This window comes from Zalophus californianus, chromosome 11, assembly GCF_009762305.2.
Source record: "Zalophus californianus isolate mZalCal1 chromosome 11, mZalCal1.pri.v2, whole genome shotgun sequence".
Taxonomy (NCBI): domain Eukaryota; kingdom Metazoa; phylum Chordata; class Mammalia; order Carnivora; family Otariidae; genus Zalophus; species Zalophus californianus.
This window is the reverse complement of record NC_045605.1, coordinates 7,341,540-7,485,718: the sequence shown is the minus strand read 5'-3', so window position 1 is coordinate 7,485,718 and position 144,179 is coordinate 7,341,540. Positions and strand designations below refer to the sequence as shown.

The window sequence follows — 144,179 nt, the reverse complement described above, 5'->3', positions numbered from 1 at the left end:
CACTCCGTGTCTGCGAGGGATGCATTTTCCATTGTTAGGCGCTGGGCTGTGGGACCTACTGGTATCTAGTGGGCAGGAGCCAGATGCCAGCAAGCACCCCAGGCCCAGTGTCCACGGTGGCGTGAGTGGGAACCCCCTGCCTGCGGTGCTGTGTCCCCGGTGCACGGGGGCCGAGTCACTCCCCCTGGGTGCCCCCGCATGGGGAAATGGCCACGGAGGACTGAGGGCAGGCCGGCCTGTGCCCTGGAGGGGGCCCGGTGACAGGAAAGCAATGACATGCAGACATGAGCGGTTTATGGTGTGGTGGCAGAGGAAGAAGGGGCCTGAGCTGGGTGTGGAGCCCCCGCCTCAGCGGCAAGAGCGGCTCACCGGGCACATTCCTCCCTGTGCCCGGGCAGGCCTCATGGTGCCTCTGGGGGGAGGCGTGTGCACCCAGACCCCTGGCCCCCCACACCTCACCGAGACATTCCTGGGGTGGTGCTTAGACCAAGGGGAAGGCAACCAACCTGAGTAAGTGTGAGTCCCTTCTCCTCTGGCCCTGTCCTCACAGTGGATGGCCCCAGCGGTCTGAAAGGAGCCTTCCTTGAAGCCCTACTCCACCATTTTCTCCTGTGTGACTTGGGGCGACTCGTTTAACCTCTCTAGACTTAAATTTCTACCACTATAAAGGAATGAATTGATTTTTATGACCTATATTGTTCTCCCCAAATAAAGTCTGTGGTGGCTCAGAACCTGTTTTTGGTTCCGTTGGGCTGAAATGAACTCCGCAGTGTTCGCTGTGCTCTGTTCTGGGGCAGCCTGCTCTCCCAGCCCTGAGTGGCTTGTTCCAGAAGGTGCCCTACGGGTAGAACCGAAGAGAGCTGGTGTCCGCTCTGACGGGTGACTGCCTCCGGCAAGGAAGATGACCTTTACCTGAGAGAATACCATTCTCTGGCTTATTCATTCCCCAGCTGTGTAGGGCCATCGCTGTGCTCGGGGGCCGGGGAGGATGCAGGTGGTAAGTCAGGGTAGACTTGGAAATTGCAAGCTGTCCTCCAGGAAAGCTGCTCCCATGGCGAGCCTCGCTGCTGTGTCTCTTCCCCAGCCCCGTCTGCCTTCTCCCCGGCTCTGGCCTGGTTCTGAGGCCAGCCAGGAGGGAGAGGGGGAGCTTTGAGAGGGACAAGGCGGGGCCTTGAGTGTGTGGATGGTCATGAGACAGGTGGCTCATACTCAGTCCTCACAAGTGGACTCTGGGGTGTGTGCTGAGTCTGTGCGGTGACTCACAATGTCTGGGGGTAAAAGCTGCCTCTTTCTCCCAGTGACTCCCGTGGATGGTCGAGCTGGAGAAAGTCACTGCGCCCTACTTCTGTACCACCTGCTATGTGTGGTCACCAGGCCTGGATACCTGCCTCCTTGCTCTGTTGGGAGGTGTTGCTCGGCTCTGGACAGCACATTCCAGGTCCTTGTCCTCTCTGGGGCCATCCTTCTAATTCCTACGTCAGACACTAGGGTACGGGGCCATGGCCCCATTCCTAAGCAGACCCCGAGGCTCTCCCACCCAATCTCCTCTGTGCCTTCTGCTTCTTGCCCACCGAGGAGGAGGTAGCGGGGGGTTCCAGGGAAGAACTGGGTACCAAGTAGCTCATAGCCTTAGAGCAGAGTTAGGACCCACCGCCCTGAGACATAGAGTGTGTGCAGGTATGCGGAGCCTGGACCCCAGCCCCTGCCTAAGCTGTGCTCCCTCAGCCAGATCTAGACACCTTTAAAGGTGATGCCTGGAATATGGCCCCAGAGGAACTTAGTCCATTCATTCATCATCTAGGTACTGAGCTTCAAGTAAATCCAGTCCCTGCTGTAATGGAGTCTATATTCCAGCATAGGGAGGTGAGCAGTAAACCAATGACTCGTGAAGTCAGAGGGTGATAATTGCTCCAGAGAATGGGGCATGTCACAGCAAATACCGGCAATGCCATTTTAGAACATTTGTTATTGAAGTAGAGTTGACATGCAATGTTCTAATCATTTCTGGTGTACAATCGACTCTACAATTCTGCATAATCGACATTATGCAGTATTCAACAGCGTAAGTTGCCATCTCTCCCTATAAAACGTGGTTGCGATATTGTTGACTGTTTTCCTAGGCAGTACTTTATATCACTGTGACTGACGTATTTTAGAACTGGAAGTATGTACCTCTTAATCCCCTTCCCTTATTTTGCTAATCCCACCATAACCCCCCAGCCTGGCAATCCTGGTTTGGTCTCGGTGTTTATAAGTCTATTTGTGTTGGTTTGTTATTCAGATCCCACATATAAGTGATTCCTCTGGCATTTGCCTATTTCTGGATGACAAATTTCACTTAACCTAGTACCCTGGAGGTGCATGCATGTTGTCAACAAAGGCAAGAGCTTAACCTTCTTTACGGCTGAGTAATGTTCCATGAGACATATACCAATGCTTTTTAATCATTTATTAATGGTCACAGGTTGCTTCCCTAATTGGCTAACATAAATAATGATGCAATAAACATATAGGGATGTACATGATTTTGAATTAATACTTTTGTTGTGTTTGGTAAATACACAGTAGTAAAATTACTGGACGGTATGGGATTTCTGTTTTTAATTTTTGGAGGGACCTCCATACTGTTTTCCATGGTGTCTGCACCACTTGACGTTCCCACCCACCGTGCACGAGGATTCCCTTTTCTCCACATTCTGGCCAACACGTGTTAATTTCACTTTCACTTTTGATACCAGCCATTCTGACAGGGGGAAGGTGGTATCTCTTCTTGTACTTTTCAATTGCATTTCCCTGATGATGAGTGATGTTGAGTATCTTTTCATGTATCTGTTGGCCATCGGCATGTCTTCTTTAGAAAATGTCTCTTCGGGTCCTCTGCTTGATTTTCCATCAGATCATTTATTGGTTGGAATTGAACTGTATCAGTTCTTGATAGATATTTTAGATATTAGGCCCTCATAGGATGTATCACTGGCAAACATCTCTCATTCACTGAGTTGATGGTTTCCTTCGCTGTGCAAAAGCTTTTTATTTTGGTGCAGTCCCTAGCATTCATTTTTGCTTGAGGGTTTTTTAATTTTTATTTTGCCTGAGGAGGCTTGTCTAGGAAAATGTGGGGCCGAAGTCCAAGAGATCACTGCGTATGTCTTGTAGGAGTCTTATGGTCTCAGGTCTGACATTCAGATCTTTAACCCACGGTGAGTTTATTGTTGTATATGGTTTAAGAGTGTTGCCTGCTTTTGTGGGTGGCTGTCCAGTTTCCAACACCATTTATTGAAGAGGCTCTCTTTTCCCCGGTGTATGTTCTCACCTCCTTTGTCATAGGTTAATTGACCGTGAGTGTGTGTTTAATTCTGGGTTCTGGTTCTGTTCCATTGACGTATGCCTCTCTTTTTGTGCCATTGGCATACCGTTTTGACTATGTTAGTTTTGCAGTAAACCTTGAAATCTGGGACTGTGACATGTTCTGCTTTATTCTTCTTCCTCCAAGTTACTTTGGCTCTTTGGGGTCTCTTGTGTTTCCATAGACATTTTAGGATTACCTATTCTGTAAGGAATGCTCTTGGTGTTGTGAAAGAGATGACTCGGAATCTGTAGGTCGCTTTTGGTAGGATGGACCTTGGAACAGGATTCTTCCATTCTGCGCGCCTGGAATATCTTTCCATTTGTTTGTGTCCTCTTTAGTTTCCTTTGGGTTTGCTTCATAGGCTTCAGAGTACAGGTCTTTCACCTTCCTGGTTGAGTTGATGCCTAGGTATTTTATCCTCTTTGATGTGATGGGCCTGGAATCATTTCCTTTGTCTTTCTCCTACTTGGTGATTAGTATATAGAAACGCAAGAGATTTCTGTGTATGAATCTTGCATCTTGCCACTTTCTTGAATTCACATCTTCTAACGGTTGTTTTGGAGGCGTCCTTAGGGTTTTCAAGGTATAGTATCATGTCACCTGCAAAAAGTGACCGTTTTCTTCCTCAGCAATCTGGAATCCTTTTATTTCTTCTCCGTGTGGGATTGCTGTGGCTAGGACTTGTGATACCACCTTGGACCAAAGTGGTGAAAGTGAACATTGTCCTCTTCTCAGTTTTTCACCATTGGGTATGATGCTACCTGTGTGTTTGTCACACATGCTTTTATTATGCTGGGGTATGTTTTTTTTGTTTTTTTGAGTTTTTTTGAGTTTTCCTGATCAACTCACGTGGAGTGTTGGCATTGCTGTTTTGCATCTATTGAGATATTGACCTTATTGTTATCCTTCATTTTGTTAATGTGGTATATTTATTTTCTAATATCATCCTTGTATTTCTTGGAATAAACGTGAATTATTTGTGTTGAATGATTATTTTAGTATATTTCTGAATGTAGTTGGCTACTATTTTATGGAGGTACTTTATGTATGTTTATCTGGCTTATTTGCCTGTAGTTTCTTTTATTGTAATGACTGTGGTTTTGGTCTTGGGTCATTTTTGTTTTTAAGGATGTGTATGGAGTATTTATTTTTTGGAATAGCTTGAGAATAGAAAATAATGCTGCTTGAATTTCTCAACGCATTTGCTTTTTAACTCATGTGTCCCTGGACTTTTATTGAGTTTTTGGATTACCTATTCACTTTCATTATTAAGATTTCTGCTCAGATTTTCCATTTATTTTTGGAAGATATTTTTATAATCCTATAATCTCTTTTTATAATCATTTGTTTGCTTTTGTTACTGGATATTTTGGCATATATAAATAGTCTTTTCTAATGGTTTCTATTTCTCTAATGTCAGGTATTACTTTTGCTCTTTCGTTTCTGATTTTGTTGATATTGTTCCTACTTTTTTCTTCATGAATCTGGCTTAAAGTTTATCAGTTTATTTACCTTTTCAAATATCTAGCTTTGGTTTCATTGACTTTTTTTTTCCTTTGGTTTCTTTAGTTCTTTCCTTTATTTCAACTCTGAGCTTTATTATTTTTATTTTTCTATTAATGTGATTTATTTCTTTTTCTGGTTCATTTAGTTGTAATATTAATTTTTGGGGGGGATTTTTGTTGATGTGTTCTTGCATTGCTTTAAATTTCCCTCTTAGAACCTCTTTCTGGTGTGACTGTAAAAATTTTGGACCATTGTGTTTTTATTTTCATTTGTTTTTATGTGTTTTTGATTTCTGATGAATTTTTCATTGTCCTATTGGCTTGCTTATTAGCTTGTCATTTGCCCTTGATATGTTTGGTTTTTATTTTTTTCCTTGTAATTGACTACTAGCTTCATGCTTAAGGTTTGAAAAGATGCGTTCTACGGTTTCAGGCTTCTTACATTTATTGAGGCTTGTGTTATGAACTCACATGTGATCTGTCTTGGAGAACGTTCCGTGGGTACTTGAATGTGTATTCTGTTTGGTGTTTTGATAGAATAATCTGTACATATCTGTTAATTTCATCTTTTTTTTTGGCCTCATGTTTTCATCCTATTTTATTTATTTATTTTTATTATTATGTTACGTTAATCACCATACATTACATCATTAGTTTTTGATGTAGTGTTCCATGATTCATTATTTGCATATAACACCCAGTGCGCCATGCAGAACGTGCCCTCTTTAAACCCATCACCAGGCTAACACATCCTCCCACCCCCCTCCCCTCTAGAACCCTCAGTTTGTTTCAGAGTCCATCGTCTCTCATGGTTCATCTCCCCCTCCAATGTCCCCCCTTCATTCCTCCCCTCCTGCTATCTTCTTCCTCTTCTTTTTAACATATAATGTATTATTTGTTTCAGAGGTACAGGTCTTTGATTCAACAGTCCTGCACAATTCACAGCGCTCACCATAGCACATACCTTCCCCAATGTCTATCACCCAGCCACCCCATCTCTCCCACCCCCGACCACTCCAGCAACCCCGTTTGTTTCCTGAGATTAAGAATTCCTCATATCAGTGAGGTCATATGATACATGTCTTTCTCTGACTGACTTATTTTGCTCAGCATAACACCATCCAGTTCCATCCATGTCATTGCAAATGGCAAGATCTCATTCCTTTTGATGGCTGCATAATATTCCATTGTGTATATATACCACCTCTTCTTTATCCATTCATCTGTCAATGGACATCTTGGCTCTTTACACAGATTGGCTATTGTGGATATTGTTGCTATAAACATTGGGGTGCACGTACCCCTTCGGATTCCTACATTTGTATCTTTGGGGTAAATACCCAGTAGTGCAATTGCTGGGTCGTATGGTAGCTCTATTTTCAACTGTTTGAGGAACCTCCATACTGTTTTCCAGAGTGGCTGCACCAGCTTGCATTCCCACCAACAGTGTAGGAGGGTTCCCCTTTCTCCGCATTCCCGCCAACATCTGTCGTTTCCTGACTTGTTAATTTTAGCCATTCTGACTTGTGTGAGGTGGTATCTCATTGAGGTTTTGATTTGGATTTCCCTGATGCCAAGGGATGCTGAGCACTTTTTCATGTGTCCGTTGGCCATTTGGATGTCTTCTTTGGAAAAATGTCTGTTCGTGTCTTCTGCCCATTTCTTGATTGGATCATTTGTTCTTTGGGTGTTGAGTTTAAGAAGTTCTTTACAGATTTTGGATACTAGCCCTTTCTCTGATATGTCATTTGCAAATATCTTCTCCCATTCTGTCGGTTGTCTTTTGGTTTTGTGCACTGTTTCTTTTGCTGTGCAAAAGCTTTTTATCTTGATGAAGTCCCAATAGTTCATTTTTGCCCTTGCTTCCCTTGCCTTTGGCAATGTTTCTAGGAAGAAGTTGCATGTGGCTGAGGTCAAAGAGGTTGCTGTCTGTGTTCTCCTTTAGGATTTTGATAGACTCCTGTCTCACATTGAGGTCTTTCAACCATTTGGAGTCTATTTTTGTGTGTGGTGTAAGGAAATGGTCCAGTTTCATTCTTCATGTGGCTGTCCAATTTTTCCAACACCATTTGTTGAAGAAACTGTCTTTTTTCCATTGGACGTTCTTTCCTGCTTTGTCCAAGATGAGTTGACCATAGAGTTGAGGGTCCATTTCTGGGCTCTCGATTCTGTTCCATTGGTCTGTGTGGCTGTTTTTGTGCCAGTACCATACTGTCTTGAGGATGACAGCTTTGTAATAGAGCTGGAAGTCCGGAATTGTGATGCCGCTAGCTTTGTTTTTCTTTTTCAACATTCCTCTGGCTATTCGGGGTCTCTTCTGGCTCCATACAAATTTTAGGATTATTTGTTCCATTTCTTTGAAAAAAGTGGATGGTATTTTGATGGGGATTGCTTTGAATGTGTAGATTGCTCTAGGTAGCATCGACATCTTCACAATATTCTTCCAATCCATGAGCATGGAACGTTTTTCCATTTCTTTGTGTCTTCCTCAATTTCTTTAATGAGTATTTTAGAGTTTTCTGAGTACAGATTCTTTGCCTCTTTGGTTAGATTTATTCCTAGGTATCTTACGGTTTTGGGTGCAAAATGTAAATGGGATCGACTCCTGAATTTCTCTTTCTTCTGTGTTGTTGGTGTATAGAAATGCCACTGATTTCTGTGCATTGATTTTATATCCTGCCACTTTACTGAATTCCTGGATGAGTTCTAGCAGTTTTGGGGTGGAGTCTTTTGGGTTTTCCACATAAAGTATCATATCATCTGCAAAGAGTGAGAGTTTGACTTCCTCTTTGCCGATTTGGATGCCTTTGATTTCTTTTTGTTGTCTGATTGCTGTGGCTAGGACTTCTAATACTATGTTGAATAGCAGTGGTGAGAGTAAACATCCCTGCCGTGTTCCTGACCTTAGGGGAAAGCTCTCAGCTTTTCCCCATTGAGAATGATATTCACTGTGGATTTTTCAAAGATGGCTTTTATGATATTGAGGTAGGTACCCTCTATCCCTATTCTCTGAAGAATTTTGATCAAGAAAGGATGCTGTACTTTGTCAGATGCTTTTTCTGCATCTATTGAGAGGATCATATGGTTCTTGTTCTTTCTTTTGTTAGTGTATCACATTGATTTGTGGATGTTGAACGAACCTTGCAGCCCAGGGATAAATCCCACTTGGTTGTGATGAATAATCCTTTATTGTACTGTTGGATCCTATTGGCTAGTATTTTGGTGAGAATTTTTGCATCCATGTTCATCAAGGATATTGGTCTGTAATTCTCCTTTTTGATGGGGTCTCTGTCTGGTTTTGGAATCAAGGTAATGGTGGCCTCATAAAATGAGTTTGGAAGTTTTCCTTCCATTTCTATTTTTTGGAACAGTTTCAGAAGGATCGGCATTAATTCTTTAAATGTTTGGTAGAATTCCCCTGGGAAGCCATCTGGCCCTGGGCTTTTTTTTTGTTGGGAGATTTTTGCTGACTGCTTCAATTTCGTTAGTGGTTATAGGTCTGTTCAGGTTTTCTATTTCTTCCTGGTTCAGTTTTGGTAGTTTATACCTTTCTAGAATGCATCCATTTCTTCCAGATTATCTAATTTGCTGGCATATAGTTGCTCATAATATGTTCTTATAATTGCTTGTATTTCTTTTTTTTTTTTAAAGATTTTATTTATTTGACACACAGAGAGAGAGAGAACAAGCAGGGGGAGCTGCAGGCAGAGGGAGAGGGAGAAGCAGGCTCCCTGCTGAGCAGGGAGCCCGATGCACGACTTGATCCCAGGACCCTGGGATCATGATCTGAGTCAAAGGCAGCTGCTTAACAGGCTGAGCCACCCAGGTGCCCAATTGCTTGTATTTCTTTGGTGTTGGTTGTGATCTCTCCTCTTTCATTCATGATTTTGTTTACTTGGGTCATTTTTCTTTTTGCTAAGTCTGGCTGGGGTTTATCAATCTTGTTAATTCTTTCAAAGAATCAGCTCCTAGTTTCGTTGATCTGTTCTACTGTTCTTTTGGTTTCTATTTCATTGATTTCTGCTCTGGTCTTTATTATTTCTCTTCCCTGGTTGGGTTTAGGCTTTATTTGTTGTTCTTTCTCCAGCTCCTTTAGGTGTAGGGTTAGGTTGTGTATTTGAGACCTTTCTTGTTTCTTGAGAAAGCCTTGTATTGCTATATACTTTCCTCTTAGGACTGCCTTTGCTGTATCCCAAAGATTTTGAACAGTTTCTTTTCATTTTCATTTTGTTTCCCTGAATTTTTTAAATTCTTCTTTAATTGTCTGGTTGATCCATTCATTTTTTTAAAAGATTTTATTTATTTGAGAGAGAGAATGAGAGATAGAGAGCATGAGAGGGAAGAGGGTCAGAGGGAGAAGCAGACTCCCTGCTGAGCAGGGAGTCCGATGTGGGACTCGATCCCGGGACTCCAGGATCATGACCTGAGCCGAAGGCAGTCGCTTCACCAACTGAGCCACCCAGGCGCCGTGATCCATTCATTCTTTAGTAGAATGCTCTTTAGCCTCCATGTATTTGAGTTCTTTCCAACTTTCCTCTTGTGATTGAGCTGTAGTTTCAAAGCATTGTGGTGAAAATATGCAGGGAATGATTCCAATCTTTTGGTACCAGTTGAGACCTGATTTGTGACCTAGGATGTGATCTAATCTGGAGAATGTTCCATGGGCACTAGAGAAGAATGTGTATTCTGTTGCTTTGGGATGGAATGTTCTGAATATGTCTGTGAAATCCATTTGGTCCAGTGTGTCATTTAAAGTCTTCATTTCCTTGTTGATCTTTTGCTTAGATGATCTGTCCATTTCAGTGAGGGGGGGTGTTAAAGTCCCCCATTATTATTGTATTGCTGTCAATGTGTTTCTTTGCTTTTGTTAATTGCCTTATCTAATTGGCTGCTCCCATGTTAGGGGCATAGATATTTACAATTGTTAGATCTTGTTGGATAGTCCCTTTAAGTAGGATATAGTGTCCTTCCTCATCTCTTATTACAGTCTTTGGTTTAAAATCTAATTTGTCTGATCTAAGGATTGCGACCCCAGCTTTCTTTTGGTGTCCATTAGCACGGTAAATGGTTTTCCACCCCTTCACTTTCAATCTGTGGGTGCCTTTGGGTCTACAATGAGTCTCTTGCAGAAAGCATATTGATGGGTCTTTTTTTTATGTGGTCTGATAGTCTGTGTCTTTTGATCGGGGCATTTAGCCCATTTACATTCAGGGTAACTACTGAAAGATATGAATTTAGTGCCATTGTATTGCCTGTAAGGTGACTGTTACTGTATATTGTCTGTGTTCCTTTCTGGTCTCTGTTGCTTTTAGGCTCTCTTTGCTTAGAGGGCCCCTTTCAATATTTCTTATAGGGTTGGTTTCGTGTTTGCAAATTCCTTTAGTTTTTGTTTGTCCTGGAAGCTTTTTATCTCTCCTATTTTCAGTGACAGCCTAGCTGGATATAGTTATCTTGGCTGCATATTTTTCTCATTTAGTGCTCTGAATATATCATGCCAGTCCTTTCTGGCCTATCAGGTCTCTGTGGATAGGTCTGTTGCCAGTCTAGTGTTTCTACCAGTGTAGGTTACAGATCTCTTGTCCCGAGCTGCTTTCAGGAATTTTCTCTTTGTCTCTGAGACTTGTAAATTTTACTGTTAGATGTTGGGGTGTTGACCTATTTTTATTTTTGAGAGGGGTTCTCTGTGCCTCCTGGCTTTTGATGCCTGTTTCCTTCCCCACATTAGGGAAGTTCTCTGCTATAATTTGCTCCAATATACCTTCTGCCCCTCTCTCTCTTTCTTCTTCTTCTGGGATCCCAATTGTTCTATTGTTTCGTCTTATGGTATCACTTATCTCTCGAATTCTGCCCTCATGATCTTGTAGTTGTTTATCTCTCTTTTTCTCAGCTTCTTTATTCTCCATCGTTTGGTCTTCTATATCACTAATTCTCTCTTCTGCCTCATTTATCCCCGCAGTTAGAGCCTCCATTTTTTATTGCACCTCATTAATACCCTTTTTGATTTCGACTTGGTTAGATTGTAGTTCTTTTATTTCTCCAGAAAGGGTTTCTCTAATATCTTCCATGCTTTTTTTCAAGCCCAGCTAGTATCTTTAAAATCATCATTCTGAACTCTAGTTCCGACATCGTACTAATGTCCGTTTTGATTAGGTCCCTGACAGTCAGTACTGCCTCTTGTTCTTTTTGTTGAGGTGATTTTTTCCGTCTTGTCATTTTGTCCGGAGGAGAATAGATGAATGAGAGAATAAAATGCTAACAGGGTAACAACGTCCCCAGAAAATATACACTAAACAAATCAGAAAAGACCTGAAACTGGGGGAAAAGAAAGGGAAAGAAAGAAAGAAAAAAGATAAAAACAAAAACAAAACAAAAGAAAAACAGAATATGATCAGATATGATCAGGCTGGTGCAGAGATCAGTGCCACACTCTAGATTTTGGGCGTATTTTGGTCTGTTAGAAGAAAGTGCCTCTCAAAATTTTAAAGAAAAACTTATATATGTACAAAAATAAGGGTTAATACGATGAAGGGATGGAATATGACTGTAAAGATGAAAATTATAAAAGATTTTATAAAAGGAATTGATAGGATAAGAAGTTGGTTGAAAGAAGAAAGAAGAGGATATAAAAAAAAGGGGGGGCTGAGAATGTGCTCAGGCAGGAGACTAGAACAAAGCCATACACTAGAGATTTAGGGTATATTTTGGTCTGTTAGAAGAAACTGTATCTCAAAATTTTAAAGAGAGGACAGCTTATATACCAAAAATAAGGGTAACTACTATGAAGGGATAGAATATGACTCTAAAAATGAAAAATAAAAATGTTTAATAAAGGGATTGATAAGATGTTGGTTGAAAAGGGAAAAAGAAAAATTAAAAAAAAAAAAAGACAGGTAAAAAAATTTGAAAGACTAAAGAATCATGGTAAACAAGGCATGGATTCTTTTTTTTTTTATTATGTTATGTTAATCACCATACATTACATCATTCGTTTTTGATGTAGTGTTCCATGATTCATTGTTTGTGCATAACACCCAGTGCTCCACGCAGAATGTGCCCTCTTTAATACCCATCACCAGGCTAACCCATCCTCCCACCCCCTCCCCTCTAGAACCCTCAGTTTGTTTTTCGGAGTCCATCGTCTCTCAAGGTTTGTCTCCCCCTCCGTTTTCCCCCCCTTCATTCTTCCCCTCCTGCTATCTTCTTCTTCTTTTTTTTTTTAACATATAATGTATTATGTGTTTCAGAAGTACTGATCTGTGATTCACCAGTCTTACACAATTCACAGCGCTCACCATAGCACATACCTTCCCCAATGTCTGTCACCCAGCCACCCCGTCCCTCCCACCCCCCACCACTCCAGCAACCCTCAGTTTGTTTCCTGAGATTAAGAATTCCTCATATCAGTGAGGTCATATGATACATGTCTTTCTCTGATTGACTTATTTTGCTCAGCATAACACCATCCAGTTCCATCCATGTCTTTGCAAATGGCAAGATTTCATTCCTTTTGATGGCTGCATAATATTCCATTGTGTATGTATACCACATCTTCTTTATCCATTCATCTGTTGATGGACATCTTGGCTCTTTCCACAGTTTGGCTATTGTGGATATTGTTGCTATAAACTTCGGGGTGCACGTACCCCTTCGGATCCCTACATTTGTATCTTTGGGGTAAATACCCAGTAGTGCAATTGCTGGATGTGTATAAAGCCATGAATTCTATGTGCAGTATTCCCCTAACACTGGAGTTCTGCTGTTCTCATTGATCGTTAAACTTGGTCTTGGCTGGCTGTTTGTGCTGATCTTCTGGGGGAGGGGCCTGTTGCCGTGGTTCCCAGATGTCTTTGCCGGAGGTGGAATTGCCCCACCCTTGCCAGTCCGGGCTAAGTAATCTGCTTGGGTTTGCTCTCGGGAGCTTTTTTTCCCTGCAAGCTTTCCATACAGCGTTGGAGGATGAGAGTGAAAATGGCGGCCTCCCAATCTTCACTCTGGAGGAGCTGAGAACTTGGGGGCCCCGCTCCTCAGTGCACCCCCAGAGAAAAGCAGTCAGTCACTCCTGTGTCCCCGGTCTCTGGCTGCACTCCATGCTCACCCGGCCTGTGACCGAGCATTTCTATCTCTGGGTCATGATCCCATGTGGAGTCTCCAAACCCAGCAGATCCCTGTGGTGTGCTCCGGGGCAGCTCCTCCCGGGGGAGGGAGGGGAGTCTCCCCGGCTCTGCCGCTTGTTGGGTCCCTGCTGGAGGAGCAGTGGCCCGACTGGGCCACTGATCACAGTCTATGGCCACCCCGAGCTGAGAGCCCGCGCCTCGGCTCCGTCTCTGCAGCTGGCTTCCCCGCTCTGATCCCTGGGAGCTCTGCCGCACTCAGGCACCCCCGGTCTTCCTGTGACCCCGAGGGTCCTGAGACCACACTGTCCCGCGAGGGTTCCACCCCCCGCTTAGCCACTGCAGCGACGTCCCTCAGCGGAGCCAACTTCTAAAAGTTCTGATTTTGTGCTCCACGGCTCTAGCACTTGCCAGAAGCGGCCGACAGAGGCCCCCTCCCCCGCCGTCTATCCTCCCGAATATCCCCTCGGATTCACTTCTCCGCACGTCCTACCTTCCAGAAAGTAGTCGCTTTTTTGTTCAGAGAGTTGCCACTATTCTTTTCTTTGATCTCCTGTTGAGTTTGTAGGTGTTCAGAATGGTTTGATCCCTTTCCAGCTGAATTCCTGGGACCAGATGAAATCCAGGTCTCCTACTCCTCCGCCATCTTGCTCCGCCCCGCCTGTTAATTTCATCTTAATGTGTCATTTAAAGATACTGTTTTCTTTTTTTAAATCTTAATATTTAATTCAGTGGCCCAAATATTCTGTCATGTCCATGTACAACCAAGACAAATGCATCAATTAAAAAAATTTCCCATATTCTCTTTGAGTCTATTTTTGAACTTTCTAACCCTACTCCATTAATCTATGTGTGGACTCTCTCAACAGTACCACACTCGTGATTATTGTAGATTTATATTATATCTTGAAGTGAGATAGTGACTATTTTTAATTATCAAACTTCCAAGGAAAGGTTAATGTGAAAAAGTAAAGTTAAAAGAAATTCCAAAACTATAGTATCTTTTCTCTTGTGAGTTAAATTTAAGAGAAATGTGGGCAGTATGGACACACATACCTTTAAACACTGTTGTGGCACTGCTTAGTAGAGATTGAAGTTTTGTATCATATGTCAATCTTGAATTTTTGGTGTTTCTTAAAATTCTAGTATAGTTAACAGCATTTTATTAGTTTCAAGTGTACAACATAGTGCTTTAGCACTTCCACACATCACGTGATGCTCATCACAAGGGCCCTCCTTCATCCCCAACACCTGTTTCACCCATTCCCCCACCCATCTCCCCTCTGGAGTTAAGAGTCTGTTTCTTGGTTTGCCTCTCCCTCTTTTTTTCTCCCTTTGCTCATTTGTTTTACTAAATTCCACAAATGAGTGAAATCATATGGTATTTGTCTTTCTCTGACTGACTTATTTAGTTTCGCATAAATACTCTCTAGCTCCATCTAAGATATCATTTTTCTGGCTGAATAATATTCCATTTGTGTGTGTGTGTGTGTGTGTGTGTGTGTGTGTGTGTGTGTGTGTGTGTGTGTACACTTACTACATCTTTCTTATTCATCTTTCAAGAGATACTTAGGCTACTTTCATAGTTTGGCTATTGTAAATAATGCTGCAATAGACATAGGGGTGCATGTATCTCTTTGAAAAAGTCTTTTTGTATTTTGGGGCTAAATACCCTGTAGTAGGATTACTGGGTCATAGGGTAGGTCTATTTTTAACTTTTTGAGGAATCTCCATACTGTGTTGCATAGTGGGTGCAACAGTTTGCATTCCTACCCACAGTGCAAGAGGGTTCTTTTTTCTCCACATCCTCACCAACACTTCTTGTTTCCCGTGTAACTGATTTTAGTCATTCGGACAGGTGTGAGGTGATATCTCACTGTGGTTTCGGTTTGCATTTCCCTGATGATGAGTGATGTTGAGCATCTCTTTATGTGTCTGTTGGCCATCTGGATGTCTTCTTTGGAGAAATCTCTGTTCATGTCTTCTACCCACTTTTAAATTGGATTACTTGTTTTTTGGGTGTTGAGTTGTGTGTGTTTTTTCTATATTTTGGATACTAACCCTTTATTGGATATGTCGTTAGCAAATGTCTTCTCCCATTCCGTAGGTTATCTTTTAGTTTTCTTGGTTGTTTCCTTTGTTGTGCAGAAGCTTTTTATTTTGATGTCGTCTCAATAGTTTATTTTTGCTTTTATTTCCGTTGCTTCAGGAGACATGCCTGGGAAAATGTTGCTATGGCTGATATCAGAGACATTACTGCCTGAGCTCTGTTCTAGGATTTTTATGGGTCTCAGGTCTCACATTTAGTACTTTAATCCATTTTGAGTTTATTTTTATGTATGGTGTAACAAAGTGGTCCAGTTTCATTTTTTTTGCAGGTGTCCAGTTTTTTCAACACCATTTATTGAAAAAAGTGTCTTTTTTTCCATTGGATGTTCTTTCCTTCTTTGTTGAACATTAATTGACTATATAAGAAGGTTTATTTCTGGGTTTTCTCCTCTGTTGCATTGGCCTAATGGGTCTCTTTTAGTGCCAGTATCCTACTGTTTTGATTACTATGGCTTTGTAATAGAGCTCCAAGTCTGGAATTGTGATACTTCCAGCTTTGCTATTCTTTTTCAAAATTGCTTTGGCCATGTGGAGTCGCTCGTGGTTCCATATAAATTTTAGGATTGTAGGTTCTAGTTCTATGAAAAATGCTGTTGGTATTTTTTAGGGATTACATTAAATGTGTAGATTGCTTTGGTTGTATAGATATTTTAACAATATTTGTTCTTCCAATCCATGAGCATGAAATGTCTTTCCATTTGCTTGTGTCCTCTTCAGTTTCCTTCATCAGTGTTTATTGTTTTCAGAGTACAGGTCTTTCACCTCCTTGGTTAAACTTATTCCTAGATATTTTATTATTTTTGGTGTAATTGTAAATGGCATTGTTTTCTTAATTTCCATTTCTGTTGATTCATTGTTAGTGTATAGAAATGCAACAGATTTCTGTACATTGATTTTGTATCCTGTGACTTTACTTAATTCATTTATCAGTTCTAGTAGCTTTTTGGTGGAGTTTTTAGGGTTTTCTATATTAGCATAATTCATCTACAAATAGTGGCAGTTTTACTTATTTCTTACCAATCTGGATGCCTTCTATTTCTTTTTCTTGAGTGATTTTTGTGGCTAAGACTTCCAGTATTAGGTTGAATAAAAGTGATGAGAATGGACATCCTTGTGTTGTTCCTGACCTTTGGGGAAAGCTCTGTTTTCCCCCGTTGAATATAATGTTAGCTGTGGGTTTTTCCTATATGGACTTTATTATGTTGAGGTATATTCCCTCTAAACCTATTTTATTAAGGGCATTTTATCATGAATGGAAGCTGTACTTTGTCAAATTCTTGTTTGGCATCTGTTAATATGATCATATGGTTTTTATCCTTTGTCTCATTGGTGTGATGTATCACATTGATTGCTTCGCAAATATTGAACTGCCCTTGCATCCCAGGAATAAATCCCACTTGATCTTGGTGAAGGATTTCCTTAAATGCATTGTTGCATTCAGCTGGCTAGTATTTTGTTGAGGATTTTTACATATATGTTCATTGGAAGTATTGGCCTGTAGTTTATTCTTTCTCTCTCATGCACGTGCTCTTTCTCTCTCTCTGTGGTGTGTTTATCTGGTTTTGGTATCAAGGTGATGCAGGTCTCCTAGAATGGATTTGGAATTTTTCCTTCTATATTTCAGAATAGTTTGAGAAGAATAGGTATTAATTCTTCTTTGAATGTTTGGTAGAATTAGCCTATGAAGTTTTCTGGTCCTGGACTGTTGTTCACTGGGAGTTATTTTATTACTTATTGAATCTCCTTGGTGATAATCTGTTCAAATTCTCTATTTCTTCCTGGTTCAGTTTTGGTGGTTATATGTTTCTAGGAATTTATCCATTTCTTCTTGTTTGTCTAATTTGTTGGCATCTAGTTTTTCATAATATTCCCTGAAAATTGTATTTCTGTGGTGTTGGTTATTTCATTTGTGAATTTGTTTGAATCCTTTTTCTCTTTTTGATGAGTCTGGCTCGTAGTTTATCAGTTTTATTAATCTTTTCCAAGAACCAGCTCCTGGTTTCATTGACCTGTTCTATTTTTTTTAGTTTCTATGTCATTTATTTCTGCTTTAGTCTTTATCATTTCCTTCCTTCTGCTAGTTTTAGGTTTTGTTCTTTTCTAGCTCTTTTAGGTGTAAGTTAGGTTGTTCGACATTTTTCCTGCTTCTTGAGGTAGGTCTGTATTGCTATAAACTTCCCTCTTAGAACTGTTTTTGCTATATCCCAAAGGTTTAGAACTGTTGTGTTTACATTTTTATTTCTTTCCATGTACTTTTTTATTTCTTCTTTGATTTCTTGGTTGACCTATTCATTATTCCTATTCATTATTTAGTAGCATGTTATTTAACCATGTATTTGTGGTCTTTCTAGATTTTTTTCTTGTGGCTGATTTCTAGTTTCATAGCATTGCAGTCAGAAAAGATGCATGGTATGACTTTGATCTTTTTGGTGAGGCTTGTTTTGTGGCCAAATATGTGATCTATTCTGGAGAATGTTCCATGTGCACTTGAAACGAATGTGTATTCCACTCTTTGAAGATGGAGTGTTCTGAATATATCTGTTAAATCCATCTGGTCCAATGTGTCATTCAAAGCCAGTGTTTCCTTATTGATTTTCTGTTTGGATGATCTGCCAATTGATGTAAGTGGAGTGTTAAAGTCCTCTACTATTACTGAATCACTATCGATTAGTTCCTTTATGTTTATTATTAACTGTTTTATGTATTTGGGTGTTCCTATGGTGCATGCATAAATGTTTACAAGTGTTATATCTTCTTGTTGGATTATCCCCTTTATTATTACATCATGCCCATTTCTCTTGTTACAGTCTGTTTTAAGGTCTGTTTTGTCTGATATAAGTATTGCTACTCTGGGTTTCTCTTGACATCCAGTTGCATGATAGATGTTTCTCCATCCCCTCACTTTCAATCTGCAAGTGTCTATAGGTCTGAGATGAGTCTCTTGTAGGGAGCATATAGATGGGTCTTGTTTTTTTATCCACTCTGTCATTCTAGGTCTTTTGATTGGAGCATGTAGTCATTTCCATTCAAAGTAATTATTGATTTATTGTCTTTTTGTTACTTGTTTTGGTGGTGTTTTTGTAGTTTTACTCTGATCCTTTTGCTCTTTCGTGGTTTGCTAGTTTTCTTTAGTGATATACTTGGATTCCTTTCTCTTTATTCTTTGCATGTCTATTAGTAGTTTGCGATTTGTGGTTACCGTTAGGTTTGTGTATGTCATCTGCATAGAGCGGTCTATATGCAGTTGATGGTTGCTTAACTTTGAACCCATTCTCTATTCCCACCCTCCCCCCACCCCAACATGTTAGGTATATAATGTCATATTTTACATCTTTTTATTTTGTGAATCCCTTGACTAAATTTTTACAAAAATAAGTATTGCTTTTGTGTTTCCTACTTTTTGTACTGTCACTTATGGTCTTTCCTTTCCACTCAGAGTTCCCTTTAATATTTCTTGCAGGGCTGGTTTAGTGGTCAAGAGTTTTTGTCTAGGAAACTCTTTATCTCTCCTTCTATTCTGAATGACAGCTTGCTGGATAGAGTATTCTTGGCTGCGGAGTTTTTCCTTTTAGCATAGATACTCTTTGCTATTTGATTTTCTTCCTGAATGTTTTATCTATTAACGCAAGTGGGCTGTAAAGTCCCCTACTTTTATTTTATTGCTGTCAATTTCTCCCTTTTTGTCTGTTAATATTTCCTTATGCATGCATTTGCTTTAATATTGAGTGAACTTCTAATTGTTATGCACTATTGTTAGATTGATTATTATTGTGTAATGCTCTTCTTTGTCTCTTGTTACACTTTCTGTTTTAAAGTCTGTTTTGTCTGATGTAAGTATTCCTACCCCGGCCTTTTTTCCCTTTCCTTTACATGGAAGATCTTGTTCCATCTGCTTACTTTCAGTCTGTATGTTTCTTGAGGTCTGAAATGAGTCTCTTCTGGCAGTATGTAGATGGGTCTTTTTAAAATCTATTCTATCACCCTGTGTCTTTTGATTGGAGCATTTAAACCACTTAAAGTTACTGCTCTGAGGATCGCTGGAGGGGAGGTGGGTGGGGGGATGGCATAACCGTGGAGGGCGTTAAGGAGGGCACGTGATGTCATGAGCACTGGGGGTGTTGTATACAACTAACTGAACTCTACCTCTGCAACTAATGATACATCATGTTAATTGAATTTAAATAAAAATAAAAATTTAAAATTTATTGCTGAAAGGTATTTACTTATTGCCATTTTCTTAATTGTTTTCTGGTTATTTTTGCTACCCTTTGTTTCTGTTTCTTGCTCTCTTGTGATTTATGAGTTTCTTTAATGTTATGCTTGAGTTTCTTTTTGTATTTTTTCTTTTGTTTAAGATTTTATTTATTTATTTGATAGAGACACAGCAAGAGAGGAACACAAGCAGGGGGAGTGGGAGAGGGAGAAGCAGGCTTCCCACGGAGCAGGGAGCCCGATGTGGGACTCGATCCCAGGACCCTGGGATCATGACCTGAGCCGAAGGCAGACGCTTAATGACTGAGCCACCCAGGTGCCCCTCTTTTTGTATTTTATATACCTTTGGTTTTTGGTTTGGTTTGATGTCACCATGAGGTTCATAGACAACATCCTAAGTCTGTAGTAGTCTATATGAAATTGATAATTACTGAAGTTCAAAAACATTCTTACAGAATTCCATTTTTATGCCCCTCTACATTTTATGTGTATGTTGTCATATTTTGCATCTTTTTATTTCGTAAGTCCCTTAACTAATTTTTTAGGTATAATTGATTTTACCACTTTTGCCTTTTAACCTTCATCCTAGTTTCATAGTGAATGACCTACTACCTTTACTATGTTTTTAGTCATGAAATTTTTTTCTTTTATAATTCTAATTAAGGCCTTTTCTTTCCACTTAAAGAAGTCCTTTAACAGTTTTTGTAAGGCCGCTTTGTTTGTTTGTTTGTTTGTTTGTTTTCTGGTGTAAAAAGATGGTTTTATTAAAGCATGGGACAGGACCTGTGGGCAGAAAGAGCTACCTATGTAAGGCTGACTTAATGGTGATAAACTCTTTTAACTTTTTGTTTGTCTGGGAAACTCTATCTCTCCTTCGATTCTGAATAATAACTTTGCTCAGGATCATATTTTTGGTTGTAGGTTTTTTTCTTTTATGTTGGATATAATCATGCCATTCCTTTCCGGTTGTTGCATTTTCTGCTGGAAAATCAGTTGATAGTGTAGCAGTTGATAGGGTTTCCTTTATACATAACTAATTGCTTTTCTCTTGCTGCTTTTAAAATTCTCTCTCCATCTTTAATCTTTGACATTTTAATTATTATACATTGTGGCCTAAACCTCTTTGCATTCAGGTTGATTGGATCCCTCTCTGCTTCCTGAAGCTGGATGTCAGTTTCCTTCTCCACATTAGGGAAATTTTCAGCTCTTATTTCTTCAGATAGATTTTTCTGTCCACTTATTTCTCTTTTCCTTCTGGGACCCCCAAAACATGCATATTCTCTTGATATTATCCATGAGATCCATTCATTTATCCTCATTTTTAAAATTCTTTTTTTTCTTTTTGCTGTATAGCATGGGTGCTTTCCATTACCCTGTCTTCCAGATCACTGATTCTTTCTTCCACATTCTCTAATCTCTTTGTTGATTACCTCTTGTGTATTTTTCATTTCAGTTATTCTTTGATTCTGATTGTTTCTTGTTTCCATTTGCTATCTCTTTGTTGAAGCTGTCACTGAGTTCATCCGCCTTTGACTCCAGTTGGGTGAGCATCTTTATGACCACTTCTTTGAACTCTTTATTGGGTAGGTTGCTTTTCTCTGTTGCATTCATTCCTTTCTGAGGTTTTATCTTGTTTTATTTGAAGCATATTCCTCGTTCTTGCTTGACTATCTGTGTTTGTTCCTATGAATTATGTGGAATAGCTACTATTGCTAAAATTGAAGGAATGATTTGTGGATGGTTGTCCCGTTTGTAGATTTTGTACATTTGGTGATTTTGACTGGCTGGCTGGAGCTGTGGTTGGCATTGGATGGGGGTCCCAGGGCATTCTGTGCTAGAGCCTATATGGTGTGATGGCTGGAGTTGACCTGGCAGTGAGCTGAGGTGATCTCTGGGCTCTCCACACAGAGAGTTCCTGGTTGGACAGCTGAAGCCAATTTGAACATGTTTTGGGCAGTCCCATGGCTCTCGCAGAAATCTGAAGCCTGAGTGGGTGCAACCTGGGTAGTCCCAGGGCTATCTCACAGAGGGCACCCTTTCAGGATATATAAAGCTGGAGTGGGTGCCGGCCAGGGAGGTCCTGGTGCCCTCTGTGCTGAGGATGCCCTGGGTGTACCGTTGAAGCAGAGTGGGTGCAAGCTTCGGTGTCCTGGGTACTCTGTACAGGGGATACCCTTGTGGGGTGGCTGGAGTTGATGCAGCTACAGGCTGGGATATTGTGGCATGCTACAAAAAAGGGGTGCCCTGGCAGGGTGGTGTAGCCAAGGTAGGTGTGGGTGAGGGAATCCTGGTACAATCCTGGCCAGATTGCTGAAACTGAAGTGGGTGCAAGCTTGGGGGGTTCTGGAATGCTCTGTGAGTCGTCTGAAGCTGAGCTAGTATGGGCCTGGGTGTTCCGGGTTGCTTTGTGCCTGTGTCACTTGGGCAAGATGGCGGGAGCTGTAGTTAGTACTGGCCATGGACAGCCCGCCGTGGGCCGCTCGGGGGCTGTCTCGGTGGGGTGGCTAGGGTTGGCGTGCCTAGAGGCCTGGGTCTCACTGAACTGGTAGGTCAGCAGTGGTGCCCAGACCTGCTCCAGTTCATGCTATCGAGGTGAAGGGGTAATGTGAACAGTGGTGCTTGCCAGTGCCTCTGACCCACAGAGAGCTCCAGTAGCTTCCCTGCCATCTGGCAGAGTTCTAGGGCTGCATCTTTTATAGTCTTTTTTTTTTTTTTTTTAAGGATTTTTATTTATTTATTTGAGAGAGAGAGAATGAGAGGGGGGGAGGGTCAGAGGGCGAAGCAGACTCCCCACTGAGCAGGGAGCCTGATGTAGGACTCGATCCCGGGACTCCAGGATCATGACCTGAGCCGAAGGCAGTCGCTTAACCAACTGAGCCACCCAGGCGCCCTATGGTCTTGTTTTTTAAACCACATCTTTTTTCTGTGCCCCAGGGCATCTGGGGCTGATATGGCTAAGGGCCTGGGGCTTGCTGGCTGGGGCATCTGGACCTGTTCCCATCTGCACTATCAAGGTGGGGGGTACATACACAGTGCTGCTCACTGGGGTCTTGGGGCCTGCCGTGGGGAAACAGCTGGGGCTGGCTGTGGGCTAGGGTCCTGGGGCTGGCTGGGGTGGCAGGCAGGGGCGGCGGGAGGGTGCTAGAACCCTTCTCCTGTGTCTGCCATCAGAGTGGAGGGGGGATACAAGCTGTTGTATTCGCCAGCAGCCCTGACCCCGGAGAGAGTCCCAGCAGCCCCCTTGCCGTTTAGCAGATGCTCTAGGGCTGGTTCCTTTATATTCTGGTCATCCTTTTCAACTTCAGGTTTTTTTTGGGGGGGGGGTGCCCCAGGGCAGACAGATCTGCTCCGGGTCCCTGAGTCCTTCTCCCCACTGCGTTGGCAATACTGGCTGGGCTGTGTACCCCCCACTGTTCTCTCTGCAGTCCCCATGTCCTTTGGTGTGCAGAAGCTGTTCCGTCAGCCCTCAGTTCTTCTTCAAGAGGACCTGCTACATGCAGGTGCAGATTTGGGGTGGCTCATGATCATGTGGCGTGTCCATGAAGGAGGTGAGTTCACCACCTTCTGAGTTGCCATCTTGGACCCTCCAACTTTGGAGCAGCAACTTTAGGGCTGGGGGTCGGGAAGGCTTTGCTTGAGGACAGACTGAAGAAGTACAGGAAGGAAACATGCAGTGACGTGGGGATAAGAGCAGGGGGAGAGAGCGGAGAGCAGAAGTGCCCCGGTGGTGGGAGGTGGGTGGGTTGGGAAGCTGCCGGGAGGCCAGTGAAGGGGCCGGATTTCCACAGAGCAGAGCCCAAGAGACCCTGCTTCCCGAGGGTGACGATGGTGCGGTTTGCTGCCTGTGGAGCGCCCGGGGGAGCCGGGTGACCGTGCGGGGTGGGACCTGTCCTGAGAGGCATCGGAAGACGCGCCCATGGGGGACGCTCTGTGCTCGGAGCAGCCTCAGCTCTGCGCCCGGAGTGGGGACGACCGAGGCCAGGCCCGCGGGGGCAGCTAACCCGGACGCCCTTGGCCGTGGCAGGCTCTCATGGTGGTGAGCACTGATGGGCTGGCCAGATTTAGGCATTTGGCCTCACATTTTGCAACTGGATGCCTTTCACCCGGAGCAGTGAGGTGAGGCCCAGAGGATGAGTGTGCAAAGCCACTGGAGGGTTTCCAGCACGAGAGTGCCCGACCTTCTTCACAGTGGTGAGAATATTCTTGTAGCTATGTGGAGGGTGGGTCTGGGTGGCGAGGGGGCAGGGGAGACAAGAATTGGGAAGAAGGGGTCTCGATGTTCTAGAGGTTCTTTATAGGCCAGGGCCGGACAGGTATTGACATTGGGCTAGCTGCCCTGGACCCGGAACACTGGCAGTCTTTGTGATGGGCACAGGATTTTACGTGTCCTGGATGGCCGTGTGGCCAAACCCTTATCCAGCATCAGCCAAATTAAAAGTCTGATTTGATGTGACTTCGGAGGTGGGTCCTTACATGGGCTCCTGTCCACCCCCTTAGTTGGTCTTATTGATCCTCTCACAGGGAGGAGAAATTGCTGCAGGCCCCCCATTGCCGACCCTCTTCTAGATTTTTCATCTTCCTCAAAATTGTGATCCGCCATTTACTTTCTGTTTAAAAACCTCCAGTATTTTTACTGGCCCCAGTATTGGCTCTTTGCAGGGACCCCACACCCCAATTCTTGAGAAGGCAGCCATGACAAAATGGAGGGGCCATTGATGAGGGCCCCAGTCCTGAGCTTCTCAAGCAGGGGCATCTACCATCTGGCCTCTGTGTATTTCCTAGCTTGCTCCCCATGAGCTCAGTAACTCAGCCAGTCTAGGGGCACCTGGATGGCTCAGTCGGTTAGACATCCCACTCTTGATCTCGGCGCAGGGCTTGATCTCAGGGTCATGAGTTCAAGCCCCGAGTTGGGCTCCATTCCCCACTGGGTGTGGAGCCCACTTAAAAAAAATATTTTGGCCACTCTCAACCCTCTGTCCTTGGAAGGTGCTCTGACAACACCCCCTTCTCTCTGTGCACATTTCTTCTGACTTTTATGTTCTCTGCTCCTTGCTCCCTTTTCCCTGGACTAGGATCTTTCCAGGTCAGAAGCCAAGTGACATAATAGCTAACGTGTAGCCCTGGACGTGAAGTAGGTGGTGGTAACCATCAGTTCTCTCCATATATTGTCTTCGTCAGCACCTACCTCAGCAAGAGCTAATTTAGCAATTGATGAATGAATGAATGAATGAATGAATGAGTCAAAGAAAAAAACTGAACCCGACACAGCCACCGCTCTTGTGGTACACCTGATTTGGGCCAAGGGAGAAAGACCATGGGCAAGCTAGCCAACTCCTCGAAATCCAACACCCCACAGAGGTCTGTCCGAAGAGAGTGTGGGCCTCACTTCTGTGAGAAAGGCTGGAGGGAGATGTTGGCGTTTATGTGGAGCCAAGCATTCTGTCTTGGCCGGTGAAGCAGGGATGCCTGTAGGCCGCTGCCTGGAGGGCTGGGAGCCTTGCCAGCTGCTGGTTGGGAAGGGTCAGGGGTCTAGCGTCTGCGATGGGTGTGGGGTGAGATGGGGCATCTGGAGGTCACTGTGACTGGGTGGACTTTGACTATCATAAGGCTTTCTGTCTTCATCATACAGGCAGTGTATGTGCTGGGGATGAGCTGGAGGTGGGGGTCCAAAGGCTTCTAGGAAGCGTGTCAGTAGAAGGTTAACTTTAGCTAGAGGGAGGGTTGGAGGGAGGCTGGGAGGCTGTGGCTCCCGGGGGCCTGAGTCAGAGCAGGGGTTTGGAGTTGGGGGGCAGGAGGTGATGAACGTGAGCTCTACCAAGAGGGCTGAATGGAGGGCTTGGGAACTGCCGTGCGCGTGGTGTGAGGGAAGGAGAGAGCGGGGTGCGAGGTGCGGGTCTCCTGCTGCAAACCGTGTCTTTCAGGGGACCTGTTGTGTCCCAGCCTCTGGCGCTGGGCATTCTACACAGGTATTTTATTATACTGACAGCCCTGGAAGTTTGGGGAAAAGCTCTCCCGTTTCAATAGAGGAAGTGGGTGAGCTTCACGATAAAGGACTTAGCAGTGCAAGGTCGTGCGTGTGGCATGGGGGCATCGGATTGGTACCAGGGTCTGTCTGGCTGCCAAGTTCATGCGCTTCCCGCTGCACCCCAGTACCTCACCTTCCCCCAGCGGAGAGGAGGCAGACCCTCGCCAGTTCTGGTGTCACCGGCTGGAGGTGGGAACAGGGGAATTCTTCCATAGGAGCTTCCAGTTCCTTCCACCCAGCTCTCCTCGCAGCTACTTTTCCTGCTTTGCCCAAGTGTTGCTATGAACTTCCGTCTTCTGCTTTACAACCGGAAAGAGCCAGGGCCTCTCAGAATGCGCTCTTCTCCTCTGGGAGGACAGTGAGCCTTAGGGCTGTGTGGGCAGAGCTTAGCGGGCGGTGGCAGGGGGTGCTGGACCCTGACCCGAGGCTGACTCGGGGGGTGGGGGGTTGTGCTTGTCCCCCCCAGGTTAGCAGAGAAGGCTTGGAAGGCAGCCCGGGGGCAGTGCTGCCCGTTGAGATGGACAAACAGCCCTGCAAGAAAGCCAGCTGTGACACTGTCCCCTGGCTTCTGCTAGGACCTCTAGAGCCTGGCTGCTCGACCCTTGATGCATGTATATCTTTGCAACATAACTGGAGCTTGTGCCTGGATTCAAACGTTCCCTGCATCACCCCCTTAACCACGAGGCATTTCCTGCTCCCCATCCAGAAAGTAGCATTGGAAGTCTGTATATTAAATTCGTGTTTGATGGATCAGGATCTTCCAAGGCCATTTGTCCTCTTTCCCCACCCCCATGACCACGGCCACCTGGTGAGCTGCTCAGTGTCACCAGGCAGCCTCTGGCGGCGGGGCTGGGGGTGGGAGGGGGTGGGGAGGAGCAGAGCTATGGAGCCTGACTTTTCTGCATGACTGGGAACCAGGGAGGGTGGGGTGGGGAGGGCAGCGTGTGAAGACGGGGGCCTGATGGAGGCCATGAGGTTTTTCAGAACCTGGGGCTGGTGGAGCCTCTCTCTGCTGCCCTTGGGCCAGTGGCGGCCTCCAGTCCCGCTCAGGCCCCCGCCCATGGCTGTGGGCCACCCGAGTGCATGTAGGCCACGCAGCTGAGCTTGGACTAGAAGAACATGCCTTTGCTCTGCATCTCCCTTGAAAGATTCAGATTCACCTCATTTTAGTGCGCGTTGCATTCGCAACTTGCAGTGTGCTTTGTCCTCGCCTTGTTAATGTGGTAGCATGCATAGCAAACCCACAAGTCTCCCCCGGGGTGGACTGAATAGCTTTTCATGTGGTTACGATTGTGTTTGCCATCTCCCAGAATCTTTCCACATGCACATTCAAAAGTTACTCGAATGAACGATAATTACAGGTTTGGAAAGTGGAGTGTAGAGAGAGGAGTTGTGAAGGCTGGGGGTGGAGAAACCTGTGTCCTGGGACCCAGTGTTAGGTGCTGGCGGGGCTCACGGGGCTGGAGGGTGGCCGGGCTGGGACGGGAGAAGGGCAGGGCGTTGGGTGAGTGGGATGTGCTTTTCAATTGTGCACTTCCTGCCCCTCACTGAGCTCTCCTGGGGAACGGAAGAGAATCTGCTGGGCCACCTAATTAAACTTGTCTGGCTCTAATCTCATGCTGGATTTGTGCAAATAGAAGGCCTGGGAACTGCAAATGGCAGCCCCTTCGCATGAAAGGTGTTGTATTTGCAGTGGGCAATTGTGAGAGTCTGCAAGCTAAGTGGGGCTTTGCAAAGGACACCCAAGAAGGGGGCTGTGCATGATTGGAAGCATTAGAAAAGAATGTATTGCCTTCTACTCTTTAGGACCACAAGGGTGCTAAGGGGGTTGGGGGAGGGAGGTGGACACAGGAGTCCAGACTCCAATCCTTCTGGCACAGAATTGCCCAGCGTTGTTGGTTTTCCTGAGGCTCTGAGCAGGGAGCCCTGGTCAGCTGGCCTGCATCCTGGGCCAGGGCCACCAGACAAGCCTTCAGGACAGGCCGATCTCGGGTCATCTTTCCCTGCAACTTGAGTTACCCCTCGTCATGACTCTTGGTTCATGAAAGCAGAGTCTTGAATGCGTGGGGGTCTCTTAAAATGCAGAAACACAAATTCTAATTCCTGTTTTTTCCTAGTCTTTCCCTGCCCTCAGTGAAGTCCTAGCATGGTGTTCATTCCTAAATTTTTACACAATAACCCACATCGAGGATAGCCATGCGCGCGTTCCGAATGTTGTCCTGTAGCACAGTAAACAGAAAAAGGAATTTGGGAAGCAGTAGAGGGATTTGCCTTGGAGCAAGTGCTTTAACCTTTCTGAGTCTTAGTCTTCTCATTTCTAGAAAGGGGTAATGCCTATTGCAGAGGAGCGTGGTTTAACTTCACTTTGGTATTGGGCCCCCACTAGCCCTCTCTAAATCTGAGGGGAGCCGTTAGTTAAAAACTAGGAGCAGGGGCTCAAAGAGAAAAACAGTCCCCCAGTTGGATTGGACATCTTCCCAGAAAAGTGCATAGTCCGCCCAAGCCGCCATAGCACCTACTGTTCTGTCCAGACTGGCTTTGGAGTCTCCCATCAGGAGGGACTGACCTCTCCTTTCACCCAGGTCAGGGGTTAGGGGTGCCAAGGGGAGTGTTGAGCGGCAACTTTAGGAGAACTGGGTTGGGGGAGAGTTGATGCCATCCATGACCTACTGAGCTGTGAGCTTCTGGAAGGTTTACCTTCTGTTTTATCGTCATTTTTGTCATTCCATTTATTTCCTTATTAGGATATATGGAAAACTTTAGCCGAGAAGGGCCTCGCAGTGGGGTAGCACAGAAATAAGGTGCCAGGAACTCTTTAAACAGGTTAAAATGTCCTTCCTGAACTAGATGCCACCATTGAAAATACCACATCACCCGTGTGTTCAAACTGAAACTCTTCCACAACACAGTTGTAGATAAAGAAGGCTCTAAGGGGAATATCTGAAAAGGACTATGTATTTGCATGACTAGGTGAACTCATGGATCTGCCTGTGCAGAGGGTCTAACTCAGTCCTGACAACCGGGCCGATGAGGTGGTGGTTCTCTCCATTCTGTAGTCTGCCCATCTTTGCACATAGGGGGTGTGCAGTGGGACTCAGCCTCCAGGGGCCGTACTCCAACGTCAGGCCTGAGGCTTGCACAGAGAAAGGAATGCATTTTTTAAAAGGTTGCTTTGGAAATCTTAAAGCCAAGGGGTGCCTGGGTGGCTGGCTCAGTTGGTGAAGCATCTGACTCTTTGATTCCGGCTTAGGTCATGATCTCAGGGTCCTGGGATCGAGCCCCTCATCGGGCTCCATGCTGGGTGTGGAGCCTGTTTAAGGTTCTCTCTCCCTCCCTCTCTGCTTGCTCTCTTTCTCTAAAAATTAACAAATCTTTAAAACAGCATCTGAGGCTGAAGCACAAGTGCCGATGAGTATGTATGTTCAACTAACGAGAGACCCAGTGATAGGTATTTTGTTGTGAATAAACTCAGCATTCGAGCTACTGTTTCACCTCTCGCTTTCCCCAGCATTACTTGATTCATCAGGATGTGTGAATCCTTTCTCTGCAGATGAAGGAATGAGGTGGGGGAGGAGTACACTAGGAGCACTAACCCACGGTGTGGCCTCCCTAGATGCTCAGTCCTGCCCTCCCGCCTCACCCAGACTTGGAATGCATTGCGTCCTCTGCCAACTACAGCTGAACATCACCGTTCATTCTGCTGCCGGAGAGGAGATAATCACCTCGATCCAGATCTCAGGTAAAGAGCTTGGGGGGGGGGGGGCACCTGACAAATGATTTTTAGTAAAACCAAAAACCAAACCCAAAAAACCAAGAAGCAAAATGAAAACCTGAAAAACAGTGGAGGAAAAGAAAACCCCCTCTCTGATCTGGAAGTTTCTTAGACACGGACATAGAACATGAATATGCTAGATCATTAGGCCGTTTTGGATTTGTGACTACATACGGAATAGAATATTTTCAATTCCCAGTGGGTATAAAATAAGGGATATGAACCTACTTAGAGTGGGCGCTAGTGGGATTCTAGGCTTGATTCGTGCCAGGAAGGGTTCAGTGAACAAGAGCTACACACGAGAACTCATCAGGTCACGAGATGATGCAGAAAGCCCTAAGGAGCTTAGGTTAATCACCGGTGGGAAATTATTAGGATAGTAAGGAATGACTAGTTGTCTTTGGCTTTTAATTCCAGTTTTCATATGAGTTAATGATGGCTCTACCACGGTGGTAATGAACATGTGCATATCCTATGTTCTTAACTACTGGATGTAGACAAGAGAAAGGTGCCCTTGATTATTTAGCATCTGTGCTGCTGCAGGAAGTCAACTGCTTCATGACACAAAAACAAACCACCATAAAAAAAAATGAAATTTTTAATTTTTTTTTTTCTCAGTGGCAGATTCACATCGCTGTTCTGATACGGATTTCCAGTAAGTCTAAAATACTGCTTTTTGGAGTTGTAAAAATTCCATTACAGAAACACAGAGAACAGAGGATAAATAGAATCATATCAGTTTGTCAGATGGTTGTTCTAAACATTCTGTACCTTATTTTCCTATAAGAAAAATCTGAGGAACCAAATTGGAAATTCCATCAGCACGGGACTAGGGTCTGGGGGGTGGGAGGGGGGAACAACCAACAGGAAATGATGAGATCAGCCATCTGGTTCACTAGCAGCACTGGGTTTATGTCTCTGAGGAGGTTTGTCTGCTTGTGGGGATTCTGTATTATGTAGAAAACCTATAATTTCAAAAAACCAAAGAAAATCTAAAACATATACTATGTAAAAACAAGCCATTGCTTTTCAATGTTTTTTTTTCCCCTTGAGACATAAACTGCTTTGAGAGAGGGATCAAAAGCTTTAATGGACAACAATTTGTTATTCAACCAAACTATTTTATACAGACACTTGGCAGATTTGGTACATGGTTTAAAAGTGAAGTTTTACAAATTTTATCAAACTAAATTAATAGATGGACAGACTTTTCAAAAAAGTTTTAACTGCCAAATGCTCAAAACCTTAAATTGTTTTTAAATCTCAAGATTAGGGACCATAGGGAAAAAGCTCCTCCTAACACGTAAAGTGTTACTGCAACAAAGAGCGGGTTAACAGATGGCATTAAAGAAAAAAAAATAACCATTTTAAACTGTAAATACTGTTAAAAAGCTAGAGTTGTATTCCAATTTTAAAAGTATAACTGAAGTGGATGGTAATGTTCAAAACTATTTAATGTTCTTACAGAAATAATATTATAATGTTAACACAGTTTATAAAGCACTGTGAATGAACACGCTCAACAGTGTGTAGTTTCAATGAATTTAAAATCACACATGATCAAGAATATCATTCACCAAGGACAGTCCTAAGGTGTCTAAGAAGATCTATACTAAAGGTTTGGACAGGGAAAGCAGGGATACGCTTGGTTTCTTAAGTCACAATACAGCAAATGCACATTATAGCTACAATTACACTAGTCACAATTTTTAATCTTACAGAATAAAGCTATAGTATGTGAAATTACAATATGTTTATCTCCTTTAAAACCATTTTTAAAGAAGGGCACATCTGTCATTTTTTAGAAGTCAAAAAACCAGCATAAAGATGTAACTGACAAATGCAGTCTTTAAAATATTTTGTGGCTAATTCCATGCTAATTTTTAAAATACAACAGAATTTTTGGTCCGTGAGGCCCTTAAAAAACTAAATGTAGGTAAGGTATTCCCGTTTGTCAAGAGAAATACAAAGTTCATGAAAAAATTTCAATACTTATTAAAACATCTGTTGTCAGAATGCTTTTTTTTGGGTGTGCGGTTAAACACAGAAGTATCGCTAATAAGTAACGGATACGACAGAATAAACAAGGGAATTAGGATGCTTTAATAGGACCGTCTTGCAATCCTTTGAAGGCCATCAGTAATAACACTGTCTTTGAATGTCAACTGAAACAGTTCTTGTTTCTTATATTAACATGTATCAGGACTTCCGGCTTAATAATCCTGGGTTTTCTCCCTCGGGGGCAGGGAGGCGCGAACTCCGCCCACCAGCCCAGCTAGCCTGCGGCTAAGTAAAGTTTTATTGCCGCATGGCCACACTGCTCATTTACTTTCTCATCCGCGGCTGCTTTTGTGCTGTACCAGCCGAGACGAGCAGTTTAGAGAGACCAGATGATTCTCAAGGCCTGGATTAGTTACTGCCTGATCCTTGACCGAAAGAGTTGGTCAGTCCCGGGCCTAGGGAGTTTCCCAGGCCGATCTGAAATAATGCGTGCTTCTCTAGCTTGGATTAACTCGCTTTCTCTGATGCTAATGCCCGTGTGTAGTTCATGGGTTTTACACTTCATTTTATTTGTGGGTGTATACCTAGGAACTGGCTCATCTTGAGTAAGTCAGTTGGGTAGCAAAAATGAGAATGAAAACAAATATACCTTCGGTCAGTGCCATTAAATCGGGGGGGAAAAACAGCTCGAGAGTTTTCAAAACACACACACACACACACACACACACACACACACACACACACACACACACATATCCAGAGCCCTATCTAGCCTATCACAAACTAATAGCTACAACATAATCAAAGTGTATTTGTTTCATAAATATATATTACTGTCCATATACATAGATACATCCGTAAAAGACATGTTAAATATCTGTATAATCAATACTACTTTAAGTTTTTTGTGTTTTAAAATTACACATTCTATTAAAATTATCAAAATAACTCTTTAAAAATACCAGGAATAAAACCACTGAGGAGTTGCTTTCCATTCAAGTGGTTCTAAAATCTTATCGTTGGTCACCTGGGCTGCAGGCTTGGTCCTCCACAACTCAGACATAGTTCAGCCAAGGGAAGGTCGGACACCAATAGCGTAACACCCTCTCCCGTTTTTAATACTTTGACAAGTATGTAGGCATGTATGTATATATACATATAAAAATGTTTTTTAAGTTATATTACATATTCTCATAAAGGAAATTTCATAAAAGCACAAAGTTCAAGTTTCTACCAGTATCACACATTTGATACTGGTGTGCGTTTCTTTCAAATGTTGAGGTCAATGACAAACTCTATCAGGATACAGAGATCGTAAACGGACGGAAAACGGACATATCACGTGCAGGGAGGAAGCCGTGCGGGCCAAGAGTCGGGCCGCTGGATGCTACTCCCTCTGTACTGAGACACAGAGACCGTGCACTGGCTCATTACTGGGTAAAGTACAGCCAGCTGTCAGTCAGGGGCCAAATGCTCCAATCTGAATTCTTTCTCTTCTATCAGTTGACCGCTCTGGGCAGTTTCTCTGCTAACACCTCCCTCTCCAGTTATCTGCTAGCAAATCTGGTAAAAGATTAAGGTGAAAGTTTTGGCTGCAATGAAGGTTTGGGATCAGCTATGGATTTAATTTAGTGATGGATCCTTTTACTTATTGCTTGAGAGAATTAAGGATTTGCTGTATCTAAAGTCTGCCAAATATCTCATTCTTAAGCTCTGAAAGCAACATGGGTGCTTGAAAACAAAAAAAAAAAGGGGGGGGGGGAGGGGACACGTTGTTCTCTTGACCTAAGAAAACTGGTATTTCTTCACTCACAGGTCATTTCATTATACTGAAGGATTTCAGTGAGAGCAGTTTAGAGCTATTCAACTTCAGGACAGGTAGTGGCGAGCTACACTCTTTTTCCATGGTTTAAAAATCCACGAGAAAATGACAAATAGTTAGCTAAAAACATGAGAAGCTCAGACTGAAAGTATGATACACAAGTCACTGAAGATCTTCCTGAAATAGATTTAGTAAAGTTTGGCAGAGTCTTCAGATAGCGAAAACGCTAACATGAAGAAAATGGGACCAAAACCTACAATTTAAAAAGGATTTCATACTAAAAAAAAAAAAAAAAAAAAGGCTTAGAACATGACTAAAATAAATGGTACTCCACATCTGTAACCCTATTTTTGGCACTAGTTGACTTCTACACTTAAACTTGTTCTACAGAGAGTGACGGACGAAATCGGAGAAGAGATTCACAAAGTGAGCAGGGTCGCACCCAGACATCACTCAGAATGGTTTGCGTGGCACCGTCTGCATGGTTTCTGGGTACAGAGGAGGGCCACACTCACCTCAACAACAGAATAATTGTGTAGAACACCACTTTCCTGAATTAAGTTTGCTGAACACGGTTCAGATTATTGGATATGTCAATATGCACAATGCCTTTTAGAAGCATTTACTGTATACCCAAATCCTACTTCATGCAACACACAGTGTCACACAAGTAGTGAAAATGTTATCCTAGTCAAAGGTGCTTGGACATTATTTTCAGGCAGCATTTTACCTTTATTTTTTAAGTTCTCGCTAGATAAGTTTTAGGAGAAAGAAAATGCCAATAAATGTATTTAATATATTTTAATATATTCTATAGAACTAAGACAGACACTTTTGCTTACCTAAATTGTTACTTTTATCTTCTACCCTATCCTAGACCTCAATTTTACTTTAAAATTTTGTATTTAAATAAGGGATAAAATGTTGCCCAAAAGTCTAATCATAGTTACACATTTGTGTTTTCACTAGATCTACAAATCAAAATAGTTCTTATAGTTAAAAAGATACAATTTGTATCAACAGTAAAAGGTACTTTCTGGCTTTTCAGGGCTTTCCTTCAAACTGCAGCATGGAGAATGGTCGGAATACCCCGGGCATCGAGGCGGACGGCAGACACAGATCAGGAGGAGTCTGTCGCACGAAGCGAAATTCGGAGCCTGGAGGCAACAGTCAAGTCATGTGAGGCACCCGACTGCCCCTCAATGCGGGGTCTGTCTGCTGAGGACAAAAATGAATTCGCATCTAGCAAAACCCGTGACTCTGAAACCAGAAATATCCCTTACTAATACTAGAACAGACTTTAGTCTGTAGCTAAAACTACACTATTTGTGGCAAGAATCTGGCCTTAATAATATAACAGGCCCCCCAAAAAACTACCTTCAGGAAAATGGAAAATATACAGTATCTTACAAACATTTTTAAGTTACCACTTACAACACCTCCACCACCACCACCATTCCTATAGTGCAGTATCGATAAATTTTGCATATCCTCAACACATACACCCACCTCAGGCCAGCCTTGATAAATAGCGGGAACACTGAAGAGTATATTAAATATAAAAGTTGCATTGAGAATAATTAGATTCATTAAAAACAGGCAAGTACTGTGAAAGGGTTCTTTTATCCAGTATTGTTGTGCCCCGAAACAAGAAGGACGAACACATTAGAAATACAGGTTAATGAGAATCTGGGAATTCAGTTCCATTCTCCGCCGTCTGGAAGCACATCATAGCTGGATAACAAAGCTCTAAACTGGAAGACCTACGGCTTTTGCCTTACTCGTTAAAAAAAAAAAAATGGAAACAATTTTTTCCATTGATTGCATCTGCTTTCCTTTAAGTCAACCGTATTAAATTAACTAATTACTTAACAGGAAAAAAAAAAAAAACCCGAACAAAAATAAAACAATGAAAAGTGCCATGTTGTAAATCATTCTAACATAGACTGTTACCCATTCCCACATAAACCGGTAACTCACATTTTGTTTAAAATATAAAGTCAGTGCTGTCGCATATCTTTGTTTCTATAAATAATGATTACAGCACAAAGAAGCCCACCTCCCCCAAATAAAAATAACTTAAAAAGCTGTAAAAGATTCCAATTAAGCTTGGCTTGCAAAAATAGTCGGCTAGGGTCTAGTCAAATGTTCGACATTCTGAAAGTATTGTAATTGCTTGCAATTGATAGACAAACACCAAGTTAATAAAACACGAAACAAGGATAAAAAGTGCTGCATATAAACCCCTGATGCACCAAAGATTAATATCAAAGATCACAGAGACATCTAATAAATCAAACTGGAAAAATTTCCAGCCAAGGAGAGAGCTTTAAAAAGGAAATGTTTAAAAAAAAGTTTGAATGTAAAGCAATCCCGTGATACTTCCACTACGTGGGGCTATACATACAGATTCCATGATACAGTATTTCACATAAATGGATACTAGATAACCTCCTTGCCGAGAAGGAGATCACGTGTGCTATTGTAGCAAACCTCCCTCAGCATTTGAGCTGAACAAAAAACTACTAAACACCACAAAGATGCATCATCTTTCAATAGCCCAGCTGTGACTTCTCCACTAAGATGGCCGCGGCGAGCTGCTGGGCGTCTGTCATGTGAGGGTTCCTTTTCATGACAGTTCTCACAAGGTCAGGGGGGAAGATGTTGCACAAGTTGATGTAAATCTTCTCTCGGTTGTCTTGGTACCTTGGAGGATCTGGTGGCATCCCGCAGTACGGCATGCGCCACGTCGGCTCTTGCTGCTCGGGCAGGCTCTGGAAGGTGAACTGCTCGTAGCACGGCTGCGTGGAGCTGTCGGGCAAGGAGTAAGTCTGCCGGTAGCTGTACGCGTCCACGCCGTAGCTCTGCCGATCCCAGCTTCCCAGCCCTTCCTGGGGGGAGTAAGGCTTTCTCGGTCGGGAAGGAGAGCTGTCGTACAGCCGGGAGTCCGAAATGCTGTCTATTCGTGTGGCCACGAGGGAGCGGCCCAGGTGGGGTGCCTTCGGGTGCGCGGAACTCGGAGGGGAGGGGTACTCGCCGGGGCAGCTGGACCGGGCCCCCACGGCTGGGTGCTGCAGATGCACGGCCAGGTGTGGCAGAGGAGGCTTGTGATGGTACTTTGGTTCTTCGTGACTGTAGCTTTGAGCTCTAGCTAAGGGGTCGTGGAAATTCTGCAGGAAGGGCTGGGAGTTAAGGCGGCTGTGCGGGCGCATGTGTTGGCACTTGAGATTCTCTTCCAGCTGAGGGTCAGGAGAACTGACGTAGGACCGGTCGTTGTACCCCACGTAGGAGTCACTGCTCCCACAGCTCATGCTCCCTTCACTGCTGCAGTCAGAAGCTACAGAGCTGATCCTGTAATCTGTGTCCAGGGAGAAACGCCTTTCAGGACTGCGTGGGCCTGAGATACTCAGATTTGAATATGCATTCAACATGGAATAGTATCCGATGTCAACAGGCGAGTCGCATTTGGGATACTGTTCGTAAGGCATTGGCGTTCCATGATTTTTGGTTGCCATCACCATTGGAGGATATTGTCCCTGTGGTCTTTGATCCTGAGGTGGGAAGTGAACTCCAGATGGAAGGCCATTGCTTAGAGATGTAGTGCTTTGGGGTTTTGCAGTAGAAGTAGCCGGGATACTAACTAAAGAAGGTACAGACCTGGTTTCCAATTTGTTTTTGGTGGGAAGCTTTTCCTCTAGGTCTTGGTAGACTTGGGTCCTTATGCTTGGGTCCGATTGCCTCTTTGGAGCACCTCGTTTGACATCGGAAGTGCTGTCCGCTTTCGTGCTGCAGGGAACACTGTTGCTCTTCACCAGTCCTCCTTCGTTGGCGGTTTTGGCCGCGGTGTTTCTAGACATGGCACGAAGCTCATCGGCCACCGACCGCTGTGGCTGACTGCCCCTCTCGGGGTGGTAATATTTGCACTTGTGTCCATAGGTACACTTCTTTCCTACGAAGAGGAACATTAATTAGGCAAAGGAGCGTTCCACCAGACCCTGGCAGCTCAGGGTTTTAACTTGTGAGAGAAACAAAGGCAGAAATGGAAGGTAAGCTGAGTCGCTCCTTTGTCCCTTCCTCTGGAGACCTGCTCCCTTGCAGTCCTCCCCGCTTCGGTCCTCTCTAGAGTGACCGACACACTGGCTGGGCGATTAAGTCACCTCCAGAGGTGTAGGTTAATACCATACCCTGTGTCCTCAACTCCTCCCTGCCCACACGCTTCCAGTCTGGCTTCACAATCAGGACCTTCTGTTCTGAAGAGAGCAAAATGTACCGCGGTAATGCGCTAAACCCCTGCCCATCTGAGGTGTCGCTCGATGCCAGAACACATTTGTACCTGCCTGATTAAGCGGAGTTTTTGGAACCCATGTTTTAACTCTGGGAAATGCATTTGCATAGAACCCAACTAGGTAAAAATAATTACTTTTTTTCCCCACGGCTAAGATGTTTGATTACAATTCAAAGAACTACGTACTATGCCATCCAAAATATAACATGTTTATTTTTATTACCAAAAGTTTAACAACAGACTGTATTCTGAAGGCGTATGTTAAATAATTACAAGGAAAGTTACCGTATGGACAAGGCTGCTTTTTGTGTTCAGGAACAATAGGTTTCTTCCTCAGAAAATTATCCAGGCTTGGGCCGTGTCTGCCAAGCGGGTCATCGGGGGGCATGAACCTGTCAGGGAAAGAATACATAGTGATGTAGGAGGCTGATCATTTAATTCCGAAGACAGAAGGTAAGAGACTGATTCACTCTAAGGCCTTTAAAACATTTTTAATCAAGTATTTTGACTCGGCATTTATGGGGTAAAAAATCTCAGTACACAGAATTTTCTTACTGAACACAAAAGTAAAATGTGTCAAGCCGAACTTGTATTGAGCCTTGCATGTTCTCATGAATTCTTTCTTCCTGTCATGCTCAGGATTTTGTAAGGACTTCAGAAAACAACACACTGCCATTTTAGGGGGATTCCGTGAGCCTCGATCTTGTCAAGTATAGAGGCCGGGTAAGCGAGGAGCAGTGAACAGGAACACGGACACCGGACCAACCCCGCTCCCGGCCTGGGAATGTGCATACCCCCTCTCCTTTCTTCCTGACAGTGGGCCCTTCAGGTTAATTTTTGGGCCCTGCAATTAATTTTTGCAGATTAATACACTTTCCTAATTAAGTGACTTTGATCTTAGTTCACACTGCACAGTTGAGATTCCGCATCGAACCCCACAGCCCACTCTCTTTGCGCCTCAGCAGAGAGATGGAAAAAATCTCCCGGATCCAAGAGTTCACGGCATGCAGAGCCTAACAGGAAGAAGTTACAACTGAAGAGTTCTACTCATTATGTCAATGCTGGAACTTGAAATGGGCCAAGGAGTTACCCAGGAAACGTGAACAATGTTAAGGGAGTGTCAACGTGGCTAAGAACACTTAGCAAATACGGTGTTTACTATTTGTTAAAACAATGTGGCAACATTAAGAACAGAAGAGTAACTCAATCCTACGATCTTAATACAACTATTTTCCATTTATGTGTTGCATTTTAGTCATTTCTGTATGCATACACATTTCCCAAACACAAATATAATTTTGTTTTGTCTTTCTAACAAATTTCCACGTTTCTCAATAGCCTTTATACTCATAATGCTGAAGAGCTGAAAATATTCTGCTAGATGCAGAGCGGCTTAACCGATTTCTCTGTTGTACCTTCAGCTGCCTCTGAATTCTTGCAATTATAAAAAATACAGAAATGAACATATCTGGTCTTTTTCTCCTCAGACTATATATTCCCAGAAAGGAGATGATGGGCCTGAGAAGGTATACATATTTCCAAGGCTTCTGTTGACCCACGCCAAACTGTGTGAGCAGTTTCACTCTATCTTTAACAGCACAGAGCACATGCAAAAATATTTTTGTGATTTAAATGGGTGAAAAAATATGTACTTTGTAAATTTAGTTCACATTTTTGATTATCAACAGGTGAATTTCCCCCCATTTTGGAAATACACTTATTTCTCAGGAGACCTACTTTTTATTATTCTCTGCCCATTTATCAACTTAATCATGACTGGAGTCTTACCACTGGTGTAATATTTACAAAAATCATGTATTTTAAAAATAGATTTAAGTGATCAAGGCTCTAGGTAGATTTTGAAAGGCAGTGTTTTGGGGGGTCGATATGTTCCAGAACCGTCCCTGTCCGTTCTGACAGATGTGCCATGTTCGCGTCCTACAGCGCAGGGGCCTGTCCCTCCCGCACGGATTCCCGACCCCCCTCCCCCTCGCCGGCCCGGGGATCAGAGGGGAAGTAGGCTGAGGGGCTGCGGGAAGAGATGTGACTTGGGTCTGGCCCGTGGCAGGCGCAGCGAGGCCTCTGCATGCAGGGAAGCAGGAACCCTCCCCCCCCACCGTCAGTGAATGGGTTCACTTACTTGTCATTGACGAAGGAGTACATTAACAATCGCTCATCTATGAACTTCTTCCACTCCGGTTTCTCGTTTGCCAGGTCCCTGTAGTTGTCATTGGACACAATGATCCCATCTGACTCAAAAGCCAGCTTCACGATGAACCGGTCATCATAGCACACCACCCGCCTGCCCTGGACTCGTCGGGATGGTGTGAATACCAGGATTTTCTCCTTCTCTAATTTTCGCAGAATTTCTTGATCTGCAAGGACGATCGGGGCAGAATTTCACGAGTAAGTACAGACGTAACACGTGGGGCAACTTGCATACAACGTGAGCTTTTATGAGAGGAACTGGATTTATGCCCTCATTTCATTAGGGATTATGATTTACAGTTTGCAGACAGAACACATTTTTAATTCCCAATATTTTTTCCCTGAGGATTGCAATAATAACAGCTTTAAACATAGCCCCCAGAGTCATTAAAAATGGTTTAAAACTTTAACAGAATAAACATCCATTTGCTCAGTGATGTTTTTCATTACGCCATTCTGACAACGCAGCTGTGTGGGGTTCAGGGGCGCCCGCGTCCTCCCCCCGCCAAAGCCCGTTTATTTTGTTCTTCTGTTTTCTGACGAGTGGAGGTGATGGGGGAGAGTTTGAGGAGCACTAGTAGAGGCCCCCGAGGTGGCAGGGGAAGAGTCTTACGATGCGGAAGTTTCATGGAGGACACAGTGGAGGCAGAACTGTCGCTACAGACATGACCCTCACCTGTTTCGGGTCCTTTCCTAGGAAACACGTGGCAACAAGGGCAGCATCCTCACAGGGTGGACTGCTTGAGGAAGGGCTCAGATGTGAGGAGAGGGGAAAGCTGCCCAGACGGAGTAAGGCTAGTTAGAGGAACGCTCCTTGTCTTCTGTGGGCATGTTCTTCAGCACTTTGTAACTCTGACTTGTTTAGTGGGGGTTTGGTTTGGTTTGTTTTGTTTTTAAAAGGTGCTGGCATTCCTATTTTGATTAATGATAAAAGTTCTCTCTCCACCATCCCTTCTTCCTACTTGGGCTCTTCTACCTCCTGTCTTCCCACCATTGTATATTCTGGCCCAGAGTCAGGAGGGTCATGATTTAAAAAAAAAAAAAAGGAAAGAAAAGCTACTTCTCCATGTTTATTAACTGCAATTGCTAATTTTTAAAAAATCTGTCTTCAGGGACCAGGTATGGCGTGCCAAGTATTAATGGTCACCAACATTAAGAATGACCTCTCCTTGAGAAGGTGTCAGTCACCAGACAGACACGCAAATTAGGTAAGCAAGGGCTGTAATCGCCACAACAGGGTACTGGGGATGAGCCAGGGTCCCTTGGAGGGAACAGGGAGGGATTAGGGGTCGGCTGGCTCCGAAGCTGGCATATAGACTTCATGATGTTCCTGACATGATTTCATCAGGACCAGAACATTGGTTTAGAAGCGCACCAGAGCAGAACTGGAGGAAATGTGGGTATTAGAAGCAGCAAATTATGGGGAAACCTCAGGTTCTGGCATTTTCTATATCTGGCAGTCATCCCTTATTGAGCCTCTGAGGCAGTCAGGAGGCTGGAAGTCAGGGAGCCGTCACATACGTAAGCACTTAGCACAGAGCCTAGCAAGTTCTCAACACTGTTCAACTGAATTTTAACAGATGTAACTGTTGATCTCTTAATCACAGAAAACCAGGACAAACTGAAAAGCTCAGTCTCAACTACAGGATTTGTCATGTTATAATTATTTTTGTGTGTTGCCCTGATAAATGAAACGTGGTCCCTGCCCTCAAAATGTTCATCTTTATTTCCATTAGCACTCGGCCCAGGAAGCACAGCAGGAGATACTCAGTAAATGTCTGTAGAATGAATGCATGGGGCACTTAGAGATGGATCCCAGGTTGGCGCCTATGTTCATGAATAAGCCATGCTACTTTATTTGTGGCAGTGTTTACTCATACACGATATGCCACAAAGCTATTAGAGAAGTAAGTGTGGTGGCCTAAGGGTCAACATCATCTTGCTTCATTTGCTTTTTCTAGAATAGCTAATGAGGTAAAAAGAATAGCCAATCAGTACAAATAATCCTAACTTAAATAGATACGGGTTCAGTATGGCTAGTAAGTTGAACTGAATCTCTAATTCCTAGCACAGCACCTGAGACAGAGCTTTGTGCTTATGAAATCGGTGTTATCTCACTGGAAAAAGTGCTAGTCTGAATCTCTATGGGAGAGCCTGAAATATGGGTCAAGTTTCCTTTTTTGTACAGTGAAAAAATAATGGACTATTCAATTTACCAGGTTTTATCTGGTTGAAGGTTTTAGTTAGAATTACTACCCAGGGGGAGAAAACAGCTCCGGACCTTTGAGCAGCCCTTAAGGCAGGGGTTAGGGTGCTGACCCCCTCACTTTTGAGGCCCCAGAACTTAACCACCACATGGAAGCCACGTCTTGTGTTATATGTATTCTATGCTGTATTCTTATTATGAAGAAAATCATAAGCGAAAATATGCTTACAGCACTATGCGGTAAAAAGTCCGTTTATAAGTGGACCCAGGCAGTTCCAACTTGTGTTGTTCGAGGGTCAAGTGGAGCTGAATGCAGTTTACAAAGCACACTGCATCCTGATGCATTCCAGAGCCCTGGTGTGCTGGTATTTTAAAAATTAAACTCAGACACACCTGCCATGCCCTTGATCCTTTTCCCTTCTTGGGCTCCTGTTCCTTTCATGTTCAAGCTTTCCAGTCATTTACATGTTTAAATATTGTTTTCTCTTTTTCGATTTATTTTCCCCTTGATTATTAAAAATATTCTAAGTTCCTTAAGCAAAATTAAGAAAGTAAGGGAAAATACTCAGAAGTAGGGAGAAAGACCTCAAAGTCACGACACAGAGTCAATTACTGTGAATACTTTGGCATATTTCCTTCTAGTCATTTTTTGTGTATTCTGTTCTTGCCATCATTGGTCTAGGTCTAAATATGCATATGTGTACATGCACACAATAATAACACTTCTGTGGAAAAGGGCACTTCCTCAGATCATTAGAAATTCTGCCTAAATATTCTAATACATATTCTAACTTCTCAAACCATTCTAGTGAATATAAATTTCAATAATAATGCACTGGATGTCTTTGTGGTTCTAAATCTTTGCCTGTAACTCTGCTTATTTTCTGAGGAATTATGCCTAGAAGGGGAACTAGTAGATCCAAGAATATTAATATTTTAAGACCCAACTATTTTTTAGAAAGGTTGTATCAATTCGTTTCCACAGCAGTGAAGGAAGAGGTCCCGGAGGCTTACCAGTTTTTCAATCTGCTAATTTGATGGGTGAAATACAAGAGTTGTTTAAATTTGTCATTTCTTGAACTGCTCATGAGGCTGAATTTTTTTCTCTTATTGGGCACCTGCATTCTGTGAGCTGTCTGTTCCTACCACGTTACCATTTGTATGCTGGGGAGAGCTCTGTGTTTGTTTTCCCAGCGACTACGAGCTCTTTAGATGTTAAGGACATGGATTCTTTGTCGTATATTTTTCCCCTTAGGCAAATAAAAGTTCTCATTTTAAAGAAAATTTCCCAAAATACGGAAGTTTAGATTTTCATGCAATGAAAATTATCTTGTAATTTCCTCCAAAAATTTTAACTTTACTAAAGTTTTCCCCAGCCATTCAAAGACTAGTGTTTTTGACAATTCCTCAACCATCTGGAATTTACTGTTATATGGTGGAAGATAAGGATCTAAATATGTGTATTTTTTCCAAGAGTTATCTAATGTCTTGGTGCTCCTGGTTGAATTCTGGCACCTTCTTCCCTTTACAGTTTATACAGACTAGGGTGATTCCACAGCTCTGGACTCCACCATGTCTTGCCTATCTATTCCTACCCTGGCTCAAGTAATGACTTAATGATTAATCTTCCCTTCAGGTATGTGGTCTGTGGTCTCTGTTTTTGATTTGAAAAGTATAGTTTTCTTCACACAAGTTCCTCAGTTTTTGTTAATGTTGGAGGTGGGCAGAGGGGCAGGAAGGGTTAACTTCAGCAACAATCATTAACAGTTTGTGCCTGAAACGCACACATTTTAAAATTACAAAATAACACAAAATACAGACACTGTATTGAGATGGAGTCCCTTCCTTCTACTTGACCCCAGAGAGCAGAGCTCCAGGGTCCTGCAGGTCTGTTGTGAACTACGTCACTGACTTCGTATTGCAGAAAGAGAAACCGAGGTCCAAGCATGTTGCTCAAAGTCCAATGGCTAGTAAGTGGCAAAACCAGAATTTTAATCTAGGTCTCCTGACTCCTACGCCTGTCCCAAAGTCAAAATTTTACGAAATTTGAAGTGAAAAGCTTCCAAATTGCAGAAAGAAAACAAAAAACCCCAAACCATTGGTTTATGGAGCAAGGATTACTGTTTCCTTATCATCAGAGAGCTGATGGACATCATCTTCATCAGTGCAACGTCTGACGGCGTCCGATGACCTGCCCGGGTACATCTGAAGCTATGACCAGACCACTCCCAGGGCTCACCTGTGATGAGAGCATCAGGCCGGGACTGCTCTTTCCTCCAAGCCGGAACAAAAACTGTAACATCTTTGTGGCCTCTTTCCAAAAACCAATCCACTGCCAATTTGATTCCCCGGCAGGAAAATACTTCTTTGTTTCCATGGCTGAAAGATGATTTTAGAACACATAAGACACAACAAAATCTAAATTCAACGTGATTCAATTTTGTCAGCAGAAATGACCACCTAATTACAATAGTAATGGACTTCAAATTTAAGATGGAGTTGTACAGCTCAGGGAAACACAGAGAACCTGGAAAGCTGAAAATCTGTGAGGAAACATGAAAATTGGGATCATTCTTGTGGGGAGAATAAAGAAAAGAGGTTTCCCAGCATCAAGCTGTAAAGGTTAACTAGTCTGAAAGTTTTAATCAGGATGGGGGAGAAAAGGAAGGGGTCTCCACCACAAGCAAAAACTTCAGTCAAATGTGAAAAAGTCACCTAGAAAAAAAAATCTATAAACGGAAAATCATGTTCACAGTGCTTAATTGCCTGTAAGAAACACTTCCCATGTCCTTTAATGAAAAGACACCTGGTTTTAACAATATTGTGTCAGACAAGGATTAATGATGACAAAAGGGCACTCAAAGTTGGATTAAGCAGTCTTAGCGCCTACAAGAAAATGCTCAGACGAAAGTGTAGTCACTCAGTAAATACTTAGCTAGCACCAGGCTCTGCCTGTGCACTTTAACCTTGTAACTCAAAAATTAACACTGAATCTAATGTTTTTAAAACAGTCTCCTGCTTTGAATATAACCAACTGTTTTTTTTTTTTTGTATTTTTTTGCAGCTTGAGCTCCATAATGGAGACAGATATTCTTTACTCCTCAGTGTGAAGGAAATAAGGTAAGTAAATGCTCTGTTAATTTTTAGCACAAATCAAATATTAGGTGTATTAACATATTCTACTAGACCCCTTGGGAAGTACTAGCACCATCTAAATAATCATTTCAAGGACAAAACAGAAAGCCCAGCTTGCTTTGTAGATCCTGAAGCCTATAAATGCAAACCACATAGACTGTTCCTGTTCTATAGAATGTTCTGGGGCAAGGTGACAGGTGGACTCAGATGCAGTGGAAGCTTCAGAGGGAGGGATAAGGGAAGGAGTTTGAGGTCCTGGTTCCTAGGTAACTCAGGCTGCTCGATGGCCCTGCCAATGCCCCAGCAAATGACACAGTGATGCTGAGTTTCATAGAAAATACTACAATCAGTCTTCCGAAAAACTACAGAAAAGACTGGTAGCATCTCTTGAGAGACTATACATATTATTCCTAAATACAAACATTCACTGACGCCTGACCATATTTTTATCTTGTATTAATGCTTTGAAATCTAAGTATATTGTGCCTTGCTAGTCGTTAATGACACGTGGTTTCCTGAGGCCTGAGCATTTAACTGTTTCTGGCTCTAAAGAGAGAACTGCATCAGCACTTTCTCCCTGGTGACTTCACTTGGGAAGGGAAATGGTCACATCTGACTCAGAAGATAAGATCTTCCATTTCTGCAAAGAATGTTCACAAGATGTGTGGCAACAGCAAATCATTTACAGTCATGGGACAAAGATTCTCTAGATGCTGAAACAGGTATTATCCCATCTGCTACTGACGGTAAAGGTTGTTACTGCCCTCTCCTTGCCCCACAACCCCCTGCCCCGTGCTCCCATCCAACAATACCTCATAGGGAGAAAGCCAGCAAGAGGATGAAAGGTACCACAGTGTGAACGATACACAGACACATACAAAGAGCCTGGGTTTCTGAGCAGATGGATCCACACCTATCTCTTACCTTGTTATTTGAGAAAAAAATACCTCCTCTCAATTTAAGAAACTGTAGGCAAGTTTTCTATCATTTGTAGCTAAAGAAAACTTGGAAAGCTCTATGAATGTGTATTTTCATGTAAAAACGTTAGAAGGACAAAAAAGCTATCAAATAATAGTAAAAAGAGAATTCACAAGGATGCTATAACTGTGAACTGAGTCTCCAAACGAGTAATGCAAAAGATGACTGGATTAGTAGAAAGAAAATATCAGTTGAATGATGAAGCAGGAAATGTACTAAGAATACAGATAACTAGGGCAATCACTTACAAGCTTGACCTAATGGACATACACAGAAACCTGCACAAAATGAGAAAATCATTTCAAATACATGTGGAAGATTCATGAAACTGGCTATGTACTAGGCCCCAGAACAGATTACAACAGACAGCAAGAAACTGTATCATACAGACAATATTCTTGGACAATGTTATTACATTGAAGATACAAGGTTCTAGTTCAAAAATTTGTATTGCTCTACACTAGCAAACCAATTTAAAATTTTAACTAAAAAATCCCATTTGTAGGGGCACCTGGGTGGCTCAGTCAATGAAGTAGCTGACTCTTGATTTCAGCTCAGGTCATGATCTCAGGGTCCTGGGATCAAGCCCTGTGTCAGGTTCTGTGCTCAGCAGAGAGTCTGCTTCAGGATTTTCTCTCTCCCTCTGCCTCTCACTCTTGCTCTCTTTCTAAAATAAATAAATCTTAAAAAAAAAATCCCATTTGTGAAAGTAACAAAAACTAAAATCTAAAGAGGAAAAGATAGACAGGAGCTTTATGGAGCAAATCAAAATGGAAAGCCTGTATTGAAGGGCATAAGTGAGGACCTGAATGAAAGGAACAATAATGTATCATTTTCATGGATGGCGAGACTCTTATTTATTTATGAAGATGGCAATTGTCAGATTAATCTGTAAGTCCACTGCAATTCCAATAAAAGTCCTCAAAGGGATTTTCAGGGAACCTGAGAGGCTCATCCTAAAATTACTATGAGAAAACAAAAGACCAGAATGGTTAAGCAATATTGAACAACAGAGGAAGAACTTTCCTGTTAGTTGCAATACGTAGTATAAAACTACAGAAATCCAATCAAGGTTATACTGGTACAGGCAAAGATTAAAAAACAAAACATATAACAAGAGTGAGCTGAAGGTAATACATGTGTATAAGTGACATTAGAAATTAATGAAGATGGACCATTTACCAGGGTCCTAGGGCAACTGATTATATGGAAAACAACTGTATTTTTATCTCCTACCATACACAAAAATAAACTGTAGATCAAAGATTTAAATATGAAAAATACTGTGAAACTTTTAAAAGAAATTATAGGACATACATTAGGATGGGGAATTTTTTTTTTTTAAGGTTTTATTTTAGAGCGTGTGCACAGGTGTGGGCAGGGGGAGGGGTAGAGGGAGAGGAAGAAAGGATCTTAAGCAGACTCTGAGCCCCGTTTCAGGTTCCTTGCTCAGCACAATCTCATGACCCTGAGATCATGATCTGAGCTGAAAACAAGAGTCGGAGGCTTAGCTGACTGAGCCACCCAGGTGCCCTGATGGGGAAATACTTCCTAAAGAAGACACACAATCATGTGCCATCAAGGAAAAGCCTGAAAGATTTGCATACATAAAGCTTGTACAAAAGAATAAACAAAAATGCCATAGATTGGGACAAGGTATTGCAATGTATAGGACCAAAGAAAAGGTGGTGCTTAGTATATAAAATACTCCTATACATTGAGAAGGGTAACCACTTTTTTAAGGCAAAAGATATGAACAGTGAATTCACAGAAGAGGAAACCCAAATGACCAACGAACATATGAAAAGATGCTCAATAGTGAAGACATGCAAATTAAAGCCAAAAATGAGACACCACTTCACACCCATAAGATTGGAAAAAATAAAGTCTGCAAACACCAGATGTTGCCAAGGATGTGTGAAAGCAGGAACTCATACGTTACAGGTGGGAGTGTAAATTGGTGTAACTATTCAGGAGAACAATTTGGCAGTACTTTATAAAGTTGAAGGCGTGCTTTCTCTAAAACATAGTAATTCCATATCCAGGTATAGTAACACCCCACACTAATATGAAATCAGGTTCAATGCAATTAGCAATGGGCTCTCATGCTTGACCCAGGCTCGGGGCTCGTGGGGGCGGGAGAGGCAGGCAAGGGTGGATGTGTAGAGGGGGTCTGAGTCTCTGACACTTTCCCAGACGATCTTTTCCTCCTGATCAGACCAAAGAAATGAGTGCTAACCACGAAAACCCTGGAATGGTTGCTGTTGCCTTGGAAGTGCCTCCCAGCTACCAAGGCCCAGAATCATCCCCAGAAATATTAAAAGCCCAAGCAGATAAATGACTGGTGGTTCCAAACTGCAGCTGGGACTTCTCCAGACTAGGAGAGCTTTAGGAGAATGAACTTAATCTCCCCTTACTGAGGCGTGTTGAAGGATGTGCATCATCACATGTGCTGGATACAATACTTGTAGGAGGTTCTGATAAAGAATTATAAAAACAGGACATCAGAGCAAACACACTGCAGCTCCTGGTGCAAATGAACTATCAGTTGAGTATTTACTAAAATAAGTAGGATGATGTTTAAGAACTGAAGTTTTAATTCCATATAAATAGAGAAGAAAATTCATTATAGTTCTGTAGTCACTTACGGGCTATGTCTGCATGCATTTTCTCAGTAGTAAAAATAGCTAATTCTATATTTATGAATTGGCATGTTCTTTTGGGCCTTGATTTCTTTTTTATTTCAACAATTTGGCAATAAAGATGGTATACCTCATGTGAGTCCTTCTGATGCTGAATTTGTTGGAAGATCTGTGGCCACCTTTGATTAGGTAAGAGACCCTGAATGTTTGATAAAACATGTCCTTTGACTCAGTGGGATTGGGTTCGCAGGGAAAATTCCAAATTCTCACTGCAAATTCTGAGTTCCTATATAACACAGGCTCAAAGTTGGCATGTGGTTCACCACTGGCTTTAATGGTAGAAGAATACAAGAAGTCTACCAGCAGGTAACTTTCTTAAAAGGCTTATTTTACTCTGTTCATGTTTGGAATAAGCATGCTTATAAAAATCCTGCTTTGCAATGACCAGAGAAAGGCTCACTTGAAGTAGGCAAATTGATTTATAGGGATTTTTAGAAATGCCCTACTTAAAAGGATTATTTGTATCTCTGAATACCAGGAAATAAAAGAATGAACTGGGACAGTCAGAAAGAATGAATTAAACTCTAGGCTCCTTTCCCCTGGTTCTCAAGCCTTCTTGCTGTTGTTTCTTCTCCCCCTAACTTCCCTTTGCCTTCTTTGCCTGGGACTGAGAAGATACTTCCCAATGGCTTTAGGGTCTGAGAATAACTTCCCTTGCTAGCCTTACTTGAATGTTCTGATGTGAGCTCTACCTCCAAGATCCCCTACATTCAACATGCACAACATAGCTAGGGAAGCAGAAATGATGAAGATAATGGAAAAAGGAGTCTTGAGAATTTGGATAAGAGATTGTCCTAGAATGAAAGCATCCGGTTGGCAGATAGTTGCCCTGATGACTTGGAAGGAAGGGGAAACAAAAAGAGTCAGGCTACTAAACAGTATAGAGAGCCATACGAACCAACTTTTCACCTTAGGGTGAGGAAAATCAGCCTGATCCCTTGAGGGCTGTGAGGAGTCCGATGCCTTTTACAAGTTAGCCAGGACTGCTGGGTGGATCAGATATGGAAGGAGTATATGTGCCCCGTTCCTAGCTGATATATATTTTTTTTTTTTTAGATTTTTATTTATCAGAGACAGAGGCAGGCAGAGGGAGAAGCAGACCCCTTGCTCAGCAAGGAGCCTGATGTGGGAACTCGATCCCAGGACCCTGGGCTCATGACCTGAGCCAAGGCAGACGCTTAACTGACTGAGCCCCCCAGGCGCCCCTGATATTCTCTGTCTTAAGAGTTATTTTCCAGTGCTCCGGAGAGATCTGCAAGGATGTACCAAGGTCCTCGATCACATGTCTTTAGTCCTACAGCCCTACGCATGAAGAGGGATACCGGCTGCTTGCGTGGAGGTTTGACGCGGGGAAGAGACATGGTGGGGGCCAAGGCCGAGCCCCCTCAAAGCGGAGTGCCGTGGCCTCAGGCAGCTCTGACCATGTAGGGGGCAGATCAGAATAGACCCCTAATCCCCCTGGCTGTTTTGTCAGCCTTGCTGTGGGTGGGATTCAAGCACCAGGAAGAGACGGGGTGCTTGGATGGTAAGCATACACAGTTCCTCAGGGACTGGCTTTGGGAAAGAGGTTTTCCCAGAGTTTTGGGAAAAGATGGAGAGAGGTGAAGGCAAAAGGAAACTCAAGACTGCAGGGTTACCAAGCCTTATAAAGGTGTCTTTTTCCTCCTACCTTAATCATTTCCTGTTGTTTCTTAAGGATCCTAGAGCAATGTATTCTGCAATTTCTTGTTTTTTCATGTTTCACCCAGAATCCCCAGACCACCTTTCCCCTACTCTTTCACCTGTGAGGTTCCCGAGCGGATCTGAGGTCACCTCTTGTCTCCCAGTGAGGGTTAATGTGTTGCGAAGAGACCTGCTGTATAAACTACCATATTCTCTACTCCAGTTAGAGTATTTTTGAAACTTCTGGGAGACAAGGCATCTGAGTTAGTAAATGTGTGCTAGGGAGCTGCCAGGCTATGGGCCAAAGTCTGAAGAAGAGAGACTTCAGAACGTCAGTGGCAACTAATAAACCACAAGGGAAACTAATTGCGGATTTATTAGTCATTGCAACTTCCCCAGCAGATTCTGTAATTCATTGTACAGCCTGTACCAGACAGTAACATGAAATTAATTTGCAGACCAAGCTGCAGAAAGGGCTACTGAGTTGGCTGGGGTAACCCTGATACTTCTACAGAGGGACTCTAACTCACACACAGAAGCAACTCCCTGTGAACTAGAAACTGGAAACCAGGGGAACTAAAATAAACACAGAGTATCTTGAAAACATATTCTTGATAAGACTTTCACTATCCTAACTTTTCATTCTGTAAATTCACTGTCTCTAACCATATATACTTCTGTAACAAATTTGAAAAGTACACGAATTCAACTTTTTTGTCAATTCCATTAGCACTCAACATGATTTGCTGTAACAACACAATGTATACTTCTCAATGGAGAACTGCAGCTTACTTGCTTATTAACGTGGCATTAGGTTAGTCACCTATGAGGGTTAATGGGGTATAAAGGCATATTTTGTAATACAGAGAAAAATTCAGGAAAGTACATATTTTCATGTAGTTCGCTTCAAAACAGGACCTAGAAGAGGGAGAAATGGGCCAGCCATTCCATCAGCCATATCTAGGAAAGAGGATTTCCTACACTTCCTTAAGTTATATATACACACATTAACTGGGTTAACCAAAGGATGGGAAGGGTTACTTTAAAATTATAACTTATCATCCAGTGATAGACATGAAGAGTACCCGAAAACATGGAGAAATCCGAAAATGGAACAAGGCATCTATTACAGGGACTGCCTCTTTTCAATTCTTTTAATGGCACTGAAAAAAAGGGAAGCCAAAGGAGTTTCTTTTTAATTACCTTTGGTTTGAGTATTTGCTTTGAACTAACATATTGCCTGCCATGCTCGTAAAGAACGTTGGAGGTACCGGGAGGAAGATGTAAGTAGTAAAAGGATCCTGAGCATGCCTCCTCCCTGGGGCACACGGCGGCAACTCCTGCAGGTACCCAAGGGGTTTCACACCAAGATACTAATTAAAATCGCAAAAATTAAAGAGCATATTCAAAGCAGCAAGAGAAAAAAGAATTACATTCAAGGAAGACCCCATAAGGCTATCAGTTGATTTTCAGCAGAAACTTTGCAGGCCAGAAGAGAGGGGCAGGATATACTCAAAGTGCTGAAAGGGGAACAACCTACAGTCAAGAATACTCAAGCTGGAAAGATTACCCTTCAGAACTGAAGGAAAAACAGTTTGGCACACAAAAGTTAGAGGAGTTCACCACCACTAAACCAGTCTTACAAGAAATATTAAAGGGACTTCCTTAAGTGAAAAGAAAAGGCCCTAACTAGAAGAAAATTAAGAAAAAACTTCACTGGTAAAAGCAAACATAATGGTAGCAGATCATTTATAAAGCTAGTACAAAGGTTAAAGTAGTAAAATTCTATCTACAGAAACTAGGCAAGGGGCTCAAAGATGTAAAATATAATCTTTTAGAATGTGTTCAAACTTAAGTGACCGTCAACTTCATATAAACGGCTATATACTTAAACCTGTAATAAATACACATAAGAGAAAGTGATATCTGATTGTGTACAGCAGAACACTAAAGACAGTCATCAATCACAAGGCAAGAGCAAGAGAAGAAACCAACAGAGAAGTATAAAAACAACCAGAACACAATGACCAAAAGGATAAATGGCAATAAGTACATACCTATCAATTACTTTAAATGTAAATGGACTAAATGCTCCAACCCAAAGACATAGCACCACTGAATGATAAACTGATCTCTATGATCTTACAAGCAACTCACTTCAGACCTAGAGACACATACAGACTTGAAGGGATAGAAAAACATACACTATGCAAATGGAAGTGAAAAAAAATTGGGATAATATTTATATCAAGATAGACTTTAAAACAAAGACTGTAACAAGAGACAAAGGACATTACATGATAAATCAATCCAACAAGAGGATATAAACATGGTAAATATCTATGTTCTCAACATAGGAGCACCTAAATACATAAATATTAATGTAAAACAAATATTAACATAAAACAAATTGACAGTAATACAATAATAGGGGAATTTAATACCCCACTTACATAACCCAAACAGAAAATCAACAAACAGTAGCTTTGAATGACACTTAGACAAGACAGACCTAACAGATACAGACAGAACATTCCCTCCAAAAAGAGAATACACGTGTTCTTTTTAAGCGCCCATGGAACATTCTCCAGGATAGATTACACATGGGCCACAAAACAAGTCTCAACAAATTTAAGATTGAAATCAAGCATCTTTTTTTGAGCACAAGGGTATGAAAAAAATTGGAAGAAACAGGGAATAAAGTTCTGCATTTCTATACATTAATAATGAACTAGCAGAAAGAGAAATTAAGGAAACAATCCCATTTACAACTGCATCAAAAAGAATAAAATACCTTGGAAGATATTCAATGAAAGAGGTGAAAAACCTGTACTCTGAAAACTGTAAGACACAGATAAAGGACCTGAATAAATATTGTTAAAATGTCCATACTACCCAAAGCAATCTTCAGATTCAAAGCAATCCCTATCAAAATACCAATATTATTTTTTTACAGAGCTAGAACAAGTTAATTCTAAAGTTTATACGGAGCTACAAATGACCCCGAATAACCAAAGCAATGTTGAGAAAGAACAAACCAGCTGCAGGTGTCCCAATGCCAGATTTCAAGAGAGACTACAAAGATGTAGTAATCAAAACAGTACGGTACTGCCACAAAAACAGACTCAGATCAATGGAACCCAGAAACAAACCCACATTTCTATGGTCAATTAATCTATGATGAAGGAGGCAAGAATATACAATGAGGAAAGGATAGTCTCTTCAATAAATGGTGCTGGGGAAACTGGACCACTCACTTTCTTACCCCATACACAAAAACCCCAAGCCTCAAAATGGATTAGAGACCTAAATGTAAGTCCTGAAATCCTAAAACTACTAGAAGAAAACTTAGGCCATGATCTCCTGGACATCAACCTTAGCACTATTTTTCTGGATCTGTCTCTGAGGCAAAGGAAACAAAACCAAAATAAACGGCTGGGAATACATCAAACTCAAAAGCTTTTGCACAGCAACGAAAACCATTAACAAAATAAAAAGGCAAGCTACCTAACGGGAGAAAATATTTGCAAAATGATGTATCTTATAAAGAACTCACACAACAAACAAAAACACAACTCAAAAACCCCACAAACAATCTGATTAAAAAATTGGCAGAGGATCCAAACAGACACTTTTCTAAATAAGAAATAGATGGCCAAGAGATACATGAAAAGATGCCTATCATCACTAATCGTCAGAGAAATGCAAATCAAAACCACAATCAGATATCACCTCAAGCAAGTCAGAATGGTTAGTATCAAAAATGCAAGAAATAACAAATATTAGTGAGGAAGTAGAGAAAAGAGAACCTTCAAGCACTACTGGTAGGATTATAAATTGGTTCAGCCACTACAGAAAACAGTATAGATGTTCCTCAAAAAATTGAAAACAGGAATACTATACAGTCCAGTAATTTTACTTCTGGGTATTTACTCAAAGAAAAAGAAGACACTAATTTGCAAAGATATATGCACCCCTGTGTTTACTGCAGCATTATTTACAATAGGGAAGCAACCTAACTGTCTACCAGTAGAAGAATGGATAAAGAAGATGTGGTGTAGATAATGCAATGGAATATTACCTAATCTTAAAAAGTATAAAATCTTGCCATTCATGAAAACATGGATGGACCTAGAGGGTATTTTTTTTTTTTAAGATTTTATTTATTTGACGGAGAGAGACAGAGAGAGAGAGAGGAACACAAGCAGGGGGAGTGGGAGAGGGAGAAGCAGGCTTCCCGCTGAGCAGGGAGCCCGATGCGGGGCTCGACCCGAGGACCCTGGGATCATGACCTGAGCCGAAGGCAGATGCTTAATGACTGAGCCACCGAGACACCCTTCAGAGGGTATTCTGCTAAGTGAAATAAGTCAGACAGAGAAAGACCAATACCACGTGGTTTCACTTATATAAGGAATCTAAAAAAGAAAACAAAATACCAAAACAAACATACAAATGATAAGAATCAGACTCAAAAATACAGAGAACAAATTGGTGGCTGCGAGAGGGGAGGGCTATAGGGGAATAGCTGAAATAGGCAAAGGGGACTGAGAGGTACAAGCTTCCAGTTATAAAATAAGTCATAGGGGTAGAACGTACACCTTCGAGAAGACAGTCGATAATACTTTAATAACTTTGTATGGTGACAGATGGTAAATGCATTTCACTGTAGTGAGCATTTTCTAACGCACATAATTGTTGAATCTCTATGTTGTACACCTGAAACTAATACAATATCTGTCAACTATACTTCAACAAAAAAAAGATGGTGAACTTACGAAAAAAAAAATACTTGGAAATCACTGGTGACTTTTATTCTCGTTTTGACATTTATGTAGCAAGTATATTACTTATATGATCCAAGGAAAGCAATTCTTAAAACAATCTTTCCATAACTGATCTAAAATCCAATTATAAAAATAATACCTAGAATGTCATATTAGTAATACATTAGCATAGCTAATTATTATGGTAGTTGGCAGCGTCTGTAAGGTGCTCAGCAGCGCGCCCAGGACACACAGAGTTATTAGTGCCTTTACTCTCTCATGACCTTGTAGTCCTAATTTGTGCAAGATGGAAAAACTTGCTTTGGAATGAAAACGAAACCAATAAAATAAATCTTTATTAGCTTTAATCTCACCACTGATAGTAAATTATGATTTTGAGAACGATATATTTCATGTCTGGAGATCACTAAACTGAAACCAAAAAGTAATCAAGGTAACCAGAGGACTGAAAAGAGAATTGCCTTTTTTAATAACCTTGTATATATCCTTTTTTATTTAAGTCAAAAATGTGACCTATAAGTACGCTCTATTCTCCACTTGAAGGTGCAAGGATGATTATAAAACTCCAGTGGCTTTAATGGGCCATTATTACATTAAGCTACCCGTAAGAACACAAGTTCCCAGGGTTGTCAGTGAAGTGGTTACAATGAAAAATTTAAGAGTCAAAGGTACCCCTTTAAACCAGAGAACCATATTTGAATCTTTTGCACCAACTCCTTCAAGTTTAGATTTAGCTTCGTTACATCACAGGAAGTCGGGGTGCACTGGATGTTAATCACAGAGTAACTGTAACATGATAAGAACACTAATAAAAATATTGAACACTAAATTATTAACAGACCCAGGTGCTCTTCAAATATTTCATAACTTGGTATTTTTTTCAATTTTTAGGCCTGATCATACACAAACCATGTTGGACATGTGAAAATATTTTACTTTTAAAGAACTCTTTAAAAAATGGCTTTAAGACCTTCTTCACTGATCCTGTATTTTTTCAATGTTTTAGGATTGTTTAAAAGAAATTCTCACATCTATCCTATGTTCCTTAAATAGGGAGAAAGGAGTGCAGCTGGATATAACCTTGAATATGGAAATAAGAGAAAATTTTACTTTCTATCATTGTAGTCTAAATTTTATATTGTGTGATAATGTATAATGAATTTCATGTGCTGCCTTATGGGAATCCAAAATTTTCTTTTACACTGCAGACTCATACAACTGAATGAAGTCTATTTTGTCACTCTAATAGCTGCTCAGATTTAGGATCTCTGATCTTTTTTCCAATACACCAAGAGCACTCTGAAGCTAAACCCAGTTGTTATGGTGCTGAACACTGAATGTACCACCAGAAACTAAATCTATACTCCGTTATTGGCGATCATTTCATCAGGGTTCATCAAGTTGTGTTCAAAACTTCCACACTGTGGCTCAGAGACACTTCTAGACAGCAGGGAAGGGAATTTTTAAGTAGAAACAAAGCCCACCTGTAGCACTCAAATCAAACAGAATTCTGATTTTGTCTGTTTAAAAAAAGTGCTTCCAAGATTTGCAGGATTATACCGCTTAAGAAAAAAAAAGTCTGAAAAATCACCAATTTACAATAATGAAACTATATGAAATGTAAAACAGTTTACAATCGCCCTCCACTTGGTTATGGATATAAGAGCAGTGGGGTCAAGAGAGTCTTGAGGATGGAAAACCGTAAGGAAGAAGGAAACGGGAAAGACTGTGTTGACCTTATAAGGTCCATAATTTGAAGCCAAAATTAGGAAGCACATCTAGCTGATCTTGATCCAAGTGGGTCATTAGTCTAAAGATGTTGAAGAGAACATATCTGTTAAGTAGTTATAAAAATGTCTTCAATTTCAGCAAAAGTAGAAAACATAGACCCTAATCACATTTTCCTATTTTTATAACTGGGTAAACATTTCCCATTTCTTATAATTGGTAACACTACTTGGGGGATCTGTAATTAACTTTATTCATATGTAATGGGATTACTACTGTTGCTGATTCCTACAGTAAGGTTTAAACACATTTGAGATAACAGGAAAGTTTACTGACTACTGGCCTATTAAAATTCATGGTTGATGCCATCCAGAATTGTGAATTTAGGATTATAAAGAGATGCAGTGGAATATTACTAATATTTGTCTTTGTTATACTCCATACTGATATAATTAAAAACGGAAAAAACTAGTCATGATTGTTTCTTTTTGTAATCTCTAAGGACTTTCTTTACAACAGTAAGAGAAATGGGACACCGCCAACTAACCTGTAAGTAATACCTAGGATACTCACCTAGGGGGATATTAAGCTGTCCTTTAGTTAATGGTAAGCCCCAATTAAGCTGGGGCATAAAAAGCATTCCACTGAGAGACTATCTAATAGAAATATAATGTGAACCACATACACAATTTTAAATAATCTAGCACAGTGCATTTTTAAATGCAAAAAGCAAAAAAAAAAAAAAGTAAAAAGCAGTTGAAATTAATTTTGTTTGAAATTAATTTTAGTAATCTTTCATTTAACTCAATTTACCAAAAATTATCATTTTAAGACATAACCAACATAAAAGTTATTGATATATTTCACATACTTTTTCAAAATGTGGTATGTATTTTACATTTACAGAATATCTCAATTTGGACTAGATACACTACAAGAGCTCAAAGCCACATGTGGTTAGTAGTCACCATGCTGGACCACATAGGTCTGCTGCACAGAATTTTGATTAATTTTTGTTGAGAACCAAAACCAAATTTGAATGAAAGCTCTCTCTTTGTGTAAACCAAACATGTGTGGACTAGGTGTCCAGGAAGATTTTATTAAGTATATATTGGGGCTGTACTTAAGTGTGAAACAGGCAATAGGACAGCAAATCCACCAAATAACTGGAGGCACATTTTAGAGCCTAGCTAAGATGACCTTCAATATTCAAATTTACATTGAAACGAGTTCTCAAGTTCACAAAGCCTCACAAACCAGATTAGATACATGAAAGCCTTTGTGCGTTTCAAGATCAGAAGCTAAATCCCATTATATAGATTGCTAAACTCTGCTCGTATTTTATAAATATCTGGGTTTACCCCACTAGTCTTGGTATATATCAAGAAAAGTTATCACAACTTACACATTTTCTCTGCTCATACTCTAAAATCTATGTCTGATTTCTGTTCAAACTTTCAGCCATTCACCTGGAGTGTTTGTGTACATCCCTGTTAACACAGATTTGTACTAACACCAGCTGGTTCCTATCACAAGCCTTTTTTAGGAGTGGAGGTAGAAACGGTTAATTTCTCCATTCCCTGCTGTTTGGTATGCAAAAGCAATGAATATTTTTAGTTCATCTTTTTTTCCAGTTGCCCACAATTTAACCTTTGCATTTATTTTCAAATATAAGTAGGCTTCCTTGTCTGCAATCTTAGTGCTGAAATCCTTCTCTAAATTTCTTTACACAGTGAATTTTTTTTTAAAAAGATTGTATTTATTTATTTGAGAGAGAGTGCACAAGCCAGGGGAGCAGCAGAGGGAGAAGCAGGCTCCCTGCTGAGCAGGGAGCTCAATCTCAGGACCCTGGGGTCATGACCCGTGCCAAAGGCAGATGCTCACCTGCCTAAGCCACCCAGGCACCCCATAGTGAACTTTTTTAAAGGCATATTTGATATGCTCCTCTTCCCCTGCTTGAATTCTTTTGGTGGCTTCTTATCATTATCAGAGAGGCAATACAAGCAGGGATCCTACTAGCCAAAAGTGGTCTGGCTGACATTATTAGCAAAGAAAATATTTATCCTAATACTCTGCACAAACGTGCATGCAACAATAAAGCCCATCTGCTAGTCAGGAGATTTGACCCAAATCCAGAAATCTTGGTTCCATGACCAAGATAGAGGACTTGCCATGATTGGGGAAGGCGTGGGGAGGAGTTTGAATAATTCGTTCATATCAGAAAGAGAAGAGTGGTGTGCCTAGTTTTCATTCTACTTGACAGGAGACTCTGTGGTACATCATCATGTAGGGGGAGTGATGAGGCTCTGGGGTTTTTCTTGTTTACTACTCATATAATGGGTAGAAGCTAAAGCAAAATACAGAGATACAGTTAATTCTAATGAAGTCAGGTGACCAGGTCATGGAAGCATACTAAAGAAATCAAGTACTAGAGTTGGGAAGATGGCAGAAGAGGAGGATCCTGAGCTCAACTTGACCCACGGATACAATGACAGCTACATCCTTATAACAAATCCTGAAAATGACCTGAAGACTGACAGAACAGACCTTTTACAGTGACTCGTAAGAAGGAAGCTTTACAGCAAAGGCAAGGAGGGGTGGAGCCCTGGTTGGGAGCCAAACCTCTGGTGGGAATAACCACAAATGGGAGGGAGAAGCAAGGGGATCAGACCCCATGGCGGGTGCCCCTGGCACCAGGGACCTGCACTGGGAAGATGAGCCCACAGAACATCTGGCTTTGAAAACCAGTGGGGCTTAACTTCAGGAGCTTTAAAAATCATCGGGGCTCAACTCAGGGAACCAAAAAAAAAAATCAGTGGGCTTAATGGCAGGAGAGCCAGAGGGCAATATGAAACTGAGTCCCTGCCCTTAAAGAGCCAGGGTAATAAATAACTCCACTGAGACACAGCATAGTAAGAGCAGTTTGAAAAGTGCCTGGGGTATACATGTAAGAGCTTTATTGACTGATCTTAGACTATGTGATGGAGGGAGGGGCAGAGAACCGCAAGAGATTTCTCCAAGAACAAAAGTGCCAGTGGGTGCCATTTCTCATCCCCATCCTCCCCCGCCCAGATAGCCAGATGCTTGTAGCAGTCAGCCCTATCAACTCTCCATCTACCTTGCGAGCACCATAAACCGTGCCCTGACATTCCCCTGCGGACCTGTCCCATCTAATCCACCCATCTTGGTGGGCATACCTCCAAAGCAGCTCTTGCCCTCACCATATCCTGCAGGCAACCCCAGAGGGACCAGCACAACTGCCAAGTGACTCCTGTCTGGGGAGGGAGAGATGTCCCAGCACACCAGCATGCCCACAGTTCCAGCAGCCCAACCTCTTAGCTGGCTGCATAGGGAGTAAGCCCTGCCCTTTGGTGCACCTGCAGATGCGGCAGAGAGGCTAATGGCAGACACCTACTCTGACTGCTGGCCTGCCCATAATCCAACCATGGCAGTTGTCTCAGGCCTCTCAACAGCCTGGGGACCAAACTCTACCCAGTAGGCCCACATCAGGCAAAGCGGATCATTGCAGCTTGCTGGGCTGAAAACGGGACACAAGGCACCACAGGACCTCTTTTACACAAGACCACTACAAGACCAGAAGACATAGCTAACCTACCTAACACACAGAAACAAATAGAGAGTTAGACAAAATGAGGAGACAGAGGAATAGGTCCTAAATGAAAGAAGACAAAATCACAGTAGTAAAAGAGCTAAATGAAATGGAGATAAGCAATATGCCTAATAAAGAATTCAAAGTAATGATCCTAAAAGACACTAACTTGAGAAGAGTGGATGATCTCAGAACTTATAGGAAGAGGTAGAAAATATAAAAAAGAACCTGTCAGAGCTGAAGAATTCAGTAATGGAACAATACACTAGAAGGAATAAATAGCAGATTAGAAGACACTGAAGAACAGATCACTGATCTGAAAGATAAGGTAATGGAAAGCAACCAAGCTGAATAGCAAAAAGAAAAAAATAATAAAAAAATGAGACTAGCTTAAGGGAATTCAGCAACATCACTAAGTGTAATAACATTTGCATTATAGGAGTCCTGGAAGGAGAAGAGAGAGAGCAAGGGGCAGAAAACTAATAAGAAAATAGCCAAAAATTTTCCTAACCTGGGGAAGGAAACAGACATCCAGATCCAGGAAGCACAGAGAGACCCCAACAAGATGAACCCACATTAGTCCACACTAAGACACATAATAATTAAAATGGCAAAAAATGGTGATAAAGAGGGAATTTAAAAGCAGCAAGAGAGAACAGTTACATACAGGGGGCATCCCATAAAGCTATCAGCTGATTTTTTAGCAGAAATTATGCAGGCAAGATAAAGTTTTGGATAAAACTTTGCAGGAGTGGCATGAAATATTCAAACTGCAGAAAGGAAGAAAAAAAAAAATCCTTCTACAACCAAGAATACTCTACCCAGCAAGATTATCGTTCAGAATAGGAGAGTTTCTCAGATAAAAATTGAAGTTCATCACCACTAAACGAGCCTTGCAAAAAAAATTAGAGGGAGTCCTTTAAGTGAAAGGGCCACAACTAGAAGAAAATTATGGAAGGAAACAAGTTCACAGGTAAAAGCAAATATGTAGTACAGGTAGTAGATTAATCACTTATAAAGCCAGTATGGAGGTTTGAACACAAAGGTAATAAAATCAATTATATTTACAAAAATTAGTCAAGGGATACACAAAATAAAAAAGATGTAGGATATGACATCTATATATAAAATATGGTGCTTTTAGAATATAAAACTTAGTGCTTTTAGAATATATTCAAACTTAAGTGACCATCAACTTAATATAGTCTGTTAATACACATAAGATGTTAAACGTCAACCCAATGATAACCACAAATCAAAAACCTATAATAGATAACACAAAAACTAAAGAGAAAGGAATCCAAGCACAACACTAAAGAAAGTTATCAAACCACAAGGGAAGAGAGCAAAAGAAGAAAGGAACAGAGAAGAACTAAAAAAACAAACAAACAAAAAAAACTCAGAAAACAATGAGGAAAATGGCAGTAAGTACACACCTGTCAATAATTACTTTAAATATTAATAGACTAAATGCTCCAATCAAAAGACAGAGGGTCAGTGAATGATAAAAAGCAAGACCTATCTCTACATTCCCTGTAAAAGACTCACCTAAAGACACATACAGACTGAAAGTGAAGGGGTAGAAAAACATACCCCATGCAAACGGAAGCGAAAAAGAAGCAGGGGTAGTGATACTCATATCAGACAAAGTAAGACTTTAAAACAAAGACTGTAGCAAGAGACAAAGGGTACTACATAATGATAATGAGATCAATCCATAAGAGGATATAACAATTGTAAATATCTATGTTCCCAACACAGGAGGACCTAATTACATAAAGCAAATATTAAGGGAGGGCATAAAGGGAGAAAATGACAGTACAGTAATAGGGGACTGTAACACTCCCTTACATCAATTGGATATATCACCCAGACAGAAAACCAACAAGGAAAGAGTGGATTTGAATGACAGACCAGATGAGCCTAAAAGATACAGAGAAAACATTTCCTCCAAAAAGAGCAGAATAGACGATTTTTAAAGTACACATGGGACGCTCTCTAGAACAGATTACACAATAGGCCACAAAACAAGCCTCAATAAATTTAAGAAGACTGAAATCATATCAAGCATCTTTTCTGATCACAACTGTATAAAACTAGAAATCAGTTACAAGAAAAAAATCTGGAAATAACAAGAATGCACAGAGACTTAAAAATGTGCTACTAAACAATGAATGGGTCAACTGAAATATTAAGGAGGAAATTAAAAAAATACACGGAGACAAATGAAAATGAAAACAAATGGTCCAAAATCTTTGGGACACAGAAAAAGCAGTGTTAAGAGGCAAGTTTATACTGATACAGGTCTATCTCAAGGAAAAAGAAACATCTCAAATAAACAACCTAACTTTACACCTAAAGGAACCAGAAGAAGAAGAACAAAACCCGAGGTTAGAAAGAAGCAAAGAATAAAGATTATAGCAGATATAAATGAAATAGAGACCAAAAAAACAATAGAAAAAAAAAATCAATGAAACCAAGAGCTACTTCTTTGAAAAGATAAACCATTAGGCACGCTGATCAAGAAAAAAAAAGAGGACATGAATAAATAAAAAATGAAGAGAAGTGACAATGAACACCACAGAGAAGTACAGATTATAAAAGAATATAATGAGAAAACTATACACCAACAAACTGGACAACCCAGAAGAAATGGATAAATTCCCAGAAACATACAATCTTCCAAGACTGACTCAGGAAGAAACAGAAACATTGAACAGACTGATGACTAGCAATGAAATTGAATCAGTAATCAAAAAACTGCCAACAAACAAAAGTCCAGGACCAGATAAGTTTCACAAAAGCAGAAATAAGCTATTGTGAGTACATCAAAATAAGTTTTTGCATAAAGGAAACCAACGAAACAAAAAGGCAACCTACTGAACGGGAGAAGGTATTTACAAATCATTTAACTGACAAGGGGTTAGTATCCAAAAAATATAGAGAATTCATACAACTCCATACGAAAAAACCAAACTGGCGAGGATGTGGAGAAATGGGAACCATTGTGCACTGTTGGTGGGAATGCAAACTGGTGCAGCCACGGTGGAAAACAGTGTGGAGGTTCCTCAAAAAGCTAACAATAGAGCTACTACATGATGAAGTAATTCCACTAGTGGGTATTCACTCAAAGAAAGGGAAAACACTAGTTTAAAAAGACATTTGCACCCCTATGTTTATTGCAGCATTATTTACAATAGCCAAGACATGGAAGCAGCCTCAGTGTTCATCTGTAGTCACATGGATAAAGAAGGGTACACACACAGAGTATCAGTCATAGAAAAGAATGAGATCTTGCCATCTGCAACAATGTGGATGGACCTAGAGACTATCAGGCTTAAGTAAAATAAGTTCGGCAGAGAAAGACAAGTATGTGGGATCTAAGAAACAAAACAAATGAACAAAGAACAAAAGAATAACCACACTTAAATACAGAGAACAAACTGGTGGTTGCCACCGGGGAAGCTGGTGGGGGGAGTAGGGGTGGGTGAAATAAATAAGGGGGCTTCAGAAGCACAAACTTTCGGACCAAAAAATCAGTAAGTCATGGAGATGAAAAATACAACATTGGGAATATAGTCAGTATTATTTTAATAACATTTGGTGACTACACTTATCATGGTGAACAGTGAATAATGTCAAGTCAACACGGTGCACACCTGAAACTCCTATAACATTGTGAATTATATTTCAATTAAAAAAAAAGTTGAGGACTCTCAGTAATCAAAGTGCACAGACACACAAGTCATCTTATCCTCCTCCCATCCCGGTGGCGCACAGGGCTGCACCGTTAATGACATGACGAGTCATCGGAAGCTTACACCACATGGGACTGAAGAGCACTGGATTTAAGGAAAAACATGAACTTAAACTACTGGATACATGTGGACAGAGACGAGTTCAATACTCACTGCCGAGCTACCTTAAGTTGAATAGAATCACAGGGTTTGAAAAATTATAAAGCTACTTGGAGGAAATAAACATCACAATAGCCTCAGAATTTCATTTCAGAAATGTGATAAATATTACTCATGCTTTATTTCTGTGTCCATATCTGGGGCATACAGAACCTGGTGCATCCATATTATCCAGCATCTGTCCCTTTAAGGAAAGAGGCCTATTTGCTCAGTGACCAATTTGCAGGTTTGTTTGTTTGTTTGTTTGGTTTTTTTAAAGGAATTAAAATCAACTGCACTTCTTGTCAGGATTTATTAGTCCAGCTCCACTAAATATAAATTTCATTCTGGGACATATTTCACAAACCAAACACGTACTAAATGCTTAATATTTTATATGGAAACGTTTAGGGCTTTCCCTAAGCTTAGTTTACCTTTCTGTTTTAATACACTTACGCCCTACACACTCAGCAGTGAAACAGGTATCACAAATTATGCTGGACTAAGTTCTGGGTCACTGTCAATTATTGGTGACTTGCTTATTCAACAAACGTACCCACAACTTCTATCAGTGTGGCACATTTTGAAAAGCAGATTAATCGACGGGAAGTAAAGCATGCGGCCTCCACACCACCACAGGAGGATCCCTGCAACCCCAGGGCCTTTGGTGTCTGTCTCGCTTACATGGCTTGTCCCTGCGTGACTTTGAAGTCACCCGGATCTAAGAGCCCAAGTCTCCTTTATGAAGCTGTAGAAATCATCACTGAAAACCACCGATGATATAAACTTGAAGCAAGAATTAAAATATTCCCATAAATCATACAAATAAAACAGACTGCGAAATTGCTATGCTTATTAAATACTGAAAAAAAAAACAAACAAAACCAAACCAAACCCTGGGATAACAAAGCATTCATTAGTTACTATATTCTGGATTGAAATACAAAATCTAACTCTAATGCAATAACTGTAATTTACTGAGCATCTAGGACATGCCAGGCACTTGGTATGAATTACCTTTAATTCTCATAACAAGCCTGTAAGATAAGAATTCCCCTTTTTACAATTCTGAAAAGGAAGGTTGGAAAGTTTTAACAACTTACTTAGAATCACAAAGGTGGTACATAGACAACTCATTTTTTTTTTTTTTAAAGTCTACTTTGGTAATTTTAATAAAAATGCCCTTGCCTTCCTACTTTTAAATTCTAGCTAAAGAATCATTTTCTATCAGTTCTATAGCTGGCATTTAAATGAAACCAAAATATATGGGCGCCTGGGTGGCTCAGTTGGTTAAGCGACTGCCTTCGGCTCAGGTCATGGTCCTGGAGTCCCGGGATCGAGTCCCACATCGGGCTCCCTGCTCAGCAGGAGGTCTGCTTCTCCCTCTGACCCTCCCCCCTCTCACGTGCTCTCTCTCTCTCATTCTCTCTCTCAAATAAATAAATAAAATCTTAAAAAAAAAAATGAAACCAAAATATATTCATCTTATATATGGACTACTTCTGCCTGAGATGAGAAAGAAAATAAAATAGTATTCTATTCTTAACTCACCCCCATATTTACTTGTTATTTTAACATGATGTGTACAAATTTATTATATAATAGCTTTGCCTAACTTAGTATGAGTGGGCAATTAATTTTAAAAGTAAAAGCATGTTTTATTTTATGAGACAAGAAATGGGTGAAATCTGTCTGCATTTTTTGTTAAATTAAGATTTTGAATCTGAAGTAGATAGGTATTTTTAAATGACTTTTTTCCCCTACTTTATGTAGATCTTATAAATGGCAGAATATAAAAGCTTACTATGAATTTTCATGAGCTCTGGCACTTTCAGAGTTATGGACGTGGTACAACATTTTATTGTGACTGACAGTATAATGCTGCTATAATAAAAATTTCCTGTCAACTTGTTCTGTCCTGAAATGCCTGGAGCACTTCAGTTTAAGTGTCAGATTAAAATATATGATGGCGAGAAGAACAGGCTCTGCACTGTCCCACCGGTCCAGCAAGGGAAACGGGGTGGCGCCACACGAGTGTGGGGGCAGAAGTTTGTTTTCCTAATTACTTAAGAATAGACTGTTCACATGCCTTCCTGATGCCGTCTATTTTTGTAGCACAGTTTTCCTGTGGATGATTTTCACCATGTGTGGTAAGTAGAGTTTAGAGTCTGACGTAAATTTTCAATTATTTCCAGTGGAAATCTTCATTTCCATTGGGAACTAGGTGTTAGTCATGGGAGTGGATGTGAGGCTGATCCTACTGTGACATCATTTATCTAAATGACATCCATCTTGGAAATTCATTTCTGTGGGCTCCAAGTTTTAGAAATCTCATGCCCTTTTCCCCTTCCAAGGTCTGTTTGTGCTTGTCCAGAAGTGCATTTACCTCCAACGCCAAGTACTCCACTGGTACCTTTCTTGGTACCCCCTTCAGAACTCGGCTTCCAAAGTTCAACTGTCCCGTGGTTACTGCCTTCCTCTTCCCTCTCCTGTGGGCTTAGACAGGCTCATTCTTAAACCCCAAACTAAACAAAATCCTCCCCCAACACTTCTTCCTCCTCTTTCTTCCCTTCCTCTGTCAACTTCCTAGAATACCGGTCTAGCTCTATTTCTTTCTTTTTTTTCTTTTTTTGAAATTTTTAAGTAGGCTCCATGCCCAGTGTGAGGCTTGAACTCACAACCCTGAGATCAAGAGTCACACACTCCTCCAACTGAGACAGCCAGGCGCCCCTATTCCTGCATTTCTTGACATCCCTGTAACTGGGCTTCTACCTTTAAGGCCATATGGCATTCCTGAAGACAGTGACTTCCTGGCTGCCATGTCCTCTGATCTTTTTTCAGTACTACCCACAGGATATTCTCTCCTTAAAGCCTTCTCTTCTTCCAGTCCTGATGGCATTTGTAGGTCCTTGGTTTTTCTAGCACTATACTTTTTTCTAACCCTCGGGGTTTTCACACTATTCTTTCCCCTCCCGACCTGTAAATATTCACATTTCATGCTGAATGATTTTTGACACTGGCTATGCATCAAAATACCTTGGCACTTAAATAGATTATTATTTGGGCTCTACCATAGCCCCACTGATTCAGATTCTCCAAGAGTAGAGAGAAGGTGTATTTTTTTGAGACTCCCCCTGGTGATTCTGATCTCTGCCTACAGGTATAGGTGTTCCTCCAGATCCTATTACCTTCTCTCATTACTCTCTCTCCTGGAGATTTCATGATGTTTTGGCCTTACAAGTTATCACTCTGCTGAGGTAACTGTTCACAAGTTCTGGACTACAAGGAAAAAAAAAATCATTCTGTGGCTAAGTTTGGGAAAGTCTGAACAAGAGAGAGGTTATTTTACTGAAAGACTTCTCGAGGCCATACATACGCTTCATACCTCTAGGACACTCTAGGCCCGCTTCACTTCATCAGAAAGGGTTGCATGCATCCAAATTGATCTCCTACCTCCTATAATCCACTTTAAGCATCACTGCCAGGTTATCAGTATAAGGCACAACTCTACTCTTATATCCTCTCCTCGAAAGTCTTCAGTTACCTTTGGATCAGGGTCAAGTTCAAATTCTCTAGCTTGTCACTCAAGGCCTCAAAAGGCCTGGCTTGAACCTTTTCAACTTGTTTCTCTCTCTCATTATCCAATAAAGAGTGTACGGACTTTGAAGTCAGACATGCTTGGGTTTGAATTATGCTTTACCTTGGGTAAGCAATTAATATCCTGCAAGTCTCATATGCTTATAAATGAAAGAAAGATAATACTGTTTCCACCTGAAAAGGTTATTTTGAGGATTATAAGTTGGTCCTTCTCATATCCCGGGTACAAGTCCTTACTCTCACCTGCTAAAAACCAGTGGCTCTCAAATTTCAGTACATATTCTTATTAGCTGGGGTACTTGTAACAAAAGGTGATGCAGGAGCTACCCCTTGACCTGGACTTGGTAAGTCTATGTGTGGAGTTGGCAGGTCTATAGAACTGCACTGTCCAGTATGGTAGCCACTAGCTACAGGTGGTTACTGAACACTCGAAGTATGGCTCGTCTGAATGGAGATGTGCTGTAAGTGTAAGATATCCAATTTTAAGACTTAATATCAAAAGAATAATGCAAAATATCGCATTATCGATTACATGTTGAAATGATATTTTGGCTCTATGAGTCTAAATAAAATATGTCATTCATATCAATTTTACCTGTTTAATTTTTTAATGTAGGTACCAGAAAATTTAAAATGATGTATGTTCCTACATTATATTTCTGTTGAACAGCATTGCTCTAGATGCTTCCCCAGATGATAGGAGGCTTCCCCAGATGATACCTGTGGTAGGTATCCTCAGATCACTTTCTAAGAAACAATATATGAAATTCTAAGCTCTCTGAAAGAACTGACACCTTTACATATTTTTATATCCCCCACAGTGCTCTGAATATTGTGGGAAATTAACTTTATACTAATTGAATTTAGAGGCACTTAAAATGTTGTTATCAAAATTCGTAAAAAGAATTTTATATTAGTTGTTCTTTTCTTATCCCCAGTTCCTAAGGAGTTATTTTTGAATTTACATTTCTTAAGTGAAACAAAAGAAATTTGAAACTATAACTTTGATTTGTTCCCAAAGCAATACAAATATTTTTCTAAAAGAACTGGTGTTTTTCCCTATGGTTATTTGACTTCACACAGAAATAGACTATTTATCTGACTAGATTCCAAAATTGTTGAGTATCATCATACTCAAGTTCTTCATTTAAAACCAGCGGTTAAGAGTCCCCCAGGAACGTGTGCTAATTTTTATGCCACAGTAATTTAGCCAGATGAGGGGAAAAAAGAGACTTGTCTGGAGAAAGAGGGTCTCTTTTTAAGAGAATGGCCGACCGCCCTGGAAATAGATTGAAAGAAAACTAAAAGGGACATAATTAGAAATACGTAAGCCACTGTTGGGATGCAGAATCATCTTGACTTTCCCAACTGTTAGAAGAGAAATGGCCGTGAAACTAGGAAGACCTTCCAAAGATGGTAAGAATGAGCAACGCTCTCCCCACTCACCTCATTGCCACATTGCTACCGTCAATGACAACTGGCCTTAGATTCTCCCCATCGTCCGCTGTGCTCTCTTGCATCGGAGAGTCAGACCGCTGAGACTCCAGGGAAGACGAGTCCCGCGGGACGCTGGTCATTGTACTCACTGTTTGCTCAGCCTCGCTTTTATTTCCAAGCTTGACGAGCTCTCCCAGGATGTCGTTGATTAAAGCATCGGTACCGAGTTTATTGAGCACGAGCTGAACCTGTTCTTCCGAATAGCCTAACTTCAGCGCAAACTCCAGTTTTGTTTGGTATTCTCGCACCACATCAGGGGGCTTCTTCACTTCCTTGGACGTCGTCTGGGACTCCTCAGGTTTAAAGTCCTGCAAAATGTCGCTGCGTTTGAGTATGTGAGGCTCTAAGCGGGGAGACCTACACAGTTGTCTGTGAGTCTTGGTTAATAAGCATGGCTCTACTGAAACGCTCCTCAAGTGTTCTGACTCATTATCAGAATGTGTGCTTTCTTCGGAGTCACCAGAGCTCGTATTCTCTTCAGACACCTCTTTTTCTTCCTTCCCGGAATTGACTTTATCCATTGTTGGCTTCTCTACCATTGACCAAGGTACAGATGTATTTAAGTGTGGGTCAGTACTCTCCACATAAAGGTGGCCCAAGTCGTGCCCCAGATGATCCTTCAAGCCCATGAAGCTGTTACGTGTACTTGACTCCACTTTGCTATTTTTTCTGTATTCCTGAATGCAAAGCACCCCGTATTCCTAGAAGAAAAAACGTAAAACATTTAGAATTTTGTATTTATTTGTTCATTCTTGTTCCAGTAAAGGTGAAAGAATATCGCCCAACTACCGAATATTCAACTTTGCGGTTTCTCTGCATCTTCTCAACCCTCGTAACACCTTTGCCCCAGATAGGATCATGCCCTGTTTTTCAGAGGAAGAAGTTAGGAAGTAGAATGTCATGCAATTCCTCTGAGGCAACAAAGAAAATAACTAGTGGAACTGGATTTTTTTTTTTTTTACCCAGTTTTGCGTGACTCCCAAACCCGTGCTTTCCCCATTCTATCATGCTGCTTCTCAACCTTTCGTGGAAGAGATCTTTCCACTGTCAGAAAGGCCAATGTTTCCAGAGTGACACCTACATTATTACCAAAAAGCATGTTCTGGATAAACTGTGATAGGTTACATACATTTTCTCTAAAAGAATTCATAAACATTTGTAAAGATTATTTTGAAGGGAAAGCCATATGGAAAGAAAGGCAAACGTTAACTTACTATAATTGGAAAATTGACATTAATTTGGATCAAGCTTAACAACAATCTAAAGACATTCCAGATATAATTTAGGTGGAGTGCTAAAAGAGCACAGTTCTACAACAGCCAACAAAGAACGAAATAATCACAAAGTGAATTATATTCCATCGAGGAGATGCATAGTTTTGCCCTAACAATCTTTATTTTGTGGATACAGAGCACAGTAACAGAAGACAAATTTTAATGTTATGTTACCCTTACTAAGTGTCAGGGACACTACCATCTATTTTATTCCAGGGGGAAAAAGTGCTTTTATTCTCTGCACATTTATAGAAAGCAGAGAAATGGTACAGTTCACAGAAAAGTAACAGCAAATAAAGTACGTTGAATATGTGTTATCTTTTTTTTTAAAGATTTTATTTATTTATTTGAGAGAGAATGAGAGATAGAGAGCACGAGAGGGAAGAGGGTCAGAGGGAGAAGCAGACTCCCCGCCGAGCAGGGAGCCCGATGCGGGACTCGATCCCGGGACTCCAGGACCATGACCTGAGCCGAAGGCAGTCGCTTAACCAACTGAGCCACCCAGGCGCCCCGAATACGTGTTATCTTAATTTCCTGAATTTAATGTAAGAAAATACTTCTGTATCACATCAGATAATTAGTTACCCATTATCCACATTTGGTTAAAAAGTCATCTTTTCCCCCACTTTGCTTCCCCCCCGCCCCAAGGAATGCTTTCACTGTTTAAAACACTTTTGCTGTTTTGCTAATTTTCCTTAAAGTCTACTGGGGAATTCATTATTCTTTCTATACCAGGAACAGGTTAGCAGAATAAAATTATCTGCTCTTGTGCTTTAGTGTAAGGACTATATTCACACCAGTGGCTTACTTATTAAGGCAACTCTGGTGTTCTATCCAGGGATAACATTAGTCAGGCAGTGGTGGCTGGATTTGAGACTGTCATAAAACACCTCTTTAAATCATCTAAAAAAGGAAATTGCAAAAACATTTTATTCTAAAGCTCTTCAACATCTTATTTACACTAGAAAGGAGTTATTATATAAATGTTAAGAGACAATGCTAAGTGTTTTTCTAAGAAGTCACACATTTGAATGCATTATGGTGAACTTATTAGAGAGGGGAGTATTCCTATAATGAAACAAATTATATTCAGTATGGTAAATACTAAAGACTAGAACATGGAATCTTTAGCTTGATAACACCACATTTAAAATTTCATCAGTGTAGAACTCCTACACATTCTACAGGAGTTTCTTCAGGTTTTATCCCTTGAGAAGACAGATAACATTGTTCTCTTAATGCAGCATTCGTTTATTAGTTTTAAAGAAACATCAAGCTTTCCTGGCTCCAGACTGCTCAACTGATAAAAAGAAATACTCCTTAGCAGATGCTCTATTAGGGAGCTGTATCCATTTCAATTTTTTTTTCCTATTAATATGGATATGCATGAGCCCAATTATTTAGAATTAAAGGCAGGGATTTTGAAAGCAAATCTTTACACTTTGTGATTTATTAACTACTGTAATATACTGACACCATAATGCAAGTAACAAATCACAACAGAATCCTAATGAAGGGATACAGTTAAAAGAAAAATCTGCACTGTGGCCTTCGCAGAGCTCCCACCAAAAGTATCTTGAACAAGGAAAACCTATTGGAAGCTGGGCTGCCTGGCAACCAGAAGCTGGTTGCTAAGCTGCACTCTTTTAACACGCCATCATGAATGCTAGCACAGTGAAAGAATAATTTGGTATGAACAAAAGCCTATAAAAGAGACTGGGACTTAAGTGCGTCTGGTTTACCCTCCGAGAACAATGCAGCTGCCAAACCAATCTGGAAGCTCCGACATCATTGTTCCGTAAACCCCACAATCTGCTCCGACTGCAGGAAGTGTATTTAATGGGCAACATTTCTGATCTCCCCTGAAAAGTTTGGGTTTTGCAGAAGTGCTGTTGTGAGATAATTCTTCAAGATAATGACTCACTGACCAAATCCCTGACTTCAACTAGGAAATATTATTTTAATATTGGGCTGAAGTGGTTTCCTTTTGGACCTTTTCAAATAAGATGAACACTGCATGAAAACACAGCCACTGGGGAACATGGAAATGAAACGTTATGTTTAGAGAATAAGTGAAATTATTAATTCTCACAGTTTTCAAAGAAACAAAACCAAATACTATAAAGTTTTTAAACTAAAAATTATCTACCCTAAGCAAGTACCTAAATCTTTATCACTTCAGTCTAATAAAAAAGAAGTGTTCACGGTACTATGTACATCTGCTCTCTTATATAATTTTGTTATATAGCTATAATGATAAAACAGGGAGGGAAAAATGAGATTATCAACAATTTGCTTTCTATAATATTAAACCAGAGAAAACTCATTTGTATACATGAATGTATTTAGTGAATACCACACACCTTTAACTTGTAATTTACAATTCATCTAATTATAGATACTATGTTAAGTAAAAAGTTTACAATAACTGGGCTAACATGATTTTTAATACTGATCTACCCTACTTTAAAAAAAAATTAACATCTAATTTGGTTAGGCACAATATTTTTTCTTTTAAGATACTCTGGTTGAACTTTTTCCCCACAGTGACAGGCCTCTCTTCATGTTCCATACTTCACTGGTTACTTGAGAGAAAGTTACCCAATGTCATCTTGTCCTCAACAAGCAGTTAAATAATTGTTTTTAGCTCCTACCGATCAACAGACTAAGTATGAAATAGTACGAATACGGGCAAAGGAGTTCAGTTACCAGGCCTAGATCTTCTCCGTTACATAATCCAAATCTGAAATAACCTTACTTGTAGTAACCAGATGGGAAACATTTGGTTTTTAAAACTAATCTGAAGTACTTCCTTACCCACTTGAAATTAGTAAAAGATTGCCCTGACTCAACATGACACTTAAAATTTTTTTCCCCACAATATCTTGAAATCACTCAATAAAAAATTAAACGCCAGTCTTAAGATTTAAGAGCTGAAAAAAAAATATTTTCATAGGCTGCAGTACTTGTTAAAGTAATGTCATGTGAAAGACTTACAAGGAATTGTTATAAGAAATCTTAGGACAAAGAAAAGTAGAGGATCTTTATTTTTGCTCAGTGCCTTAAAAATGATCAATATAATGTTGAAAAAGATAGCAAAGGCTCCAATAACATCACCAATTTATTATTACAGGTAAGGTAGAAAATACTTTTCTCCCTATTTTCTAAATCATTTATTAGACTTTTAAGTTTTGCATTTACTCAAATGCAAATGTATGTAAGTCATCTTTAAATTAATCAACTATTAACTAATAAGGATAATTTTCCTCATTTCATGAAGCAGCAGCATAGACAAAATTTCACACACAAAACAGGTCAGTGTTTATACTCCCATAGTTATCAAAAAAACTACCAAACTGCAAAAAATATGGCTTAACTTTTAAGCTTTCTATCAGGAATCCATTGTAATTGGCCTTTACACACACTATATTCATGAACACAGAAAGCACTGGGCAAAAATATAATGGTCTGAACACAGATTTTTACACTTACAAAACTAAAGATTCCCTCCAGATACTGTACTGGAAACTAAAATAATTTTTCTGGCTAAAGGCCTAATATGTTAAAAAATCAAATATTTGTTGAAAAAGACCCAAATTTTCATGCTAATTTTGTAGACAATGAAGTGTAACTAATTATTGTAATAGTCAAAAAGAAACTGTATTAGCTGAAAGCAGGCTTAGGATATGGTTATCTACTAGAAATTTGTTGTAGGTACACAAATTCCCCCATTTGGTGAGATCTCTGAAAGTTCTCATTAGATGACTTGGATAATCCTTCACCTCAAATCCAGTGGGGGAAAATTTTTTTTATTTCTAAAGAGCCTCATATTAATTAGGAATATTAGACCACAAAGTTGTTACATCAATTTGTTTGTTTGTAATGTAAAGTTACAATGCCATAAAGCGGGTTCTGGTTGTTATCCAAATGATAATACCATGAGAACAATGAAAATAAAATAATGAATATGTAATAAATGCCCACTGCTGTAGTCTCTGTGTATTTAATTACCATTGTATTTCAGGGAGTGCTGTTGTCTGCATCCCTCTGGCTAACAAAGGAAGGATGTCCCTTTGAACAGATTGGTTAATGCTCTGGGGCAACAGATGTCCTACTGGAACTGCAGGAGACCAGCAACTGGTGGCCTGCCCATCTTCTGAAAACTTTCAATAGACTCATGCATATGTTCACACAATAGGGCATGTGGTAGAAATGAAAACCTCTTTTTAACCCTTCATGCTCGCTCTTTCCTTCCCAACTGATGGATGAAAGTCTTTGTCTCCTCCTCCTTTCCCCATTTTGGAACTCCTGAAAGCAGTTCTTGGAATGACACCTTCAATCTAATATTTGAAACTAATGCAGGGGAAAAAATTTAAGAAAAGGTGGGAGAAATTAGAAACTGTACGTGACTATCGAAACTGCTGACAAAGCAGGTGAATGCTTAATCATCATATTTACAATAAGCTGTCTGAAACATCTACCTGTGTATCAATCCATCTCCTCCAAGCTGGCTTTTTTAAGACAATGGAAAAAAATCTATCAGATCTTACTACCAGTTCACAGCGCCTAAGTCTGACAGTGACACTTGAAGAAACACAAGAATGTGGTAAAACCCAAATTCATTGTTTATCAAAACATCAGAACGTGTCAGAACTCATCCTTCAGTACCAAATGATCCCATGCCATGCCTAACGCCTTGCAAATGTTCGTGAGGCTGTAATTATTTATGTGACTCCAGACATAAGTCTACAGAGAGAATTTTCTTGTATTTTGGCGCCATGTAATCATTTGTAGCCTTTCACTGGAGGGGTTTCCTGTCCTTTACAGAGTTCAAATTAATCCTCTCAATATTTAGCAAAGTTTAACTTGCAAGGCGTGAAGTAGCACAGATACTCACGTTAGCAGGAAAATACAAAGACATTGGTTTCTGTAGCAGCCTCAGCAGTAGCTCCTTAACACAGTTTTAGCTGCAGACTTGCAGGCAGGCAGGAAGAACAATGAATGGCTGAACAGATGGAAATGGCAGTGTCTTTGCTTAACCTATTACCGAGTGGAGTAACAGCCAATCATGGGCCAGAGAGCTCACAATGAGTTGGCCGGGCAGATGCAAGCCAACCTCAGCACCCTGGGTCAGGTTCACAGGTTTCTAAGATAAGCAAGTTGATGTCATTCTCGGGGTCTGCCCCGGGCAGCATGTACTATTAACGAGGGGTGTGCTCCAACAATAGGCCAGACAAAGCCGACTCTCTGGCAGCTGCTCATTGGGAGCCCAGTCATCAGGCAGCAGGCTGCCAACAAGAAACACCTGGCTTGGGCAGCCTTTGGCTTTTCCTCCTTGTTTTTCATGCGCGGAACAAAGAAGCCAATTATATTTTCAAGTCATAAAAGTTGCATGTTTCCAAAAAGTTGAGGCTACCCTCCCCGTCTATTAGCTTTTGAGTTTTGAGAAATAAAGGACATGAGGTGTGTCAAAGTAGCAATTTGCTACTGCAGTAATCCCTTTTCTTTAATAAATGAGTCAGTAGTGAAGTGGGACAGAAGGCTATAGTCCCACTATTTCCCTGGAAGCACCAGGAAATCCAAAATATTCTTAGATATTGGTTAATTTGTTGCAAGGCAATAAAATGAAAAAAAAAAGAGAGAGAGAGGTAATGAAAGTAAGACCGCAAGAGACAAAGGTTTAAGAGCTTACAAACAGAATTTTATAAACTTCACTAAAAGCATAGCGTAGGAAGATAAAACAAGTGTGGTCCAATCGTGTGCCGAATGTGTCCTCTAAACTGTTATCTTTAGACAAAACTATTTAACTTCAACCTAAACCACCAGCATAGCCCACCTTGTATGCCCAATAGCAATGTAAAATAAAATTCTTTTATGATGGATTCTAGTTACTCATGTCACTAAATAAAGGCTTTCATTATGTTCTAATATACAACATACTATACCTGTTAAAAGCATTTGATTTTTTCATAAAATTTGTTCAGATGTAATACTCAAATTTCAGCTCAGGGACAAGTTAACCGTATGAGGAAGTAAGGTGGTATTTTTTGAGGTATATAAAAAAATTGGCCCCTCGAGGAGGAAGCCTCTTACCTCCCGATTTATGTCCAAAGTGCCAGACCACAGTATTTATAATGCTAAGGACTACTTGCTTTTGAGGGCTGCGTAAGTTCCATCGCGAGTGGCCTCTGATTATTACAAAAGTTCAACCAAAATTTAAACACCATCAGGTGTTGTGAAAGGATCTCCCTTGCTCAAGGAAAAGTAAAAAGACATCTACAGCTGTCCTACGACCTAGTTTGGTGAAAGAGCGCCCCCTACCCGCCCACACGGGCGCGCATCCACTCTTCATTCCAGTGCCCATGAGAAGGGCGAAGGCGAGAGCAGCTTTTATGACTTTCTGATACAGGCTGAATTACGCAGGGCCCAGGCTTTTCCAAGATACGAGATTTGGGTAAAGCACCCCAAACCATCTAAATCAATCTCTCTTTACATATACACAAATACCGAGGCTACTCACGATTAGGGTCCCTTGTGACTACTTGGGGAACAGGCGTATCTGTTGGGACTCCTGGCCGGTGGGGACTTAATTGTGACCACTCACGTGTAAATGAGATTTTCCCCATTTACAACACAAGGGGAAGAAGGCCTACTCTACATAGTTGAAATTTTTCAGTTATCTCACGGAAGAAAACATTCCTTATGCGTACTAAAAGCCTAAAAAAAAAAATCAGTTACCAGAAATAAAATAAAAATACCAAGTATGCTTTAGATCACCATTGGTCTGTATTTTTCCTCCAAAGAGCTTAATCTTTTATGACAGTATATCATTCCCAAACTGTTAGAAAATTTCAAAATCTGTGAAAATATTTTTTAACTGAATGTCATTATTATTAGGTTTGCATGTCACACTAATTTCTAAAGCAAAACTGTTCTTTTTCGACCAAGGGTTGCAGGAATGTTTCTGCCTTGGTTAAGCCTATGGTCTGATGTCAGAAGCCCGTTAAAGATAAAGCATCTCTAATATTACAGTTTATTGCAAATTATAAAGTGAATCACCCAGAATTCAAATGTTATGTCTTGGGTAAACATATGAACATAGAAACGAAGAGAGTTAAAATTTATTTTTTTAAGTGGTGTGGTGGTATTTCTTTTTGAAATTTTATGAGTAAAAGGAGTGAGGAATGTAAGTCAAGGCCAGTCAGTGAGTAAATGTACTTCTTTTGGTAAAACTGAGTTTGATTTAGTAAGATAAAAATAAAACATACATTAATGCAAAATGATTCCAACAACTAAAACCTAATAAAACTTAAGCAACGCACTGACGAGATCAGAGACAGTGAGGTCAGTATTTATGAATTCATATTAAAACTTTCTTGTGTATAAAAAGTAAACTCTTTAGTATGAATTGCAAGTCTTCTCTTTTGCCCTGGGTTTTCTTTCTTCTCTTTATCCCTTGCTATTATAGTTACTACTTTATAGCTTTAGTTCGGGAGGAGGAGGAGGTATCTTCTCACTAATTCCAGCCACCGGTGAACACAAAGGAAAGAAAACTACCCAAGGGCTCAGCAGGAAGCCTGATCTCTAGCAGTGGATTAAGCTTTTTTGCAAACAGCAAATAAAGGCAGTGATCTGAAAAAGCTAATCAGATCCTGCTGTGGTATTTAGACTACCTTGGTTGCTGGTATTGGATAATGTTAAGCACATTAAAACATCTGTAGGTGAAAGGCCCGGCTGGCTTTCCTAGTCACAGGCCCTAGTCCGCTTCCCACCCTGGGCTGGGTGGGGCGCCGCGGTAGAGGGCCGAGCTCGGTGGGCCCTGAGGACAGAAGAAAACCAGGCAGTGTAGGGTTCTGGGTGCACACGGTCATCCGTCAGTGCCAACGGGTGTGTCTAATGTCAGGAGATTCAACCACATGAGAGGACCTTGTACGTCCGCTGAAATTTGAACGTAAACACGTGGGCTTTGCCTCTGCTGTTGGGAATCAATTCTCTTCATCGCTGGTGACCCAAGCCCACTTCCTGGTACCTTTCTCTTAATATGGATTTGTTCCCCTATTAATATACAATCTCTCCCGATCCTAACAATAACACCACGGAAGCAAAATTGTTCTATCAAATTTCCCCAACTGTCCCCCAAAGGTTGAAAGGTTAAAATTTCAGCAAAACCTTTTATTATTTTTGAGAATTAAAAAAAAAAAAGAACCAACAAAAACCCTAATTTATACACAGAGTGGAAGAGAACGGAGCAAAATCAATCGGGTACTAACATGTGAACAAAAGTGCCCGGGGGCAGGTTTTATTTCTCTTTTATGACAAGGTGAGCTCCTCCAAGAGCCCTCAGCTCTTTGCAGTGTTCCTGTAACCCCCTCCACGGAGGCTGCTGTCAGCCGCTGTGGGCTGAGGGAGCTCCAGCCTCTCTGGCATGGGAAGCTCCTCCTGCAGGTCTCCTGCTCTGGCTTCGGCTTCCCAACTAGAGTGGCCTCCGTTGGTGCAACCCACCCTCCCGGCCTCTGCCTCCTCACTGGAGGATGACTTATCCAGTGGGTGAGTCTGGGAAGAGGAATTTTGTAAGCAAAGCCCGGTCCCTTTCCTCTGCATTTTTCTCTTTGGGATCTGCCCAGGCTGCCTTGCTCCCCAGCACTGCCTGAGATTGGGTGGTTAAAGCTTTCTAATTTGGAGGGTTCAACGTCGTTAAGCTCTTTAAGCCGGGCTCTTAAGTCATGTCCTGCAACAGTTCCATCAGAAAGCTATTTTGATGTCCATCTGCCTGGCTCCTTTGTCTATTTCTCAGTTGGTTCAGAACTAAGGCAGGAAAAACATCCCCTCGAAAAACATTCAACAAAAGTTTTGCTATAAAGAACTATTACGGGAAAAAATGATAAAAACACACAAATTAACTCTGATCAGAACACTTTTAAAACATATATGAAGGGAAAGGTTAAAAAAATAAAGAAAAAAATTCCGTAACAAAGAGGGAAGATAATGTTCCTCAAAATAAAAATTCTGTGGGTCTGACGATCTTTCAGTGCCACATCACTAAGAGCAAATAAACCTCAATTCTCTTTAGGGTTCAGAGACAAATAGTCAATAAATCCACAAAAACAGTTATTTCTTCCCAGTAGTCTAAAAACTTTTCTGTAGTCATTTTGTGATACCATAACCCACAGCATAAGACTTCAATTATTTCCCAGTATTAACTTCCCATTCAGTATTTTTAAAAATTCATTAAACAACTAAGTCTTTAGAAAGATGATCTTCAATTCTCATTAAACTTGTAAATAATCAAGGAATTTTAGAAAAGCGCAGAGAATATAAAGGACATCCTAAATGCCAATGAAACAGGTTACTAGAACAGCTCATGTATAAGGGAGGAAGGGAGAGAAAATTCTTGAGGGAAAAAGGCCATAAATGATTTTAAAAGAGGTATAAAAAGCACATGATATCCATATTAATAAAGTAGCTAAGTAAACTGAAACTGAGGAAAAGCTGACCAAAAGTGGGTAATTTTCTATAAAATATAGACAAGATATTCTCTGAATTCTAACAACTTAGTGACACTTGGCCTCTACGTAGTACTGATGATATTGGCAACCTCATCATCTAAGCCAAGTCAGAACTTAACTCTTCTCTCCTGATGCTGCGGACCTTTATGTCCCACGGTGTATACCATTCCTCGCCTTCTACCTGATGTGTGCTCGTTTGCGTCCATCATGCTCTCTCTGGGCTGTGCATCCCCAGCCGAAAGCCAAGGTCGGGCATGGGGGCTTGTTCTTTAGGCATTAAATTAGTCTACTAAGCAAACTAATTCAAACACTGCTTGGTCAGGAGCGTTGTGAAAAGAGAGATTGGCAGTGTCAGGCTAGAAAGAGTAACCATCAGATAGATTACAAGAAAGCTCTATCAGGAGGTCTGTCTCTTCTTACTAATGGTCTAGAAGAGCGTGTCAGAGTGTACTGTGTAAAGGAACAGGAAAGAAAAGCATGATATGCAGCAAGCGATACAAAAGCAACTAGGAACCAACTATGACCCGAAGTTCTTTGTTAATTAGGAGTTCTATCTAAATTCTCATTGATAATCAAGACAGTGCCTTACCTACCAATTCTTTCTAAGATGGCAAAATGAATTGCTTCAGTTAATACTCCCAGAGGCCCTCATAGCAGTGATTTTAAATTCCTGCATACGACTGGATTTAGACAACTGTCCTGGTGTGCAAGAAGCGGGAAACCACTGAGAGGCTAACACAATGTGTGGTTGTGTTAGACAATGCTGCGTGAAAGCAGCACAGAGGTTTCTAACAATTTCTCTTTATAGCGTTCTGTTCATATCAGAGGGCGATGTAATAATTTCAATAGGAAATTTAGATTTCTGAGCACTAAGGACAAGACTCCTTCCAAATACAAATCACCATATACTTATAATAAGTTAAATTTAGAACGTGAGTAATTCTAAACAAATGCCAACACCATTTGCTTGTAAACTCGTACAAGGCAGGGATGCCTGGGTCTTGTTTTCTGATGTGTCTCCATGACCCTGCGAAGTGCCTGGCACACAACAGGCATTTAGCAAGTATGTGCTAAATCAATGACGGCATTTCGATACCTGGGTCAAAATCTTTTCCAGATTTATTTGCTCTTCTCTTCACATAACCTATATCCTACCCAAACATGAGTATTTACAGCAATGCTTTATTTGGTTGCACACCAGAGTCATCTGGGGAGATTTAAAATACACTGATGCCAGAGTCTCATACCTAGAGATGTTTATTTTTGCACTGGCCATAGGCCAGGTGAGTCTAATGCGTACCCAAGTTTAAGAAGACCAGTGACTTACAGGATCTTTCTTCTAAAATACCTTTTTCTCCCCGGCTTCACTTATTAAAATCTTACCCACTATTACCGAAGATTCAGCCAAGACCCCTCTGCCAGGAAGCCTTCCCTGGAACACGGTTAAATTTGTCTTCGGATTACTGGAGTTTTGCACAGGGCCTGGCACGAGGCCAGGACTTGATAAATGTCTGAGTGGTGGATAATTCTGGGAGCAGAGCACACAGGAAGGCGTATTTATTGAGGGAATGATGTGTGGTTGGTCCTCATTATTTGCAGATTCTGTATTTGCAGATTGGCCTACTTGTAAAAATGTATCTGTGACCTCCAAATTAATACTCGTGGTGCTTCAGTCGTCCCGTGGACGTGTGCAGAGAGGCGAAACATCGGAGTTGCCCGAGGACACATTCCAGCTGAGGCTGAACAAAGTGAGGCCTCGCCTCCTTGCCGAAGCTCTCATACCGTAAACACGTGTCCTAAAAAGTACCATCTGGCGCTACGTCTTTCGCATTTTGTGCTTTCTGTCGGCGCATGTGGGGTTTACCGGGCCCCCCAGCCTAGCCCTGAGGTGCTGGCCAGTGTTTGTCAGGGCGAGAAGGCCGCGAGGCGCCTCACGGAGAACAGATGCGTGCCCCGCGAGCCCGTGGGGGCAGGAGTTACGGCGCTGCCGGCTGCGAGTTCGGCATTTGTGAATCAACAGTATGACATAAGGTGTCTTTAAACAGCAACGCGCCTATAAGGTTATGTGTTGATCGGTCCCTGAAAATGTTTTGACTTGAGGCTCACAGGAACGGACTCCTGTGTGTTCTCTGGGAGCCACGGGTCAGTATTTGCAGCAACTTCATATAACAGAACTACAGTGAAAAACAAGAGTTGGGTGTCGTTTCTCCCTCCTCAGAACTCTTAAGAGAGCTTACTCGTAATTTCTAATACCAGTTTCACTCAGCAATAGGGCACCTCCTAGGGGCCAGGGGCTGGGGATACAGCAGGAACGAAGCAAGTCCCTTTCTGTCACAAAGCTCACCATGTAGTGGTGGGGGTGGGAGGGGGAGACAGAATCTGAGCAACACATCCGTGTCAGGTGATGGTGAATGCGACAAAGAAACTCTGGGTCAGGGGAGGCTTCTGTGATGAGGTGACGTGTGCAGAGACCTGAAGGAAGCAAAGGAGATGTGCACAGGAAGAGGGAGGACTACGTATGAAGCCCTGACAGGTGAGTTTGTCTGTGGAACAGCAATGGGGCCAGCCACGCTGGTGGCAAGTGAGCAGGGGAAGCGGTGAAAAGATGGAAGGTAGGAAGGCAGCCTCAGGAGAAGCCAGGTCATGGGGGCTCCGAAGGGCAGCGCTTCTCAGACCTCACATAGCATTTGCACCGTGACGATCTTGAAGATTCTCATTCAGGACGTCCAGGCTGGGGTCTGAGATGCTGCATCCTAACAGGCTCACAGCTGACGCCATTGCTGTGGGCCCCGGGATCCTAAGTTGAGAAGCATGACCGTAGGTCACACTGAGGCCTTGGCTTGTCGTCTGAGATGGAAAACCTTTGGAGAGTCTGAGCAGAGGGAGTGATAGGACCCGATGTCATACTAACGCCTCGTAAGCCTGGGTTTACTTCCGCACCTGCGACTGTGTCCCAGTGATCTTCCTCCAGCTCTGTGCCTGTACCATATATTAAGACTGTGGACTCAGAATATATTGGGAACCCTGCATGTGCAAGTCTTCTTTCGTTGCATGTTTTCTCTTCGTTTTCATATTTTTATCCTGGCTATTTTTACACGTACATGCTTCCAAATACTTTAGAATTGTTTTGATGGATTTTAACCAAAAAGCTGTTGGGAGTTTGATGGAGACCGTGCTACCATAATACTTGCTTAAAAAGCACTCTGATTTGTTCAACTGTTCCATCAAGAACAATCTGGTACACACACCAATATTACTCAGCCATAAGAAGGGAGATCTTGCCATTTGCAACAACATGGATGGACCTGGAGGGTATGATGCTAAGTGAAATAAGTCAGAGAAAGACAAACACCATATGATTTCACTCATGCAGAATCTAAAAAACAAATGAACAAAACAAAATTGAAACAGACTCATAAACAGGAAACAAATGCAGTTTACCAGACACAGGAGGGTTGGGGTGGTGGAACAGATAAAGGGGATTAAGGAGTACAAACTTCCAACTACAAAATGAGTAAGCCACGGAGATACAACGTTCAGAGGTGAGTATGGTCAAGAATACCGTACTAACTTTGTATGCTGATGGGACAGTAACTAGACTTCTCGTGGGGATCATTGTGTAATGTATAAACATACTGTATCACCACTGATGTATATCTGAAATTCACAGGATATTGTTGTAAATTATACCTTAGTAAAAAAGAACTTAACTGAAATTTTTTCTTTCAATACAGTTCTCTAGATTTCTGAGACATAAACTTCTTACTAAGCTTGTCTTAAAATACTTTGCTTTTGTTCTTGCTGCTGTGAATGAAAGTTTTTTCTTCTTCTCTCATTATATCTACTGTTACTATTGGTGTCCAAAAAAAATCACTATTTTATTCACATAAAGCTTTAGTGAACCAGGTATCTCCATGACTCTTCACGTCTCTAGCAGGGCTTCATGGAGGACCTGAGGATTTTCCTGTATATATAACAACATAAAGTCATCAGATGGCCTCTTCCTTACCAATTTTTATATCTCTTACTCCATACTTTTATCTAATTATACTGTATTAATGGCAAAAGATTTTGCGTTGTTCCCAATATTGATTGGAACGCCTCTAGGGTTTCATTATTAAGCATTATATGGATTGCCGGTGAGGCTGTACACGCAGACAGACAACAAAAATATACATCACCTTGGGCAAGTTTACCTCCCGGTACCTCACTTCTCAATTGTAAAAGAAAAAAAAAAAAGAATATGATTGTTTTGAAACCGAACGAGCTAATAAATATAAAACACTTGGAACAATGTCAGGCACACAGTAAGCACTCAGGCAGTGTTAGCTATATGTAACTTTATGTTTATATGTATCTATACACACCACACTGTTAGAGCCTTTGAAAAGTCATTTATAGAAATATGTCTTCCTCCTACATGAAAGATTTAGGAAAAAAATAAGGAATGTGGATAGCAGTAAGATATTAAGATGATCATACTTTCTTCTTAAACTAACATTGTCAATTATATTAATAGACGGTCTAATATAGAAACATGATTACATTTTGAGAGGATTATATATGCTGATATTACCCCAAGAATTTTTATATCAATAATCATAAGATTGGTTTATCACTCTCCTTAATGTATTTGCTTTGCCATATTTGGGCACCCCTATTTTGAGGTTAGAAAAGGGATATGGTACTCCACCTGGACTTTTTCTCAGTGACAAACCAATTACTCAGTGTACCAGGTACAACTGGACTAGCTAGACTGGGCCATGCTTTCCTATAAAGGCACCGCAATTTCTAGAGATCTGATTTAGTGGTCTTCTGAAATATATCCCTGAACCTTTACTATATAAATTCCAGGGAAGAGCTTACTCCAGCATGGGGTCCAAAGAAAAAATGAGCAAGAGGAAGATGTTATAATTTATGAATAGAAAAACACCATACCATACCCTCTTCCAACAACTCAGTAACCTGGACAAGTTATTTAATTGCTGTGTCTCAATTTTATCCACTAGAGAACACACCACCAACAGCACAGCGTTGTTATAAAGATTAAATGAGTTAATATACATGGTAACTTAGAACAGTGTTTGGCACATAGTAAACGCTAAATATTATCTTAAAGTTTATGGGAAAAGTGAAATTGTAAAAAAACAGAAAACCTGATTTTCATTATTTTATGTTCTCACTGATGTAATTCTAAAAGTTCCCTCTTTACTAATGACAAGAAAGAATATGGAGGCAAAGGCTATGTTGGTGTCCTGCTAGCTCTTCTCACCACGTGTTTATATAACCAAAAACTCAAGCCATTTGGAGTTCAAATGCCCCATGCTGTGCTTTTGTTCATAATCTTGCCATATGAATCTTGTTAAATTAATAATTTAGAGCGATGTTTCTCAGAGGGAATGGGGGGGGGTGTAACCATTAGTTTGGAAAAGCCAAACATACCGAAGGTGTAAAGGTCACGAACACCTCGGCCAATGATCATCATCAGGAGATGGTGATGGAAAGCTGAGAAGGAACATGGGCATTAAAGTGGTTGGGGGCCAGTGACTCAGAAGAAAAACACTGGTCTGACAGTGGGCAGGAGTAAAGGGATGAAGGAGAAAATGCAAATATAATTAGGAAAAAAAGAAAAAAGAAACAGTAAGAGACACCTGAAAGGAAGCAAGGATTTTTCTGGTAGAAAATGAGACAACTGAGGTGGTGGGCTGTGAAAAAGTATTTTAAAATAAATGGCTCTAGACAAGGGGCAGCCACCCCCTCCCACCTCTCTCATAACATAATTTCATTAACATTTTAATTTCTAGCCACAGAACTCTCTCAAGTAATAAATTGCTACACTTTTCTGAGTTAGCTTTCTCCTAAGATCTAGAAGTTATTAACTACTGAGAAATTAAAGCCATGAAGATTTTTTTCCCCTTAAATAACTGCTATTTAACAAAATCTTCTATGAAAAAAAAGAGATTCTTATGACTGAGGGATTTTACCAAGAGTAGTATCATTAATTACAGAATACCTCAGTTCTTAGGGCATTTTTATATATAAATGTTAGCTAGTTGATCATATTTCATTTTAAAACTGTGTACATTTAAGAAGTAATACTCTGGTGTCAGGCAGGAAAATAGCAGCATGTTCCATGATTACCCAACCAAACTGGACGAGAGGTTAAGCCAGTACGCCGTGAACGGATGTGCTCACTCAAGAAACATGTATTTGAAAGCCTGCTATGTCAAAGGAATAATGCTGAGTGAAGATGAGAGACGGTATAAACTCGCAGACAGGTGCTACCCTAAGGAATACAAAATTGCACTAGGGAAACCAGATAAATGAACATCTAGAAAGTACAGGGTATATCACAATTAATGCTAATAACAGCAGTATCCATCAGGACACGAGACAAGGACACTGGCTATGATCTGAGGTTTGGAGAGGTGGTGTATAAGCTGAGGGGAGACCAATGGGGACAACACAGTCCCACCCGGACTACAGTGTTTGCCCCTGTGCTTGGGGGAAGATGCGGAGCAAGGTAAGGTAGGGCAAGAAAGGATTTTTGCCCAGAGAACAACAGGATCAAAGGCCCAGAGATGTTAGAGATAATAAAATATGCAGAACACCGTGCGATTAATACTGCTGTCGAAGAGGCTAGAAAGTCGGGATATAGCTAGTTCATGAAAAGTTCTGAATGCCAGCCATACCAGAGTTTCAACTTTGCTACGGGGAAACCACTGAAAGTTTTTCAAAAAAGGGAATGGTAGAGAGCACGGGTAGTAATGTCTCTGACGTTGGCCATAGGAATATTTTTCTAGATAGTATATCCTGAGGCAAAGGAAGCAAAAGCAAAAATAAACTATTGGGACTACATCAAAATGAAAAGCTTCTGCACAGCAAAGGAAACAATCAACAAAACTAAAAGATAACCTACTGAACGTGAGAAGGTTATCTGCAAATGACATATCTGATAAAGGTTTAGTATCCAACATCTATAAAGAACTTAGACAACTCAACACCTCAAAACAAAATAATCCAACTAAAAAACGGGCAGAAGACATAAACAGACATTTCTCCAAAGACATGCAGAGGGCCAACAGACACATGAAAAGATGCTCAACCTCACATCATCAGGGAAATGCAAATGAAAACTACAATGAGATACCACCTCACGCCTGTCAGAATGGCTAAAATAAAAAACACAAGGTTTGTGTGTTGGCGAGGATGCGGAGAAAGGGGAACCCTCGTGCACTGTTGGTGGGAAGAATACAAGCTGGTGCAGCCACTCTGGCAAACAGTCTGGAGGTTCCTCCAGAAGTGAAAAATAGAGCTACCCTACAATCCAGAAATTGCTCTACTGGGTATTTACCCAAAGAATACAAAAACACTAATTCAAAGGGATACATGCGCCATGGATGGAGCTAGAGGGTATAACGCTAAGTGAAGTTAAGGCAGTCAGAAAAAGACAAAACCATATAATTTCACTCTTCTGTGGAATCTAAGAAACAAAACAAAGGGAAAAAGGAGAGACAAACCAAGAAACAGACTCTGGACTCTAGAGAACACACTGCTGGTCACCAGAGGGGAGCTGGGTCGGGGGAGGGGTGAAGCAGGTGATGGGGATGAAGGAGGGCACGTATTGTGATGAGCCCCGGGTGACGTATGCAAGTGCTGAATCACTATATTGTACACCTGAAACAATATTACACTGTATGTTAACTACCCTGGAATTGAAATTTCAAAAAGGGAATGGCATATTTCTACCCACATTTTAGAAAGGTAATGGGGAACCCCTGAGAGTTTCTGGCAATGCCAATGACGTGTTTCTAACTCCATTTTAGGATAACTCCAGCTGCATTAGTTTGGGGGGAGGGGCCAGAAACCAAAAGATGCATTAGGAAGGTATTTAATAGTTCAAACAAAAGGTGACTGGTATCTAAAGTTATAAAGAAAAAAAAAAAGAAACAAATAGGATATATTATCTAAGATAAAGCCAGTGGGTCCAGACAAAAGATAAAGAAGTAAAATAAAAATATTTTTAAAAGTATTAAAGAAATTGATGGCATCAAATGACACACATACACTGCAAAATGACTGAGAAGAAGACGCTGGGTAAAGGCGCTCAGTGGCCCCAGGGGGAGCTATCTCAGTGAGATGAAGAGAGGGATGGACAGCAGATGTTCTCAACCAAGTTTCTGGACCATACACCCTCTTCTCGGGCTCCTGAAGGCTACAGACCTCATTCCAAAGTAATGCTGTTAAATACGTAAAATAAAAACACAGACGGCATTACAAAGAAGCCAAATATAGTAAAATATAGTCATCGAGATAAGTAGAAATTGTGAATTTAGTGACTTTTTTTTTTTTTATGAACCCAGGAAAAGAACAAGATGAAGGAGCCGCTCTAATAACTACCATGATTTTGAAGTAGCTAAAAGTGAAAATGGTATTTTGGAGTATTTACTTCAACTGTGACACGACAGGGAAACATTTATGATTTCTGTGGGTGATAAAGTCATACAGGCTGTTATTGATACTGGATGTATTACGTTCATAATTGAGGGAAATGCTCAACTTCAGTGAGGACAGGATTATAAAGATGTAAGTTTTTTCCCTGTCCGACGTCACAAAAGGCCCCCGTTCTACCCACAGGTCCTCTGGGGAACCACAAAAGTGCAGGTGGCAAGTCCCAGCTCTGGAGCAAGTGTGTGAGGGAGAGGAAAGGACAGCTCATGGTTTCTTTTAGTAAGTTAGGCAGGAAAGATGTAAGACAAAGATGCTTGGGGCGGGGGGTGTGTTAGGGAAGGATAAGGTTTTTGTTAAGAAGTGTGAGCCAGGAGAATGGATTCAGTGGGGCAGAGAAAAGGTGTGCACATCTGTCTATGAACGAACTGAGAGTAAGTCTGTTAAAATCACCCCAACGCTGCAGGCCCTCCCTGCCTCCATGCGACTCAGGGGGCCAGGAACGCCAGGGGTCAGGACCAGAAGTCAGGGGAAGCATCTCTGGCAGGAACCTGAGGGGCCGGGTGGGGGCATCGCTCCCTTTGCTCTCTCCCACCTTCTCTTCTGACCCGTTGTCGATCTTCTGTCCCGGCCCTGGAGATACCCACAGGCTTCGCGCTGCCATTTAGTAATCCACTCTAAAGACTCCTCTCGTGGCTGCTTCCAGACTCCCTCCACCCAAAATCAAAACTCCCAAAGAAAGATCAGTGAGGGTACTGGGTACTGGGATGCTTATATAATTAAAATAATTATTAGACATCTGAGTGTGGAAGATTCTTGAGGAAGGGGTGAAGGTGCAATGAATATTATTAGGACAGCTCGTTAAACCAAATGACTACCTAAAGAAACTGATGAAAGCCTACTAAATATAAGAGTCTTCGCACACTGCTGGGCCCTGGACCTCCTTCCTTGTCCCTGCACCTTTCCGCCTCTGCGCTGGTGTGTGTGTGCACGCCATGTGCATGTGCACAGAGAAAAGGGGGTGCAGGGAGGACAGAATCAGCTTACTCCGTTTCTCACTCTTAGGAGAGATTCCTAATCCACTTGGTTTGGTAAACAAAGAGCTACTTTACTGGAAAGCACAGCTTTGGCAACTTTGGAACCAGTATTTCTAAGATAAATAAATAATCTTCTTATTTTATTTCCAGTGCTGATTATTTTTTCAGTGGTCATACAAAAAGCTGAGTGAGAGGCTATCACACAGTGGGAAGAAAATTAGTTCAGGATTTTGGTCAAATGTAAATCCAGGTGGAACTGTCCTGCTTAGATGAGGTGCCGATCAACAAATAAGTACTCAAATCTATTGAAATGCACATCAAACTGAAGCGCTCATTTGCTACCAAGGTGGGAAGTAAACACTGCAGATCTACCTGCTATTCTGAGGGATGCTCAGACCCAGGACTCAGCACCCAGCAGCACACTTGCCAAACCGGCATTCTGGCTTCTGGCGGTCACTCCGGAGCTCCAAAGTGTTTCTCCACCTGCCATGGCTTCACTCAGGTGCTCTCGCAGCACGGGGTGGTCTCGAGGCTAAGTGGCAGTTGCCAACCTGGCACCTGCTTCCCAGCCACCTAGGCCAGCACTAAAACTTCCTACCTCAACCGACGTCACAACAGCGATTTTGTGACATTTTTCCTTACAAGTGGATTCCAAGTGTTTCTTCAAAATCATACTTTAAACATGCTCCCTGTACTCTGAATCTAGTCTCTGTGCAGACATTGGGACCAATCAGCGGCTCTCTCTTTAACGCAATCAGAAGACCTCAGAGAACACGGAACAATAGGGAGCTTACCAGGGAAATAAAAAGGCAGTCATTTGAAGCATTTTGTTCTCCAGAAAAGAGAGTAATTTGTTAATTTTCTCACAGGAATCACCAGAATTGCCACCATTCCCCGTATTTAAGAATGTAGAGTAATTTCTATGATTCTGCCCTTCCTCTGGATTCATCCCATCCATAAACAGGTCAGGAAAGAACAGATAGTCTTTATTTCCAAAGCTTTACAATCTTGAGGGGGACGGTGGGGAGGATTCGGAAGATGCTCCCTATTGCACAATTCAACTGATAAAGAGCACAGTGAGGACCATGAAGAAACCACAGCCACTGGCTCAACTTCCACCCCCAGGACGTCCTAGCAAACACACAGGAGGGGAACACACCAGGCTCAGAGGTGTGCAGATCCAGGAGCAGAGAAGCCCCATTTAAGGAACTCAAATACTTCTAAAACTGGGAAATCAGCTTATTTTGAAAGTTAACACCATCCTATCCTTACACAAAGATGACAGAAAGCCCCGACAATCCAAAGCATTAGATTTACTTCTCTCATTCACAGGACTTAAATGATGGCATCAAACTCTAGGGTTTATATGAATTTAAGCAACAGCAGTGATAATAAAAATGACCCTTATCTCAAATACAGAGTAATTCACCACAAAACTGCCTGACTTCAAAGTTCAGATACAGGTGGACATTTACACTAGACCACCTTCTTTCCAAGGCATTTAGTAAAAATCCAAACCCAGAGAATGGAAATATACTCTGGTCATGATACACAGAGAGGAGTTAGCAGCAGGTAGCCAAAAACAAGTTTTAAAAACCAATTATCTATAAATTAAAACTCTCTCCCAAAGAACTGCATAGTTAAAGAAAAATACAAAATAAAATTATAACCTAGGGGATGTGGCCAAACTGATACTCAAAGAAAAATTAATGGTATGACTGAATTTAATACTGGAAAGGTTAAAATGAGCAAGCGAACCAAATAAAGGTGAACAAAGGAATAAAATTTAAAGCAGGAATAAATAAACCAGGAAGCAAAAAAGAAAAAGTAGAACTGGTTAATAAAATGAGGAGCTGGTTCTGAACGCACGAATGAATGATGAATATCCTAAAAATGTGACCAAGAGGTGGGGAGTTCTGCAAATTCATAACAAGACAAATGTAAAGTTCAATAAAATGGAAAGGATTCTCCCCATAAATCTTCATGCCAATAAATTAAGAATCCATAATTAAAGCTGACTTAAGAAAAGGTTACAAGTGTTGATACCATGGAAGAAACAAAACTGTGCAAGATTTATATCCTCTATTCCATTCCTGATAAAGGATGTAAGTTCAATGGGTGTGTTCTAGCAAAACCTCAAAGCATCCAGCTTCACTTAGATTTTTGGGCACTGAAGAACATGGAAAACATGTCAGTGGCTTAAGAGGCTAGCATAATTCTGTTGATGAAACCTAAAAAAGATGGCACAAGAACTAACCAAATATATGCCTAACCTTACTTATACTACCCACAAAAGCTCTACAAATAAGAAAAGTAAATTATGTAGCATATTCAAATTGTAATAATACACACGAACCAGGTGGATTTTAGTCTATGATAATAGATATTTCTAATATTGAACAATTGTTTTTAAAGATTTTATTTATTTGAGAGAGAGAGAGGCAGAGAAAGAGAGAGATAATGAGTGGGGTCTGGGGGGAGGAGAGGGAGAGGGAGAAGCAGACTCCCCACTGAGCAGGGAGCCCGATGCAGGGCTCGATCCCGGACCCCGAGATCATGACCTGAGCCAAAGGCAGACACTTAACTGACTGAGCCACCCAGACACCCCTGAACAACCCTGTTAATTCAATTCACTCCATGTATTAATTAAAGGCTCATGAACTGGATTGGTTATGGAAGAGGAATGATGGAGCAATCAAGAACTTCTAGATTTTTGGCTTGAACAGCTGAGAAGAAGATAACACTGAAGTGGGGAAGGCTTGGAAAGACAAAGATTTGGAAGGATAAAAATTGTTTTAGATCATTTTCATTTCAGATACCAATAGCTATACAAATGGGGCTGTCCCAAGACAGCTGCACAGAAGAGAGAGAGAACGTTGGTTGTCACTGGCATAATGATGGTATTTTAAAATACAATAATGGATGGATGGAAGACTAGAAAAAAGAAGAGACGCCAGGACCAAAATTTCAGTAACCTGATGATAGAAAAAGACTACCTAGATTTGTGAATACCCTATTTTCATGTAGCACATATTGCCATACTTGGTCTTCAGTACAAAATCTATCTAATAAAAACCTCATGACATCACAAGGTGGTTTTCCTGCTAACCACTGAAAACTTCAGGTTTAGCAGCACTGTCATTTTGGGGATTTGTAAATTATTTGAATCTTTTTTGAGGGGAAGTAGTTTTCAAACCGTGCTCTAAAAAAATGCCTATGAGGCTGAATATGGAGGACACTGGGACCCTGCTCCTAAGATTTCATTTGAATAAAAGGTTCTATTCCAGGAGCAAAAATTGTTTCATTTGCTTTTACTCATATTTTACAAATATGATGTAACAGTGGACAATAGTGAAAAGAACAGGTCTTGAAGTGTATATCACTGAGACAAGGACAGAATCATTAAGTACACTGAAAGCAGTAATATTTCAGCCTTGCTGAAATTTAAGATTTAAACTGACTGCATGCTCAATTAAAAAGGAAGAGAATATAAATTAAACACTAAAAAAATATTTTTGAAGATGTGCCTAAAAGATACTTAAGGATTTAAAACTTAAGGGAATCCTCCCATAAGATATAAATCTATTTTCAAGTTTCTCACATTTAACTTTTGTAGTTATTTGCTGGAATATGTGTGAGTGTGTGTCTGAGTGTGTGTGTGTGTGTGTGTGTGTGTGTATGTGTGTGTGCAGGGAACAGCTATGTATGAAAACAACAGCTGGGGTGCCTGGGTGGCTCAGTCGTTAAGCGTCTGCCTTCGGCTCAGGTCATGATCCTGGGGTCCTGGGATCGAGCCCCGCATCGGGCTCCCGGCTCAGCGGGGAGCCTGCTTCTCCCTCTCCCACTCCCCCTGCTTGTGTTCCCTCTCTGTGTCTCTGTCAAATAAATAAATAAAATCTTAAAAAAAAAAAAAAAGAAAACAACAGCCACTGACATTCAAAAAGTGAAATACCAGAGAGGAAGTCCCATTAAAATCAGAAATCGGCCCAAGTGCCTACTATCAATCAACACTGTTCTCTAACTTCAACTAATGCAATAAGAAAGAAAAAAGAATTGAAATATTGAAAAAAATTGAATTATTACATCACAAATTATTACATCAATTATTACATCACCATTCTGAAAATCAACAGACTCAACCGAAAAGGTGATGGAACTCAATCCTACAATTTAACAGTACATAAAAGAGTTCAGTAAGGTGGCTAGATGGTTACTTAAAAATAAGTAACCTTCCTTTATACCAGCTATGGCCAGGTATAAAATATAGGTATACCAAATCACAAAAACTTTCCTTTATACCAGCTATGACCAGGTATAAAATATAGGTATACCAAATCACAAAATACCAAATCACAAAATACTAATCATAAAAATTTATTATGAAATCTCATTCATAATAAATAATGGTAGCTAGCATCTCTCAAGGACTTATGCTTCAATACACATCACCTGTTAGTCTCCACCCCGTAATATTAGATGACAGAACCATGATCACTGGTACTACTCACAATCTTACAAACAAACTGAGGCTTAGGGGAATTATAAGAAAACTGCCCAAGATTACATAGCCAGTAAGCATCACAAAAGGAACTCAAACAGTCGGGACTCTTGACAGAATGAGCTTCTTACACTGTTATGCCCAAGCTTGTCTATCAAATTAACAAAGATAGGCTGTATGGGAAAATGGCGACAGGTGCAAAGAATGGACTCACTCATGCAGTGTCAATAAGAATATAAATTGGTGTAACTTTTCTAGAAAGCAATTTTCATGAGCATATCTAGGAATTTGTTAAAAATAGAATCAATGTGTAAAATGATCCATATACATGGACACTTATCACACTGTTGTTTATAACAATAAAAAAGACTGGTCACACTCTAAATATTCAACGATATGAACTTGATTAAATTGCAGGAGTTGAATACGATGCCATTCAGCCAATTGAAAATAAGCATTTAAAAGATATTTAATGACACAGGAAAACATACTAAATGAAGAGCAATAAATAAAACTACATATGCATACACATTTCTTAAAGGTTGTGTTTATATTGACTAGAAGATTTTAAAAATGAAAACACCGATACCAAAACTACCTCTAGGTGAGAACTGTAGATGATTTTCAGCATCATTTTCGATGTTTTCTGGATTTTAAAAATGTGATAAAGTGAATGTGTTAAGTAAACTCAAAATTTAATTTTAAAAGATAAAATGAAGTAGTCAAAATAATAGAAATGCAGTTTAGGAAACATTTCCCCCATTTAAAACTGTTTTTACCCCTATGCATGTTATTGCCAATTTTAACATACTTTTATGCCCATGACTTTTATGTTGCTTAAGGTACTTTTCTATCTTAGCAACAACAGAAATAATACCTACTTTATCAAAATAGATGATTTACTGCACATTTTAAGCCTTTTAAATCTGTACTAATCATTTAAAATTACAGCAAAATTCCAGAAAGTATCTAATACATAAAATCACCATCCCAGTGAGGCAATTAACAAAAATGACAACTCAAAGGTAGAACAAAAAATGTCTCAGTCAACAAGGAGAAAGCCTCAACTATATGGGAAACTGGCTCCCTGTGAGTACACAACAAAAATGAGCTATAAAGTAAAAGCCAAGATCTGAAACAGTCTAAGTCACAGAATAAGGATAAAAATAAGCCCACATAATTTTGAATAGTAAATGAGTACAGATGACTAAGAACAAAGAACAAAAACTAATTTTAGCTTCACCCTAAAAAACATGAAGCGATAGATCTGAAAGCCCTTTGGAAAAATCTAAAATATAAATGGACATATTACAAGCAATAACAATAAACTTGATCTCACAGAATTTTTATATCTGGTAACCCCAATTACTCAGGACACGATTTAGAGCCTCTGAATAAGCAGACAGAAAAGCAAAACAGACAAAGTCTCTGTCCAATCAAATCAGTGGATACTGCTAAATTATTTTATAATAACATCGAGTGCCTCCCATGTGCCAGGCACTTCTACACTCATTATCTTGATTCGGTGAAAACAACTCTGCAAAAATACACAGTGTGTGATGGATGAGAAGTCACAGAGAAATTGAAGCTTGCCTCAGGTCACAGGCAGGAAAGGGCACAGCGGAGGTGCAAACCCCCATCTATCTGCTTGCAGAGCTCCCCCCTGCTTTCCCTGTGCAGCCTCATCTCTCAGTTCTCCAACCTAGACCATCTGAGCATTGTAGGGGCCTTGAATCACTGCCTAGACACTTTTATTTTAGACATAATATTAGCTGTTGTCGTTCAGTTTCACAGTGCACAGCAGCTTAGAAGGAAGGAGTGACAACATCAGCAAGGAACAGCTAACAGCAAGGAGAAAAGACCAAAGAATTCATTGATATAAATCAATGTAAATCATTAGGTCCTGCTGCCTCCACCATCTTAAAAAAAAAAAAAAGCATAATAAGTATTGCTCTTTAGTTTTAGATAAACCAGAAATCTCGATAACCTTGGCCAAGTTAATTAACATCTCTAGGCATCAGTCCCATCACCTGGAAGACAGGCAAAACAACGGTATAAATCATACAGAATTGTTGCAGAACTGTATCAGATAATGTAAGCAAAGCGCAGATGGCTCTCGCTTTTTGCTAATAGGTGTACATATCCATACAACTTTTCCAGAAGGCCTTTTGGCCATCAAAAACCTTAAAGCTCATTCTCTTTGATCATGTCTTCTATGAATCCTAAGAACACAGATGCAGAAACCATTTTTTTCTTACTGGGACATTCAACTAATGTATTATGATATTAGAATATTGGGGAAAAAAACAGATGTCTAACTGAAATAGAATAATGATTAAATAAAGTGACATGTTCTTAGGAAGAAAATGTTTAAAAAAATAAAAAATAAAGAAAAAATATTTCAAAGATTTATTTTAGAGAGACAGAGAGAGAGAGAGGGCGCAAGCCGGGGGAGGGGCAGAGGGAGAGAATCTCAAGCAGACTCCCCACTGAGCGCAGTACCTGACCCAGGGCTCAATCCCAGAACCCTGAGCTCATGATCCGAACCGAAATCAAGAGTTGGACACTCTACCAACTGAGCCACCCAGGCGTCCTGCCCTGAAATATTTTTAATATCATGAGAAAATCCTTAGTGCATGCTAACTGGGGTAGAAATGTGGGATACCAGGCTCTGTAAACAGTATCATTCTAATTATACAAGAAAAAGATCTATTGTTTTATAAACTCCCACGAATGAGGAGGCGGTAAGCATTACACGCATTAATATATGTATGGCACCTAGAACAATGACGGGCACAATTAAGTGTTATCTACTGTTACCAATCTTAAAAGCACAAGAGTAAACTAAGTAAGGTCTAAGTTGAGGCCTCAACAATGGGATGTGAGCCAGGCAAAAGGTAAAGGGGGATTAGGCGAAAATGTTCCAGGCAAAGAGGAGAACCTTGGGATTTTTCTACATTTTCCCTATCCACCCTTAGGGATTTGATAACTACCTCAAAGGCAGAACACTTTGTATTTTCAGACATCTGCTTGTGGGCTAGTTCACGGAGCATTAAGAATTACTGTCAGTGTTGTGACATAGAACCATGTGCACTATCCTTTAGGGGGGATTATCTTCTATTTTAAGCAAGTGAAACAATCCTTTGCCAATGTATATTAAAATTAAAGAGAGAAATCCATCAAAACGTTGTTAGTTATCTTGGGGTTACAGGGGTTTTAAAAATTGTTTACATTTCTCTACCTTTTCTAAGTTCTCCACAATTAAGTACATTACATTACTACAGCTGGAGATAAATGTTGGAAAAATCAATAAAAGCTACTACTCATAAAAAACCTTTTGAGGTTTCTGCCGAAAAAAAAAAAAAGCTCCCTTTGGTAGAACTACATTGCTGTTTAAACATATGCCATACCACACTAAAACTATGTTCAGGCTTATCTTCTTATGGACCTAAGCAACCTGCTGAAAAGACAGGGTCCTTCCTTGCCTTCCAACAATTTGGCCAGACAGGATTTCATGTTGTCCTGTCACTGGAGTACTTTGTAGAGAAAAGGTTAACATACCTCTCTTGTCTTCCAGTCCCATAACGCTAATTATCACGCATCTCTTAATTTTCAAACAATGTGTGTCAACAGACGTACACACAAGGACACGCTTTTTTAGGGAACAAAGTAAAAACTGAGTCACAGGGAGGCAGACCTGCCTGATGGGTAAGGGCATGGTTTTTAAAGCCAGACAGCATTTGTTCAAACTCCCTTCTGCAACTTTCTAGATGTGGAACTTAAAGCTATTTAAACTCCTGTGTCTGGGTTTCCTCATCTACAGAACAAGGATAATAAAAGTGCATAAGCATGGTGCCTGGCATCTCAGTGCCTGGTATATAATAGCTATCATTATGTCAGCCATAAAAACTGTAGTAAAGATAGGGAACTGATAACCTCCACATTACAGATCTGAAAGTCATCCTTATGCCATCAAGTACCAAAATTACTACGTGCCAGACAGGGTGTACTTTTCACATGCTATCTCATTTAAATAGCTCAAGAATCCTATAAAGTTTTCTTTTTCAAGATCCTGGAGACATATTCTGGGATGAAATAAGAGTACACAAATTATATTCTCAATTCATCATTTCTCTGAATTGTCACTAGTGAAACAGCAGTAATAATTAGAACATGTTTTTTGGTAAATCTTAAAATCCAAGCTTTGTGAAGTCATGAGATTTTCTACGTTGTAGGTTCATGAGGAATGTTAGCACTTAAAAACACATTTTTTTTAACAACATTTCGTAGATTTGAGATCAAACACCAGAATCTCAGTATTTTTAACTTGGTTTTACTTCGGTTTAAATTCGGAAACCTGATTTAATACATTTTTGTGATTCCCTGACCTTCTCACTTAATATTTCTCTTTCCAATAAAAACTATATCCCGAAACCATGTTTGCCACTTCAATCACTCACTACTCCTATCACCTACTTCATGTTCCAGACACACTGGCCCACCCACTCCCTGCTTGCCTTGACTCATGGCATTATTCACTTGGAAATGACTCCTACCCAGCTCTACCAGCTTGCATCTTATCTTTCAGAACTGGCATGCAGGCTTCCCTACTACAGTACCTGCATTTCTTATTCTTTGCTTGTCCCACTTAGTACAGTTCACCTAGCATTATGTTCTATCTGTTCATAATCTCTCTTCTTATAGAGGTCAGGGGCCTTATGCAGCACCTAGATCGATACTAAATTAATTATCTGCTGAGGGAATAAAAGCTTACCAGGGTGAAGTGAGCAACAACTGCAGATTAGTTTACAATCCTACATTCTAACACTAAAAGGACAAAAACGGTCTCTTAGTACCTTATATTCGTTTCTTTGAAACTGCTACCAAATCAGCATGAGAGAACTCTTCCAAATTTGTCTACAAAAGCAATGAAAAGCCCAGAAAGAGTACAAAAAGATATAAAAGGGCATAGAAATGGTATTAAAAGTTATAAAACGATAGCAACACTTTTACATCTGTTACAGTAATTAAAATTAATGTAAAAACCATCCTGGTCTGCTAGAATGAAAACAAGGTAACCCAGTTGTAGAATGAGGAAAATATTTTAAAAATAGAATTTCCATGAAGCACCTGGGGTCCAACTGGGCAAATGTAATCCATGAAAACATAGCTCTAGAGAAGCCAGTGATAGAAAATAGGATGTTTTTATTAGTCTTGTAATTAAAACAAATGTGTAGTAAAAGGAAGTGACTAATAAAAACTCCCATCGGCATACAAACATTCCAAGTTTCTGTTTCCTATTCTTCAATATTTTCCATTATAATAAACTAGTTTCATTAGACATTCATTATCAAATGCAGTTTAAAAAATACTGGCCTTTTTGTTGTTGTTTTGTTAAAAAGTTCATTTTACTTTGCTTGTAATGTTTGAGCACTTTAGTGATGACCAGATAGATGCTCGAGGTAGAATGTAAACGTACTTTGCAAGTAAAACCCATTCTTAAACTAAGTAAAAATACTCAAACATTCTGAATTATAGATACACCGTTACTAGATCATTCTGATATTTAAGGGTACCTTCAAATAGACAGGTTTAGGTTAACTTAAAAAAAGAATGCCAAATTGGAAGAAAACAGGTGAACAGAGGGATAAGATGGTAAGATAATTTTACAAATATTTGGTGAAGATATGTTTATAGTAAAACATTGGATGACACCATTAAAACAACTGCTATTAAAAGTAATTTATATGTGAGTGATTAAATAAATGGAAGTCATACCTTCTACAACCTAAATATATTAAGACTTAAAAAATATATATATAGTTCGCTGTGTTGCTGACTTCTTGTGGTTCTTGGAAAAGCCCAAAAAGTGTTTGAGACACATCCACTGCTTTCCGTTTATGATATTCACTAGAAAAACTAAACGAGGAAATGAGTAAAGAATTGATGAACTTTGCCAAATTTCTAAATATACTAGCCCCAAGTGTCTCTATAACTATTCTAAGATGGTTTAAAAAAAAAAAAAAAATCTGAATCAATAAGCGCCTCACCGGCCTGGGGATACTCTAACAGTCCTGCAACCAATAGGAAAACTTTCCCTAAATCTGGATTCGTATTTCATCTCTTTATCACCAAACACAGAGCACAGACCAGTATTGTTAACGGTTACCCAAATGGCAAGACTCCCAGTCAGAGTAATCAGTACTTGGAAGCGAAGGCTGTTTCTGAAGGATTTTAAGGGGTGAAGGGGGAGACAGTTTCGGGAAGGAAAGCGGGGCTCGCTTCTCCAAGTTCGATCTGGAACACGTCGGTGTAGGGGGTTGAAAATGGGAAGCAGCAGCCGATCTACCATGAACGCTGGGTGAAAATGGGGAGTGCGCCCGAGCCTGCGGGGTGCGGGGCGCGGGAGGGGCGAGGACTGGAGAGGGCTTTCCGCCGGGGTCCGCTAATGGCTGGGGCTGGATCCCAGGTGCCGGAGGATGCCTCACCCCGCGAGCGCGCGGCGTCCGGAGCCGCAGAAGCAGCGCTGTGGGTCCGTTCCCGTCCGGAGCGCCCGGGTTCGCCTCCATCTTCGGCGGTCGTGCCCCGGGGCGGGCGGGAGTGGACCGCTGCCCTAGGCCGCGGGGCCCGGGTCGCCGGCCTCCCCTAGCCCGAGATCCCGGCGAGCCGGGCTCTCCGCTCGGCCCCACCGGAGCCCCGGGAGCCGCGGGCGCTCGGGCCCCCCTCGACCTCCGGAGGGGGCCCCCCGACCCGCCCGGGCCTGGAGCTCGCCCCGCGACGCCGCTCTGGCCCCCGGCCTCTCCGCCAGGCGCTCGGGCGCGGCCTCCCGGCCCCGCCGCCCTACCCCCCCACCACCCCCACCTCGCGCGGCTCCCTCAGGGTCCCCCCCCCCGCGCAGCCGTGGCCGGCCCCCCTCCCCCGCCGCCCGAGGGACAAACCTGGGGGCCGCTACCCGGCATGGCCGACCCGCGAGGAAGCGGCAAGCCGGCGGCGGGGCCCGCAGCGACAGCGGCCAGTCCGGCCCTCCCCGCGCGGCGCCGCGCCCGCCCGCGCGCCCTCCCTCCCCGCGGGCCGCGGCCCCGGCGCCCCCTCCCCCGGCTTTGCACAACTCGCGCCCCGGCCGCGCGCACACCGAATTGTTGCTCAACCTACTTGCGGTCTCTTCTGAGCGGCCATCACAACATGCCCTGGAAGCCGGGGCGGCCCCGGGGCCCTGCGCCGGGCGCCGCCTCTCGCCTCCGCCCTGGGCGGCCGCCGCTAGGGCGCGGGGCGAGCGGGAGGCTCCCCCATGCCTGCCCGCCCGCCCGCCCGGCCGGCCGGCCGGCCGCACGCCGGGGCCTCGGCTCGCCCGCCGCCCGCGCCGCTGCTCCGCGGGCGAGAGCGAACCCGGCTCTCCCGCCGGCCGCCTCGCTCCTCGGCCGCCCGCCCGCCCGCAGCCGCAGCCGCAGCCGCCGCGCCGCTTCCTCCTCCCCTTCCCTCTTTTTCTTCTCCTCCTTCGCCTCCTCGGGAGCCGAGGTTGGCAAACCAGCACCTGCTGCTGGAGATCACCGAGAACTGAAACAGGAAACCCCGAGCCAAGGGGAAAACCCGGGAGGCGTGGAGAAGGGGTGAGGGGAGCCGCTAGAACCTGTCGGGCTCCACCGACGCTCCCGCGCCTCCTCCCCTCGCACCCCTTCCCCTTCCCCGGCGCGGGGGTCTCGGCCTCCGGTCCCGCTCCCCCAGCCCCGTCCAGGAGGGCGCCTCTCCGCTCGGCTACACCTCGTCCTCCCAGCAATAACGCGGACCATTCCCTAGGCAGTCTAGGGAACCGAGAGGCTGCCTACTTAGGGCGAGTTTCCCGTGGCTGTTTGCTTATTATCAATATTCTGTAATGAGGAAAAACCACACCCTTAGCAAGACCAATAAGGGAACTTACACAAATGAAGCTGCTGGGATTTCACCCAGGGACTTCTTTCGGCAAGGAAACTGGCCTTATTGGAAATGGCAAGATGTCAAAATCGAGGTTAAGCCCAGGATAAATCCAGATCTCTTTCTAGTGGTTGGGAGGAGACAGCCCTCTGCACTGAGTTGCAAGTGTGAAAAGCACCGAGAACAGAGAGCCTTTTTTTTTTTTCCTTCTTTCAATTGTCCAACACCCGGTACAATTTAGGTCAACATTTCAGTAATGTTCAAATAATCGTATTCACCTGCCTGTGGCTTTATCACCAGGTGCCTCACGCCTAGCCTTGGGCAGGATGCATATGCTTTGGGAGTGAAAGAGAAGGGAATTTATGTGGCTTGTGCCCCTAGCATGTGCCACCAGACTAGGTAGCCTGCTTTAAATGCATTATCTCATTTTTGTGTCACCACAGCCCTGCGAGCTAGGTGTTATAATCCCCTTTATCCCTCAGCAAATTGAGGTTAGAAAAATTTTCTGAAATGACACAGTTTGAATATGAAGAATTATAGGTCTGTCTGCCTCCAAAGTACATACTTGTTTCATTGGACCAGCGTTCATGCCCTTGATGGCAACTTTTCACCTTTAATACAATTATTTCTTGCCTCTCTGAATTGTTTTCAATAGAGTATATATGGTTTAAGCCTGGATCTGTTGAATTTGCTTGGGCTACTTAGTGGTACTGAGAGCCATAATGCTTACCGGGCCTAAAGTTTTATAGTTTCCAGTTCTCTAAAAAAATTTAAAAAATTGAAAAAAAAAAAAAGGCTGCCTTTATGGCTCAGTTGAGCAGCACAGATGTCCCCACTTCTTTGGCCAATATTTGCAGCCCTTTTGCTACTGATGACGGGGTCCCAGATGAGAGCATCCTGCTGGCTGGTACCCATGGGCATCCTCAATACTGGAAGATGAAAGGGGTGCATCTTGCTGAGCCTGCTTTCCACTTCAGCAGGCCAGTCTTGGGCCCTATTAAGTGAAATAGCAGACTGGTAGGCTTCCTTGGGGCCATGAGAGCTCTCTGGTCCACTTTTCTGGTATCATCTTTAAGACCCTTAGGATGTCTGGCAACCTGCTCTCTGTAGCCAGCTTCCACTGGCACGATGGGAGGGATGCTCTGGGAAATCCTCCCCTGTTCATGGAGCCAAACCCTCAGAAATCTCTTGAGCAGTATTAGGGAGTGGAAGGGACATAAAAAGAGGCTGGCTGGCTGACAATAAGTGACAGCATCTGTGGCATGATTTTAGTGATGCCAGCAGATCCCCTAGTCCACAATATATCACCCACACAGTCTATCTTAGTTCCCTCATTTGACTCAACCGAATTCCATTCAGTATGGATTAAGTGTGGTTATAGACCAAGCCACTACATTAGGTACTTTGGAGCTAAGAGACATGAATAATTATTGTAATTGCCAACATTGTGTGAATGCTTACCATTCTAAGCACTTTGCATGTGCTCTCTCATCTAATACCACAAAACCCCTGTGAGGGATTGAATAACTATCACTATTCCCATTTCACAGATGAGAAAACTCAGACCAAGATTATGGTCAGTAACAGTGCACGGTTGAGCACAGAGTCAGTCTCGCTCTAGCTTCAGGACCCATTATGTGACTACGATACTGTAACTGCCTTTAGTTACCTTACTATGTATTTGGGGAGATAAAAACATACAAAAGTTCAAAGAAAACTAAGAAGACAAGAGACCTGAGGAGTGTTAAATATGTGTCATGGGTAATAAATGCAATGAAGTTTCAGAGGACAGAAGAGTTGTCTTAAGTTGAAGTGGTGGAGAAGACACACACAGAAGATGACCTGCAAACGAGAGACAGAGACAGAGACAGAGACGGAGACAGACAGGGAGATTGAGCTCAGTGTAGCCTGTACACAGAAGGGTTTTGAATGCAGGGTGACATGGAGAACATCCTATTTTAGGAAAATTAATACTGTGATGGTTACTGGATGGTTTTGCAAGGGGAAGGACTGGAACAGGGAAATATGTCTGACGTCCATTATGGCAGGACGGACGTGAACTATGGAAGTAAATAGCGAGGGAGGAGAGGAAGGGACAGTTTAGTGAGATAGAAGGACCTGAAAAGCACCGAGTGATTGCACACACTTGACGAAGATGGACTTAAGAAAGGGGAGAAGTCCAAAATAACTTCACGATTGTGAATATGAAATCTATAGTGATGCTAGCTGGAGAAAAAGGGGAAGTTTAGGGATAGAGGAACTACTTTTTTGAACAAATGTTTAGAATAGTTTGGTTTCAGGCATGTATTTGTGGTACGGTGGGATATGCATGTGGAAATGTTTTATAGTATTATCTAGAAAAGACAAAGAGTTGGGTAAATGAGACTTTTATGTTATTGAGATGGTATGAAAACTTTAAATGCTCACTGTTATAGTAATAACCAAGCATGGTTGTACATCTTAGGTAAACCAGAATTGAAAGAAAATCTCTCACAAAAATAAAATGCTTCTATGGCTCCGAGACAAATGAGCATTAGGGAAATCATCTTTTCTTGACTCCAAGTTATATTTACTTAAAAGAAAAAGAGAATAAATAGGAAAGAAATTCCAAGGAGTTCAGAAAACGTAAGACTGATGAGAGAAAACTTGGAGATCATTTCATTCGATCCCACTTTTCATTTTGCAGTTGGTGAAAATGAAGATCAAATTTTGAATGTCTGACAATAAAACTTCAAAATAGGCATTAGGCAGATATGGCATGTTTGCTGTTACCAATTCTGGAGAGACAACCAACCTGTGTTTTAGTTATAAAATCAAGGCTGGACCTTGAATTGTGACTCCGAATTGCACATAATTAAAGAATTTGAGTGCTTGTGGCTACATAGTAGGCAAAGCCCTGGAACAGCCTCACCAGTTAAAAGCAAATGCTTTAAAAAGAACAGATTTGGGGCTGGGGGCAGGGATGGGGGTGGGGGGGAGGGTAGAGAGAATGGTTGCCAGAGCAGCACTTCTTTCTAATATATAGCTCCCAGGTAAACTGCTCCACACCTACATTCACGTTTGAACCTCAAAAGACAAGAGTTTCAGATGGCCATCACATCCCACCTGGCTGCCTCGGGCTGGACCTTCCAATGGCCAGCCACCTTCTCTAAGACCTCCGGAGACTTCAGAAGTGATGACCCATAAGTCACCCTCAGATTCAAAAGTGGCACAACCCCCCTGGCAACTGCTTCTACTCTACCCAGAGCTCTCCTAGTGGTGTCCTTGGGTGTTTCCTCATTGGAAATGTGTGTATCCAGAGGATACACTTGAGGATGTGAGAGAACTGTTTCTCCTGCCTCCACCATTTCTACCAAAACACTTACCTTAGTTGAGACAAAGTCAAGAGTCCCTTCTACGTGCTTCATCTCCAGCTGTTTGGCCAGCACTTGATTTCCTTCAGTTGACGAGCTTCATACCCATAGCCAGATGACTACTATGATTTCTCATTCAGTTTCTTTTACGTCTTCCAGAGAAGTCCTGGTTAATTCCAACCATCTGGGAAATGTCAAGTTTTCTTACTAGCATTACCCTACACAACCATTTCCTAAGCCCATGATCTGTGTAAGACAGACACAGAGGGATAAAACACATTCTTGCCCATGTCCTTCAGTGACTGCTTAGAGTTGCTTTTTAACGCCAAGTTTGCAGGGAAAGGAAACTAGAGGACACAAGATATGTGCTGTTGGCCAATCCCAGGACTTCTTCCTTTCGATGAGTTACCACAAGATTCCATATTAGCAGCATGACTCTTTTTTTTCCCCCTAGCACTTGTGGGAGGCCAACAGAGAGCAGAACAGCAAGGGTTTCAATATGCTGTATCATACAGTCATGGGCTTGGTTTTCTACCTGAACCAGACAGTGTGGCTCCCCTCATTTACGACATTGGGTCAACATAGGAATTTTGAGAACAATAAACACTTCGTCTTGAATTTAAAAATGTTGCTAAGGTGGTGCTTGGCTATTTTCACAAGGGCCATATGTTTCATTGTAGCTCACCTTGCTCAGAAATGTAAAACAATTTTTTGTTTTAACATGGAATTTCAAGCACACCAAAAACATCCTCATCACCTCTGCAAGCATCTATTGTTTTAAAAGGAAATCGGTACACAGAATTACAAATGTATACCACTGAGCTAGCTGGAGACGGGGTTATGGAATTTTCAGGTTAGAGTGCATCCTATGTGAAAAGGCGCTCTCAGGAGAATATTAATTGCAGCATTATTGGCAAAGGCAAAAAAAAAAAAAAGGAATAAACCTAAGTATCTATTAATAGGAAACTACAGAAATTGTGGTATCTGTATACATTAGAATGTCATTCACCTATTAAAGAGAGTGAAGTGGCTTTATGTGTATAGAATTGTTCTTGAAGAAGTCAGGTAAGGACCAGTGTATCTAGTATGCTACCATGTGTGTGAAAGACAAAGAAAATCTCTGCGTGGGCTTATATGTGCCCTGTATTATCTCTGGAAGGATACATGAGACACTGGTAATGCTGATTGTCCTGGGCAGGTGGACTGGACGATTATCAGGAAGGAAGAGTGCAAAAGACATTCACTTTTTATTCTATAACCATTTATAGCTTTTGTATTTTATTTAATTATTAATACTATTATTATTTTTTAGATTTTCTTTTTAAGCAATCTCGACACCAGATGTGGGGCTTGAACCCACAACGCCGAGATCAGCGTTGTATGATCTACTGACTGAGCCAGCCAGGAGCCCCAGCTTTTTGACTTTTAAATTGGGGCCTTGAATTAGCTATTAAAAAACGTATTTCTAAAGTCCACATTTATCCGTGACGTGCGCGACCGTCCACCCCTTTCTATTTGATTTTATAAATAAGCAGATACTATTTTTGGAAAAGGTTCCCCCGCCACAAGGAAGAGGAAGTTGCGGGAGTCCTGTGAGTTGCACGTGTGCGCTCCGGGGTTTCCCAGGCGAGGGAAAGATACCTATGGTCACGTGGAAGGAGCGGTCCGCAAACTGCTAAAGGATTCCCAGCCAACTTTAGCTGGATTAGGCAGTGTTTTTACAACTTCACTGCCAAAGGCTCCAAGCTCAGATTCTATGAGAATTTTTGATGGGACTGCTTTACCTAAAGGGAACGTTCTGGGACGTTCTCACGAGCAGATATAGGAGAAGTTCGTGTAAGCTGCTGGCCTCACAGAAAGTCAGCAGGAGGCCGGGGGCAGATGATACTCATCACCGAGAATTATATTTATTTGTTTTATTGTGTCTCCCCACATCAGAATGTAAGCGCTACGAAGGCGGGAGCTCCGTCCTGCGCCCTGGAGCATCCGCAGTTCTTCGGTGCCCAGCGTGTGGAAAGCACGCGGTTTGGCTCCGTCCTGGGGGGACCATAGCAGCCCATGACTCTCCAGTCTGTGGCTGCCTATTTAGGCATTGATCTGTTAGCAGGCAGTACTGACATGGCCAGGGGAGCCAGGGTTCAGGCCTCCAGTCTCTGAAAGCGTGGGCCAAGCAGAATTCAGATCTCAGAAGAACGGGGGCATTAGAAGAATACTTAGAAGGACAAGGCAAGGAGCCAACTACGGAATAGCAGAACAAGGTAGGGGCTTGGTTTAAAAAAATAATAATAATAATAAAGGAAGAAAAGGAAAAAAGGAAAACAACCAATCACAAACAAATTAAAACAAGACAGTTGCCCCAAACAGCTAAGAACACAACCATAAAGGAGAAGAAGACAGAGCCCCGTGATTAGGGCTGCAGTTTACAGGGAAAGCAGGATTCTCAGCAGAGCATGTTTGCTGCTGAGTCACTGTACTGCTGGAGTTGGGCAACTGAGTTGGGAAAGTCACCTTGATTTAGGGTCTATCTAGGCTGGCTTCAGAGTCTAGGAGAGGGGACAGGTAAGTGAGCCTCAGGGCTAAGGTCAGAGGGATGCAGGGAAAACGGCCAACCTACTTGGCTCCAGGTATTCACTTCTAACCTTCAGAGGGGAAGTCACGGGGAAATTTCCACTGCCGGCTATAGACATTCCAGGGGATCTTCAGTCAAAGAGCATCCAGGAGCCAGAAATGAAGGGTCCAGCCAGGCGGAAAACCTTAAGCACATCTCCGCGGGTCCCCTAAGTGACTGCTCCAGGACTAGGACTGAGGCGAAAGAGAGAAATTTAATGCAACTATCTGATGGCCTTTAATGATTTTGGTAGGTCACAGACCGCCCTCAAGCCTTCGGTGGAGGTGAGCTCTCATGGTAGAGAAGCTGTCTTCTGTCTTATCCATCCTGTGGTCAGTCCAGAGCATACAGGTTTAAACTTACTAGGCAGAGGTGGAGTCAGGCTAGACCGTGGCATAGACATCAGCCGTTTATCGACTCCTATGTCTCACAGTCCTTCATTTGGGTCAAAACATTTACCTTATTTTGGAGCGCCTGGGTGGCTCAGTTGGTTAAGTGTCTGCCTTCAGCTCAGGTCATGATCTCGGGGTCCTGGGACGGAGCCCTACAACGGGCTCCCTGCTCAGAAGGGAGTCTGCTTCTTCCTCTCCTTCTGCCCCTCCCCCCTGCTGGTGTGCGCTCTCTCTCTAGTAAATAAGTAAAATCTTTAAAAAAAAACAAAACAAAACCAAAAACATTCACCTTATTTGGAAAAACGTCAATATTCCCCTGAAATGTTTTTCCAGCTTTTGAATTTTACACACAGAATCCTGAATTACTGAAAAGGGCTAGGCCTTCTGGGTCATCTTTACAAGCATCCGTTTTAAAAAGTGAACACTATCTGTCTTTGGCAGTCCCCACGTTTTAATGGAGAACTTGCTAGAGGAATTCAGGAATGTATTTTATTTTGGATAGCTACACGAGGCAGTTAAATGTTCAGTAAGCTTTGGCAAGGACAACTTTTTACTAGAAGACACTGTCTTGATGAAATGTATTGTCACCACTTTCTTTGCTTTGTTTACTTTGCTAAAATATGTGTTCATAAGAAATTTTAGAGTTCGGTAGGATCGGGTCTCTGTACAATAACTTGTATTGTCCCGGTGGTCAGTTTTTTATATACAAAAGTGAGGGCTGACATTTTCCAAGGCTCTTTTGTAAGATATGTAGCTGACCGGTAGTGAAATTGAAGGTCAAGTACTTCAGCTTCATGGATCTTGAACAAGGGTTAATGGAAGTGGTTTTCACTGACTTTAATGTCTAGGACCTTGTAGTATTCTAACGTATTATTTTAAATTATCACAAGAATACATGTTCATGGTAGAAAGTTTTTAGGACATGTAAAAATATACAAATCCTCTCTCATCCTATCACCCAGAGATAACCCTTACAATTAAAAAAAATTTTTTTTATTCTGTATCTATTCCACTACATTTCTTGATTTAATTCAATCAAACATGTGTTTGCTGAGTTCCAGCACTGGACTTTGGATCATAAAAGACATGGCCCATATCCTAAATAAACCAAAATTTAAAAGGAAAGATAAGACATACGTCTGAAAAAAAAATCCGTAAAAAAAACCCACTAAATTAAATATAATCAAGTGCTAAACTTGCCTGTGAAGGACTCATTCAATGAGCTGCAATCCCCAGGATGCAGATCTCAAAATAATTCTCTGTCCACCTTAGGGACTCAGTCATGGAACAAGTGCTTCTTGGGCACCTGTTGTGTTCTAGGCACCGCTGGGATATCCCCCTACTTCCTAAAGCAGCCTTGGAGAATTCCTAAGCTGAAGGCCATTGCTGTTTCCTTCAGTCCCTTCTGGACCCTGCAAACCCCATGTCTCCTCCCAGTCTCCCCTGCACATTCTCCACCTGCCACACTGGCCTTCTTGCTCTTCTGGTTAATCCCCTCTCTCTGGAACGCTCTTCCCCAAATATCCACAAGGCTTGCTCCTTAATGTCCTTCGGACTTCTGCTCAAATGTCACCTCATGAGAGAATCCATCTCTCAACACTATCCGGAACGTCACACGTAGCCTCCCTTCGTATGTATTCTGGTCACTATCTATCCCCTGACCCTGCCTTTTTTTTAAAATTTTTTTTATTTTAGCACTTACAATCACCTGAGATAGACATAGATACAGATGTAGACAGGTGGACACCAGAGATATTGGTATACATAGATATAGGTCTCTATTTCCAGATAGGACACATAGATATAGGTCTCTATTTCCAGATAGGACACATAGATATAGGTCTCTATTTCCAGATAGGATACATAGATATAGGTCTCTATTTCCAGATAGGACACATAGATATAGGTCTCTATTTCCAGATAGGACACATAGATATAGGTCTCTATTTCCAGATAGGACACATAGATATAGGTCTCTATTTCCAGATAGGACACATAGATATAGGTCTCTATTTCCAGATAGGACACATAGATATAGGTCTCTATTTCCAGATAGGATACATAGATATAGGTCTCTATTTCCAGATAGGACACATAGATATAGGTCTCTATTTCCAGATAGGACACATAGATATAGGTCTCTATTTCCAGATAGGACACATAGATATAGGTCTCTATTTCCAGATAGGACACATAGATATAGGTCTCTATTTCCAGATAGGACACATAGATATAGGTCTCTATTTCCAGATAGGATACATAGATATAGGTCTCTATTTCCAGATAGGATACATAGATATAGGTCTCTATTTCCAGATAGGATACATAGATATAGGTCTCTATTTCCAGATAGGACACATAGATATAGGTCTCTATTTCCAGATAGGACACATAGATATAGGTCTCTATTTCCAGATAGGACACATAGATATAGGTCTCTATTTCCAGATAGGATACATAGATATAGGTCTCTATTTCCAGATAGGACACATAGATATAGGTCTCTATTTCCAGATAGGATACATAGATATAGGTCTCTATTTCCAGATAGGACACATAGATATAGGTCTCTATTTCCAGATAGGACACATAGATATAGGTCTCTATTTCCAGATAGGACACATAGATATAGGTCTCTATTTCCAGATAGGATACATAGATATAGGTCTCTATTTCCAGATAGGATACATAGATATAGGTCTCTATTTCCAGATAGGACACATAGATATAGGTCTCTATTTCCAGATAGGATACATAGATATAGGTCTCTATTTCCAGATAGGATACATAGATATAGGTCTCTATTTCCAGATAGGATACATAGATATAGGTCTCTATTTCCAGATAGGATACATAGATATAGGTCTCTATTTCCAGATAGGACACATAGATATAGGTCTCTATTTCCAGATAGGACACATAGATATAGGTCTCTATTTCCAGATAGGATACATAGATATAGGTCTCTATTTCCAGATAGGACACATAGATATAGGTCTCTATTTCCAGATAGGATACATAGATATAGGTCTCTATTTCCAGATAGGACACATAGATATAGGTCTCTATTTCCAGATAGGATACATAGATATAGGTCTCTATTTCCAGATAGGACACATAGATATAGGTCTCTATTTCCAGATAGGATACATAGATATAGGTCTCTATTTCCAGATAGGATACATAGATATAGGTCTCTATTTCCAGATAGGATACATAGATATAGGTCTCTATTTCCAGATAGGATACATAGATATAGGTCTCTATTTCCAGATAGGATACATAGATATAGGTCTCTATTTCCAGATAGGATACATAGATATAGGTCTCTATTTCCAGATAGGACACATAGATATAGGTCTCTATTTCCAGATAGGACACATAGATATAGGTCTCTATTTCCAGATAGGACACATAGATATAGGTCTCTATTTCCAGATAGGATACATAGATATAGGTCTCTATTTCCAGATAGGACACATAGATATAGGTCTCTATTTCCAGATAGGATACATAGATATAGGTCTCTATTTCCAGATAGGACACATAGATATAGGTCTCTATTTCCAGATAGGACACATAGATATAGGTCTCTATTTCCAGATAGGACACATAGATATAGGTCTCTATTTCCAGATAGGATACATAGATATAGGTCTCTATTTCCAGATAGGATACATAGATATAGGTCTCTATTTCCAGATAGGACACATAGATATAGGTCTCTATTTCCAGATAGGATACATAGATATAGGTCTCTATTTCCAGATAGGATACATAGATATAGGTCTCTATTTCCAGATAGGATACATAGATATAGGTCTCTATTTCCAGATAGGATACATAGATATAGGTCTCTATTTCCAGATAGGACACATAGATATAGGTCTCTATTTCCAGATAGGACACATAGATATAGGTCTCTATTTCCAGATAGGATACATAGATATAGGTCTCTATTTCCAGATAGGACACATAGATATAGGTCTCTATTTCCAGATAGGATACATAGATATAGGTCTCTATTTCCAGATAGGACACATAGATATAGGTCTCTATTTCCAGATAGGATACATAGATATAGGTCTCTATTTCCAGATAGGACACATAGATATAGGTCTCTATTTCCAGATAGGATACATAGATATAGGTCTCTATTTCCAGATAGGATACATAGATATAGGTCTCTATTTCCAGATAGGATACATAGATATAGGTCTCTATTTCCAGATAGGACACATAGATATAGGTCTCTATTTCCAGATAGGATACATAGATATAGGTCTCTATTTCCAGATAGGATACATAGATATAGGTCTCTATTTCCAGATAGGATACATAGATATAGGTCTCTATTTCCAGATAGGATACATAGATATAGGTCTCTATTTCCAGATAGGATACATAGATATAGGTCTCTATTTCCAGATAGGATACATAGATATAGGTCTCTATTTCCAGATAGGATACATAGATATAGGTCTCTATTTCCAGATAGGATGCATACATACCTAAATGGAAGTTTGTTTATCTGAAGATGAAAATTCTGGAAAGTTTACTTGAATAACGTAAAAGGAGAACAGACGTGACATCACTACAGAGATATATCCTAGGAAACCCAGACAGGAGGTAGATCTGTAGAAGAGGCTTTCTTCAGGAGTCCCCCAATGGGCACAAAAATGAGACAAAGTCATGAAAGAAATCTTAGCCATCTCAAGTATCTGCTGCGCATCACAATCAGCCAGAAGCCGATTGTCCAATCGAGTTGTAATTTATATCATGGGCTCTGTTTTCCCTTGGTTTCTGTGATGCCAGCTTCCCTGCTACCTCTTCTGTCTACTCCTACAAAGAATTCCTCTCTGACCCAGTATGTTTCGGCTCCACACACATGTCCTGGCTTTCCTCACCCATTCCTGTGGCATTAAGTACTACCTAAATTCTGATGATTGTCAGATCCGTCTCTGTAGCGCATAGTACCTGGCATTGAGTAGGTGCACAATAAAAGCACCTTTATTCATTCAAAATGAATGAATGGCCTTTTGGGGGCTCCTCCTATGTCAGCCATTGCTGTAGGTGCTGGAAAAGTTTCGTGCTCTGATAGAGCTCATATTTAAAAATATACAATTACGCAAATAGATGAAAGCCACAAATAAATGAACACAATCATTCCACATACTAGTCGGTGCTCTGAAGACACCGGAGTGGGGTACTAGCGGGTCTGCGGTGGTTGTGGGCAGGGACCAGGGCAGCCTTCTTTCAAATCGCATTTGAGCTGAAATCATGCCGCGGAGGCAGCCTATGCGGAGCGCATTCCAGGTAGAGGCCAGAGCAAGTGCAGGAGGCCTGAGGCACTATAAGCCGCACGGATCAAGGAAGAGAACGGGGAGTCTGTAGCGGGAATAGAGGCTGGCCCCAGTGGATGGTCTCTTGCTCTCCAGTTTGCCCCCGACCTCACGTCCTCCCATTATCTTATCCCTGGCCTGCCTCTCATATTTACTGTACCTGCCTGGCTCTCGTAGGTACTTGAATTTGTCACCCTTCCTTGCTCTTGGTAAACGGCCCTGGCAGTTATCAGAAGGTTCCATGCTATGGTTTATTCCCGGGCCTTCATGTAGAGTGCGCTCTCTGCCAGCAACACCTTTCCCCTAATACTTTGAGAACAAAGATTCAGGGGAGCAATTCATTTCATTCTAGAAACCCTTCTTTGGTCTTGTCTCTCTGGGTTAGATGTCCTCTCTCTATTCTCCCAGAGTTCCGTGTGATAACCAAGGCACAGAGAAGTTGAGTAATTTCCCCCAAATCAAGTGCTAGAGCCAGGATTTGAACCCAGGCTCTTAGCCATGGTGCCCTGGGCCCTGCCTGTTAAGGCTATTGAGAGAACTACACGGGCTGATGCATTCTTTTTTTTTTTTTTTAAGATTTTATTTATTTATTTATTTTGAGAGAAAGAATGAGAGAAAGAGAGAGAGCATGAGGCGGGGAGGGTCAGAGGGAGAAGCAGACTCCCCGCTGAGCGGGGAGCCCGATGCGGGACTCGATCCCGGGACTCCAGGATCATGACCTGAGCCGAAGGCCGTCGCCCAACCAACTGAGCCACCCGGGTGCCCCTGGCTGATGCATTCTAAGGACTGAACCTAACGCCTGGCCTTTGGCAAATACTCGGTAGTTGTCAGCTCTAATTACAGACACAATCTCTGCCCCTGAGAGGCTTATGGTCAAATGATGGGGCTAAAAGTCTAGTAAATATCTGAATAAGTTGGAGAAAACACTTGGAACACCTCGAAGGATCTTGACTGTAGTTTTAACTGCTTCTCTCATTTGCATTCCTTTTTGTAAGGTACCTGCTACTTAATAGTCATGATGGTGATACTCTTTGAAAAAGAAAATATTAAAAGGAGGAGTAGGTCTTGTGGAAAAATGATATAATTCAGTTTTAGACATGGTGAACTTGTCTTCTGGAAAGGCTTCTGGAACGTCTAACCAGAGGTGACCAATAGGCTGGACAAATGGCTGCATGATTCCCTCTGCCACTTAAGCATCACTCGTGATTCCTCCCTCCCTCACTTCCACCTCTAATTCAGCGGTCAGGCCTGGTTGGTTCTACTTTCAAAATATATCTGTTACTCTGCCCTCTTTTCTCCTCTAGCACCACCCTGATCCAAACCACCACCATCTCTCTGTGCTTTGCGTTCTTCATCTGTAAAATGGAGATATGAATACTGTTTCCCTTATGGGCTTGCTGTGAGCCTTAAATAAGATCATTTCTGTGAAGCACTCAAAATGCTGCCTAGCATATAGAGGAAGGAGAGACCAGAGACGCAGAGAGAGGACCAAGATTGTATGGGACCAAGGAATCCACAGAACAAAGTTTCTAAAAGAAAAGTAGTTATCAGAGATTAAGAAGATTGGGAACTTCCAAACATGTGATGTCCTATTCTATCAGGACATGTTTACTTAAAAGTGGTAAAACAGAAAGTTGAACAAGTTTGTTCCAGGCAATCAGTTCATCGGAATAGCATTTACAACTATCTACAGAAAGGTTGAGTCAATTAGGGTCTCCTGGTTAGAAGGAATAAGAATCAGCTAGAATCTGGTTGACTCAGGTCACCTCTGCTGAGTCAAAACTCGTGTCAGACCACATAGGCTGCTGACCAGTCTGTGGATTGGCTTCCTTTGGGGTTAGCTGCCCACTGCTGTCCAATCAGTAGAAGCCAGAGAGGGTTGGCCAAGTGTTGCCCTGTCAGCAGGGGCTCAAGATGGAGCAAGTTCCCTTGGAAGTGGCTCTGGGCTCTGCATGTGGCGGGAACCACAGAAGACACGTACAGTGGAGAGCTGCGGCTTCACCGAGGAAGGGTACGAGATTTGGAGCCTGGTGTTTGAGTCTCAGAAATCTAGTCCCACTTACCAGCTCTGGGCTCTGAGTAAGTCAGTAAAGTTCTCTCATGCTAACTTTCTCCTTTATTAAGTGGATGTGCATATAACTTCAGAGATGTTTGCTTTGGAAAGCTCCTTGTGAGCTGTACCATCTTGAATCACCCAGGTCCCAAGTCACCTTTTTTCTTGGTAGGAGACATGGTTTTATTTATTTATTTACTTTTTAAGATCTTACTTATTTGTTTGAGAGAGAGACAGAGAGAGCAGGGGCAGGGGCAGGGGCAGCAGGAGAGGGAGAAGCAGACTCCCCGCTGAATGCAGAGCCCTACATGGGACTCAATCCCAGGACCCTGAGCCAAAGGCAGACACTTAACCGACTGAGCCATCCAGGTGCCCCTGTAGGAGATACGGTTTTAATTGAATTGTTAAGTTCATTGCTGAAAACTTTGTTAAGATACTACTTAAAGTGGCACGACTCTCTAGGGGTAGGACAAAGATATAAAATCCCACAAAGATTTTCTCTTCTTTCAGAGGTACCGGAAGAAGAAATTCCTTAGTGCTAATGAGAGAGAGTGTGGCTAACTCCAGTAAGGACGGTCTACACATGCACAATTTATTGCCATTTACCTCCTAACAGGTAGGAGAAATGGGATAGAAGAGCTAATCAAGGCTCCTCTTCAAAGCAGCAGACTAACAGACTCTAAGAAGAAAGTACAAAGAGAATGAGTACAATAAGGGAAAGCCCAGTGGAACACGAAAGTTGGCCTAGGACCTCAAGGCTCTTCTCAGTGGATGGGAATGGCTGCCAGTCAAGCACTCTGAGTGGGCCACTCAGGGTGGCGGGAGAACAGGCTGGAAGCCATAGTATGGGTGTGAAGACTCTAGGATGGGTGAGAGGGGACAGTTAAATGCTGATTCACATCACATGACAATACCTAGTCATTGCCACCTGGAAGGTACATTCTGGAATTGAGAGTGAGAATGCCCCAAACTGACAGCAAACGTGTTCCCAAGGCTGTCAGCTGCCTTGTGGTACTTACGCTTCGGTGTTTCCTTCTCTCTTGATCTAGGAGAATGCTGCTTCTCCTCCTTCTCAAACTACAATGTATAGCTGGAGGAGTGTGTTCAGTATTTTAAAAAGGAAGTACAGTGAAAGAGCCAGGAGTTTGCTCTCATATGATAGAATTTATGAAAGAACATTTGGTATCTGACATAATTTCTAGTCGGGCTTGAAAACCAGGCTTGCAGGCTACAGAGCCGGGCACCATGCCCAACATCACACCATGGAAGGATTCCAAGAAAGTACCGATGTCTCTGTTGGTGGGTACAGACCCCACAGCTTGTCCCACCATCACCCCAATACGGGCACTAGAAGGGGCCACTGGAGTGGCTGTGCCTCTGGAAGACAGAATGCAGCTTCTGGCTCTGCTATTATTTTTGGCAGAATGGACTCTATGAGGTCTCTCTTTCTTTGGTCCCTAGTTGCTGGTTTGCAATCTGACATGAGTGCAACCAGTCAGAGTTTAGACCATGTGCCAGTGCTGGAGCTGCAAAGGAGGCTGGGCGAGCTAGTGCCTGGAATGTTCGGTTTCTTCAGCGAGAGCTGGGCTCTGCCTCTTAAGGTTTCTCAAGTCCGGCAAAGAGCTTTAGAGGCTGGGGAGCCACAAACATTAAAACTGCATATGAGGTATGTCTTCTAAGAATGCTTGATTTTGGTGACCAGACCCTTGATTTAGTTAATACAAGATATTTTAGCTTACAACTCCCAATCTTCTAGACATCTCCTTTTAGCTCCTAGTCCTTGTGGGCAACTCCTGAGAAGCCCCCAAGGAAGTGAAAGCAATACTGATTCATTCCTTTTACCTAGGCAATTTTTTCCCCTGTGGGATATCATGCAAATAGTTTTTTACTTCAAAATTGGGAACATCTACTAGCATTATAAATCAAGATGTGTTTTTTTCGTTGCACAAAGATAAATGTTCATGTATTGAATAAATGATCACTCGTAAACATAATGAATAGGTTGAAGGAAAAGCTTGCACATTATATTTTTGTGTGTAAGATATGCATCACCTGGTGATAATAATAATAATAAACAAGGAGAGAGTAGCACATTAAAAATTTGATTTATGCTTAGATATTTTTTTAAAATTTCTGCCCAGACCTCTGATGGTATATACATGCAGAAGGAAGCTTCAATCTCTCTTTATCAGCAGTGGAGTGTTTTTGTGGCCCAACATCTAGACTGTAAATAATAAGCTCGCTTATTAAAGCTATCTAATAGTCACTTCACAATTGATTAGCAATGCCACTCCGGACTGAGACGCGTGCCACAGCTTAACGTTTCTATACCCATGGCCCCTGTGCATCCTCTGTCAACTCTCAGTGTAGCTAATTTGGAAGGTAGGCAGTTGATAAGCCAGATGGGAATTAGACTGTCCTCAAAAGCCGGGGAGATTTTTGTCCATATGTTTCTGGTTTTTCCATAGTGAGACCATATTTTCCCAAGTGATGTTAATGAAGGGCTGAGTGGCCTTTCGTTGGTGCTTACTCAGTCTCTGTGTTTCCTGTGACTCATTATTGTTTTCCAGCTAGATGCTGTGGCCAGCCTCGCTTTCAGTGTGTCATTTTCATTCATTTGGAAACTAAAGAGCTGTGCTTTGTACCGCGTCCCTAATGTCAGCAAAGCCAACTCTGTTGGATTAAAATGCAAGATGTATCTGCAGCTAGTGCAAAGTGCTGCAGGCTGCCTCTCGGAGCCAAGCAGCCACACCCAGTGTGTTGGAGGCCCCCTTCAGAAGGGCTCGAGGGCTGGGTGCCTGGGGCTGGTAACATCTCAAGGCCAGCCATGGCAAGAAAGCTGCGTTTATTCTACGCCTGGGAAGTGCAGAATGTGGCGTGTAAGGGAGGCGTGGGCTGGGAGAACTTGCTATGAAAGGGTGACATGATATTTACCCCTAAGATCCCTATGGAATGGGCACCTTGTAAGAGGCGAATGAGTTGATACATATAAAGCACTTAGAACAAGGCTTAGTTTAACTATTTATACATGTTGTCTCATTTAATCTTTACAACAACTCTATTCAGATGAGAAAACTAGGTCCAGAGATGTTAAGTAACTTCCCCGAAGTCACACAGCTCCGCTAATGGCTTGGAGCCAGAATTCAAACCCGGTTCTGCCTCACATCCAGAACTCATAACCTTCACCAATTAACTCAAATTCAACATCTAGAATTATATTTTGTTGGTAATAGGCGGGCGGAAAGTGCTGTAATTCACATGGGAGGGAAAAGTGTGAGCGAAAGAGAGCTGCCCTACTGTGACACTCAGCGAAAGAAAGGGGCCCCTGCTCACCAGACGGGGATTTCCAGAATGTTCTGGCCCTTGGAGCCCGTGGAGTGGCCCGAAGCCACTTAAAACCCTGATGAAGGATTCTGTTGACTTTCATGTTCTTCAGTGTATTTACACTTCCCCCAAATTACTTCACTACATAAATAAACCCACAGGTGTGGGAAAACGCAGTGTGAGATAATCGAGAAAGGAAACAAATAATTTAAAAAGTCAAGATATGCCAACCCCCGGGGGTAGTTATAATAGTCATGGTGTCCCAGTAGACGTCCAATAAACGTTTGGCTAATGAAAGAACGGAGAGACTGGCTCAGAATGTTCTCGATGGAGCGCGCAGGTGACATGCGAAGAGAATTAAGGTCTTTCTGACCATAATTATAAAAAAAAAAAATGTATGCGTGTAAAATTTTAACAGGTGTTCTGAAAAAAAACCTGGATCCTTCCAAGAAGAGATGTGGCTGAATAAAGCAGGAATTATTGTGTGTGAATTCTAGGAGGTCTCAGAGGCTCCAGATAATACAGCCCCAGGCAGCTCACGCTTGCCCAGACATACCTGCCTTCAAGCACACTCACTTCTAAGGATTGAATCTTCTCTAGGAAGTCATGCTGCAAGGAAGCTAGGGATGCTACAGACCCTAGGGTGCTGTCCCCCAGGGTCCCCTAGCGTCTGCCGGTGATAAGAAGAGGCAGCTGGTTGGTCAGTTATTAACTTGGTGGGTACAGAGGACGCCTCCCAAAGACCCCGCTCTCCTAATTTCAGCCAAATTTCATTTCTCTGACTTCAGAAATGAGATAGTTGCCTTTCCTTAAGTTTTCCCTTGGCATGTGTGTGCTATATCATTGTGACTCTCACAGGATTCCTCTGCATAAGCTCGTTCCCTTGTCTCTTTTCTAGAGGTTTAGGACCGCCTGGTGTTCACTAAGAAATCTCCGCGGCCTAGCACAGTGCTTCGCATGGAGTAGGCACCTGACAGACGATTGTTGAATGACTGAAGTTAAGCCGTAAATGGAAAGGCAATTTTAAAGAGAGCATGGGAGGAAGAGGAGGAGTTCTAACTGCAGTTAGTACAGTATGAGTCACCCAAAACCCCTTGCATCTGAATTGCATTGAACTGCAAGGAATTATGACATTCATATTTTATACCACTATTAGGTTCAGCTAAAAACCCACTGGTTGTGCACTTCCTATATGCTGGGCCCAGTGATAAATTAGACATGATTCTTGCTCTTAAGAAACTGCCCGTCGAGTGGGGTGAAATGAAACTGAAACACAGAACTGTACCCCAATGTGACCTGATCAATGGTAGACGTACTTCCTATGCGTCAGAACCTGTTCCAAGTACTCATATTTCTTTACCTTGTTTAATGACCATATGAGATAGACACTATTATTGCCCCCCCCCTTTTTTTTTACAGATCAGGAAACTGAGACCCAGAAAGGTTAAATAAATTGTCCAAGATCGCAGTTGCTAAGTGGTAGGGCCAAGAGATGAACTCAGATTAGTTAAAATTCAGAGACTCAGCTAGAAACCATTGCCTTATACCTCCCCAGTACAGAAGACAGAGGGATTACTTTGGGAAAGGAGAGGAAGGGGAAGAGAGGAGGGGAGCCAGCAGGCATCAGGGAGGTGGTGTTCCTTAAGCGATGATTTGAATGACAGGAGTATGGCAGATGAACAGGTTGGCAAAGGAAGGGTAAATGGAAGCGTCTGCAAAGGGCACAGAAGAGGTAGACAGGGATGGTATCACGGGAATCAGAATATTCTCAAAAGTCGGTAACCTCTGGCAGAATCTGCACCTTTGTTAAACCACATCTCCCTCAAAAGCCCTTATGAACTTGGGAGCTGGGGTTGCAAATGGAACGTCTCATCGCCTGCTGCTTCTTGATGTGCACGTGTCTGGTAATGTCTGCAGAGTCCCCCCAGCCCAGAGAGACCACAGCTGGAAGCCGAGAGAGTTGCAAAGAGCTTGCCACTTTTGCCAGAGAAATCGTGGAGCTATCGAAGAGCTAAAGATGGCTTAGCCTGGGTTGATTCCTACCTTAGCTCATAAGCTCCATGACTGGTTCTGTCTTATTCACAATCTCCGATACGTGACACGGTATTTGGCACATAGCGGGCTCTCAGTACATTTTGTTGAATGAATAAAAGAATGGGACAAAATTTCCTACTAGGGAAGCCTTATGCTTAAAGAAAATAGAAGAAAAACAGCAGAGATGGAGAAGGTGGCTTACAAGCTCAAGAGACAGCAAGTAAGGGCTAGAATAGCCATATTAATTGGGAGTGGCTCAAATAGAGCTTTTACCATGAACGGGGCTCAGAGGACCCAAAGCAGTCAGCCACTGGGCTGCAGTTTTGACGTTAAGAAGGAAGGCTATACAACTTCTCTCAGAGTAGCTAAAACTGTCTGAGTCTTGTTGGTTTTTTTTCCCCCTTATTTTATTTTATTTATTTTTAAAGATTTAATTTTTTAAACCTTTTTAAGAATGGTGGGTAGGAAGGGGGAGAGGGAGAGGGAGAGAGAGACTCTTAAGCAGGCCTTTACACCCAGCATGGAGCCCAATGCAGGCCTTGATCTCACCACCCTGAGATCATGACCTGAGCTGACATCAAGAGTCAGACGCTTAACTGACGGAGCCACCCAGGTGTCCCTAAAGATTTAATTTTTTTTTAAAGTAATTTCTCACCCAATGTGGGGCTTGAACTCACTACCATGAGATCAAGAGTCACATGCTCTCTCGACTGAGCCAGCCAGGTGCCCCTCTTTTCCCTTTATTTTAAAGAAATATTACACATGAAACTTTCCATTAGGGACGGTCATTAATGATCCCAGTGATTTTTTTTTTTTATAGCAAATCAAATAGGGACTTTAATATGACTGTTTCTTGCAGGTTTTGTTGATAAACATCTCATTTGACAGTGTGAAGTGATTCAACAATCTAACATAGTACATAGAAGATCAGAGGGATTGTGTATCATAGGAGATCATTTCTAAATAATACCACTCACCAGAGGTTCTTGATTGGAGCTGGGGGTAGGAGGTAGGAGGACAAAGCGGAGATTGTCTTCTTTGTTCAGGGCTTGATACATCAGTGGTCTCTGTGGCTGGCTGAGATTGATACGTACTTTGAAAGTAAAAACAGCAGAGTCCAGATTGTCATCCTATTATTAATATAAAAGCTCGTTCAGTACACTCTTGGATGATCATTTCTACCTCTACACGGAAATGAATCAGAGAATCATGAGTACAGCCTCTATGAGACATGGATAGGGGAGAATTTGTTCTTCTTCCCCATCCAACTGTTTAGAATTTTTTTAAAAATTAAAAATCTAGGGATGCCTGGGTGGCTCAGTTGTTAAGCGTCTGCCTTTGGCTCAGGTCATGGTCCCAGGGTCCTGGGATCGAGTCCCGCATTGGGCTCCTTGCTCCACGGGAAGCTTGCTTCTCCCTCTCCCACTCCCCCTGCTTGTGTTCCCTCTCTCACTGTGTCTCTCTCTGTCAAATAAATAAATAAAATCTTAAAAAAAACTAAAAAAAAAATTAAAACTCTAATAGAACCATCAGAAGCATATTTAATCAGCTGTGTCGGTTGCAAGACAGATCTCAGGGTTCTATTTATTTTCTAATGACACACACTCCAAAATCTTATTTTTCACTCATTAAGACAGAAAACAATTAACATAATTTTAAATTACTTAGTAACAATCCCATGGCATCAGTTCTTCCTAGTGGAAGTCCATAGCTCTTCCTAGCGGAAGTCCTGCCTGCCCGCCAGGACACTTCCTCACAGCATCACTTACAGACCCACATTGCTGGGTGCAAATTTTCCTTCTTTCCCAACTTGTACAAAATTAGTTGGTTATAGTTTCTTACCTGGTAGCTCATATATTTGAAAATGTTATCAAAGTGCAAGCACCCCCTCTCCCCCCTTTTTTTAACTTGGCAAAACTATCAGCTGCTGTCTTTTTAAATTTCTTTCTTCTCCTTCCTTCCTTTCTCATCGCAACCTCTTCCATATCAAAATTCCTGGAGAATGGTCAGGAATCATCAGGGTCCTGGAGGAACTCTCACAACGTTGGGCTCAAACTATAGAATACAGTCTTCTCCTTCTCTTTCACCATTAAAAAAAAAAAATCAGTGATATTGCCCAACTCTGGTAGAATTTGACATCCGAAAGCAATGCTAAAATTTTCCCAAGAATGTGCTTTGGATGCACTCTAACATTCCTTAATTCATTTGTTTATTTGTTCCTTCACTCAACAATAAATATAGGTCAGATATTATGCAAGGGACTAGGGCTTCAAAGACCACTTAGTGGGAAAACAAACATTAAAAGGAAATGATTACAGTGATATATAATAAGTTTAGTAAAAAGCACTGTAGGACTTTCAGGAATGACATGGTAAGCTCTGGTCTGAGAAGTTATAAAAAGCTTTCTAGAAAAGGAAGCATTTATATTTGAAGACTGAATTAGAGGTCACTTGGTAAACAGTGCAGGAAAGAACTTTCTAGAAAGGGGGGATATAGAGGCAGGAAATCATGGCAAACTGGAGGAAATGCAAGTATATAATGATGGTTAAGATGAAAAGTGGGTATAGAGGGGGTGAGAATAAGAGGCTGGAAAGAGTAGTTGGAGCAGTGTCCAAAAGGATTTTGTCTGCCACGTTTGCCATGGGGAGTTTGGACTTCATCTTGAAGGCCACAGGTGAACCATTGAAGAATTTTAAGCAGGGGAGAAACACTATAAAAATTTCATTTTAGAGAGACGAATCTGGCTTCAGTGAGGATAGATTAGAAGGAGATAAGACTGGAAACTTTCCAGTTTCCCTTGGCATAGCTGCCTACAGACTGGTGTGTGAGTGTGTGGTGGGGTAGGGGGGTAGGTTTGGAAGTGTCTCTTACCCAAGTGCTAGGTAGCGAATGCTGGAAGATGAGTACCAGGATTATGTCTGGGAGAGATGCTGGGGTTGAGTTGGAGTGGAGTGTCCAACGGGCCCCATCACGGCTGGGGTCAGGGACCCAGAAGAGACAAGAGTAAAGAGTACCAGATTAGAATACAGGGGACAGGAGGTAGCCTGCACAATTCCAAGAATGGAAGCCAGGACTGCAGTGGGACTGTTATGTGGTGGGGCTTCTATATTTTCACACATTTCTTAAGCACAGCTACATATTTTCACACATTTCTGTGGGCAGAATGGGTTCGTTGGAAGTAGCCAGGATGAGACAGAGCAGAAGCAAGGAGACTCATTGGAACTCAGTTATAATTGTCCAATCAGGAGACGCTACAGAATATGAGAGTGGCACAGTTGATGAAGAGGAAGGTGGACTGTAGAGCTTTACAGTGGTTCTCCTGGGGTATTTTCCAGTATAAACTAACAGCTAAATATATCTCCAGATAACAAATCACATTAATGGTAAGTCGTTATTTTATGTTAAACTTTGGAGGCTATCAAAGACAATATTTTTAGCTCTGGCATAATTAATACTGAGCCTCTCTTTCTGGCAATAGAATCAAAGGCCAGTTGTTTACGAATCCGTCCCCTGGTTCATAATAAAACATTATTAATCGCGTGAGGGAGGATACTTGTCTTCTTGTTATATATGAGAGAGGACACCCTCCTGATCGTCTAAAGTAACTTCAAATTATGAATGTGGGGCCAGAACACATACCGCTAGAGATTATTGTCTGACCTGTCAGGAGACCACTTGTGCCCACCCTCATTTGGCGTGAGCACACGTAGCCAGAGTTCCTGCATGTGCCCAGATTCCACAAGAGAAGGGCAGTGTCGAGGCGTCAGACGTTGTCAGCAGTAGTAGCGAACGTATGCACTGTACTCTCCCTGCTGGACAGAGTGGCTCTAGTGAACCAGTATCTGGTTCCCAAATCCAGACGTGACCACCTCTCCTTACGTTTGCCGGCCAGGTATGGTAGTGGTTTCTGTGTGTCCTGGAGTGAGGTGTGCGGTCACCTGAATGGGACCAAATGTCTTGGTGTGCACAAGAGGGGGCCCTCTCCTGCCACGTGCTGGCGACTCTAGTATTCCTTTCAGCCTGCCACAGCTTTAGAGCTCCCGCACGGTGCCCCACGCAGTGGTTCTCCCCGGTAACGCCGGCTGATCTAGGACCTTCTTGGCAACGAGGTCCGGGCATCCAACCCCCACACACAACTGTCTCGTCCTCCCCTTTCCCTAGTTCCAGTCACCTCACCTCCCTCCTTTCACTCACTTTTCCAGATAATAGTGCTCTGCTCTCCCTTCTACAGCTGGCCACTCTAACCACCCATTTCCCCCTGCAAGTGTGGCTCCCCGAAATCCTTACATCTTCCTTTCACGGTGGCCTAACCCAAACCCTGCCGTCCCGCCCTGGTCTGAGGGCTGTCGCACTAAATCTCTAGCTTTCCCCCTTTCTTCGGGGGGGGGGGGTCTTCAGGGAGAACGAGGCGAGAAACAATACAAACTTATTCTCAAGCAGGTATTCAGTCCACAATCTTAAATGTTTCTTTTCTGATTTTTTTTTTTTTTTAATGAGATGAGACTGTAACATTGTCCATGGTGGCGTAGGAACTAAATGGCTCTGCGACAAAGAATAGTCACCCTAAACCTCAATGTAGGAGGCGTGTTTGGATGAATTGTAAGACCAGGTTCAGTGTGAGAAGAGCTTAGAGTACATGAAACCTTTGGAATTTGAAACCTACAAAGTCACTTCAGATTTATAAAGCTGGAAGAAATAGGTCTTCTAGACTTTAATTTTGTGCTTCCAATTCCTTTTGTTGAAAGCTATACAGCAGAAGACTGTCCTAAATACGTCTTTATAATTAGTTATACAAACCAAGCATAGACTCTCCTATCTTGATTTATTATGTTTATTTTATGAAATAAATATATTTTTAGTTAAATCTAAGGTATTTCTTGAGTGCCCACTTGTGTTAGTTTGAGTCCTTCAGGTTGCAAAGGAAAGACACATTCCAAGGACCCTAAGTTTGTTTAAGGAACTACCGGTCGCTCTGCAGTAGCCCTTGGCTCCCTTGCCCCAGCCTCCCCCCATTGTGCGTGGTTTTTACCTCTAACTTCCCCAGTGAGAGGACTTGGGGCAAGGGACTGGGGGTTGATCATGGTGCTTCCAGGCCAGCTTAGCACATCATGGCATGGTCCATTTTACCTTGCTAACCAAGCCAGGCCGGTTCTTGCTCTGTAACTGTCCTCATAAACCCCGCAGAGAGGGTGACGCAGTGAACAGCCCAGCAATAGGAGGTAGGCAGGGCAAATGGAACAGGGATTTAGAAGGTCTTCTAGTTAAAAACAAGATTACTACAGAATTAGGAACATTCTTCCCTTTCAGTTTAATAAACTCCTATTAATTATTATTATTATTTAGAAAGAGTGAGAGAGTGTGTGTGCATGGGAGCAGGGAAGGGGCAGAGGGAGAGGGAGACAGAATCTTAAGCAGGCTCCATGCTCAGTGTGGAGCCTGATGCAGGGCTCCATCTCATGACCCTGAGATCATGGCCTGAGCCGAAACCAAGAGCCGGATGCCTAACTGACTGAGCCACCCAGGAGCCTCTAAACTCCTATTTTACATGGTACAATAATGTGCACAAACAGGTTTGGGAACCACTACCCCATTATGACAAGGGTTAAGAAGACGGGACTTGTTTTCTTTTACACAATTCATTAGCCTACTTATTTAAAAATTTTTTCTGTGCTCTGTTTTTCACAGTTAAATAACTTTATTTTTATGTAAAATGTAAATTGGCCATTTTATATGAAATACAAATTATAGACTACAAAACCTATTTGTCAGTATGTAAAAATACATTTACTTACAAATATAATAAAATATGAGAGACTGAATATACGGACAACGAATGGCCAGACCATCTACAAAAATAGAACGCTGACCCACAACCTGCAGCAACCTGCTCAGAGAAGCAACCCACTTATCTATAAAATCAGCCCAGGAAGCCAGCCTGCTGTAAGTCAGACTCACAGGAGGCCAGATTGCTATCTCTAGATCCGTGAAGCGAAACAATAACTTCTGTAACAATCACTCTAGAATAGGGGGGACTCGATTAATAACTAACAGCTTCCCTGATTTTTGTCCCCTGCTTCCAACTTGGCACCAACCAAAGAAAGCCAAATGTTCACTCCTAACCGATCACATAGGACGCTCCCCTCTGCTTAGCCTGTCTACCGTTACCCTATGCCAACAGCCTCCAATCAGGACACACCCTGAAGCCTTCCCTGTTTTCCACTATAAAGCTTCCCCACTCCCTCTGCCTGCCTTTGACTCTGCCAAAATGCTCATCTTGGTGGCTGTCTCCCTTGCTGGAGCAAGCTCTGAGTGAGTAGGCTTTGCTTTTCTACTTTGGTTGGTCTTTGCTTCCAGAGATATAATATATAAATAAATTTGTATAAAATATAAGTGGCTAGCACATGCTCTCCCTAAAGAATTCAAGCAACTTTATATAAAAACAAAAAAAGGGGGCACCCGGTTGGCTCCGTCGGTGGACCATGCGACTCTTGATCTCAGGGTTGTAAGTTCAAGCTACAAAAAAAAAAAAATACAATCTTTAAAAAAAAAAGAGGGGTGCGTGGATGGGTCAGTCAGTTGGTTTCAGCTCTGGATGTGATCTCAGGGTCGTGGGATTGAGCCCGCCTGGCTCCACTATCAGTGGGGAGTCTGCTTCTCTCCCTCTCCCTCTGTTCCTCCCACCCGCTCACGCGCATGTGCATGCACTGACACACACTTTCTCTCTCAAATAAATAAATAAACCAAAAAAAAAGGAAGTCAAGTTCATCTAAAATTCTAATACTCTGAGATAACTATTCCCTTTGGTGATCATTGTTTTTAACGTGTTATTTTAGGAATATGTATAAAAATAAAAGTTAAAAATATATGTATGACTTTACATGAACAGTATTATATCATATATTGCTTTTATCATGGACACTTATCATCCTACCCTGTCTAGACTTTAGTATCCCATTTCTCATCACTGACCATTCCGAGTGACCCATGTAAATCCCTAGCAAATGTCTATTTATATATTTATCAACATTCATATAATTCTATATAGGTATATCATATCTCTCAGTGTATCTGTAACATATAGATTTTTTTAGGTAATTTTTTTTAATGGGAACAAATTATATTCTACACATTTTTTTTCTGTTTCTAGTTTTTTTGTGTTTCCGGTTTTTTTTCTTCTGTTTTTAGTTTTTTGTGTTTCTGGCTTTTCTCCTTCCAAAGTTGCTTATGGGATCCTTCCAGATCATCTTGTACTGCTCTACTTCATACTTTTTCATGGCTGTGTGGTATTCCACAAGCCTACCACACCATATTTGGCCATCCACCCTCCCTGGTGGATTTCCACTTTGTTTTCAGTTCTTGGCATCCTTTTATATTGGCACTTTTATTTCCAAAGGATAAATTCCTAGAAATGGAATTGATGAGCTGAAGAGTATGCATAATTTTCATTTTGAAAGATATTGCCAGATTGCTTTCCAACAACAACAACAACAACAAAAGGCTGTAACACTTCAAATTTCACCTGCCATATATTTTAGTCATTTTCCCTTCTACCTTCCCAAATGCAAGAGACTTGAGAAGTAAGTGAAAAATTTATACTAAACTCATTACCAGAGACTACCCTTCTGCAATATTTGGTGAAACTGATGCGCTTGGCAGGGGATTTTTTCACCTAGGTTAAAATACTGCTCTGTAGAGAAGTAGCCCATGCCATGTGGAAATAATCCTTTTGGCCCAACCCATCTTCCGGAGCCAATTTTGACATGACAGACTTCAGAGAGAATTCTCGCATCTGTTAGAGGCTAGGCACCTGAGCAGTCTGTGCATCCCGGCAGAACAGACACAAGGCCTATCATGCTCATGTCATGGGAGAGCAGAATCAGGCGTCGATAAACGATCCTGGGAGATGAGTGACAGTCCCTTTAACATGGCTTTAAATTAGATAGACTCTTTTCTCTGTCATTTTCTTCTGTAAGAAAATTAAAAAGGCTGCAATTCTTGCAAATGAGAGAATTTTTCCCCCCTAGAATCTGGATTGGTCAATGGCATGACATACTAAAACATACAAGGCATCTGGTCCCACTATAGGAGGGACACCTCTGTCATTTGTGGGCATGCTCCTGGGGACCTCTCGAGCTTGGCAGGAGATGACCATGAGTGGAGTGTCATGAAGCCCAGGGCTGCACAGATCTTTCATTGCCGGCTAAGAATGGGAATCAGAACTGGCTAGACTTGGCTCATCGCGGCTGAGGGACATAAGGCAGAGCACGAATGAACAGTTCACTGAGGTGAAGACCAGGGACCAGTGGATGTTGAGTAGGCACCCAGGGGCGGTCCCTTTACCCTGAACCAGCCATTGGAGAAGAACCACAGCAGTACAAACCGAGACAGTAGCGGAGGCAGGAGTCACATGTCGGCATGAGAAGGCTGAGGCTCTACGCCCAAAACAAAGTTTTGCAAGGAAAGGAAATACGTGGCTAACACTATTGGTTGAGTGCGTCGTGTAGGGGTGGGGGGAGAGGGGTTCTTGCTTAAACACATTCTTCAGGCAAAGTAAGTAGAAAATTAATTGGTGAAATTTCCCCTAGTTTAGGGGAATCATGGACATGATCTAGGCCCTAATAATTAATCAGGTTGTTTTTAGAAAGTCAGGTCTAATCAAGATGGCATCCTGCTTTCTTTTAGGGAACTGAGCACAGGCTAGTAAGCATCTTGCCTTAGTCCTTCCTTGGTCGAAAAATGACTCATTTTTTAGTCGAGGAAAGAAGCAGATGATACATTCTTGTGGGGCCCTGGGGTTCACAGCACCCCCAGGCTGCTTACTAAGATTCTGGTCTCCAAGTGATTCCTATTCAAAGCAAAAGAATAGCTGAATCTAATATACATACATACATACCTAGGTCTGTATACCTATGAAACATCAAACCCAAAACCAAACCCAAACCCCGTTTGGGATAATTCCTGCCAGAGCTCATTACTCCTGGAAACTTAAATACGGAGGTGGAAGACCTGCTCACCAGCAGAGTTTTTTACATCAAAACTTGAAAACATATTAATGCTATTAGTTACAGCAAGTTGAGGGAGTTTGTAGTTTGAGGGTTTGGTGGGTTTTTATGTGGCTCCTTCTTAGGACAGCGGTTACAAGTTTTGAAACCCCCTTGTTAAAGTAAGTCCAAGGACAGCAGGTCCAGGTTCCTCTCTGAAAGAAAGCTGGCGCCTCCCTTCCCCTCCTGCTGCATATACTGATTCTCTTGCTTCCACCCATTGGTCTGTACAGTAGAGACCACGGATTCTAGAAGGACGTCACAGAGGGACATCACAACCTGGTGTGAGAAACAAATCCCATTCCAAATGGGCAAGTATGTGCAGCTAGAATAGGAAGTTTGTGGTCCGGGGAAGGAATCGGGGTTGTCGGATCTCCTGAATTGTCTGGGTCTGGGTTAAAGGCTTTCGCTGGGAGTCGGGGGTGGGGGGGAGGAGCTGCTAAAACCAGAAGAAAATAGGGGAGCCATTGGACAAGCTTAAGTAGTCAGAAGCAGTATTGTTAAAGCAAAAAAAAAAAAAAAAAAGAGAGAGAGAGAGAACAAATAAATATAGCTATTATGAAAAGGGGTAAAAAAATTGAAAGTGACTAGAAAACTAGGTAAAATATAGGTTTGTGAGTACTGTTCCAAATATTCAAATGTAAAAATTAAATAGTAAGGAAGCCAAAAGAGATGAAGTATGATTAAGGTAAAGGAAGGCCTTGACAGGCCGGAAGATATTCTGAAGATAAATAACATAGTATGTTAGGAGGAGGCGGTTAAGCCACGAGATTATAAAATTTAAAAAGTTGAAATCCGTGGAGTTAAAAATGAAAGTAAAAATGGATGAGAGATACCAACTCTAGGGCTAACATCTCCATACCTCCATACCTCCAAAGCTTCCATGATGAGGCTACTCACTTCCAAGGTGAGTCCCAGACTGCTGACGGCCAAGTGCCAGGATGTAGAGCCTCCTGCCTGCCCCTGCCCCTGCTCGTTCCCCCCATGTCCCCTTGTCCACTTGATTAGATGCTGTCTGTGCTGTGGGACGGCTCTGCTCCCCTACCCCGGACAGCAGCGGCATGCAGCCCAGCCCGGTGCACCATCAGCCAGCCTTGGATGCTGAACGATGTTGTCCAAGTTTGAGCTGGAGGACAGGCTCCCAAGATACCAAGAAAGTGTACCACGCTTTAAAATGTTCCAGTTTTAAAAAAGACCCCAATAGACAGTTGTGTTTGGGTTTTTAATTCACCTTAACGGTTTGTGTGTTGCGCTCCGAAGTTGTCTCACCCAGCTGCTGAAACCTAGAGGTGATGCTGAGTGTATTCTTCTATCGTGGAACAGAGAAGGCAGTGTTGAGAAAATCCTGGGAATTCCAGGTTCCCAGTCTCCGTGGGAGGTCTGACACAGACCTCAGTGAGAAAAGCAGCTGGAATTTAGTGGGGGGGCAGGAAATAAAGCCTACAGTCATGTTCTTTAGCTGGTGTTTCTCACTTGCTCAACTCCGGACACGTGTTTCACTCAACAGTCTTTAATTCCTGATGCAGTGACCTACATTTAAATGACTTCCAGTAATAAAGAGATGTTTGCCTGATTCAAATCTCGATAGAATTTAGAGAATTGACTTACAGTTTTCATTGCTTCATGGAAATGTGCCAAATCATGTCACTTCGTCTGTACATGTTGTTGTACTCAGATGGCTTTACATATGCTGTATGTGTAAAAATATTTTCTGGTCTTTTTTTTTTTTTTTCTGGAACCACATCTATAGCCAAAATTTTAGCATTATGTGTATTGTTTTAGGAGTTTTTCAAGGGATTATTTAAAGATGCATTCATGTAGGGATTATCATTTTTCTCCTCACATTTGCAATACCTTCTGCTTCACCTTCATTCTCAGTTGGTGGTCTTGCTTCCTACTTCATTGGGAAACTGAGGCAAATCGGAGAGAACACAAGCTCCTGCCACCACGTCGGCTCCCTTGGGTTCGTCTATGCTCATAAGCTCTGGCTTCTTCTATGACCCCCCAGTGACCCTGTCATGCTCCCAGCCCCTTCACTAGGGCATGAGAGCCATGCCCCTCTTGCCTACTCAAGGACATTTCTCTAGCGGTTATACCTTCTCTTCCTCGGGGCATCCCTTCTTGTCTCTCCACTAGAGCATTCCCATCCACCTACAAAACCCCACAGCTTCCACGCCTTTTCCCTGCTGCCCCACAACCCATTCTTAGTTCAGCAGGTAGGGTGATCCTGTTAAAACCCGAGTCACTTTTGTTAGGAATCACCTGACAAATTCCTATCTCAGTCAGAGAGGAAAGGGCAACACTTATAAGATGACCAACGAGGCCCAAGATAGCTTTTTCTCAACCCACCTCTTCCCTTTTTGACTGATTTGCTCTGATTCAGCTATATTGAACTCTTTGCTATTTCTTGATCATGCCAAGAGTGTTCCCAATTTCAGGCTTTTACATTCGCTTCCTTCTGCCTAGAATGTTCTTCCCCAGACATCCTGCTTCCTCACTTTCTGCAGGACTCTGCTCCAATATCACTTTCTTAGTGAGTTCTACCTTGACAACCTTATTTAAAATTGCATGCCTTATCCCTACACCCTATCCCCCCCCCACTCAGGGCTCATCACCTTCCAATACGCCGTGTAAATTATTTATTTACTTTGTTATATTCTGTTTTTCTTCTACCAGTATGTGTTTCACAGAGGCAGGAATGTATGTATATCCACTGCTCTGGAAAGGGCCTGGCACATAGTATCTGTCATTTGAATGAACGAAGAAGTAAATCTGTAAGAGCAGGGACCTCGTTGGCTCATCCACCGCTCTGCCTCCAGCTCACAATAATTTTTCAATAATTATTTGCTGAATGAATGGATAAATGAATTCAGATGGAAACAAAACACTAAGAAGAACAGCATGGTACCATCTTATGGTCCGGGGCCGCCCAGCCTTGCCCCAGAGCCTCTGCGGGGGCTGTGCCAATTCTCCACTTTTACCTGCATTTGGCTCAGAAATGGTCCTAGATAAAAATGTGATTAATTTATGGTCTTTGGCCTCAGCTGATCCCTCACATACTTCCAAATGATGTGGCGAGCCTGGGGAGGGGGAGGGTTGTGGGTTGGGGAAGTGGGGAAAGGTTGGGATTATCATTGAAAGGCCAGCAATTCTGCCCCGGCTTTTTATTTGTTGGATTCAGTTTATTAATTCATCCAAGAAATATTTATAAAATTTCATCTATGTGTGGGCCGCTAGAGACACAATTCATTCATTCATACTTTCATTCAACAGTGCTGAATGTTGCCCCCTGTTCTGGCAGTTCCGAGTTGTTTCTGCTTAGGGGTAAGTGTCCAGAATCAGGGAGTGGAGACGTGGCCTTTGGGGATGGTGAGGAGGCTACTTAAGCACCCTTTGGAAAGAAGACCACTGAGAGGGGCTCATTCAACTCGAGACTCGGGTCCACTGGGATCCCTGCAGGAGCCCAAAGGAGCGAGCAAAGCCCCAAGTGGCCTTGGGGGTTAAGGCTTCCTTAAGTGAGGATGTCACCTGACTCTCCTTTGATGAGAAGAGCATCAGAACTCGAATTCATCTGGCAGCTATTTCCTTCCTTAACCTTCGTTGCCATATCTTATCTGACTTAAAAAACTGGAAGATTATTTGATATCATTCTACTACCTTAAGAATCTTTGTCTTTAGCATTTATTTTGTTTCTGGTAGTGAGATTCATATTTATAGCTGGAAGTCGATTATGAACAAGAACCTTAAACATGCCGTAGCTCACACCTAACAAGCGCGCTTTGTACGTAGATGCCCTCTAGCCATTTATTCCATTCATTGTGTGTTTTTGCAGAGCAGGGAGGGAGTCTGTCTTTTCTTTCCTACAGGCACCATCCCTCTTTCTCAAAATTCAGCTTTCCTCTGTTTCCTAGAAGCCTGTACAAAAAAGGTTGGTAAACATCAATCACATGGTGGGAGGCAGACTCTCTCTCTTCCCTGGTGTGAATGGAAGTGAGAGGAGAAAGACACGGCTTATTCTTCCCCAAAGTCTGAATGTGAAAGGAAGCCAGAGATTGAGGTGAAAGCCAGAGAAGGACGGTGGGTTAAGGGCGGACTTTTTTAAAGAGGATGAAGTGACCTTACCAGCACCTGGGCCCGAGGGGAGTCAACGGAGTGTGTCACGAAATAAAATTCAACCGAGTAAATCTGAAGATCTAATCGGCTTTGTTAAATGATTCAAGAACCGGGCAGCATCCCATCTTGCAAGTAGAGGGGAGGTCCGCTGAGCTATACAAGAGAGCGTTTTTAAAGGCAGGGAGAAGGCCTTAAAAAAAAAGAAGAAAGGAATTCATTGGCAAGGAATGCATTATTTAGGCAAGGTTGCCCTCCTAAGGGGAACAGAAGGGTCTATCAGTAAATTTCCTAGTACTGAACAGGAAATTCCATGCTGACTGGTTAAAGGTTATGTTGGGGGGGTGGTTTGAAACTGCAGTTAGGTTAGGTATTAAGTCTTGGTTTCCTGACTTGGGGCCTTAACCTAAGTGATATCATTTTGGAGATGCAGCTGGTTTTGTTTTTGTTTTTGTTTTTTAAACAAGAGGAAGTGATTCCAAAAATATAGAAGAGAGAGGAAACCATTACATAATGAACAAAGGAATGAATGAATGTGCTGAAGGGGTGGCGGGTGTTGGGGGGCTTGAAGAGAGTGGTGAAGGATGAGAAGAGCCCTTAAAGCCATGGACCAAGGGCTGAGGAGCGACAGGAGAGCATGCTGAGCTGTTGGCAGAGGCCCTTTCAGGGATAATGGATCTCCTCACAGGGACTGGGAGTAGAAACAGTCCTTGTAAAGGCTTACCCCAGCACCAGGCACATGGAGGCTCGGGATAGTCATTGTTATCACTAAATTCATGAATCACTCTGGAAGAAACTACAGATTTTTTAAAAATTTCATTCTGATATAATTACATGTTGACATGGTACCGCCCTGCCTTTATTAGTTATTTTCTATTTCTCTGTGCATGTGTATAGTTTTTTTTCCCCCCGAAATGTTTTAGAATAAGTTGAAGATATAATGATCCTTTACCTCTAAATACTTGGGTGTGTATTTCCTAAAAACAAGAACATTGCTACCACATAACCACAGAGCAATTATCAAAATTAGGAAATCAACGGCAATCTAATACTATTATCTAACCTACAGACCTTATTCAAGTTTACTTTGGTAAAATTTTAAAAACTGAATTATTATACCTGTCATCTTTGAAAAGACTAGGAGAGATTCTTTTTTTAAACTAAGATTATATATTCTCAGTAAATCAGGGCAAGGATCATAAAAAAGCATAAAGCATGTTTTTTTTTTAAAGAAAAATCAATGAAGCTTTTGACAACTCTTTATTCTATTAAGAAAAAAATAGATTGATTTAAAATTGTTTGCAATGGCTACAGGAAAAGGCTCAGTCTATTCAAATAAGATTGCTAATGGGGTTTTCGGTAATGGCAAAAAAAAAAAAAATGATGCCTGGGTGATTGTTTTTACAGTAATTTGCCACAGAACTCAGGATGATTTTAGAAAATTACTAATGGAGGTGTAGAAATAGTGACTATCACATTTCTCAGAGCTGCTTATAAAATGTGGACTTTTTATTTATAGTGTGCAAAAATGTCAAGATGTGTCCACATAGAAATACATTGCTGAGACCACTGTCTCACTCAGTAGGCAGGATTGCAGGGTCAGGGAGAAGGCAAGAGGGCCTGTCTCTCCAACGCTGAGGTTATAAAACTAAAACTGCTGGACAAACAGCAGAAAGGACAGCAGGGAGAGTGGGCAGCCCTTTTAACCGAGCTGCGACTGAGTACTGCTTCTTCTCGGATAGTTTCTCCCAAATCCTGACACAGTCCTGGCTAATGCTGTTCACTTAACTCAGTCCAAGGAAGTGTATACACACTCTGTTTTTTAATTCTTTTCTTTTTTTAAAGATTTTATTTATTCATTTGAGAGAGAGAGGGACAGAGAGAGCACAAGCGGGGTGGGGGAGGCAGAGGGAGAAGCAGACGCCCCGTTGAGCTGGGAGCCCGATGTGGGGCTTGATCTCAGGACCTGGAGATCATGACCTGAGTCGAAGGCAGATGCTTAACCAACTGAGCCACCCAGGCACCCCTTTTACTTCTTTTCTTATCCACTTCTTTAAATTACAGAGGCCACACATAAAAAATTCTATTAAACGGAATCTTAGGGGGGGCACCTGGGTGGCTCATCTGCCTTCAGCTCAGGTCATGATCCCAGGATCCTGGGGTCCCGTCCCGCATCAGGCTCCCTGCTCAGTGGGAGTCTGCTTCTCCCTCTGCCTCTGCCGCTCCCCCTGCTTGTGCTCTCTCTCTCTCTCTCTGTCAAATAAGTAAGTAAGTAAGTAAATAAATAAATAAATAAACAAACAAACTGAATCTTAGGAAGCTTTCACTTTCGTAGGTCACAATGGTGGAAGAGCAGCTATTTCAAATAGTCCAATCTAATCAAGGAGGTGTAACCTAATCACAGATTCCAACAACAGAAAACATACAGAACAAAATGTTAGAAGCTCTCCGTCCTTATTCACTCCCATTATCCTTCCCAGAAGTAACCTCTGAACACCCCTTAAGAATAAGGAGGATAAAAATCCTATAGGGGGAACGAGACAGGGAAACTGAAGGAACCCCATAAAAAAGTCTTTTTTCCCTCCCCTTTGCTCTGGCTTCTGCTCTTAAGAGGGCCTGCACCCCTATCCCACTCTACACATGTCTCGTCATGCAAATAGCATGTGTCCTCCTTGTAAGGGACAAAGAGAAGATGGTATCCTTGGAGCCTTCCAGCACAATAGACAACATCCAAGAAATGAGGTCATCATAGATGTTCCCCAAGACCACTGACTGCAAACACCTTGACACCAAGACCCTTGACTTCAGGGAATGCATGACTTAGGAAGGACACCTCAGCCCCTGTCCTTGCTATGACCAGTTCCTGGATACCTAAGAGGACACGGGCACCAGACCATAATCGCTAATAAAAACCCCGAAACCCCATGCAAAGACAAGACTCATGTTCTTTTCCTTTGAGTCTCCCAGACGTTCCATCCGTATCTCTCTCTCTATATATACCCTCAATAAACTCTGCTTTCCCTTAAAAAAAAAACCATAAAATTTTGAAGCTCATCCTCCCATCTTCTAAACATTTACATGATAAATATATATATATATTTTAATGTGTAAATGGGCTCATTCTATATGCATTGCTTTACAGACTGCACTATGCATGTGAGATTTTTGCATGTCAGAAAATTTAGTCTGCCTCATTCTGGCAATGCATGAGTATTCCATATGACTGTTGCATGGTTTATTTAATCATTCTCTTATTAATTCCCTTATTAATATGTAGTTCCATTTTTAAATGTTTTGGATAGTCCTGAATGAAGATTCTAATGCATATTTATTTGTACACATGGACAAAATTTCTGCAAAATAATTTCCTAGGAATATAATAGCTGGACCAGAGGTACATGCATTTAAAACTTCATTAAGTACTGTCCAATTCCCTTCTAAAGGGTTTACCAATTTATGTACTAACAGTGCCTACTTTCTTGCATCCTTGCTTATAGTAGGCATTATAAATCTTTTAAATTCTTATTAATCTGATGGAAGAAATATAATATTACATTAATATTTATTTCCTTGATTCCTGGTGAGGCTAGACAACTTTTGATGGATTTTCATTGGCCATTTATAGTTCTGCCAATTACCTTTTGTAATCTTTGATTTGCCTGTAGATTGGATATTAATTCCCTATTTGTTTTGTGTTCTATTATTTTCCACCACTATTGTCTTTTTACTTTATTTAGGGTCAATTTCATCGTTAAGACTTTTTAAGCTTTATTTAATTCAGTCAATCCTTCTTTCCCATTTTGAATTCTGGTGTTTTATAACCTAAGAAGGCGTTTTCAATTTTAAGATTACAAATCTGATTTTTTTGTTTTTTTATTCCAATTTTTAAATTTGTTTTTACCTTTAGCTCTCTGTTACATTTGCTGTGAGTTTTTGTGTATAATTTGAAACAAGGGTCTAGTTTTATTTTATTTTTTCCAAATATAGATATTTATTCTCATGTCCTTTGTTCAATGAAGATATTCTCTCCTGATTCTGATGCTACTTGTATGGAATATACTGAAGTTCTATTTATATGTGAGTCTGTTTCTGGACTTTTTATTGTTTTATTTATCTATATATTTCTACATCCATAGCACATTAATGTAATTACTGTAGCCTCAAAGTATTTCAGAGAATATCTGGGAGAGCCTTATCCTGTTAAATTCTTCTTTCTTTTTTAATCTTGGCTATTATCATGTATTTTCTTTATCATATGAAATTTAGCATTAAGCTTAAGATTCATGAAATTCTTGTTGTAGCTTTATCCTTTACCTTGAATTTATGGATTAATTGGGAAAGAGGGATATTTTTTCAATTTTGAGTTTTTCCAACCAAACTTACAATGTTTGTATTTAGTTTGGTCTTTAAAAAAAAATCCTTCTTTCTTATTATTTCTTCATTATTTTCTTTTGTTTTTCTTGACAGGTTTTCTCATAGCTGTTTTGTAGTTTTGATTCTACTGTGAATGGAATAGTTTTTCATTATGCTTTGAAATTACTAAGGAATTAGAAATGAAATTGGTTTTTTGTATAGTGATCTTATGTCTGACCCTCCTATTAAAATTCCTGTTAGTTCTAATGGGTTTCAGCTGACTCTCTTTAATTTTTTAGTTAGACAATCATTGACAAATGGGAACTTTGTCTTTTCCAAAATTTTTACTTATTTCTTTTTTTTGGAATATTGTTATTATTTTTAAATATTTTATTTATTTATTTGAGAGAGAGAGCGAGAGAGCGAGAGAGAGCACTAGTGGGGGCGGGGCAGAGGGAGAAGCAGACTCCCCACTGAGCAGGGAGCCTGATGAAGGACTTGATCACAGGATCCTGGGATCATGACCTGAGCTGAAGGCAGACACTTAACCGACTGAGCCACCCAGGTGCCCCTTTTTTGGTTTGACAAGCATTTCTAGGCTAATGTTGAATAGAAGTAGTATTAAAAATCCTTGTTTTATGTCTGAATTTAATTGGAATGCTTCTAATGTTTCTCAGTTAAGTATGATGTTTGCTTGGTGTTGCAGGAACATACTCTTTATCAAATAAAGGACGTTTTCTTACAGTTTTATCCTAGCATTCTATTTTTTTTAAAGTCACATTTTAAAAATTGCTACACAATGTACATACACTAACATGCATAAATCTTAAGGGTTTAGTTCATTGAGTTTCGACAACTGCATTCACCCATTTGACCAATGCCCAAAATAAGATACAGGAAGTTGCCGTGACCTCAGAAAATTCCGTCATCACCCTTTCCAGTCAATTCCACTCTTTCCCAGAGGCGTTTGCTTTCTGACTTTGATCCCAATTGATCGGTTTTACGTGCCTAAGACATCATTTGAATGGAAACACAAGGTATGTGTTCTGTTGTGTCTGGTTTTTTTCACGCAACGTCGTGACTGTGAGATTCATGCACGTTGTTGCTCCTGTCAGTAGTCGCTCCTTTTTATTTCTGAGTGATATTCCATTGTATAAATATACCACAATTTGCTTTTCTATTTTTCTGTTGATGGATATTTGGGATTATTTCCAGTATTTGCCTGTTATAAGTAAGGTTTCCATAAACATTCTGTGTGTATGAAAACATATATTTCGCTTCTCTTTGGTAAATATCTAGGAGTGGAATTACTGGTTCAGAGGTAAATAGGTATTTACCTTTCTAAGAAACTGCCAAAGAGTTCTCCAAAGTAGTTATACCATTTTGCATACTGACCGGCAATGAATGAGTGTTCTAGTTGCTTCTCATCCTCACCAATATTTGGTGTAGCCAGTCTTTAAGGGTAGATGAAATGTTGTCTCATTGTGGTTTTAATTAGAATTTCCTTGATGACATTGAGCACTTTTTCATGGGCTTACTGGCCATTCATGTATCTCCTTTCCTTAAGTGACTATTTAAATCGTCTGCCCATTTTTTAGTTGGTTATCCTTTTGTTGTTGATTTTTGGGGGATATTTTTATATTTTGGTTACAAATATACTCTGTCTATATATGATACCATGAATATATTTTTCCCTTCATCTGTGATTTACATATTTATTTTTTAATGATGCTTTTTAAAAGAGTAGAAATTTTAAGTTTTGATGAAATCCAATTTACTCATATTTTATTAATGCATTTTTTTTGTCCCTTTCAAGAAATGTTAGCTTACTCCTAAGGTCACAAAAGACATTTTCCTATTTTTTTTAAAAAGAAGTTTTACAGTTCTGGCCTTTATTGGTACATGCATGATTCATCTCAAATTAATTTTTTTAGTTAAGATTTTTTTTTAAAGCAAACACCCATTCTCTCCCCCAAAGACTCTGAAATCCTGCATTTTAACTAATGACTTGAGACTTCTTGGTGAATTAGACCATAGACGGAAATGTTCTGCGAGCAAGTGTTCTGTTGGCTAACGCCACAACTTTGCCTTCTATTGCTCAAGAGTCTCTTGAGTTAAATTCTTTGCTACACTGTCAGGGTACCTGGAGCTCCACACATACCGTAACATAAGAACAGAATGATGATATTATTGACAATAATGGGAAAATGGGAAAACAAGGGGGACTAGGTTTAAGGATGCTTAAAATAAATTTAAATGTTGGACAAATACCCAAGGCAACATGTCCTCTTTGGCAGGAAATTAAGTAAGCACAACCTCCAAGGCCAAATTTAGTAAGAAAACAAGTCTTGAGTATAAGCTGGGCAGTTCACTCACTTTACAAATCAATAAACACATTCTTTGAATCATTGAATTAATATCCGTTATATGTCTATGTTCTCTTAATAAATGTTGACTACACGTCTACTATTGTCTACTACGTGAAAATCTGTAAAAATATTCCCTTCCTTTTTCTCTATTTCTGACTTCAGATTCCCAATCATAAGATGAGATTGACATTTGTGTCCTAGAATTAGGTAGCTTTTGGCAGGGCTCATAAGACATGATCTGGTTAGAATCCAAGCCAGAGAGCCACCTGGGACAAGGAGGTAAAATCCAGGACAGTTCAGGCCAATACGAGACACTAGTTATCTTATAAACAAGTGACATTTTAAAAAGATGGAGAATTTAATTTTAACGCCAGTGCTATATTCAGCTTGACTAGTCTCCCTCTCTTTTTCTCTGGGTATCTTTAGGAGACAAGTATTCTTTGTAGAATATTGTTCAGTTTATCAGAACTAACATTTTGATGTGGTAAATAAAAGAGAAGGAACATTTCTCTTATGATAACATTCACTCTCTCTTTTTTTCTGACCTTTTTAAAGAGCAGTTTTAGGTTCATAGCCAAACTGAGCAGAAAGTACAGAGATTTCCCATAACCCCCCTGACCCTACACATGCACAGCCTTCCCTGTTATCGATATCCCCCCACCTGAATGGTACATTTGGTATCACTGATGAACCTATATTGACACATAGTTATCACCCAAAGTCCATAGTTTACATTAGGGCTCACTCTTGGTGTTGCACATTCTATGAGTTTAGACAAACATATGATATATTATCGAATGTTGTAGTATCATACAGAGTCATTTCACTGCCCTGTAAGTCTTTGTGCTCTGTTTATTCATCCCTGTCCTCCCTCCCCTCAACCCCTGGCAAGCACTGATCTTTTTCCTGTCCCAACAGTTTTGTGTTTTCTAGAATGTCATATAGTTAGAATCATACAATATGTCGCCTTTTCATCTAAGTTTCTTTCATTTAGTAATATGCACTTAAGATTCCCCCATGTCTTTTCATGGTTAATAGCTCACTTCCTTTTAGCTCTGAATAGTATTTCCTTGTCTGCATGTACCACAGTTTGTTTATCCATTCACCTACTGGAAAACATCTTGGTTGCCTCCAAGTCTTGGCAATTATAGAATAAAGCCACTATATTCTCTTTGTAAAGTAATAAATGTTTGTGGGTTATGTGTATAAACCCCCGGATATGGTTCTTTTCTCTCCTTTATTTATAGTCATAACCTCTCTCTCCTGGGCTCCAGACTCGTCTTTTCAAAGGCCTACTTGATATCGCCACTTGGATGTCCAATAGTCCCATCAAGTCAATGTGTTCAAAACTGAACGCCTCCTCTTTATTCCCTCCTGCAGCCTCAAGTCGGCTCTGTTTGTAGCCTACCCTGTCTCTGTCTCAGCGGATGTTAACTTCATCTTTCCAGTTGCTCAGGCACCAAAAACTGGAATTCTTGAATACCTCTCTTTCTCTCATATTCCTTGTCTAATCCATCAGGAAATCATGCGGAATATCCAACATGTTGTATATTTCCCTATGCTCTCCCATCTGACCCCCCCCCCTCACTCCTGCCAGAGCTACCATCTGCTTTAAACCACCCCCACGTCTCACCTGGACTGCTGGTCTCAGCGCTGAGTCTTCTGTCACTTTTATTATTATGATTTTAGTTTGAAATGATCACAGAATTACAGAAAAGGTGCAAGTTCAGTACAAAGAACTTACTTTTCCTGAACCATTTGAGCACAAATTACTGACCTGATGCCTCATCACCCCCCTGCCCCATACCTTAGTGTATATTTCCTGCAAACAAGGACATTATCCTAAGTAACAAAAACGTAACCACAGAAATCAGGAAATTAACAATGAAGTGTCTCTATTACTTAATTCTCAGACCACATTTAAGTTTCATCAGTCTGGTCACAATAACACCTTATATAGCAAAAGGATCCACTTTTATACCTTGAGTTGCACTTAGTTGTCGTGTCTCTTCAGAAAACTTTAGTTTGGAACATTTCCCCAGTACTTCCTTGACTTTCAAGACGTTGATATTTTTGAAGATCACAGACCAGGTATTTTGTAAAATGTTTCCCAATATGGGTCTGTCTCATGTTTCCTCATAAATAGATTCAAATTATGCAGCTTTGCAGAATATTATAGAAGTGAGCTGTGTTGTTCTCAATGCATCCTACCAGGTAGGGCATAACTTCACTTTGTTCTATTACTGATGAGGTTCAGTTTGATAACTTAGCGTCCACCAGACTTCTCCACTATGAAGTTCCTATTGTGTCCTTTGTAATTAATGAGCATTTTGCGTGGAGGAACTTGGAAACTATGTAAGTATTCCATTCCTCATCGCTCTTAAAATTCATCTACTTTTTTGCATCAGCATGGACTCAGTTCCCAAGTGTATTTAATTTTTGACTTTATTTTTTTAATTAACATATAATTTATTATTTGTCTCAGGGGTATAATTTTTAACTTTAAAAAATTTTACATTTTATTTATTCTACTATTTCATCCCTATTTTACATATTGCCATCACCCCTCATTTTAATGCTCAAATTGTCCCTAATTTGGTTAGTGGGAACTCTTTCCAGCTGGCTTCTATATCCTTTTGCCATGTGCCCATCTTTTTTTTTTTTTTTTTTTTTTTTTATGTTCTCTTGTTTTTTGGCACAAGATGTTCCAGGCTCACCTTATACTTTCTGGTCCTTGGAGTCAAGACAGTATTCCCAAAAATTCTGGTTGTTTTTTGTCGATAATCCCCCTCCCCTAGACACCCTTCTCTCCTACTTGTGGCCCTGACTCCCCTTACCAGGCTGCCTGCCTGGGGGATCCTGCTTCCTCTGTTTGGTCTCTGGTGTCCTGTGTCAGCTGCCCCCCACCCCAGACACCCTCCTAGCCTGTTCAGGCAGAGGCCTTTGAAAAACCAAGATCAGATCATATCACTTCTCTGGCTCAAAATCCAAAAATGGCTCCGTTTCACTCAGAGTAAAAGCCAGAGTCCATAGCATATGGTGCAAGCTTCAGCGCGATGCAGCTCAGCTCCCTCCTACCCCCCCTCCCCTTTCCATGCCCGTCTCCCCTGCTCCTTCTCCCTCCTCGCTCACTGCTCTGTGCACATACCAGGTCATCTCCTGCTGGAGCACTTTTGCTCTTCCTTCTGGGAAGCTTCTTCTTCTAGAAAACCTATGGCCATCTGCCCCATTACCTTCAAGTCTTTGCCGAAATCGCACAGTTCCAGTGAGACCTACCCTGAACCACCCGCTTAAAACCCGGCAAACCTCCCTATGCTTAGGCTGATGTTTGGAAG

The 144,179-nt window shown here is 41.5% G+C and overlaps 1 protein-coding gene across 4 annotated transcripts; it reads right to left on the bottom strand.

Moving 5' to 3' along the window:
- Positions 1–32,251: 32,251 nt before the first annotated feature.
- ZC3H12C (zinc finger CCCH-type containing 12C) lies at positions 32,252–101,202 on the bottom strand. Of its 4 annotated transcripts, none has more exons than XM_027579314.2 (6): positions 101,110–101,202; positions 69,144–69,895; positions 43,845–43,984; positions 39,332–39,566; positions 37,477–37,583; positions 32,252–36,855 (listed from the first exon to the last, which is right to left on the bottom strand). In XM_027579314.2, the coding sequence occupies exons 1-6, from the start codon at positions 101,131–101,133 to the stop codon at positions 35,459–35,461; spliced, it is 2,655 nt and encodes an 884-aa protein (XP_027435115.1). In that variant the 5' UTR covers positions 101,134–101,202; the 3' UTR covers positions 32,252–35,458. The 4 variants fall into 4 exon arrangements, with proteins under 4 accessions (XP_027435115.1, XP_027435117.1, XP_027435114.1 ...); XM_027579316.2 differs by lacking the exon at positions 101,110–101,202 and adding an exon at positions 100,896–101,017; XM_027579313.2 differs by lacking the exon at positions 101,110–101,202 and adding an exon at positions 100,446–100,702.
- Between the last annotated feature and the right edge of the window lie 42,977 nt (positions 101,203–144,179).

Bases quoted from the DNA above. Each gene is read 5' to 3' on its own strand.
- ZC3H12C (XM_027579313.2), bottom strand. From the start codon at position 100,526: ATGGAGGCGAACCCGGGCGCTCCGGACGGGAACGGACCCACAGCGCTG. The intron at 37,584-39,331 runs GTAAGTGAACCC...TTTCCCTGACAG, and splicing joins TACTCCTTCGTCAATGACAA to GTTCATGCCCCCCGATGACC. The intron at 36,856-37,476 runs GTAACTTTCCTT...TCCTCTTCGTAG, and splicing joins AAAGCAGCCTTGTCCATACG to GAAAGAAGTGTACCTATGGA.